Source organism: Aplidium turbinatum, chromosome 13 (assembly GCF_918807975.1).
Source record: "Aplidium turbinatum chromosome 13, kaAplTurb1.1, whole genome shotgun sequence".
Taxonomy (NCBI): domain Eukaryota; kingdom Metazoa; phylum Chordata; class Ascidiacea; order Aplousobranchia; family Polyclinidae; genus Aplidium; species Aplidium turbinatum.
Window position 1 is genome coordinate 10,917,404 of NC_137484.1, and position 107,760 is coordinate 11,025,163.

At 36.9% G+C, this 107,760-nt stretch overlaps 4 protein-coding genes and 1 pseudogene across 4 annotated transcripts; 3 read left to right on the forward strand and 2 right to left on the reverse strand.

Moving 5' to 3' along the window:
• Window positions 1-15,063: 15,063 nt before the first annotated feature.
• LOC145782119 (uncharacterized) lies at window positions 15,064-19,946 on the forward strand. Its single transcript, XM_082593871.1, has 5 exons — window positions 15,064-15,251; window positions 15,570-15,763; window positions 16,449-16,638; window positions 17,585-17,725; window positions 18,609-19,946. Exons 1-5 carry the CDS (start codon window positions 15,152-15,154, stop codon window positions 18,959-18,961), a joined length of 978 nt encoding a protein of 325 aa, XP_082449997.1. The 5' UTR covers window positions 15,064-15,151; the 3' UTR covers window positions 18,962-19,946.
• Window positions 19,947-24,728: 4,782 nt separating this feature from the next.
• On the forward strand, window positions 24,729-24,820 carry LOC145782663 (U6 spliceosomal RNA; annotated as a pseudogene).
• Window positions 24,821-24,854: 34 nt separating this feature from the next.
• On the reverse strand, window positions 24,855-38,169 carry LOC145782520 (metalloprotease TIKI1-like). Its single transcript, XM_082594323.1, has 10 exons — window positions 38,125-38,169; window positions 37,053-37,160; window positions 36,478-36,688; window positions 36,022-36,254; window positions 35,431-35,577; window positions 34,785-34,971; window positions 28,687-28,774; window positions 28,325-28,426; window positions 27,090-27,212; window positions 24,855-25,981 (listed from the first exon to the last, which is right to left on the reverse strand). The coding sequence occupies exons 2-10, from the start codon at window positions 37,137-37,139 to the stop codon at window positions 25,411-25,413; spliced, it is 1,749 nt and encodes a 582-aa protein (XP_082450449.1). The 5' UTR covers window positions 37,140-37,160; window positions 38,125-38,169; the 3' UTR covers window positions 24,855-25,410.
• A 7,500-nt stretch (window positions 38,170-45,669) lies between these two features.
• On the reverse strand, window positions 45,670-52,573 carry LOC145781636 (metalloprotease TIKI2-like). Its single transcript, XM_082593311.1, has 8 exons — window positions 52,475-52,573; window positions 51,898-52,011; window positions 51,231-51,441; window positions 50,561-50,793; window positions 50,220-50,366; window positions 49,470-49,671; window positions 46,004-46,091; window positions 45,670-45,763 (listed from the first exon to the last, which is right to left on the reverse strand). The coding sequence occupies exons 1-8, from the start codon at window positions 52,571-52,573 to the stop codon at window positions 45,670-45,672; spliced, it is 1,188 nt and encodes a 395-aa protein (XP_082449437.1).
• Window positions 52,574-59,943: 7,370 nt separating this feature from the next.
• On the forward strand, window positions 59,944-97,440 carry LOC145781637 (uncharacterized). The gene is given in 36 exon segments (XM_082593312.1): window positions 59,944-60,000; window positions 66,086-66,197; window positions 68,093-68,134; window positions 68,370-68,536; window positions 68,790-68,987; window positions 69,169-69,375; window positions 69,848-70,037; window positions 70,603-70,739; window positions 71,209-71,324; window positions 71,725-71,896; window positions 72,299-72,484; window positions 72,907-73,053; window positions 73,377-73,521; window positions 73,803-73,961; window positions 74,810-74,934; window positions 75,617-75,823; window positions 76,121-76,270; window positions 76,756-76,949; window positions 77,171-77,353; window positions 78,116-78,236; window positions 78,491-78,604; window positions 79,072-79,228; window positions 79,518-79,594; window positions 80,055-80,229; window positions 80,549-80,720; window positions 81,704-92,822; window positions 93,171-93,347; window positions 93,462-93,731; window positions 94,057-94,284; window positions 94,457-94,636; window positions 94,889-95,079; window positions 95,305-95,476; window positions 95,903-96,064; window positions 96,195-96,293; window positions 96,442-96,582; window positions 96,964-97,440. Coding segments are annotated over 36 exon segments (16,575 nt in total). The 3' UTR covers window positions 97,090-97,440.
• Window positions 97,441-107,760: the final 10,320 nt, after the last annotated feature.

A 107,760-nucleotide genomic window follows, 5' to 3' on the forward strand; every position in this document is an offset into this window, starting at 1 on the left:
TGATAAAAAAATACTGGTGAAATAATGTTGCCATTGTGAACTGGCAAAGCAATTTGAAGAAAATTCATTTGGTGTAAGCTGGCAACGCTGTTTTAAATCATTTTGTGAGCAATGCCAATCAGTGGTGCCACTCCTAGTGTTTTTCCACTAGATCTAGTGTTTTTGGGTTGCATCTAGTGTTGTAGTGTTTTTTTGTTTGTTATGTAGTGTTTTTTTAGCGATTTAGCGCTATGTTGGTGTGCATAAGTTTTGACAGTGTTCAAAGTAGCCCCACCTATTTTTGTTTGTCTGCATCAATGTGTTTGTATTGCTTTTCAAAGTGGACAGCGAGTTTTTTGTCTGGTAACACCCAATGATGACTAAATTTGAGATACTGTATTTAGCATAAATACTTTAAAGAATACACACAAAGGCATGTGCAAAGTGTTCAAAGTAGACTAAAGTAGGTAGTGTAGCCTACCTTAAATGGTAGGCTTACATTTGATGAGTGTGGCGTTCTTAGACTACACTACTTCAGAGATTGTGAGTAATATCACGTTTTTGACAATATATTTGCAAAGGACAAATTTGGGCAAAGTTTATTCGCCCCCCCAAAATGTTTTACTCTCCTACAGCCATGACTTCAGGGCTCACTTTCAAGGAAATTCAGTTATATTTTGACATTTTAAGGACTTTTAACACTCACTAACGCCATTTGCTGTCATTTTTGTACATTATGCAAGTAAATGATCGTGTATTTATGATACTAATGTTTTTTTTGTGAATCTAGTGTTTTTTTCAGTCAAATCTAGTACTTTTCCATGACAAGGGAGTGGCAACATTGATGCCAATGTGAAGGTAAAAAGTACTTGAAATTATAGTTTGTGAGGAGTACGTGTAGTGAAAATGTTACTGTAGATGCGTAGGGTGAAAGTCAAGTGTCAAAAAGGATGTTTCGAGTTAAGGTCTTCGTTAGGACGAATGGCGACGAAAATTATATAACTAGCTGCTGCAAGCCAGTTCAGAGTTTTACCGCTATGTTCAATTATAGTATAATTTGCTACAAATAAGAGCAGAGATGTTTTCTAGATCAGATTTGGATCTTGATTCTGCATGATTATTAAAAATTGTTTGGATTAGAATCGGATATTGAATTTCGCGTAAAAACAGGATCAGGACCGAACTCAAAAGTTTTTGCAGTCGACCAAAGGTTCAAAACAGTCTCAAGGTATTAACAGATTTTATTCTTTGCATGACTTGAGGTATAGTTGCTGTGTGCTCCCGAGTCCCGAACTCTAAGTGACATTGACATAAATTATAAATGACATGCGCAAGGGCCAGGCAAGTCACAGAATTCAGTCAAGTTTTGTTTCAAGTTGCGTGTCAGTGTTGCCAGAAAACCCAAAATCATAGCAAAATATAAATTGGTCTAAACTCCTACATTGTGTCCGACGGTTAGCACACAAATTTATCTGTAGACTTTACGATATAAATTGGCTTTGGCAGGGATCGGATTTTGTAAATCAGGAAACAGGATTTTGAAAAAGGTGCTTCCGAACATGTCTGATGAATGTCTCCACAAATTACCAGGATTGCCATGTACACTATTTGTTAGTTTATACAAAACTAGATCAGTTTAAATTTACACGAAATGGACAGGCGGATACTGTTATAACTTTGTAAGAAAAAAATAGATGTTGTTTGATAAACTTTAATCCTAAAAAGTTGGAAATGTTCATCTGTCATCAGACCATTCTTTTTTCTAGCAGTAGGCTATAGGCAAATCGTACAAAAACGCTAGCCTACTGTCCAACCGATCCTATTTTCTTCTCTCAATGCTTCAACGTCTGTTGATTTTAAGTCAGGAGTTGCACAATCTTTACGCTCCGGCCGCCACATAAACTGCTTTTTTTCTACTTTCAGCTGCTATAGTGAGTGTGAGTTATTTTTTTGAATTAGCCTATGTTTTAGAAAACAATTTTCCAAGCAAGCCTAAACATCCAAGCAAAATCAGGCCGTTTGCTGGATATTAGTAACCTTAGTCCAGGTTCCAGATTGCAATTTGACAATCAGGTTCGGTGCATATTCTCAAGTAATCGTATTCTTTATTCTTAACTGTCCGCATTTAACAAAGAGCTTTCGACAATCATGCACGGCCGCCATAACTTGAACTTCACACGTGAGATAATTGTTTAAATTTTTATCTACAGGATATAGGGTTTTGCGCTCGTGTTAAGCCATTCAAGAGATGGACAAATTTTACTATTTTCACACATCTTCGATGATGTCAATCAACTTAGGCCGCACTTTTGTATGCTTTTAAACTTTGTATGCTAAAAATTCTTTATTTTGTCAATACGTTTTTGTGGTGTGGCATTTTGCTGCTAAACAGATAATTTCTACATGTTTCAACTCCCTTGATAAAGTCAGTCGTGCTGACTGACGACACGTCGGAACTTAGGCTTGTTAGGCTATCGCCTATCATTTCCAACATTTTATGAAAGCCTAGCTTGTAGTCGCCAGAAGAAAACAAGAAAATATTTTATAACCAGGGATATCTAGAACAACTGTTGTTCTAAACATCCCTGTTTATAACTAGCAAATTTGTTTTTTTTACAAAAATGAAACACTTCTAACTTTTTTTGAAAGCATTTTAAGCTTTGTAAGAGAGAAATTATTGTGGAATGGCGGCATCACTGTTTTCCAGATGAAGATGATGGCAATTAGACAAATTATTATTTATTTAGTAACCAATTTGAAAGACAACAATTATATCATAAACTTTACTGTTTTTTGTCATTACTTGGACCACTTATAATAAGTGGTCATGTGTGATATATATAAGTCTTATACATATGTCTTATGTGATAAAAGCTTCATGCATCATGTAAATAATTCATACTGTACAATCAGTACAGGCTACCTTCCTTGAAACAAGAAGCAAATTGTGCTCATACAATGACATTATAAACTTGCAACCAAACGTTACCAAGAACGTCATTACATCCATACATGACATAAACCTCGTCACTCAGACACAATCTGTAACCTGGCGAACTTCTAGCACATCACGAAACAAAACAAATAAACTCATTTCCTAGTAGGCTACTACCCAGTACCCAGCGTGAGATGAAGTAAATAATACAAATCTACTTACTCCTGTTTCTCGGCAGCCGATTGTAGCAAGAATTTACAGCGATAGACACCGTGTTTCGCCCATAAGGCTGGGCTCGTCAGTATCGCACAGGGGTATCTATAACTACGGGATTGGAAACTGTATTCAGTGCTATACATCAGTAAGGTCATCGCATCACTACGACTACAGAAAGATTAACAAAATAAAATAGGCTACCGACTACAAGATATATATACAAAATTCAATTTTACAATAATAATACAAAATGTACACTCACATTAAAACTTAATTGATGTTTAAAAGTACATTTACGCTGCTAGAAAAAATGAGGAATCCAAAAAATGAATGAATGCAACGAGTCCAAAAACTCCCTACTGTTGTTTTTTAGCATTTTACATACTGCAAATCGGATCAGAAGTAAATGAGGAGTGTTCAGCAATCAGTGAAATATGCTGTTGTATCATCAATTTGTTTACAGACCAACCCAGTACGAAACCAATACGTTTACGATGTCATCAGAACTAAAACCAATACTTATTCTGGAATTTTTTTTAGCAGCAAATAAAATACAACATGACTGCACTAATGGAATACAAACAAATAAACAAACCAGGCAAGCGTAGGTTTTATAATTTACAGCAGATGAATTGATTGTTACGCTTTTGGTTGTTCGTTTAGCCTACTAGCCTACTTGCTGCCCTTTGAGGTCAATTTATGTGATAATTTATCACAGCAGCGCACATAGAAAAGTGACCCTACTGATGTATAAAATGGTTTTCACTTCCACAGAGTTTCCAATCCCGTATTTATAGATATCCCTGGTATCGCACTACTGTACTACTGAGTAATCTTTGTGCTGATAGGAAGAACGCCCCATTCTTCACACTACTTACTCCTCATTACTACTGTAAAACCACGGAAGCATAAAATAATTGTATACTGTATCGGCTTTAAACATTTTTAACATAATTGAAAAGAATGCATTTCAATCTTTTGTTTGATATCAAATTTTAAATTTTTATCCAATAATGATGTTGCGATGAATAACACTGGTCTACACAAAATTTCAGGTTTGGGTTTTGACAACTGATTTTAGCTAATTTTGGGGCGCTGAATCCGAAAATGAACTCAGATTTTCTCTATCACATCACGTTTTTAAAATATGAAATATCCCTAATTTTTGAAAAAAATCAATTTTTGCCCCCCCTTTGTTGTCAAAACAAGGAATTCTGATGCAATAAACACTGTTTTACCTGCAATAATCTAGCTTTGATTAACAAACAAGCATTCTATATTATATTCACACAAATTTGCGTTGTCTTTATTAAAATTTCATGCCTTGGAATAAAAAATAGGCATGCAAAAGAGCAACCATAATAACATCAAACGCTACATTATGCTGACGAACATGTCGATAGGACAGTGACAAGGTATTTTCTGAATTATAGTCTACAGTTCACACAATATGCACATAGACATTCCAATGGAGTGCAGAAATTCTGAAGACACACACAGAAATAGCAAAGTGCCAAAATAAAGATTGATTCAAAGGGACTTGGGCAGGGCGAGTTCAGAAACAGTCAAAAAAAGAGCTTTCATAAATATGAACTCTTCACTTATAAGCTTAAAAAGGCTCTTTTGAGGGACTTTCTTTTATGAGCAGCATCTGGAATTTCTCTTTTAAAACTACAACAATAGTCGGCCATCATGACAATCCCACCGACCTTGATAACGTTCCTGCATAATTTTAATATCCTGGTGGAAACGTTCACCCTGTTCTTCACTAACTTTCTCAAGGTTTTCTGGAAACTCATCCGCATGGCTTTTCAAATAGTGAACTTTGATGCTCATCCTGCATCCCAAATCTTCAAAACTAAGCAGTAGCTCCCTTAAAAGATCTTTATAATTTTCTGCTTTTCTGTTTCCCAAAAAATTTCTCACAACAGCACCAAAAGCATTCCAAGCTCTAGCCTCGAATGGCAACATTGATTTTACAAAATTTTCATCCTTTAACAATTGCCTGATTTGTGGTCCATTGAAAATCCCAGCTCTTTTTTTCTCTTCACTGAGACCAGGAAAAGCATAACATATATACTTAAAACACTCTCCTTCATGATCCAAAGCTTTTACATATTGTTTCATGAGACCAAATTTGATGTGAAGAGGAGGCAAGAGGATCTTTTTGATATCAACTAACTGATCACGTATGATATTTTTGTCTCCAGGTGTCAAGGTGAGCCTTGGAGCCCACTCTTCTTTGTTCCAGTGCTGATCCTTGGCCCTGCTGTCCCAGTAGCATAGGAAACATGGGTATTTGGTGTAGCCACTTTGTTGCCCCAGCAAAAAGTTTACCATTTTTAAATCTACACAGATGAGCCAACCATGCTCATGGTACTTTAACTTTTCAAGAACGGTTTTGATGTTCTGATACTCTTCTTTCATTGTCACCGAATGTCCTATCGGAATAGAACCGTACACGTTACCATTGTGAAGTAGAACACACTTCAAACTTCGTTTGGAGCTATCAATGAAAAGTCTCCATTCGTCTGCATCATACTGTGGTAATCCCATTTCTAGAAGAAGCCCTTCTATATTGTTGCAATAAACGAAATTGGCCCCTTGTTTAAAAAGTTGGCTCTTTTTTGGCCCTTCTTGAACGTGCAGTTGGCTCCTTGCCAAATTTACATCTGGTAACCCTGCTGCACAGAGATAGCAGCTGACCCACATATAACGCCTGAGAAGCCAAGACAGGGAGTTCAAGCCAGCATGGAAAAACTCAACGCTACCAATCTCCACTATGTCCTATTACGATTATTATCATAACAGGAATTTTTTTTATTTTAAAGGAAATCTGAACCAATTTATGAATTTAGTGTAAAAATATCTCTATGTTTGAAAGTTTATAGCTGTCAGAAAATAATTATATTTGACATTTTACTGCACTAAAAAGGGTAAAAATTGGTCAATTTCATTAATAATGGCAACGATAGGAAGAAAACTTGATGTGATAGAGAAAATCTGAGTTCATTTTCGGATTCAGCGCCCCAAAGTTAGCCAAAATCAGTTGTCAAAACCCAAACCTGAAAAAAAAAGTTGAAATTTGTAGACCAGTGTAAGCGATAAATTTTATAAACCTTTCTGCAAATCAGCCTGTCTTTGTCAATTTAACTCTCAGGAAATTAGTTCAGGACCTTAGAGGAATCTTTAGGCTAAACGTGTTACACGTTGTTTTTTTGCATAGTTTTGCAGTTGGTCAACCCAACTTTGATTTTAGTGGGTGCCGCAATTTTTTGGGTCACGTGATCACCTTCAAATCGGGGATTTTTTACGGCATTTTTGTGCAATTACATATTTGATTTTTGCATATTTTTACTTAAAAAGCACACACAAATAAGTGAGACAAAACAAACACAAAATAATTTGACTGATGACGTCTTTATGACGTCATATATTCCCTTCAGCAAAATGTGTCCTCAAAGTGAATCAGTTTGCTCAAATGCTTCAATATCACGAATGTGAACTGATGTCCAAGGAACATAAAGGTGATGATTTAATGCAAAAAACCTAGGGCAAATGCTTTTCAGATACTTGCAGTACATTTTCCAATTTTGCGTTTTTTCCAATTTTGTACGTGATGACCCCGATAATTGCTGACCGGACAGACGTGTGCTAGACAGGTTCCCCCAGTCCCAACACTGACCCTCGCTCATCACGGCTCCAACGTTCACAATGCCTGTCCCGAGCAAGCCTGTTAAGCGATGGAACTTCAGAATGGCTAACTTGGAGTACTACAGCCTCCTCAGCAACAAAGCCACACAGTACATCCCATCCCCACACAACAACAACGTGGAAGAAGCCTACCAGGACTTTTGTGATGCAATAGCATCAGCGGAAAAACACTCCATCCCCGCGGCCGACAAAAGAACGACATGCCGTGCTGGGATAAGGAGTGCGAAAGCCTCTACTCCGACTTCCTCCACGCTCCCCAAGACAACGATACCAACCGCTCAGCCACAGCCCTGTTGGCCACAGCTACAGCCCAAAGAAGAAGGATTGCTGGACAGAAGCTGTTGAATCAATCGAATTCACGCACTCCAGCCGCATAGCATGGAGTACATTGAACAACCTTACTGGTAGATCACGTGCCTCTCGGCAACAACTACTTAAGAACACAGAAGAACTTGGTTTACCGGTAAATGCGGAACACTGGACGAACCACATGTGGAACACGGAGTGGCACAACCACACCTCCACGCTCCGTGACTTTATACCCGACGCCGATCTCCGTCCACCGGGGATGTCCCTCGCAAGGCTTGCGTGGGTCAAGCTTAACCGCCTGCGAACTGGCGTCGGCCGTTTTTGTTCGGACATGCACAAGTGAGGCCTGGCTCCTTCACCAGAATGCGAGTGTGGTGCCACTGAACAGACCGCAGACCATGTCATCCACCACTGCTAAACCCACCGGCCTCCACACGGTGCACATGGTCTGCGGTCCTGGACGACGAGACTGTTGAGTGGTTGATGATTTCCTGCCCTCCAATCTAGCCTGGAAAGATCTGCTCATACGCCGATGATGAGTAGTTTTTTTGGTAGTTACATTCGTGATAGGCCTATCACTAGTCAACCTGTATAAAATACTGGTTATTGCCTATCTACTATACTAACCTGTACAAAAAACATTTGAAAAAAAAATCACAAAACAAAATTATAATGTCATTCATGATGCAATATTTGAATGACGTCATATTTGAAGAGAGAATTATTTTAGAGAGAGAGAGAGAGAGAGAGAGAAACCTTTTATTTTGTCTGTTGCGAAAAATAGTATACGGTACAAACATATATATATATATTCAACAACAGACAGGAAGCAGCGAAAGACTATATTAGTCATCGAGTCAGCTGCTTCCCGTGTTTTTAATGTGACAAATGTAAAGCATCGGCATTACGTTGAAAACAAGATAAGCTTTAGTTCCGTGAAAATGAAAACAAAAAGGTGAATTCCTGTGGTTTTATTCAAACATCAAAAATATCATGCCCTACAAAAGTAGTATGAGGAAAAAAAAAACACCTATGCAAAAACAACAACTGTTAACTGCTAGCATAAAGGACAAAGCAAAAACACTAAAAGTAGGCCTAATCATAGTTTACATCTTAATACTTTAATAAAATCAGTCATTTCATAAGCCGACTTGAGTACAGTTAATAAGATGACAGCCGTTGATAAGCAGTAGGCCTACGTAGCACCAGTTCGTGAGTAGTAGGCCTACGTAGTAGGTTACCAACAATGTTCAAACCAAAACAATTTGCGAAACAGTCGTCAATGTTGTGACAATAAAAACAGTCACAGATCAAGTTTATTCATATAATGAATTTTAAGTTTTTTCGTGAAAGTTTTAATACTCGTAGCCCCGACTATTTCTGAAGGTAAATCATTCCATATTTTTGGGCCTAAGAACTTCAAACTGCCTTGACCTTTTCTTGAGCTGACACTACGTAAATGAAAGTTATTTTTTTGAGAAGCTCTCGTGCCATGGCAATGCACTTTAGTAATTTCCTGAAAGTAAGGTTCAATGTAGCCAGGTAATAGCATATTTTTAAATTTAAAAACAAATTTAGAAATTTCTAATTTATGCAAATTACTGATAGGAAGTATGTCGAGATCTTGGTACAGTAGTGAAAGTTTTGCTCTTCTGTTGCTAAAGGTTATTGTACGAATGATTCGATTTTGCATTGTTGAAATTTTCTTGAACAGTTTTTGTGTGCTTGAACCCCAACATAAAATGCCATATTGTATTATTGAGCGTGCAAGAGCATAGTACAGTGTTAACATGCTGTGTTTGTTTGTGTAGTTTCTAATTTTATAAAATATTCCAGATATTTTCGCCAATCTCCCAGATAGATCTTCAATGTGATAATTCCAACTTAGTTTGTCATCAAGAAATATGCCAAGATATTTGATGTTGTTTGTTTTTTGAATTTTTGTGTCGTTTAAGACTACATTTAGTTTTGAAGTTGATCCCCCTTTTCGTTCAAGTAGCATGTAAAACGTCTTGGAGTAGTTGATGCATAATTTGTTTGCATTGAACCAATCAGAGATACGCTGCATCTCAATTTCAGTGTTTTGTTGCAATTGCAAAATAGATGTTGCTGAAGTAAATAAAACAGTGTCATCAGCAAATAGCTGAGAATCGAAAGTTGTTATAAGAGGCAAATCATTTATGTAAAGCAGAAAAAACAATGGTCCAAGTACAGATCCTTGAGGAACACCACATGTGATATTTTCATGCTTCGATTTGAAGCCATCAGCAGAAACATATTGTTTACGGTTATGTAAGTAAGATTTTATAAGGCCTCCCATCAAGCCTCTCAAGCCATAACACTCCAGCTTTTTTAGAAGTATTTGGTGGTTAACGGTGTCAAACGCTTTTGCTAAATCAAGAAATAACAGGTAAACGTAATGATTTTTTTCTTTGAGTTCAATTAGTCTTTCATAAAGATTACTTATTGCTAACGTTGTAGAATGACCTTCCCTAAATCCAAATTGTTGATCATTAATAACATTGAATTTGTCAAGAAAGCTCACCAAGCGTTTGTAAATGATTTTTTCTAAAAGTTTGCTGATATTTGAAAGCAAGGAAATAGGACGGTAATTAGTTGGATCTGCTTTTGCGTTTTTCTTGAAAACAGGAATAACTTTTGCAATTTTTAGAGCGTCAGGAAATATTCCTTGTTTCAAGCATGCATTAAAAAGTTTAGTTAAATGAGGTGCAATAATACTTTTTGATAACTTTAACATTCGAGAAGAGATGTCATCTGGTCCATCCGATTTTTTAACATCCAGTTGGTTTATTAGGCATTCGACTTCACTTTCATCAGTTTCATATACCGCACATGTTTGTTTTAAAGGAGGCCCCATGAATGAATCAAAGTTTGACTTTTGCTGTAAGTGTGAAGTTAGTTTTTCGCCAATGTGTGTAAAGTGGTAGTTAAGTTGGTTGCATATTTGTTCATGATTTTTGAATGAAATGTTTTCTGCAATAAGTTCATTGGGAAGAGTATTCGCTTTAGTTTTTTTTTTTTTGAAGAAGTTCATTGATAGATTTCCATGTTTTTGATGAATCGTGTCTCGATTCATTGAAGCGTTGTTTGAAGTAGTTTTGTTTTGACATTTGTTTAATGTGAGTTAATTTGTTTCTATATTTCTTGTAAAAAGTTATTTTTTCAGGACAATTTTTTTTGTAGCAAAGTTTGAATAATTTATTTTGGTGTTTGATTGAAACCAGAATTCCTTTTGTGATCCATGGTTTATTGTACAATCCAGACTTTTTCCTACTGAGTTTTTTTAATGGGAAATGAGAGTTGATTAGTGTTTGCATTATAAGTATCAATTTATTAGTGCTGTCGTTAATATTTTGATAGCTTGTTGTTAATTTTAGGTTTTCAAGCTCATCTGAAAGATCACTCAAAAAACCATCAATTTTATTTTCTTCGATTTTTCTTGTTAGATACTGACGTTTTTTCATTTTGTGTGGCACAGTTTTGATTAATAAAAATGTTGGTAAATGATCAGATATATCATAAGTCAGTACATTAGTTTGTGCACTTTCACTGTTATTTGTATAAATGTGATCAAGTAATGTTGACGAACTTTCGGTAATTCTGGTAGGCACATTAATCAAGTTTGAGCATCCCAAAGCAGTTACAGCTTGCAAATAAGAAGAAATTCTAAGAAGAAGAAATTTTAGCATTGGTAACTTATTGTAACCAAAAAAGTAACACCAACAACACACAAGCGACTACAATAAGAAAAGAAAAAAGTTAATGTTATGACGTCACAATGACGTCATTAATAACATAATTTTGGGCGATTTTTATCTCGTGTATTTTGTAGTGGCAGCCAGTCCAAATATAAAAAATAACGTATCTGATTGCATAGAAATGCCTTAAAAAGAGCTCAAAATTGATTTGGGGGGAATCCCCGATTTGGGGGTGATCACGTGGCCCAAAAGGTTGCGGCACCCACTAAAATTGAAGTTAGATTCATCAACTACAAAAAAATGCAAAAAACCAACGTGTATCACGTTTAGCCTAAAGATGCTCATTTTTGCCCCTAAGGGCCTGCACTAAATTGGCAATCGCGCCAATGGAGATACCGCTTTCATATGCTGAAGATTTGAAATCTTGAAACAAATAATTCCAACTGAAAAAACATATTCGAAAAGCAAAGCATGTGGCCAGGTTTGGAATGCACGTTTTCAAAGGGCAATCCATTTTTGCGTGAAATAGAAAAGTAAACTTCTTAAGAAGACGTGTGGTAAGTCTAATGTTGCATTAGCCTATAGGCTTTTGAGGTGTGACAAATTTGCACAAATTTTTATTACTTTGTGTCAGGAATATCAAAGAAAGGGATACGAAGGCTCATGGTGATTGTTTATTATCACGACACTTGAAGGGCGGTAGTTGGTAGGCCTACCGTGTTCAACATGGGGTTCTTTTTAAAACTGCAGAAAGTTTTGTAGTGCAGCTGGTACAGTCAGCTACAGAAGACTGTCAGCAAATGTTATGTAAAGCATATTTTAAGAATGGCCTACTTGTTTGGAAAGACAGTTAAAAGTTTACCAGTAAGCTGTTTTTCTTTTAACAAAGCCTTTGCAGTAGTTTAGGTATAAAGCAAGTATACGGGCAGTTGAATTAACAAGTAACCAAAAGCAATTAAGCATTCATGATTCAATGAATATCCATGCTGATAGAAATAACGCAATGCAGGTTCTCATAACAAGGTTTATTAACTATTGTTTATTAACACTAAATTACTTTTGATGCAAATTGTAATTTTATGATAAACAGAAGCCCTTTTATTGTCAGACGCAGTAAAAGTCTTCACATCCCTCTTTTTAGATATCCCTGCTGTGCATTTACAAAATAGAAAGCAAAAGTATTTGACGACCAAAGTTTCTTTTTTCTTTTTTTTTTAGTTGACTCGATCTGAACAACGTTTCTTCTTACAAGAACTTGATACAAACACTCTTATTTCAAACATGTACCACAAAATTATGAAAACAAATAACTCCAGACAGAGATTAAAACATTGTTTCACTGGACGACAACATAAAGTAGGCCTACGTTTGTCATTTTTGGAATCTTGACCAAAAAAATAATGAAAAAATACACTTTAAAAGGTACGCATTACGCAAGCAATGAACAGAAAGTAAAAACTAATGGTGCTTAGTGACTTGCAACTTTTTTTTTGTCAAAGCGTAAAAAAACATGTAACAGTTTGTCCTTAATTTTCTCTACATGCGTTTTTGCACATGATCAAAAGTGCGATTTGTTATGAAACGCTGACGTAACAAAAGTAGTGTTACGTAACGCGTTGTGGTCACGTGAGCAATCTGAGCATTCAATTGTATTGTGGGATGTAACACAGCCCTGCTTGCTGCTTGTTTTCTCTGCGCGTTAGCATTGACGTGTAGAAGTTGAATTCGAGTAGGTGCATCGGATTCGGACCATAATTATTATCTTGCTTTTTGTTGAATCATGGCTAGGGTTAAATCTACTTCCAGTTGAACAAGCGAACAGAACAGCACTTGCGGCGACTTATAGCCTGTGTTACTAATGCCGCAGTGATGACGTTTTAGTTAGATAAATTCAATACTAGTTTTAATCCTGTTTCAACATTTAGATAGTTGTAAATGTGGTAGGCTACCCGTGTTTAACTTTTTAAACAAAATACTAGGCTTGCGGCTAGGATAGCTTTGTTGTTGGTTGCTAGAATTATTTGAATTTGCATTAAGCAGAAAATTTATTTGAATTGAAAGGTTGCAGAAAAAACATAATTTTTACAATTCCTTTGCAACAGAAGTTTTGTTGATTTGTTGGGTAGCCTATAGCTTAGAACTTAGAAGCGCAGTAGTGTTGGTAACTATTGTGAGCAGGTGGACGTCGCACCAAGCTTAGTTAAAAGCAATGAGAACCATGCTTTGATTCACTGTCGTTCTGCAACTGCTGAGGTCTGGTTTCTCTGGTGACCATTTTTTTTTCAATTTTGCCATATTTACGCTGTGACCAGTGGCGTAACTACCCATTGGATCTTGTGGATAAATCCAGGGGCGGCACGTTGCTAAAGGGCGGCAAAATGTGATTACGTTTAAAAGTTTAAAGAAAACGAACAAAGACAGTCACGTTAATTTATTCTCGGAGAGACTCAGACTTAAACGACCTAAGTTAACACTGATCTAAGTGAAGCCAAAAAGTTAAACAAGTTAGGCTATGCCTATAAACTAATCTGCAACTTTTTTAGATTGTGCCACACCATGTGGTATTTGTGACGGTTTAATGATATTCATGTTGTTGAAGTAATGATAGAATGTCGGTTGTAACTTGTAAGCTATAGCATTGCTCAGTCAATTTAGCTTTGGTACGATAGTTAAGTTCAGATTAGTTTTAAGTTTATTTCACTTGATTGATTGATTGAATCTTTATCCTCGGACTGGAAAAGCTTCTTGCAGAACTTAATCCTGGCAGTTTCGCATAGTTGTAGAGGCTTTAAACCACTGACGCAGGCCCGGTCACCGAGATTGACAGAGTGAAGTTTCCGATTGTTGAAGTCATGTTGCCGGGGAACTATTCCATCCATTAGATGCCGCTGAATGGAGAGCAGTCCTAAACGTGCGTTGCTCAAGCGCACACCCAGAGAGTCGAACCAGCGCCGCTTGATCTTGAAGCTTCTTTGTTCCAGAAGTGACGCTCTAACCAATTGAGCTTTCTTCTTTCGTATGAGAGGTTGTTTTTTTGGACTACATTTCATTGGGGTCAAATGAAATGTTTATTTCACTTTCGGGAGGAGACAGGAATAGACCGTGAGGTCATCGAGTCAACTGTCATCTTTACTATCTGTCTGTGGTAGATAGAGGGGATTCCTCCATCTTCATCTGTGAAGATGGGTTAGGTTAGTGAAAGGTTTAAAGTTTCAGGTCTGAAATAGATCACTTAGCTTAACTCAGCAAATTTGCAATTATGATTATTGTTTTTAACTAATGTGCTGCAGATTCCAGAACAAGATTTAAGTTGCAATTTTTTTAAGTTAATTTTTGCCTATGACGAGAGTAAAAGAAAGTGAAGATTTTTTTTAAAGAAAAAGAAAGCTAGAGAAGGGGAACTAAAAAGAATGAAGGAGTCATTTTAAAGTTCGTAAAAATTGCCTCTGCTAAAAAAACAGAAGAGATTAGCACAGTAAATCTCTACGGTACCTCAAATTGAGACGGAAGAAGAAGTGTAGGCTACCTCGAGCAAAACAATAACAAAGTGGTCATTGAAAGCCTGTGAATAAAACACTGTCAGATAAAGATAAAACAGATGCTATCTATTATTTTCATGACGATGTGACTACTTGGCCAGAAACATTAACCCATAACATGAGAGTTAAGATAATCAAACTAGGGCCAGAAAGGTTTCAGAATAAAGAAGGGCCATTCAAGCCAGCGATTAGAGTAATTAAAGGAGACAAAGAATCCTTCAGCTGTTTGAGTAAGAAGTGGTTTTATTTTGAACTTTCAATAAAATTAAACAAAACTACTTTAATTCTTCTGTTGTGTGGAATTTTAATTAGCTTTTACGACGGTGTCGGGGGGGGGGGGGGGGTAGGGGCGGCGTTTCGTGCAAAAATCCAAGGGCGGCATACTGCGTTGCTACGCCACTGGCTGTGACTAGATTGTTACCCCAACTTTTCCCCACTGCTATACGTTAGAAAACACAATCGGTGCCGCTTTTGATGTATTTGGTACCGTATGTCCCTACCTGGAATCGAACCCACACTTTACGAAGGCGCTCACTTTCCAGCCACTGTGCTTGTTTTCTTTCGTTAAAATAAACTGCGCCGGAAAAAAAGGTGACACAGTGTGCAAAACAACATTAGTATAGATGTTTTGTTGTAAAACGTTGAAGTGCTGTAGAATTTTGTGCTAAATAATTTTCTTGTCACTCAAAAAGTCCACCAAGCGTTGTAGTTGCATTAATAATATCTGTGTTGTGTGTGCGATGGATTCGAAACTCATTCAAAAAGTTCTAGTTGTCTCTGCTCTTGTGGTCTATCTTCTCTCCTTGGCCTTTGCTTACATGAACACTGCAACTGTTCCAGGTAAGCGGTTCATGATTTAATTGTAATGTAGTAAGCGTTTTCATGTTTTAGTGACTTTTATAGAAATATAAAGCAATAACGTATAACTAGTTTGCCTGTAAGGGGCATGAGCTTGCTGTCGATACTTACATGACGTAGATTTTAAAAAAGTATTTTGATTCAAATTTTAATGACTTGTTGAGTATCCCGCAGACTCTTTAGTTTCTGGTCTCCGTTTACCAATCATTAATTTTCTATGAACACAAGACATGCAACAGTGTAATTTTATCTAATCATCGTTTTCTACCGCCAAACTTGCAAAGTACGTTTTTCTTCCAGGGTTGTATTTGAGTAGTAATGGATTTGTGGACAATAAGTACTTTCAGCAAGTGTCTCCAGTTGGAACGGCTTTCGCAATTGTCTGGCCCATCATATACTTGTGGAATCTAACTTCCATTGTCTACATTTTTGTGTCTTTGTTTCTTAAAGAAAACAAAAGTCCAGTCAACGTTGAGCCGACTTTAGTTCCTATCGTAAGTAACGTTGTGCTCTGCCTTCACTGGATTGTTTGACTAAACTGTGATTACAGGATTCCACGTCAATGAAGGGCAATTGAGTTTTACATTGTAATTTAAATTTTAGAAAGAAGACTTTTCAGGAGATTATACTATACCTGGACAAGTGGACATCGATATACGACTATTTCGTAGATGACTTTAAGAACAGATTTTTATTGTAAAATCTTTTTTCAAAATTTTTATATCAATTAGATGACTTCTGTGTCTCATCTTTGACTTTAAATGTGTTTCCCACTAAGTATTCATCGTCAACTATAAATGTTGTTTTGACATTGCTGTGATGTCAAAATCACTTGAAAAGAAGGATTTTTTTATTGACCAGTTTTGGAACGATGCATTCAGATCAAGAAGGGTTGAACTTATTTTATTGAATATTTGCATATGAAGCGACGCTAAATCAGCTTCATTTACGCCTGAAATGAAATAGTGTCGGCTGTCAACATAAATCATTTTCTTGGGTCATTTTAAAGATTGGTTATCACCGCAACATGGCAATAGTTTTGTGGAGGGATTTCTAGATCCATGCCATGTATACTGTATAAATTACCAAGCATCTTGTTTCTTGGTGCTTTGCGGACTGTGTTTTGTCGCCTTGAGAATTCTTCAGCTGTAAATGCTTTTTTAAACGTATTTTTTACAGCACTTCTTGATTGGCTACATGCTGGCTTTCGGGACAACAGTAGGATGGCTGTTCGCTTTTGATCGTGAAATTCTCGGGCTTGGTCTTGCCTTGTTGATACTGGCGACTGGTTCGTTGTACTTCACTGTAGCAGTGTCCTACAAACGAGTTTACGACAATCTAAGCACCTTGCAAAGCAGTGACACCAGAGGTTTGTTGTGCCTGTCTTGTCGGCTACGATAACGTCACTGCAATGATTTGTCTGTTACTTAACCACTCCGTAGAAAGGATTCTTGAAATATTTGGACAAGATTAGTGGCACTCAAACGCTGCCATTAAACCAGCGAAAGTAACTACTTAATTTTAATTTTGGCTTACACTATACCACACGACAGCATTTTCATCTATTTTTAATCAGTTTTAACGTGAAAATAATTATTAAAAATGCATGGAAGTGAAAGTGTTAGCAACAGAAAATTTCAAAATTGAGTTGTGTCATGAACATGACTTATATTTGCACAGTAGCTTAGACAGGGGATACTTTAGAACCCGGGCCCAGGACGATTATTGATTATTATTATAAGGGGCTTGAAAAGTTGAAAAATACACCGTTTCTTTTTTCTTTAATGCCTTAGCATCAAATCCATTTCATTTGCCGACAACTTCTAATTTTTGAAGAAAATGGAGTCTTCCCTCGATGATTATACTAGTAGGCCTATGTCTCTTTTTTAGGTTTTTAAAGAAGTTATTTTGTTTTTATCGGTGTCTTGTTTTAAGAGGTCGAGAGTACGATCGGTAGGCTATAGGGTCCAAATTAGGCTCAAGAGCTCTGTTCGCGTATCTGTTGAAACGTCAAAACAAATTTTAAATTAACCGGTTTTTCATCATAATTTACTCGCTGATTTTTAAGCAGACACTATCTTTTAACTTTCACTTTGGGTGATAAATCTGACCACTTAGCTTTTAATTACCGAGAACAACTCAGTATTCATTTAAACGTGCTATCCATTTCGCTGCAAAAAAATTAACTTATGAAACCGTTTTAACTCAGGTGCAGCGTTAGCAGTGGTGCTTGGCTCATGCCCAGCTTAAAAACGAGATACGGTAATTTTCACTTTCAGTATATTCAATTAGTTATTAAAACCGTTTCCATGCAGTTTTACTTTGGATGGTGCGTATTCTCATTCAAAACGGCTTGTGCCTTCCAGCGACATGGCTGACCATAGCAACGTTCCTTAACCTTGTAGACGTCATCATTTATCAAGACAGCTTTGGAATCAACCCCCCTAACCAAAGAGGTTGGTTAATCAACTATCACGTTTTTAATTTAATGCCTGGTAAACAGTCCCATTCAAATTTTAAAGCACTTGGGTTTGCTTTATCGTAGCTTTATCACAATAACCACAATGTAGTGTAATTATCCGAAACTACTCAAATGCTCATATTTATTGTTGTGATATTACACGCTTCTTATCTACCAGGTAGAAAATATATTAAAGTAGTTTGAACCCCAGTCAGACTCAGTGATGCTTGAAGTTTAGTTTTTTAACTTCGAGTTTATTCAAACATTGGTAGGCTATACATATGTCTACTGAATTGTATTGAAACTTCGTGTCATATGTCCGTGGTATTGCGTGCGGATATGGTCGTGTTTCATTGCGCGTCGCTTGAATGACAATACTCAAGTTATGTAACTTGCTATCCGGTAACATTTGATTGGACTGGCAAAGAAATGTCACTGATGACAAAGAAACTATGAGTCGGACAAAGTTTTTTTTATACATTGTTTTTTAGAGGCTACTCATTTGAAACCCTTTTAACCTGTTTCAAAGTTAAGCCTTTTGCGCTTGGTCAAAGCATTTCAAGACTGCTCTCCATGCAACGGCACTTATGAAATCAAAAGCCTCTACAAGTATGAGAAACTACTAGGAATAATTTATCAAGGCTTTGTCAGTCCGAGGATAAAGATCCAAAACCAACCAATCACAGGCTTTGAACTAGTAAGCGCTCTTTGAAGCTTATTGCTCAACTGTACCAACCGAGAGTTGAACTACCTGTGCTTAATCTTGTCTTTTTTGTTTTAAGTTTAATCTTTAAAGAGCCGGTTCAGCCTGCTTGAAAATCATGACTTTTTATTTGTGTGCCAATGCACCTACATAAATGAATTCTATTTCATCTCAGGTACCATTTCCGTCGAAGATGCGTCAACGGTGACTCTGTCGATTTTGTTTGCAACTATCATTACATGGTTTGTGCTCGACAACTTCGTTCTTGAAAAATACACCCGATATACATTCACTGTGTTTCCTGTCTTCATTCTTGGACTGTCTGGCCTTGTGGCAAAATTACGCTTCATTGACGCCAACCGAAATTTGGTTCTTGCCTCTGTCATTTTGGCTTTTTGTGTGTTAGCCTTAATTTTTCGAGTTGTGTTTTTCATTTATCGTTCTAAAACCAGGTACAGAACAATCTACACCGATCAAACTGATCCCGCTAAAACAAAGCCGATTGAGCTGGAGTCAGAAAATGCATAAAACAGAGTTTTTTTTGTTTTTTTTAATAAAACATTGACGTTCTTCATTAATGCATGATTTATTAATTAACAGTTGAAGCATTTTTTCTGACCTAAAATTTAAAAACAATTAGGCTACTAAAGATAAATTACAGACTTTTTGTGCTGTGCTTTGAAATTTCTTATTATTATTTTTTCATTATAATGTAGGCCTATATTGCTTTTTTTCAACTTTTCACCTATACGTCATACTTTCAATATTATTTGTTTCCCCTTCCGTCAAACAACTTATGGTTTGCTCTGAGCATTTTTATATTGCATTTGTTTATATTGCAATCTTCTTGTAGTGAATGCTATTATATAGAATAATATTTCCTAACTTAACAATGGTAGTTAATAACCTTTGCAAGTTAATCAGATTTTGTTTTCATGTCTTTTGCGCGACTCATTGCTGTCATCGGATGGCCACATATTGTGTGTGATTTTGGAAAACCTAGACTTACATTTCCGACTTTTTTTTTGACGTGATGTAGGCCTAAGCTTTAAAGAAGTTAAAACTACCTCAAGCAGTTCAATTCAGATATAGTTGATTAAAAATACCAATTTTTATAAAGCAGAGATTTCGAATGTGATTTTTCGAGATATTTTTTTTCTAGATATTGAAGTTACGTCTCAACTTGACTGCACTGATACTTTCTGTTTTTTGAAACGCTGAGAGAAAATATTCAATAAATATCATATGGATATGGCGCTGTAGAAAAACAGACAACAATTTATTTTGATTAATGTGACTCGTTCGACCCCTGAAAGCAGTGTGTGACCATGTTGGACCAAAAGTGTGACGCTCATTTCTTAAGTTTTCTTTTTTGTGCTTACACTTTGTTGAGGAATTGGCTAAGACACTTTATATTTTACATCCATTTTTCAATCTGTGTTTTGTGTATGCTGGTCCTGCCATTTTTTGCAATTGCAAGTGGGAATGCGAAATACACAAGGAATGCAACTCATATCATAGTGTTATTTGTACGGGACGTGCTGCTCCGCTTTTCCGGCGGCATTACAAAGGTCAATGACAATTTTCTTACGTCTTGCTACAAGCTTGCTTTTAACAAAACGCTGAAATTGTTTGGTGTAGTTTTGAATCTTCATCCTCGGACTGACAAAGCCTTGATAGGTTATTCCTGGTAGTTTCGCATACTTGTAGAGGCTTTTGACGCAGGGCCGGTGAACGAGATTGACAGAGTGAAGTTTTCCGATTGTTGAAATGTTGTTGCCGGGGAATTATTCCATCCACTAGGTGCCGCTGAATGGAGAGCAGTTCTCAGAATGCGTTGCTCAAGCGCACGCCCCGAGAGTAGAACCAGCGCTGCTTGATCTTGCAGCATGATCTAATATCTCTAGTTATTCTCCACAGTTTGATGAAATGCTTTAGCTGCATGCAGCGTATTTGATTTTGTCTAGGCATCTCAGGTTTGCTTTATTTTATTCTAAACTGTATATAGCCACTTCAGGTAAAGTAAATGTGGTCCCTTACTTCATTCCAAGGATTCAGACATAAAAATTAAGGTTGTTATTGTACTGAGCCGTCGGTTGTGTAAGGTAATCAGTTTCTTGTTTCGGTCAACTCTTCTTCAGCAGCAACGCCACCCTGTTTATTCAAATATTCACCCTAGGTGAAGGTTGCCAGATTTTTTTAAATTAGCAGCCTAATTGTCACAAGTCCAAAAGTATCCTAAAATATGACACATTCACGCACAATGTAGTCAAAATGGTAAAAATGAAACGAAAAAACCGCGACGGCTAAAATTTTCCCTGGGCTCCAAAACTAGCCGAATTTTGTGAGATAACCGCAGAACTGGCCATCTTCCCTAGGTAGAGGTGAGCCTATGTTTCAAAAACCAGCTGGAAGTCTAACCAGGATCATAGTATATGACAAGAATTATAGAAATGGATCTTATCTCGGAAGTCATAAAAAAGACATGGCTTTGGCAGCAGACACTTGCTTTGTAAATTGTAATAAGATATCAGAGTTTTTTTCACAAAACAATGAATAAAAACATTGTAAACAAAAAGCATAGTTGTAGCCTACAGTGCAATGCTAACATCTCTAATAACAGCAGCAATATCAATAGCCTGTGGATATTATGCTTTCAATGTCGGTACTAAAGCTGTATGCAACGGACACAAAACTTAATTTAGGCCTAAGTTGGTTGGATTGTAATTGCAAACAAAGTTGAAGCTTTAAATTCATTGTTTTTTGGTTTACAATAATTAAAAACAAGATCGGCAGCAATAGTTAGGAAGTTTTTAAAAATTTCTTTTAACACTAAGATATTTGAGAAGTTAATTTCAAGCTCATGCTTTCTTACTTCAAAGTTCTGAAACGCTTTATCTGACGACGCCACTCGCCACGCCGGTGAGCTCTTTCAAACTACAAAACAGCTACGGTACACTGACAAGAGAAACCTCACACATTTTATATTTAGACATTGGACAACCAGGGCCGTTGAGAGGATAATTTAGGCCCGAAACCAATTAGATCCTCGGGCCCCAAATCAAGACACTACGAAGAGAAACGCACTAAATTCAAAAATACAAAATGGTTTCTTCAAGTTCCCGGGCCTCTTGGAATGGTTACGGGCCCCGTAACCAAAAAGAATCATTCCGGGTCCCAAGATACCTCTCTTCCATCGCTGCTGTGAACAACTAACATGATTGTGGACAATGCTGACTACTACATAAATTAAAGATAACCCATGAAAAACTAAAACACAGAAAATCTACTGCACCTTTTGCCACAAGCCAATCAGCGGATAGTGCTTGAAAAATTGAACTGCACTGAAACACGTTTGGTGCAGATTTAGTTGGGGCTCGATTGCAACAACTGAAACAGACATTGTCATATAGTCTGGTCTTGTGGTTGTGTGAACTGTGGTGTGGTTAGCTTACATTTGTGGATTAAAGTTACACCTGTTGATACGGAGAAGTAAGATGGGTTAGGCGGTACATAAAGGCGGTAGGTTAGGCGGTTAGGCGGTACATAAAGCATAACATAGCTTTAAAAACTATTATGGAAACAAAACATAGTGTCGTAAATCTTGGACAACCATTCGGTGAGTAGGGCACGTTTGTAGCTTTCTTGTAAAGCTGGTGCTAAACTTTAATAAAAAATAAAAAACAAAGTATTTGAAACAAGCTTTCACATTTTGAGAGTAGGCCAATCAATAGGTCGTTCTACGTTTAGGTAGGGCTACCATATGTCCTCTTTTAAGAGGATTTGTCCTCTTTTTTCAAGAAAAATGAATTGTCCTCCGAGGACACTAAAAAATGCTCAAATGTCCTCTTTTTTGACAGTTTGGGTTTTCATGCTTATGTTTTCAACGGGATTATATTGCTTGATGACGTTTCAGCGACGGCTTGTAGGCTATTTGTTTTCGAAACATTTTTTAAACCAATGTAACATGCTGATTTATAAATTCTACAAGAAATTGGCGCATTTTATGGAACTGTTGTTGAACTTTCATTGCCTGGTTCATTGTAAGATGTTAAACGACATTTTAAAGGCCATAATGCTCACACTTTCACAAAAAAGAATATTCTTTTACCTACATACGTTTTATATTGATACAACCAGGGCTTTGAAGCCGGAGCCCCGGAGCCGTGCATTTTTAACGGAGCTGGAGCTGGAGCTCTACTTGAAATTCAAGTGGAGTAGGAGCTGGAGCCAGTTGTTTGAAAAATAGTTCCGGTTCCGATGTATTTCATAAGATGCTAGGCTACTACTATAACCTGAATTCACATAATTTCACAGCAAACCTTCACAAAATTAAGAAATTATTTGCGTAATCAGAGGTGGAATTAACAAATATGTTGTGAAACGCAGTTCTGCATAAGATTTTGATGAAAGTACCTTAAATTTCATAAAGTTGTGCCATTTTTAGTAACAGTTGACTGCAGTCAATTTTAAGCTTTAGAAATTAAATTGATATGTCGTCATTATTTTAATAAAAGCACTTTTCGGTGCCTGGAACTGGAGCACTGGTATCAATAAGCTCCAGAGCAGGAGCTGGAGCTAATTTATGATAAAAGAGAGCTCGGGAGCTGGAGCAACTTAACATTTACGCCTGCTCCAAAGCACTGGATACAACGCTTGTAGACATTGTTGATTACCAACTGAGTTTAGCTCGTTTGTTACTTGAAACAAATCGAAACGAATATCTAAAAGTGCTCCACTCCAACTCTGTTCGTTCAGGAGCAACTCATGAGTGAACGAACTCAAACCTCTCCATTTCTACAAGCAGAAACTTAACTCTGTCAACCTCAGTGACCGGGTCTGTGTCAGTGGTTTAAAGGCCTCCACACAGTGCAGCCTACTGTTTTAATCATATTTCTTGCAAATAATTTAACAATTCCTTTAAGGCTGACCATTCCTTGTTGAAAAAAGTTGAGGCTTGACCTGGAGGTCGTGCCTGATTTGTCACTTTTTGCAGATCTTTGCGATCATTGCTGTCTGACAGAAACTGTCTAAAAATTAGGTCTTTTTTACACTTTTTGCTGACTTTTAAAAATATAAAATCATTTATTGTCTTAAGCACTAAAAATGAGAAAAATTAAGTTAAACGTTCAGTCAATCTGTTTTCTTGTTTTGTTTTTGGTAACTTTGGCTGCGTAGGCTTATACTGTAATGATCTAAAAACATGTAAAAAATTCTTCAAGCGCAAAATTTTACTTGCTGGCAAAACGTGTCCTCTTTTTAGGCGATGACAATATGGTAGGCCTACGTTTAGGCTATCAGACTAGAAGCCCGCCAGATGTCTACAGCTGGTGCAAGCTTAATTTCTACAGAAGTTGGGTTTTTTAACGTAGGCTAAATGTTCTGCAAAAGGCCTCGAAAAAAAGAAAATAGATATACGAAGAGCATCAGATGGCAGTGATAAGATAAAAGCTTGGAAGCGCGCGTGGTTAACTGTCTTTTCATTTTAAGTAGTAAGCTAAAAAAAACATAGATTAACCAGTTGCTCAAAACAAAATATAAAACTTTTTAAAGCAATGCATGTTCAAAAAGATAGTCTACAATTCAGGGGTCACCAACCTTTTTTGCATGCGGGCCACTTTGGCACTAAGGAGAGCTGTGGCGGGCCGCACTAATAAAATTTTAGGTAGGTTGACTCTTAGCCTATGCTAGAAAAGAACGCATTTCCATCGACTTTCGTACCCAGTATCCAGCGTTACGTGTTGTTCATATTTATGTTAAAATACCGCAACAACAAAATTAATCGAACCACGCTACTGCCAGGCCAAGCTCCTTTTACAACACTTTTGACTTTTTTAACAATGCCTAATAAACGAGGCCACTTGTGTTGCGCACTTATAACGAGGCGAGCGGTTTCATTAGAATATTTATCGCCAAGCAAGAGTGGTGTTGTCACTTCGCTTCACAAAAGATATCTTGCAATTAACAATTTCAGTAAACAAGGAAATGTTTGACACATCGCAATATAGGCAACAATAGTGACCGGCAAACATATCAGCGAAAAATAGGCTCCAATAACAAGGAGAAAGAAACCAGGCACCATGAAACAAACGCTTGTGGAAATCACCGAAAAATCGTAATTCTATCGTAATTCATGAACAGACTTCCCTCTAAAAAAGCAATGAGTTGGTTTTTCATCCTTTTTGTGAGAGTCTATAAAACCGTCTTTCTTTTATTATAGACAACTGTCACTTGCGATGCTTATCAGCGCGGCAAGAATTTGTTGATTAACAACATTTTGCAGTACTTGCTTCGGCGGTACATGCTTCGGCAATACTAAAATTGAAACGATCCAGATGGTCCCTGCGCAAGGATGACACGCAAAATCGTGAAGCGTTCCATATTTCTTAAAAAAAAAAAAAACATTTTGCAGAACTAAGCTAAATATTTTCATAATACAATCAGAAAAAGTTTTTAAATTTATATATAATATTTTGCCAATTTATTATAAATCGAGTTGGCACACCGATTTATTTTGCCAACAAAAACTTGCATACAGAGAACACTGCTCGTGAAACACAATAACGATGAAACGCACAATAGTGTTTACATGACATTTGCAAACTTAAAATAAGCAACCCTATGCTCACAGACATTTTCGAAATTCGAAAACATACATTTTAATCAACCACTGGGACAGTGTGGCTGGACATCGCATTGGAATAACTTTAACCAACCCCCACTTAGAACTATAATCTGATTGGTCGGTCGGTGGAATCGTATGCAAAGCGAAAATATGCTTCCCGGAAAGTATTTTTTGCCTTCGTGCTCTTTAACTCCTCAAGAAAAGTATTTTGGGTTATACTTGTACGCTGATACCTTCCGCGGGCCGCAGCGATACAGCGTGGCGGGCCGCATGCGGCCCGCGGGCCGCCAGTTGGTGACCCCTGGTCTACATAATTTGCTGTATTTACTGTATCTTTATATTTGCCTATAGGCTATACTTTCAGGACAAAGTCCTTTGCTTTTTTTGCGTAAAAACTGTGTTGTTTATTCACAGAAGTCCTTTTGCTTTCATATGCATCAGCATGTCCTTTAGATGTATCTAGCTTCAAGGCATTAAACCAGTAGGAAGCATTTACTTGAACTGTCAATGCTGAAATCATTGCCATAAATACGCATAGTAAAACTTGACCTTGGTGCATTGGAGATGAGTTCGAGTTATATCTCTTGATCTTTTTGGGAAGCAATTCTTCCCAAATCTCTACACTTAAACCTTTTTCTGGAGATGAAAAACTGTAAGAGATTTTGTTCGAAGTTGGCTTACGGTGATACTTTCTTCTGCGTCTTAACTTTGGCTTAGTCCTTTTACTCTTCTTTGTTGAATCAAAATAAATGGTTGATTTTCCACTTGATTGTTTGTATCCGTCAAAGTGGGAAGAAGAACGTTTTAATTTGAGATCGACAACCCTCAATGGAGATCGAGTTTTTCCAGCAAAAGTGTGACTGTATCTTGTAAACAAACCACCGTGTTCTTTGTTTGCTGAAGAGCTAGTTTGGTTGAAAGATCTAAAAATTAAAAATCCAAATAATAACTTTAGTCTAAAAAGTAATAATGGATTCATGGAAAAAGCACACAGCTTTTCACAGAAAATTGATACTGAATATATTTATAAGAATCTTAAGGAAAGATGCAATCTGCAAAACGACTTGCTAGAAAAATTCAATCTACAATAGCCTAGAACTACCTTTCAATTTTACTTTATGTAAGCAACTGCAAATCAAAACAATTGGGTAGGCCATGGTCAAAGTTTTTTTGCATAGCGAGTATTTTGAAGCAAACTGTAGCCTATATAGACAAAATAAAGACTCAAAATTTAAGAGATTTATTAAACTGCTCAGGTTTCATCACGGGTGTGTAGCTTGCGTTTACTAACAAACACTTATTCTTATCTTCAATACACCCTGCTTTCATACTTATCGTATCTTTTTATTTGCTGACATTAACGTGCCATGGACAAAAGTCAGTACCAGCGACAACAACCTATATGCCTATACTCTGGTAGTCAATCACGGGATTAAACTTGATAATTAACCAAAACTAGTTGGGTAAATATGTATTATTTACTACCTGAATAAATAGCTAGTAAAGACGGACATATGGATGCAAAAAAGGTCTTATTTGCAAAGATAAAAAATACAATCGTTTTGTTAATACATGGCCACCTGGAGATGCGGCCTGATTTGTCACATTTTGCAGATTTTGATTACAGCTACTGCTAATGTCTGACCGACATTTTCTGAGATTTTTTTACTTTTAGCTGTATCCTAATGATATAAAAGCCTTTTGTTGCCTTGGGGAGGCAGTAGCAAATGAGAAAAAGTAAGTTGAAAAACGATGAATCAGACTGTTATTGAAAAATTAACAGCCTGACTAAAATCTTCGAAATCAATTTTTTTTTGTTTTTCAACATCTGAGGATGTTAAAACCTATTGTGTCATCTGGAGAAAACAGTAAAGAAAGTGTAAAAATGTAAATTTTAGAAAAAATTATTTAAACATTCGCCCGAAGTTAGCAAAATCTGGAAATTTCTGCAAAATGTGACAAATCAGGCCGTATCTCTAGGTAGCCATGGTTAGCACCGTTATAAATTGCAGGCACGAGTTTAACGCTTACCTTTCTTCTACATTCATAGAAAGATTTCTTTTTCGATGCACTTTATGGTTATTTCTTGTGGTAAGCTTATTTCGTCGTGAAGGATGAGAATGAAGTCTTCTTTTTCCAAAACGCTTCTGATTTCTGCAACATTTTATTGTGTCACAGGCAAGTTTAAAGCATCACACAAAAACATGCCCGTCTTTATTCGAACTTAACAACAAGGAATGCCAGCTCCTATGCGTCTTTCATGAATGTTGAGAGGATAATTTTGGCTCGGTACCAGTGAGATTCTCTGGCCCCAAATCAAAACATTTCTAAGAAAAACGCACTGTATCCACACAATATACAGTGGTTTTTTCAAACTCCCGGGCCCCTTGGATAGGTTACGAGCACCTAAAGTCATGTCGGGATCGGGTCCAAAGTAGCCTAACCCTGTCAACGCTACTTTGAACCACTAACACAGACTTTGCTGTTGACGAAACAAAGTTTGCCCTGCGAATGTTTTTTTCTGTTTTATGTTTATTTAGTTTTAAAGCTTTGGTAGAGAGTTTGCTTTGTTGAACCATAGACAGACAAAACAAAGTAACTTTAGCGGGTTTAACATGTTTGTAATCTCTTTGTATATGTCTTTGTAATAAAACATGTTAAACCCGCTAAGGTTACCGTACTTTGTTTTGTCTGTTTATTTATTTTTACTACACAAGGCCCCCAGAATGATTCTCAGAGCGTTAGCTTACGCGGATGGTTTGAACATTTAGGTAAAGTGGACGCTAAAGCAAAGAAGCGAAGTCTTTGCGTTCAGCATTTGGCATACTGTTAGATTCGTACCAGACACACCCGCATGACCCTCAGCCGTGTTGAACCGACGCTTCTTCAATCTTCAAGCGTCGCACCAGTACCCTAACCTCTTAGCCACGAGCCGTCTGGTTGCTGTTTGTAAGCTATCTCATCAACCAGCTTAGGCTTAATGAAGAACTTTTTTAAAATGTATTACTTAAGTGCAAAGCTGGAGAGTGAAATCATCATCGTTTCATGTTATTGCTAATTTTTTTCTATTTTGTGACAACTAAAACAAACAAAAATTGTAAAAATACTACAGTCTCGCTGTAACTAACCGTTTTCGGATATGAGTTTGCGTTTATTTTATTTTTCTGTTTCTTTTTTTTATTAACTTCCACCAAAGATAATTTCATCTTAGTCTACACTTCAAACCACGGGGCAACTTAACGATTTAGGATTCTAGGTTATACCACCTGAAGCCATGTTGTTCGACATCATCAGCCCATGCTTGAACTTGAAGCCATGCAGAAAAGCTATCAGAGTGTGAATGTTTTCGGATTTTTTTAAATGATCGTCTGCAAATAAAACAGTGTATAAAATATTACCTCGCAATAAAGTACAGTTTTAACTTATTATTGTGATTTACCGTAGCTTACAGTATTTCGGGTAACTTTTGATATTTGATAAACCTATTTTTTCGATGTACACCTAAGGGCGATAGAGAGTTGAAAGCTGGATGGCTATTTTAGTTCAAAAGACATTTTCAGAGCACCAGCATTTGCGATAACACCTGAAAAAAGTCGAGAGTCCCGAAAAAATCTTTTTCATAAAATACCTTTTGAACGTTTTGGCTTTAATATGATCAATGCTGTATCCATCTTTTCTAAGCAATTCTATCACCGAATTGTTTCCCAGAAAATGTCCTAAATATAAGAAAAACAAGCAAGTTCACATCAGTAAAACAAAAACAAACAAAACAATCTTATTACCGTATTTCAGATATTCAGCAAAGCCGAGTTCAAACAAAACAACGTGAATACATTTTCTGAATAACGTAACCATTGTTCAGTAGCGGATCTAATGAAAAATCTTCGGAAATCACAAAAAGTTTCCGCCCAATCAAAAAGATGAAGGCAAAGTGGACACCGCAAAATATAAAGACCGAAAACTCAAAAATAGTAGTTGGGTGTCTGGAGACTTGCTTTGGGAAAATTTTAAAAACGTCACTACCTCTTTTTGGTAATTTTTGTAGTTGAATGATGATTTCTTGTTACAACGTCCACAATGTATGTGCCTATATTAATAAAACCTAGATTTTCATACAAATTGAAACTAAAACTTTTGGTTCAATAGTAAATACTCATAGAGTGGCACAAACAAACAAAAAATACATTTAGCTGAAAAGTATATTTGCTTAATTGGGTTCTTGAACTGCTGATCGTACAGCAGACGTACAGTATGCCAGCCTCGGAAAACCTTCAAAATATTTTCAAATAATGCGATGACGTCTTCCACCATTCCGAGTTCAAGTACCGTCTGTCAAACTGATAAGAGAAATCTTTCTCGAAAATGATGGACAGCCCTGAATGAGCCAAGAATGCAAAGAGCAATTGATGGTTTCAACACATTGGACCCCCGCGGCATAACCCAACACTTCGAACTCATGTTTTGGTAAACTAACTTTTTTGGTGTACGTTTGTGATTGATTTCGATTGGTCATATACACCGTTGCCTCAATACCTGAGCTTGTAAAGGTGGCACAAATGACCACTCGCTGCTGGTTGGTTTTGTTTCAAGTTGTTGCAATGTTTGCACAACGTTTGTCTACGTTCAATCGACGTTTAACGGACAGTTTAAAAAACTAATCAATCAAGTTGAGTTGTCGCTTTTTCGCAATTTAGTCTGCCATCAACAAAAGACAATCGATTTGCGGGTTCTTTGACTGAATAAAGATTCAAGTCATGTATCTTGTTATTCAATAGAGGATCGTAAACCGCAAAACAAGTTTGAGCTTTCATCTTGCCGCTTACCGATAAAGCTAACACTCGAATCTACTTAACTCTGAGTTTTTGGGAATAAACAATTATCTTGTATGAATAGAGATTACAATGGGCTATGAGATGTTGAAGAATCTGATATAGAGCCCACTAATCTTCATCGAATTTTTACATAAATTAAATGCTAAAAAAACGTCGGAGAGATTTGACTGATTACTATTTAATTTTAAAACATACGGTCTGTCTAAAACAGCTAAGGCAGTTGATTGTAGATAATTTGGGAGCATCACAAAACGCGAAAGAAAACTAACAAGATTAACATTGATTGGTTGAAAGGTGATTGCGTTTAGCTTTTTATATTTAAATCAATCTAAAAATTTCTTGAAAGTGAAAGTCGGGATTCGCCTTCCTGCTCTTTCAAAGAAAACAACCAATTTGTAATGTTAATTTTTGCATCAAATTGAGTTTAGATCTAATAAGTTATTATCCGAAAAATGAGGGGACATACAACTTTAAAATACTTTGTGCATATAAACAGCTCGGCTCTTTTAAAGTTTTATTAGGCTTTGGAGCCAGATGCTGGATTTTATCACTTGTTAAACAAACAAAAAATATTACGACAATGTTTACACCATGCGTGTTATCTTGTTCTTCATTGTTACTGCTCACACTGCTTTAATAGTAGGCTTATTGGAACTTCATTTTTGTTTTATGATATATTCGTCTAGCAAGGTATGACTGGAGACTTGTGTAAGCACAGTAATGCTCAAATTAGCCCCTTGAACAAACACAAAAACTTTAATAAAAGATCTGAAGGGCCGTGGGAATACCTATGATTTTTCATTCGGTGTGAACCTGTTTGTATTTGCATATCTAGCTGTGATAGCTAGAATAGTAAAATGCGCAGAATGCCAGGAAGCAGCAATAACAAACAAAAACTGGTTAATTAACGCTGTGAAAACAGCAATAAAAAATAGGTTTAACAACAAACAGTTCACATCGATAGCAATCTATTTATTATAGGCCACCACGTTCTGTTTACTCAACATAATTAACAAACTGGTAAATCGATTTAATGAACTTTGATGTACAGTAAAGGAAAAATTCTTTTAGGGATACGTTTTGTGCGCAAGGGCAAAACAAATTCATTTCGACATAGTTTGATTTTAAAATGTCCACTTTGCTGGAAATTTGATTGACAAGTTATTGTGAATCTATAATTCTGTATGGTCTAATTTAGCTTCAAAAACTTGAAGCTTATTTTCTAAAGAAAACGTAGGAAAAATTGCAGATTATGCAGGTTTGAAAGTCTTGTGATAGCGTATCAGAAAATAACTCTTTATATTCAAACGAATGCGTATCACAAAAACACCTTATCAGCTTTATTTTTCATTACTTTAATCAAACCACATTTTTGGGATACAATTTCGTGTATACTTCTTGTTTACGAAGTACACGCGACATGTCTCAAAGTATTTTTCATGTTACAACTCAACCTTTCAACAAGGAACAACTTTGTAAGAAATTAAATGACAATCTGTTGATCTCATGTATAAAAAACAGCTTAAATTTTTCCTTGGGGTTAATATCTACATGGAAATGATAGACGTAAAATTGAAGAGAAGTATAACATCAGGCTCACTTCCGATAATAATGAGTTTACACAGTAATTGTAGTATGTCACTGCAAGCTGAATTGTATACCACACCATGCTAAAATAGCCAGATCATAAATCACTGTAAAAAAAGTTTGATAAATGGCAAAATGTGACTCATCTCTCCAATATTTTGTGTTTGATGAAAGTACAAATTGAGAACAAAAGCTGTCAATGGAAATGGAACATCGTCTGGTGAACGGTGGGTGGAAGACAATCAATGAAGATCGGAAATGAAAGATAGCCTACTTCCTTGAGTAAGATTAACGCTATACATAGGCTTCTCCTGCAGCAAGCGTATAGCAGATTATAGTGACATAAAAACAACATATCAATCCTATGTTGCTGGGTTTTGTACAACTCTAAAAATAATCAGTCAGAAAAAGAAGTATTTCAAATTAATTATCCTTTTGCTTTTGCAAAATCTGTCGGTTTACATTTATGCAATGGTTGAATCAATGTAAAAAGAAACAATGTTGCAAGCTGGCTTTTCTGTTTACTTTAAAAAGTTGTCAACCTTTTCCATGACATATCAACGTGAAAAAGGAGAAGATTTGCAATGGCACCGGCAATAGGGGTTGAGAATAATAAGTTGAAGTTCTTCATACTCAAAAAGTACGTAATGAATGGTCTGTTGCTCGACACCACAGATAACTCGTGGCGACAATAGCTTGAGTGACCTGGCATTTCAAGATGGATTCACTTAAGTATAGATGCGGTAGCTTCCAAGCTATATATTTTAATAAAGTGATTCAATGTTTCAGTCATGTTATGGTCTATTTGGACTCAATAGGGAAAAGAAGGCATTCGTAGCAACCAACACAAGATTAGATGCATAAATTCTCAGCATGAAAAAAAATGTTGAAGTGCTTACTCTTTCCCAGCATATGTTTCACAAGCAAACATGATAACAAGAGCAATCTTGAATCATTGAAGTTGTTTTTCTGAAAACGTCCAAGTTGTTTTTCTGAAAACATCCATATTATGACTTTAACACTTTCATTTACAGCACCATAAAAGACGTTTTTTTAAGTTTTATCTCCATGTCCTGATTTGCCGTTTAGCACACTCTCAATGTTCCAATTATACAGCGTTTATCATCAAGGTGCCTCTTTGTAAGGCATGCTGCAAAACTCCGGCTCTCTAATTTTAGCATGTCGGATGCCTGGTCTGAGAAATTGAGCACTGCTCTGAACATAAAATCCCGCCTCGCACTGTTTGACATCTTCCCTGCTTCCTCACTCCCACTTGGTTCTGAGCTTCAGAGACGGAAGTGAGTTACACTGAACCGATTGAGAACTGGAGTTTTAATGCTTGCTTGGTCCGTTGGGGGATAAGGGCCTCTGTTGCGTGTCACTGTGGTGCGACGCAGCAAACAGCCAAACAGATCATCTTTGACTGTACCATGCATTCTTCTCACAAAGGAATAACAGGCCTCCGTAAACTTGATGACCTGACAAAAAATTAGCTCCAAGTTCTTCCATTCGGTTGATCACAAAATTTTTGCTCCATACGAACGACGACGCCGTTTGGCACTCGAGTAGTCAAAATGTAGCCTATTATGAATAATGTAAACAAAATTGGCCAGGAAAATTTGTTATGAATGTAAAAAATGGTTAGCTTTGTTTACTACCGTACAATAATTCAGAATTTTAAAACAAACATGAAGAAAATTTGATGATTAGATTAAAACTTTGGTTTAGTTTTTATTTTGTACAAGCAAGATGATGAGCTGATAAGCAGAAATAACACTGATTCATGTATATATGCAACTAGTATTGGATCAAGAAAAACATTTAGGCGCTCACAGCATATGAGTTGAAGCATAAGGAGGTTAAAGGCAAAAATTATAACCAGTTTGATGTGTCTCCATCTGCTCGTTTAACCTGCCTAAGACATTATTTATTTTATACTACCACATAACCACTGGAAAAGATTAATTCGATTGTTAGCTTCTTGTAGTTAAACAAACAAGTTTTTAATTCGGATTAGCGCAGTTTTAATGTTGGGGAGGCACGTGACAAAATATTTACTGCTAAAATTCAATACTGAAAACACTTGACTTATGTCACTGGGCAAGTTATCCGAATGATGGCCGATCAACAAAGCAAAGCGAACAAAAAAATGATTTTGTAAAAAATCTTGCTTGTTTGTTTTTGTATTTTTAGGGTTAGGCACGTGATCAATTGTCCCCTTTGCATCTGTTAATGTGGCACAATCTACGTGTGTCCCTTATTGAGGTAGAAAGAGTAAGAAAAGTCAAATAACATACATAAATATCTCCATTTGTTACGACACTTCTTACAAAGAATGTCGTCAAAAACATATCAAAGCTCCGCATTTAAATGCTCTGCTGTCTCACCTCCGAGAGCGCTACGATTTTGCAGTTGCCCCGCATTGGCATTTCTAATCCATAACTTCTCATGCAGCGCAGAAAAAATACGTGAATGAAAACAACAATGGGAAAGTGAAAAAATGAACCAAGCAGGCTACGCCAACGTTCTGTGTGCTTCAGATAGACTCTTGTCAGGATTGCCAAAGCATGACAAGTTAGAAAGAGTAAACTTTTGAGATTAAATAACACAGCTGCTACCAGGTGGTAGAACTCGTTTGTCAATCAACTTCCGACTTATACTCAGTGTATAGCTGAGCAAACAATTAGTTCATTGTTTCAATAGCAAAGCACAATGTTTCGACAAGAAGTGTCAAAATGTGAATGTCTATTTCTTAAAATTTCATCAATTGTTTTTAATTTGCAGAAAGTATCTTATTTCATACGAAAACTGTGTACGGCAAATATAGGGATTATTGATTTCGCACCCAGTTTAGTTTTCAAAAGTTCCTCCATAAAAGCATTCCTGGTGACAGTTATTTTTGTCAAATCTATAAACATTGCAAATAAGGAAAAAAGGCGCTTTATATGGTGAAGTTTTTGTCAGCACTATGATGTTAAGATTGCTTAAAGTGACGTCCTTTGCTAAAATTGATTTCAAAAGTATTTACGAAAATCATTCTTGTCCGATGACGAAAATCATCAGATTATGAATTGCGACAAGTGTAAAATGTATTGTAGCCTATGTAGCCATAGTATGTAATATGTATGTATGTAACCATACTTAATCTTACTGATGCTGTTCATAATCACGTTTTATAATATACCTATATCAGCACAATATACATAGTTATATCATCGTTATGACGTCACGCTTTCTGACGTAACTATTAACATTAATTTTCACTTTTATAAAACTTGATGTTGTAGTTTATTGCAAAAGTACTCACCTGCTCCAAAAGCAAAGAAGAAGCTTTTGTTGGACTTGGCATCCAGAAGTATTTTAATCCGTTTGACCATTCGTTTATTTCGACGATAAATTAATTCGTTTTCTAAATACAACTCCACGTCTGTTTCCACTTCATCTCGGCTCATGCTTCGCCGTTTTAAGGTTAAGGAACTGTTTAATAGCCTAACCTGTAATCCAAAAAAAATAATCACAAAAATATAACTTGTGCACAAAAATTTGTTGTTGCAAATCTCCCTTCTCTCTTTCTTTGAGGATTGGTGTTTCATTTATTTTGTGAAATAATGAAAATCGATAACAAAACTGCGTAAAATCATAGCATTCATTTATGTTGTAGCCTATTACAAATTGCGTGTTGCAAAAGCAACTTCCATTTCAGTGGTGGGCGGAGTTCTATCAAAGGCATGCGAATATCGTGACACAAAACCAACATATAGTTCTCTCCTCTTCTCTCATGTTGTCGTTATATATGAGGACACCCATTGGTTAGCCAGTATCATCGTCAATGAAGACTAGACATGAGGTGATACAAACATAGTACAAACGTACAAACGTATTGACACAACCAAATCTTATTTTTAGGAATCGCTGTTATTATAACTTTATGCCAAACAGTGACAATAAAGTACCTGGTTAGATTTATTATTAGATTTTACTAAATTGAGTTCTCCACAAATGTATTGGTGAATGAGGTCATCACTGGAAAAGAAATCTTGAACTTGTCCTTGATCAAACCTTTCTTGAATCATCAACGTGTGGTTTAAAGCTATAAAAACCTGAGTAGAATTTTTATTTGAGATCAGATGCTGTTAATTTTTAAAAAGTGTTTTATTTTAGAATCGATATAGTTAGTTTTTGAAAGGTTTTTAATATAAACAAGTAAAAATCCTAAAAAAAATTAAAAAGTTTACTAAAATTTTAAAATAAATAATCTAAGTCATTTGCTTTGTGACATTCCATACGTTGCTGAAGTAAACAACTAGAAAAGCAAGAAAGAATCTGATTTTACCTGCTCATTCTCACCGAGAGCTACTTTGGATAAAAAAAAAAATATGTTAAAAAACTTGTAATTCTTAAAAGCTCGTTTTTGAGCAAAAAAATCTTTTGATATAACCTATAGCCAACCAACTTGTTAAAGAGCGTGCCCCTCGACCCCTGGAGTGGCGAAGAAGGTTCAAACGAAGAAGAAGAAGAAGATTAAATTTCAAGCTTCATCAAACCTGAGTATCGTTCAATCCATCAAGAGGCTGACACTGCTCATCAACGCTCTCAATCGCTCCAACGTGTTTTCCCAATCTTTCAGCTTGGAGAGCAAGATAATGGTCAAAAACGAGAACCCCATGGGACTTCATTTCTGCTTCCGTAAGCGATTTAATCATCAGCATCACCCAAATGGGCTTTTTACGCTTCCAATTTCCCACAATAGATGCAAATATCTCTTTCTTGCGCATTTCTGTAAAGAAATTTGGTCATAAGGTCTTGGAACATTAATACAAATACGCTTTGCTCAACTTTGAAAAATAAAAAACCATTAAAAAAATATAAACAACAAATCACTTATAAAATATTAAAAAGAATGAAAATTTAAATTCACGCAAAAATGATATCAAACTTATGAACAGCATTTGCCTCAAATTAAGGAGCATTTTTAACTCAAAATTATTTTTCCGACTCACCGCTAACCTTTTGCCCAGGAAAGATCCATCCCGGTAATGATTCTTTTACAACGTCAAAATGCTGCTTCACTCTTCTATAAAGGTCGTATGGAAGAACCTGTTGCAATCTTGTACCTCTTGGAAGCAGTTGGTAACGATTTAATTTGCGGATCGTATTTTTGTTGGCAAGATCCAATTCAAAAACAACATTATCACTGGAGTAGAAGGCTTTCTGCAGGTGCAATAAATCTAAATTATTTGAAATTATAAACATGCTTTAAATGCTTGGCTTAACAATTATACTTGTGCATAACCCAGTGACGTAGCCAGAAAAAAAATTTTGGGAAGGCAAAAGCAACTGTTGGGGGGGGGAGGCAAACGCCATCTAACATGAATTACAATGGTAACGTTGCAATAGCATAAAACATATTTTTAGGGGCAAGATAAATTTTGGAGGGGCGATTACCCCCTCCCAAGCTCCCCTTGGCTACGTCCCTGTCATCACCTGCTAAGAGTTATACAGCACTGTCTCAAACCAAACAAGTAACGATTAATATGATTAAGATGTGAAGTGATCTCTTACAAAATTTAATTACCTTTGAGTTGTCTGGAATGTAATTCCATACTCTTGTATGTGGAACATGGATTGTTCCAAAGAAATAAACCGCAGGGCTTCTTTTCATTTTCCATAAAACTGAATTTGCCTAAAAAGAAGTTTCATTGCTCTAGTTAAGTAAGCAAATCGTCATACAGATTCCAATTACTCTTTTGGTCATACTACACATTTATGATATTTTTAAGATGGAAGAAGGGCGACGTGCTCGAAAAAATGATGATGGCAAATGAAACTTTCACTTTGGTTGGTTTTATTTCTCCCACGATTAGATGCATTATATGCACACATTGCTTTTAATCGCATCCAGCCACTGAAGCCTAAGTACAACCGAAAACAGTATTTTGCAGTGAAAAAAATACTAAAACCTGAGAAATAAGTGTTTTACTTAAGAGTCTTTCATCACTACAAAAAATAGAAGGTTTTCCAAAAATGGCACTATTTTTTCTTTAAGAATTTATGTTTTTTGTCACTCCCAGTTAATGCAAGTGGCTTTTTACTGATTAAGTTATTGTGGGCGGTTGTAATTATCAATAGTCTACATCCGAATTAAATATTTAGTTCTTTTACCGTCGGGCAGATAACTTAGCAACGACATTAATTTTTGGTTTTACTTTACTAACCACGCAACACCAACAATGTTTATCATATTGCTCTGTGTAATCCTTATGCTTGTTATTGACTCTCGGTTTAAAATTAGCCCATTCCGTGTGAAAATTATTTACTTTTTTTTTGACTCTTGTTAAAAATTCTGATCTCGTCGCATAGGCTGCATAGCGGGAGAGCAGATGATATTACACACTGACGTTATTTATTTTTATTATTTTACTAGACTGAAACATACACCAGCAACAAGATAAACTGTCTAACAATCATCCCTTTCAATAACCGTAAGGCAAGATTCGTGATAACTTTGAACTTTAAACGTTTTGCCTAAACAAAGTTGGCTACAAATTAGGCTAAAACTATGACACCAAACCTTTCAAGAAGTCATATCAATTCCACACTTTAAGACTTTGATACAATTGCTAAATCGTCACTAAACTTCCGAATACCGTTTTGTCGCAAATGAAATCTTCATCTTGAGCGTGCCGTGCGGATACTGCCAGAGTAAACCAAATGAAAATCAAGGTTGTAAACAAATTTCCGCTCATTGTCGTTTGACAGAAGTAGCTGTAGGCTACGTCACTCTGTTTGCAATGCTGCAACTTGAATCAAAAGCTAGCAGAACAAATTTACTCTAAAAAATAAATTAAGTTTGGTTGCATGGACTATCTGAAGTCACTGCAGCAACTATGGTCGCTTCTGTGCACAATTGTCTCTTTGGAGTTTGGCACAAATTAGCAGAGAGTGCGGCTGGTGTGTGCAGTAAATGCAGATGGCTGGTCATGCAAAAAAATATTGCTCTCTGTACAAGCCACCCTATGGTGCGGAGAGTGTGGTATCCATTGACAAAGTCACCAGGTAGTGGTTAACTGACAAGTGCCCTAACGACAATACGAAAAAAGACTGCGACAAATTTCATTGTTCAATGTAACAATGATAGTTACTGACTTTCCTGTCTACGTGGTTTTGAGCAAAATGAAGTAATTCTTTGTTAAACCGTCTTAAACAAAATACGTATAAATATTAAATTCTACCGCATACTTTGTTGCATTAGCGCTAACATCAAAATACAAAGTACACACAACATACTTTTTCAGTATTCAATTTTCTCAAACCAATTTAGAACTAAAATCGCCTCTTGTTAAAAAGATGTAGATTGTAGACTAACAGTTTTTTTAACCTTCTCGCACCTCGACTTCATTCGTTGCACCTCAGCTTTGCAGATGACAAATCCACAAGTTCTTTCACCAACTGTTTGCCTTTGGACACTTGAAAAAAGCAAAATGGGCAAGCAAAAGTGTTTTTACGCGCCGTCTACTGCTTCGAAGTGTTCAAGAAAAGGCTGAAACAACACCGCTCGGTGTCAGACCGGAGAAAACGCGTTCATTCATATCACCTTCATACCGGTACTATCTCTTCCTACTCTTGGCGATTACGCGATACGACACTTCAGAACCACTTGTAAAGCCATAAGTAACATTCCCGGAGTCCGGGATACAACTAAAGTTACCAATTAACAAAAATCAAACTTGCTTATAAAAAAGCGTGAAATTATATAAAATCAAACTGGTGCAAAAATAAAGTATTTTTTTTGTGTTTTCCAGAAAATGATACTAAATTTGTGTTTGACCATCGTTTGACTAACCGATGGGCAATTGCTTTGCAATTTCAAAGTCTTTCTTGTTGAGATGTCGCATCTCCAGTTGCTTATCAAGTCAACTTTACACGGAAAGGTCAAAAACCTTGATATTTGCATCTGAAATTATGACTAAAGGAAAGTTTTTTTTGCCATAGCTGTCAGCACGTTTGGAAGTCTTGCATACAAGGAATGAGCAGCTCCGTGTATGCGCACGATTTGAGAATTTATTGCTTTCCGGTGAGAGAAAATTCTCATGCTCCACTGACTTAATCTCCTTCAACGTCTTGCAAATAAGCTTTCAGCTTTAATGGTGGATAGGCTTATGCGTGTTTTTTTTTTGACAAATTTAATCTTTTTCTGGTGAATTTTTGTGCTTTTTTAGGCTCAATAATGATTTTTTATTTTTTTATCAAGACGGACACTTATGTTTGATCAAATTCATCAAGTCAAAAACTTAATCTCCGTAAAACTTTGAGTTACAATTTTTAGTTTGAAATTTGAAGTTACCTTTTGAATAACTTTTCTTTTACCGTCTCACAATCACAGAAAGATTTCAATAATATTGTTGAAAGTTTGTAGGCCTATAGTGTAGTGTTTTTTAGCTTTTCAATAAAATTTCGAAAGCTTTCTCTACATTGCACAAAGTAAATTAAAACTCATATCATTATTAACATTATTGCCTGTCATTTTATAGATTAGGTATCAGATTACTATTCTATCTGCGTTGGGCCTATTATAAGAACCCCATCCTTAAAATCTATTAATGGAATATACCTTTATTGGTATCATTGCTTTATGTCTTACAATACAAGTTCTGCGGTTGACAATATTTGACCGTGCCAAACTATAGGGCAGGGCTACTCATCTAATGTTAGCAAAGGTCCATTTTGACAAGTTGAATATTTTTACGGTCCGGTGAATATTTCATATGCAACTACAAAAATTAAACAACCAGTAGCCTACGAGCACCGAAACTCTTTTCAGGTAGTATGTAACACGACTTGGATTTTTGTCTGACACAAACAAAGAAATAAAAAAGGAAAAAAGTGTATTGTGTTGCTTGCAGTGTGGATCGCACATCAGAGAAGACGGCAAAGCGTTGGGGGGTCTGGGGGCGAAGCCCCCAGCTCCTTGGATAATGACAAAATATTGCTTTTTCCTAATGGAAATCTGTTTAAAGAAGCCCTAAAATGTGGCAATGAGGTTATTCTTCTAGAAGCCCGAGGTCCACCTTCAACACCCAGAAGGTCCGGACTCGGACCGCGGTCCGCCAGTTGAGTAGCCCTGCTATAGGGAGTTGCATTTTATCTCTACTTTATCAATGCAAGTCTTGAAAGAGTCACGGATCTGTTATGCGAGTTAGTCACTAATGACAGTCGGTTGGTGAGTTCCTTTACAAAAAAAAAAAAAAAAAAAAACGATGAAAAGACATCTTTTCGTTTTCCTCTAAAACAAACTTTTATGTTCTGTAGATAGTAGCGGCCTGTTTCTACAAAAATTAAGTAAATGACGAGTGCTTCAAGAACTTGTTGCATGAACAGCTGAGTAACAAAACAGCGGTGTGGACATCTTTTCGTTTTCCTCTAAAACAAACTTTTATGTTCTGTAGATAGTAGCGGCCTGTTCCTAAAAAAATTAAGTAAATGACGAGTGCTTCAAGAACTTGTTGCATGAACAGCTGAGTAACAAAACAGCGGTGTGGATGGTTGGAATGCACTTTTCAACAGCAAATGGTAATCTTTAACATTTTAAGCTGGACACGCGTAATTATGTGACGAACTTTTCTTTCTCAAGCGACTGATTCGCACAGGTGTATTTCGTCAATAACAAATATGCTAGCAGAAGAATTGCGTTCGTTTGTCACACAACAAAGCACTTGACCTGACCGAACTGTAAAAACAAACTCAAGTACAAACAGTCAAAAAAACGATATCTTCTGCTTCACAAGGCGCAATAAATGCTTGATAGCTCGTCAATTCAAATTCAGGCCACCTCAAAGCTTGAACACCAGCAACAAAGAAAGCAATTTGCTTTCGGGAATTGCAACAACTTTTATTTTCAGGATTTGTTCTCTTCAGAAATTAAGTAAATGCAAACAGGAAAGTGTTTTCTTACAAGTTCTCAAAAATACAGCTGCTGCTTTGAGGCAATGCAAACTTTGAAGTTCAAAGCAAGCTTGCGCTTTAAATCAACGTAACATTTTCCAATTTGCGTCAAACAAATCAGAGAAAACACGACCCGTGTGGTTTTCACTAAAGTTTGGGTTTGGAACCGATGATGAAGCATTTCAAACCGCAGATGTTGTAAACTAATTTTTGTTTTTGATCAAACTGAACCTGGTGCAATGAAACTGCCAACTGAAGAAACTAGCTATGCAGGCATTTCATTGACATAAATCCGAAAACTATTTAAAACAACCTAATCCAGTTTGATTTTCACCACCATATAGGCTACAGACGCATTAGGTAATAGGTGTGTTTATATGGCATGGGCTTAGAGAAGGATTGGGCGTTGTTAAATGGACGATCCGCGTAAAGCCGTAAAACTGGAATCGCCGTAGAGTAGACCACTTTTCAACCGAAAAATATGCTTTACAAGGTTAAATTTGCTTCGAAAGGTCCCAAGAACAGGTCAGTGAACTGCTGCTTAATGTTGTGTCTACAAAGTCTTTGTAAATACCGTACTTAAGTTTAAACTGATTTAAACATTTTAACACAGCTAAAACACTGTATCCTTTTTGTATAAATTGACAGCTCCTTGATAAAATATAACAAATAGAAACGTTAAATCAGAGCAAAAGTTATTACTGTTTCCGCTTGACTTCATGTGAAAACTAAATGATGAATTTAGACAAACGAACTCTGAGAAAGAGTCCACCTTTCGCGAATGCTGAGACCACACATGAAGAAAAACTCCCATATTTGTCTTTCTGTTGCATACAAAATTCATACTTCAAACTTTTATGGGTGTCAAGGAACAACATCGGCACTTGTCAAATAAGTTGCTGCCAGCGGAAGGCCACAGGATCAGTATTAAATGTCACTTTGTTGGACTTTCTGTTCTATAAAATCTTTGCCGCCAGTAGAACCATTGCATCTTTGCTAAAATAAAACTCAACTACGCACTGCCTAAAGCAGGGGTGTGCAACGTGCGGCCCGCGGGCCAAATGTGGCCCGCGAAGAAAAATTATGTGGCCCGCCAAGATGTGCCAATTTTGAATTGTGTGCGGCCCGCGAAACATGTTTATACGGTAATTTAGTTTAGTCTGGTACGTTTGAACAATTCATTGTGGAGTGGAATATTGTAGATTTCGCACCTTCTGTTAACCATTTTAGAAATCTCCCACCGGCCACCGCCAATCCATTGTATTTAATTTTCTATTCTGATGTCTCTGGATTTATTAATATTCAATTGAACACTGAGAATATGTCCTTATAATGTTTGTAATGTATTGTATTGAGTTTAAAGTTAACCGTTGTTATTGCGTTCATAAACGTAGTTGTACTGATGAAAATTTAATATTCGAAAACGCGTTCTGCAACACTGTTTTTTGCACTCTGTAATGCCAGGTTATAGGCAAATTGTTCGTAAGCAATTCTTCGTAAAGCAATTCTTCGTAAACAGTTTTTCGTAAAACAATTGTTCGTAAACTGTTGTTCGTAAAATGAAATCCGTAAAACAATTCTTCGTAAAGCATTTCTTAGTATACATCAAATTTGAACTACATGCACAAAAAAATGCTTTAGGAAGAGTTGTTTTACGAAGAATTAAGTTTACGCAGAATTGTTTTACGAAGAATTGCTTACGAAGAATTGCTTTACGAATAATTGTTTACGAACAATTTGTCGGACACCGTAATGCCAGATGCAGATTTATCTGTAGCTTTCCATCACGCATTGAAGCGGTGATCTGATCATGAAATTTTCTACGGTTCGAGAAAAAGTTTTCTCTGCCTATAAAACGTTGAATGGTAGTTTAATCAATTATTTCTAAAAATGTATGGTCACATAAAAGGCATTATGAACAAAGTACGACTTTGGAAAGCTCACATACAGACAGGACATCTTTTCCACTTTCCAACTTTGAGAGACTATGGAATGCATCCGGAAAAGAAAACTAAATTTGAAAAATTGTTGTATGAATTTTTGGCTCGTTTCAAGGACTTCAAATCTCATGAACATTTGTTTGATATATTCTCTTCGCCATTCAACACGGACATTGACAAAGCACCAGCTGATATCCAACTTGAACTGATTGATCTTCAAGAGAAAAAGGATTTGAAAGCAAAGTATTTAAAAATGAATCTTGGCAATTTTTACCGAAAACATCTCAACCAAGATGACTTTCCACATTTCAAAAATCCATGGCTTCAAAAATGGCACTTTTTGGCTCAACGTATTTGTGCAAACATTTTTTTCTAAAACGGGCGTCATGAAATCTCCCTATTGATCGGTTCTGACAGACCAACACTTGGAAAATGGACTTCGAATTGCGATCACTTCCATTAAAGTAAATTTGAAAAAAGCCGTCAGGAAAAGAAGCCAGCTGCAAACTTCTCACTGAGTTCGTTTAAAGACAGTGTGACAATAAATTTGAATAGCAGTTTTCTTCAGAAATTTATGCGTCCTAACTTATTATTTCTGGAAGGAGATAACCCCTAATATAAGAATAACATGAATAACAAGAAAAACTACTCTTTTGTGCCTGTAACTACTAGAAATCATATGTTAAATAAACGTGCGGCCCGCGGTTTCACCCAAATATTTATATCTGGCCCTCCTGTAACAAAGGTTGCACACCCCTGGCCTAAAGAACTGTTCTAAAACCCGACGCATAATTTCTCTTCAACTTGATTTATTCAACGTGACTAAAAGTGTGGTATTTATTCTAAAACGATTTGACGCTAAAGCTTTGAAACATACAAATTGAAAGGAACAATCTTTTATTGGAGTTTAGTTGCTTTAACAACAAGTGCAGAAAGAAATTCAAATTAGTCTGAACAAAAAGAAAAAATATATCACTGTAGTTCCACATGTCAATCACGACTTTACTGAAAAAGTTAAAAGGCTAAAAATAAATCTTGCACATTTTAAAAGCAATTTCAATACAAACAACAAGAACTAAAAAAAACACTTTATGTGCAACAAGTAGATACATTGAGGTAGTTTGTTGTTTTTTGTGTTAGCGTCTTATGTTTACAATTTTTTTTTTGCACAATCGCACGACACAAGTCAATCTATATCAATATGTGGGCTAATTAATCTATATTGTATTGTCATATTGGATGCTTTTGGCATAAAGTTAAACACGTAAGCCTTCATTTATCTTTATAACAGTAATGATGGCGGTTAACTTGAACTTTCCATACCACAGCGACTCATAGACATCTGCTTCGACCATCAACCGTACTCAAATACACATGTTGACTTGACAGGTAGTTTACTGTTTTTGTAATGAATGCATGCCTTGGAATAGTTCTCGTAATCAAAATGTAGACGTCATCTGAAAAACCAACACAAGATTACCCAATCAATCGGTAAGCATTCAAACTTAAAACCTGTGTTTCTCACAAGTTCAAGAGCTTGGGTGAAGTTAGTAGGCTACCCTGGGCCTGCATAGCTTCAGTGAACTTGTATTAAAAGGGCCTTCGATCTAAGATATGGTAAACAGGTTAAAGCAAGTTCATATATCTTACCTACCTTAGTAATTTTCTGACTGAAGGTCTACTGGTGACTTGTGGGATATTTATAGCCTACAGAAAATTTGTCGTGGCGTTGTGAACGTCTGAAGTTTAACATATAAATGTTGTCACAGTCTTGGTAACAGATACAGTGAGAGCACCAATCAGAAATAGAATCAACCGTTGTTTATAGCAAACTACATTCTTTTTTGCACTATTGCTTGGAACTATCGGGTTTACAGACCAAGTTTTAAAATTCACACTCTTTGAAGATCTGTGTCTTTTCGGAGAAGTCGTATGAAAGTTTTGTAAATAGTTCGAATCTCTATTCCAATTTTTGTGCACTTGAGGAGAAATACTTGTTGGATAATGATCGATAACTTGATTTTTGGTGTGAAACAACTCCTTCTTTTCACTTTGCATTTCTTTGTGGTGAGACCATGAACTTTTGTGGGATGTTCTAAAAAAAGAAAAACACAAAATTAGAAATGTGTAAACAAGAACATTGAATAAAAAGTTACCTTTATTTTACAAAAAATACATTTATGTATTTCTTCATAGTGCAGTCATACAGTGCAAGATGCGGTCTATTAACAAAATTCAGACTTCAAATGCAAGCTTATTGATTTTATTGCCTTCTTTTTGTTACAGAAAAGTTGAGCATGTACTTTTTTCTTACTTGTTACGCTGTATTCTAAGTTTTTCTTGGTTTTTCTCTCTTTGCTGCAATCGTAGATGCCTTTGTCTTTTGAAGGACTGGCGGATGATTCTGTAACGTAAACAAAATATATCGCCATGATGTATATATAATGTTAAGATGTCGCGTTGTTTAATCTTAACGTAATTCTTAGATCTTAAAAACTAATTTGATAACGTTATTTTTCACATTCCATATACTCACACCGATTCTCACATTTGAACAGCCGTGCTTCACAAATAAAAACTTTGACAAGTAGGGTAAAGCAAAATAATCGTAGCTTATATAGGCTACTATTGCGAAAGAACTCACCTTGAGGATACAGTGTGGTTTACGTTGTGAATTTCAAAGCCTTCCTGCTTTAAAATGTCAATAACAGATTCATTTCCAAGAAAATGACCTGTGCACATAAATGTTTCTTTTAAATAACATATAACAATGGGTAGGACATATGCTGCTTTCCTTATCAGCGGTAGCTCAACTCAGAGGCTTTTTACGGCCATCAGGAACGAATACGACAATATGCATAAAGAAACTTATTTGTTTATGTTTCTTCAACTGTTCGTTAAACCATGAAATTGGTTTGTGCGTTACGAATTTTTAAGGTAACCTGGGGTTCAGATTGACCAAAATGGGTCAATTCATTAAATGGGAACTTGAGCAGAGATTGTGGTCAAAAATTTTAAAAAGAAGTAATGAAATAAATAAATATGTTATTGGTTTAGATTCTTACAGACACTTCAGATTAAAATATCAGAAAAGTGACTCCAAAGGTCCTTCAAATGTAGGTATTACCCCGGATTACCGTGGCACAAAATGCATTAAAGACGCTTAGCCACAGCTAGACTGCAATAAAAGATGCTTAGACACGCTTGGACTGTCAGCGTAACCAACTTTTTGAAATAAAAATAATAAAAAAAATTAAGAACTTTGCAGAGGTTCAAGGGCGGAATCAATCAGCATAACACTCAGAATCCGTACACACGTCGTTTATGAAAATAATTTAGGCATGAAAAATTGACAACCAAAAACAACAAACCCTCAAGTGCTTTTGCCATCAGGATAGTGGAATTCGACTCGGAGGTTAAGCAACAAGTCAACTATTAGTTGACAACTTTAACTGATACCTACAGTCCTACATGTAGGCTGGTGGTTTAAAATAAACAGATCGCAGCTGCTTAGCATTCAAATATACACGAGATTATTTAATTACACATTCCTAAGCTGTAATTATTATTAATGACTTTTAGTCTAATATTTAATTGCATTTTTCTCTTCATGTTAGTTGCACTGCTGTCTGGCATAACAGCATCACATACTTTTCTGCTTTAATTAAACAGGTCTTATCATGCATGGAAGGCATTATCTTACAATTTGGCACTTTCAAGAATTTAATGCAAGGCAACAGTCCCACTCTTGAAGTGTTAATAACGACGGCGATATCCTTTTATTTTTTAAGAAACTTTAAAGTATTTACACAATCCGGGGAATTCATTTATCAACAACAGAGCTTTCCAATTTACGCTATCTGTCCATCACGTTGTAAACAGCTGGTTTTGAGGCGACTGTTAGACTTAGCTAATGCCTCACTTTGGAAGAAACTCTGCTTTCAAACTATGACACACTCTTTTTAATCTGATAAGATCAATTTAAAGCCAACTGAGATGCTTTAAATATTCAACATATGTCCAGTACAGTTCACCAGTTCTTTTGATAAGAAAGTGCTTGAAACAAACAAACTTGTTGTAGACAGGATTGAGTGGAAGCTTGAACTGTGCAAGGAAAATAACCGATATGCTATCGAAGGTAGATACTCAGCAGAGGTCAAAACGCAGTGCGTCACTATTAATGTAAAGTCCATTTGTTTTCACTATAATAAAGTGAAACTTTGACAGTAGCGTTTCCTTGACTAAATCGTTACAAACACCATAAAATAGTGAAAAAGTGACCAAAACAAAGTAAAATTTGCCAGAATTGTCTATGGAACCAGATTACTTAACGAACTATTTGATATGTCAGACCTCAAGTTTTAGATTATAACATTTTTACTTTGTCGCAACTCTAGTTTCCCTTTCCACACCATTTTTTTGTTTGTTTCGTGACTGTCCTTGGATGTTGCGTTTGTAGCAGTTAGTGGGTGGAAAGAACTTTTTAAAAAAATGTAAAAAAAACACTGATGAGCAACTTTAAACTGCCGGTTCATTTTTTACTGCAACACCCCGGGAAAGCATTCGTGCATTGAAGCATAATCGGCAAAACTATTTTTTTAACGACTTAAAAGATAATTACTTCCTCAAGTAAAAAAAGTATTGTAGATTAAACAAATAATAATATTACTTTGTGAGTTTGTGCTTGAGTAAAGTATCAGTTAGATTATTAGACTAAAATATAACGGCTAAATTCTTTCAAAATCACTTTGTAATGTTGAAAAATGTTATAACCGAAACTTGCATGTATAAATAAAGCGTTAGCTTGTACCAGACAAGTATGGGTTTTGCGTAGGCTATGTGATGTTAATTGATTCCTATGTGTAAATAGCTGCACTTGTTTAAAATTCAGTCGGTAACAAAAACACAAAACCTAATGGATTTAAAAGAAATGTTGATATTAGCGCGGGCTACATCCCCGTTTACTCGTTTCTACTTAAAAATAAGAAATCATTCAATTCGATTTGTTTCTTGAAAAAATGAGAGCGATGTGAAACAAATACCCATAACTGTAACAATTTATGTTGTTAAAATTACACAGAACAACAAAATCGCTGTATTGCAGCTACTTGTTTGTTTGTTTATCTTTATCCTGCATTGCGGGAAAGCGGACTTGAGCGCTGAGGTGTAGGCTACGCCTTCCGACATACACCTGACCCACGCTGCAGCCGACGGCAATGTCTGTTTTCGGTTGTCTATACGTATGACTTAAATTTGGTACTACCGTACCCATTACAATCGATCACTGGGTAGAGGCAATTATCGTAAAGTTTCTTGCCTAGAGAAACAACAGCAAGTGCGGGTGGCTGGAGTCGAACATGCAGGCTCTCGACTGCGAGCCCAACACGCTAACCACTCGGCCACTGCTGCCGACATCTTGGCCGCACTGCAGAGGTACGCTTAGAAGATTTGTTGCATAAATCGTCATGGCATTTCTACTTAACCCGGCGCACTTAGCAAACACTGCGGTTTTAAACAAGTTCCTCGTGATGACCTATTTGCCGAAGAATAGGTATCGGGTGAGTTAGATACTCAAAACGCGTGAAAATATGCCGCATTTCGAGATAAATGACTGCTTTGAATAACGAAGGCCAATATGCCTATTTAGATTCAAAAAGAATACACAATGGCAAAAAATAGAAAATGGCCTGTTTCAGGCTGTTTGTAACTGCACACAGTAGCCTAGGCTATCATTGCAAGTGAGACACAACAATCCTACTATTTATATTTTGAAAAATGTGAAAAAACAAGGCTGTTTTGTTTAAATTTATCATTCTAGATAAAAAAAAAAAGAAAAGAAGAAGACACTTTTAAGCAACTAATTTGACTCACACAGCCACCAAAAAACCTTCATTGCATAAAAATTCCTGAATTCAGTTCCCTAATACTAAAAGCGTAACTCACCCTCAAATTTTACTTTGAAATGTCAAAAGCAAAAAAGTAAAGGTTTTGTCTACAGGTTGTGATTTCATAATCTTGTCGAAAACAAATCAGCAACTAGCCTATCCAAACATATATCTCAAGATAGATTGTAGCAATTGTGGTAATTTACGAAACATAACCTACTGTACCTGTGCCTAAAGCAAAAAAGAAGCTTTCATTAGGTTTGTCTTTCAATAAGGTCTTGATTCGTTCCGCCATAAGTTGATTTCGTCGGAAAAGCAACTTTGTTTTAAGATAAGAATCAATCTCAGCCGCCGTGGCCATGTCGCCAGAGCTGTATCCTTCGTTTAAAAGTTCTGCCTGGACACTGACGTTGGTCATCAGAGAAATCTACGCATTTTCATTGATCTGTTAGTTACATTACTGAGCTGTAGACAATAGACATTCATACAAATACAACACACCTGACCAAACTCGCTGTGATTTGTTTTGGACTGAAGTCCCAGCTTGCAGCAACTAAGCAAAATGTAAATTTTTCAAACGTTGTTTCAACAAAATGGTGATGATGGATCGACTAATTTCGATGACGAAATTAAGTTTCTTGTATATCAACATTTTGTGTCCGCGTATAAATTCACAATAACTGTTTACAGAATGTACGCGATGATCTAATTGTTGCCCGTTGCTGCATTTCAGCTAGTGGTATGTAACGAGTATGATTAAAATTGCAAACAACCTAAATACCAAAATGATTTTATCGATCGCCATTTGTCTTAGATATGTTTTCAAGTAAAAATGTTGTAATTGTCAAAATAATCTTTAATTCTTCGCTGTAAGATAAATTTCTCTTCAATTTCAAATGCATCATTGTAAAAAAAAGTCTTGCGTCTTTGTTAAAAAGCAGCAGTGATGAAGATTGAGTTGATAGACTGCAATACCTGAGTTGACTCGATGTCCAGTCGAACAGAATCAAGATCTCGACAATTGTATTTTCTAATGAGGTCATCCGTAGTGTACGGAGATATAAGTTGTCCTTGACGAAGCTTCTCAAGAGACAGAAGAGTGTGGTTTAAAATAAACGAAACCTGTGAACACATTAGTTGATGTTTATGCGTTGGTTCAATCAAGTAAACAAATTGGAATCCAGTAATCCTCGTTCATTAATGCAGCAGTGCTTTTGTATACAGTAACTTAGACAAAAAGATTAATAAGGCTTTTAGCCTGTTTTTTTAACGTACTGTAGGTGCCGTATATTATTTTGTGAATTCGTGCAGGCTACCTGAGTATCATTCAATTCATCAAGAGGTTGACACTGGTCATCTGCGCTCTCAATTGCTCCAACGTGTTTTCCTAATTTCCTGGCTTGACGAGCAAGATAAAGGTCAAGAACAGGAGCTACGCGGGATCTCACATCTTCTTTGGTAAGTGAATTTATCATTAACATCGTCCAAATCGGCTTTTTGCGTTCCCAATTTCCGACAATTGACTCATACATTTCCTTGCCATCATAACCTGCATACCGGCAATGGTTTAACTACAAAATCGAAGACATAAGCAAACAACTCATAAACTACGTTTAAGTTTTGTTATGTAGACTTTGATTTTACGAAAGTTTGCTTCTGCACATGACTGGAAGGCTTCCCACTTTTAAGTATGTTTGAATGCGTTTTGTTCTTCGTTTAAATTTTTTTATAGAGATCTCGTAATGTTTTTATTCCCATAAAATGAAGTATTAGAAATGATCAAACTGTGAAATTGAAGACATCAATCAAACAACTTACGTAGATTCGGATTTTAGGAAAGTGTGCTTCTGCAGACGACTGGTAGGCCTATCACTTAAATACTTTGAATCTCGTTTAGAAAAAAGGCGTTGTTGGAATTTTCTATAGAGATCTCCGTAACATTTGTGTACCATAAAAAGATAAAAAAATTGTTTTGAAATAAATAACCTCTCATTTTTTGTTCCGTCGACATCCAGCTTGGTATTGCTTTCTTTATATATGCAAGATGCCTTTTCAAGCGTCGATACAGGTCTGCTGGAAGAACTTCACGTAAACGAGTACCACGTGGTAGCAACTGACAACGTGTTAAATCAGCTCTTGTTCTTGGGTCCGTGAGATCCAACTCCAGAAATACGTTTTTGTTTTTTTCAAATGCCACCTACAGAAGATGATAAATGTAATAGAATGTTCAAGTTACAGTAAAAGTTTGTAAAAATAACAACTGAAACCTTTATAGACGGAATTTAAATCAATTTGTAGCCTAAATGTATCCATATAGCCTATATTTGAAAACTTATTGTACGCTTGATATGACAAAATCAGTCTGTTTACAAAATAATTATTTTCGCTGGAAGGTGTTTTGACCATTAAAGTAGCATAGAATACAATTTTAGCACGAACTCAAAATTTGAAAATTACAACAAAAATAATTATGACAACGAAATCACGATAAGTTAGCAAAATTACAGTAGTATTAAAGGACAACATCCCTTTGCAGATTTCATGTTGCAGTATAATAATAGGTAGGCCTACCAAAAATAGTCGGCTACTTTTATTCTAAAACAAACATGCCTTAAACAGGCAAAATACTCTATTTCTATTAGTAGGCATATACCTTGGAACTTTTTGGAATGTAATTCCACACTCTTGTATAAGAAACGTGGATTGTTCCAAAAAAATAAACAGGTGGATTCCTCTTCATGGTCCACATGAATGATCCCGAATGCGTCTGCAGTCAATTAGTAATTTATTAAAAATTGAAACTGGTCAATTGTTTTCTTGGACAACAATTGAAAAACAACAATTGATTGAAAAGTAAATATGATTTTTTACTATTATTTCATTGATGTTATATTTTTATGGTTAAGCAAAATAATAATTGTTTTTACTATATCAGCTAATAACTTAGGCTGGTAAGAAAATATCCTATATCGGCTACTAACATCTTTGAATTAGCCGTTTAATTGGATAAACTGATACATATTTTACTTACTCCATTTTCCTTTCTATTTAGTTATTTTTGTTTTCATTGAACTTGTTTGTTCAGTTTAATGCCTATCGCACGTTACTGCACCTCAGAAGGCTAATCGTAACTTTTAGGATCTGGCCATATTTAATTTTTTTTTATTTTACGGAGCGTATAAAAATGGAACATCTCTCGGGTTATTTTTAAAGAATTTGTATAAAGCTACCTTGTCTCCACAAAGGGCATCTTTATTTTTTAACTTCTTGCCAGAAATCACAACATAGGCAAGACATAATACGACCATAAATACACTTTTTCTTGTCATCATAGTATGTATTCTTGTCATCATCGACATTGTATCTTGCTACCTCGGGACCAAGTGATGCTTGAACAAGTTACACGACCCTCTATCTGCGTGGTCGTCCTGTGAATGAACTCTTGGTCGCTTGTGCATCTATTTTTAAAGGAAACATGAAGAAAAAGGGTTCAGATAGAAACAAATGAGCATCGGCGTGATTGATGACAATTTCACCGCTGAGCGGACTGGATATTCCGGCCAAAAATCTTGTAGGTCATCGAGACCTACCCAACTAGCGAAACTGGTCATTATTTACGAAGATTCAACGTCTTGAAACTTTGAATCAATGTAGGTTTAGGTCGATTTTGTTCACTGAATGTTTGAATAATTGTTTCTGTTTTTGAATTTTCAATTTCAGTTTGACATAACGATTCCTAATATGCTTCTTTTGAAATTTCCATGAAGAGTTTGTGCAATATAAATGCAGTGTGAAATAATGGCAGTATTCCACTTACAAATTGTGCAACTGGTTACCCCCACCTTTAAAAACAAATTACATCATGTGCTAAAAGAATACAATACGGCATCCTTAAAGAGTAGGCTTTGTAAAAGCCAAGTGTAGCATGCATTGCCGGTGCCAAACTGTCTTCTTGTTGCATTCAAAGTCACATTCACTTTTTTAAACAAATTTGAGGATCTTTAAATAAAACTACCAAAAAGTTGCATAATTATATCATAGCACGATATGCTTTAAGTTTTGACATATGAGGGGGTAGCTACTTGAAAAGACCATTTTCCGCCAGAAGAAAATGAGCAAACGCATTGACATTTCTATTCATGTGTCATTCTGAATAGTGCATTGACTTTCGTTCCATTGCTATCTGTCAATCACTGTATAATTGTTGATATAAATCGTTTTAAAATTTTAATCAGTAGTTCGTCGGGATAATCGGGTAGTCTATTTGCAAGCTATGACGAACACAAACGGTTATTGCCTCCTGCAAAATATCTCAATACTAAGCTTCAATTGATGTCTCTCACATTCGAATATCTTTTATTTTTTTAAACTTATTTTTTCCTTTTTTAAATCACTTTTACCAGGTACAGTTTGTTGTGTAGGGTGCAGTGGTTAGAAAATAAGTTAGAAATTCATTGAGTTTTTGCTAATTTGCAAAATTGATGTTACTGATTTCCAGGCCATTTCACAGTGCAAACAGGAGTTGATGAGGTGGTAAGAAACTGGAAAAATCTTGTGTTGACTTTTTTTAAGTCTTCAAAATCTTATTGGCACTTTGAAAAATTTATCTCGCATTTATTCGTCACTTTAGGAAGTTTTTTTTGGTGTATTCAGCGTCAAACAGTCGACATTTCGCCGTTATTCTGAACGTAAAAGAAGTTTTCTTTCCTAATTTAAAGCTTGTGTTAGAACATTCGGTGCTCTTGCACAAGACGCCCTGTTGGTCAACTGGACAAAATGATGACGTCAAAAAACGTCACACACATTGGAATATACTATTATGAAAGAGGAAGTGCGGGGTGGAAATCGATCGTCTTTCAGTTCACGCCCTGCGTGTTCACGATAATTAATTCGATCGTCTTTCAGTTCACGCCCTGCGTGTTCACGATAATTAATTGTCTCCATTTATTCATTTCTTGCTCAATTTCAACAGATTTGCTATCGTTGAAAAGCACAAGCATATATCTAACCAACTAAGTTAATATCAAGTCCCAAGATACTACTAGCTCCATCTGGTGGCCACCTAAACTTGACCAAATTCAAACCATCACCAAAACTTCATTTTAAATGATAAACAATCTAAATCAAATCCAATTAAAAGAACATGTCACTGTTTATTGAAGGGCTAACCTTCATTTTTATATCTTATTTAATATATGAGCAATCGTTGTTCGAAGACAGCCCCCCAACGAAGCTTTTTCCCAATGCATTTCAATGGCGAATCGATCGTCTTTCAGTTCACGCCCTGCGTGTTCACGATAATTATTAATTGTCTCCCATTTATTCATTTCTTGCTCAATTTCAACAGATTTGCTATCGTTGAAAAGCACAAGGATAGATCTAACCAACTAAGTTAATATCAAGTCCCAAAATACTACTAGCTCCATCTAGTGGCCACCTAAACTTGACCAAATTCAAACCATTATCAAAAGTTTATTTGCAATGATAAAAACATTTAACGACAACCAATTAAAAGAACATATTACTGTTTATTGAAGGGCTAACTTTCATTTTTATATCTTATTTAATATGCGAGCAATCGTTGTTCGGAGACAGCCCCCCAACGAAGCTTTTGCCCAACGCATTTCAATGGCGAATCGATCGTCTTTCAGTTCACGCCCTGCGTGATCACGACAATTAATTGTCTCCCATTTATTCATTTCTTGCTCAATTTCAACAGATTTGCTATCGTTGAAAAGCACAAGCATAGATCTAACCAACTAAGTTAATACCAAGTCCCAAAATACTACTAGCTCCATCTGGTGGCCACCTAAACTTGACCAAATTCAAACCATTATCAAAAGTTTATTTGCAATGATAAAAACATTAAACGACAGCCAATTAAAAGAAAATGTTACTGTTTATTGAAGGGCTAACCTTCATTTTTATATCTTGTTTAATATGCGAGCAATCGTTGTTCGGAGACAGCCCCCCAACGAAGCTTTTGCCCAACGCATTTCAATGGCGAATCGATCGTCTTTCAGTTCACGCCCTGCGTGATCACGACAATTAATTGTCTCCCATTTATTGATTTGTTGTTCAATTTAAACAAATATGCGATCGGTGAAAAGCACAAGCATAGATCTAACCAACTAAGTTAATACCAAGTCCCACTATGCTACTAGCTCCATCTGGTGGCCACCTAAACTTGACCAAATTCAAACCATAACGAAAACATCATTTTAAATGATAAACAATCTAAATCAAATCCAATTAAAAGAACATGTTACTGTTTATTAAAGTGCTAACTTTCATTTTTATATCTTATTGAATATGCGCGCAATCGTTGTTTGAAGACAGCCCCCCAACGAAGCTTTTGCCCAATGCATTTCAATGGCGAATCGATCGTCTTTCAGTTCACGCCCTGCGTGTTCACGATAATTAATTGTCTCCCATTTATTCATTTCTTGCTCAATTTCAACAGATTTGCTATCGTTGAAAAGCACAAGGATAGATCTAACCAACTAAGTTAATATCAAGTCCCAAAATACTACTAGCTCCATCTAGTGGCCACCTAAACTTGACCAAATTCAAACCATTATCAAAAGTTTATTTGCAATGATAAAAACATTTAACGACAACCAATTAAAAGAACATGTTACTGTTTATTGAAGGGCTAACTTTCATTTTTATATCTTATTTAATATGCGAGCAATCGTTGTTTGGAGACAGCCCCCCAACGAAGCTTTTGCCCAATGCATTTCAATGGCGAATCGATCGTCTTTCAGTTCACGCCCTGCGTGTTCACGATAATTAATTGTCTCCCATTTATTCATTTCTTGCTCAATTTCAACAGATTTGCTATCGTTGAAAAGCACAAGCACATATCTAACCAACTAAGTTAATATCAAGTCCCAAAAACCTACTAGCTCCATCTAGTGGCCACCTAAACTTTACCAAATTCAAACCATCACCAAAACTTCATTTTAAATGATAAACAACCTAAATCAATTCCAATTAAAACGCTAACAAAAGTGCAATGTCGCATGAAACAAAATTATTTTTTTAACTTAATAAAAGTTACGTTTGTAACATGATTTTTGTGTGTCAACGTTTAAGGTTTGGACCTATGAATCATTTTGTTTACACACAAGGATGCCTTTGGGAAAATGACTTCTTGTGGTTATGAAAGAACACGAGAATGCAAGCCCAAGTCATTTCATTACGGTTTCGTTACTTACCTTTGATCCATATTTAAGCCTAGGTTTATTCGGCTTAGCCTATGTGTTGTGAAAAAATTATTTGGCTAAGCATTGAACAAAACATAAGTATCCGCACCCACTGTATCGCTGGTTGTTGTTTCTTTTTATTATTTGCAGAAGTTTCTCCATCCAAATAGGAACAATTTTCTGGTTCCTGCACTTGGAGCTGACATCACTTGCTTCCTCAACCGAACTTTTCCAGTTGATGTCGACTGCGGGCCGAGTGACAAGAATTCTTCCACGACCTCACAAAGGATCAAAGTTCTACACCGCTCTAGAGCACACATCGCTTTCCTATTGATCAGTGTTTGTTACATTACTTGATTCGGACAAGCCATTACACCACCAATTAGGCTATTTGTGTGCCTGATCCTAATCCTTTCTATGACTTTAGCATTTTTTCAATATAAATGGGAGACAATTAATTATCGTGAACACGCAATGCGAATCCAAAAAGACGATCAATTCGTCATTGAAATGCATTGTGCAAAAGCTTCGTTGGGAGGCTGTCTTCGAACAACGATTGCTCATATATTCAATGAGGTATAAAAATAAAATTTAGCGCTTCAATAAACAGTAACATATTCTTTTAAATGGTTGTCGTTTAATGTTTTTATCATTGCAAATAAACTTCTGATAATGGTTTGAATTTGGTCAAGTTTAGGTGGCCACCAGATGGAGCTAGTAGTATTTTGGGACTTGGTATTAACTTAGTTGATTAGATCTATGCTTGTGCTTTCAACGGTAGAAAATCTGTTGAAATTGAGCAAGAAATGAATAAATGGGAGACAATTAATTATCGTGAACACGCAGGGCGTGAACTGAAAGACGATCGATTCGCCATTGAAATGCATTGGGAAAAAGCTTCGTTGGGGGGCTGTCTTCGAACAACGATTGCTCATATATTAAATAAGATATAAAAATGAAGGTTAGCCCTTCAATAAACAGTGACATGTTCTTTTAATTGGATTTGATTTAGATTGTTTATCATTTAAAATGAAGTTTTGGTGATGGTTTGAATTTGGTCAAGTTTAGGTGGCCACCAGATGGAGCTAGTAGTATCTTGGGACTTGATATTAACTTAGTTGGTTAGATATATGCTTGTGCTTTTCAACGATAGCAAATCTGTTGAAATTGAGCAAGAAATGAATAAATGGGAGACAATTAATTATCGTGAACACGCAGGGCGTGAACTGAAAGACGATCGATTCGCCATTGAAATGCATTGGGCAAAAGCTTCGTTGGGGGGCTGTCTCCGAACAACGATTGCTCGCATATTAAACAAGATATAAAAATGAAAGTTAGCCCTTCAATAAACAGTAACATTTTCTTTTAATTGGCTGTCGTTTAATGTTTTTATCATTGCAAATAAACTTTTGATAATGGTTTGAATTTGGTCAAGTTTAGGTGGCCACCAGATGGAGCTAGTAGCATAGTGGGACTTGGTATTAACTTTTTTGGTTAGATCTATGCTTGTGCTTTTCACCGATCGCATATTTGTTTAAATTGAACAACAAATCAATAAATGGGAGACAATTTCCTTCTGGTGTGTTTCATTGCATTTCCACCCCGCACTTCCTCTTTCATAATAGTATATTCCAATGTGTGTGACGTTTTTTGACGTCATCATTTTGTCCAGTTGACCAACAGGGCGTCTTGTGCAAGAGCACCGAACATTCTTTATTATAGTTTTTTCACAAAAATATGCAGGCTAGTCTTCATGTAGCCTATTATAAAGTAGGCTACAAACTAAAAGTCTTCTAATAAAAGACGATTCTATTAAAATGAAGTCAGTTTTCGACAAGATGATAGTTAATTACATTTAATAGAACAGAATCTTCCTTAACACAATTGCCTTCAAAACGGAAAGCACAAGAGCTGATCGATCAACAACAAAAAAGAACTGCTGGAAAATATCGCAAATGAAAATTGTTCTTATGAAAGAAAAAAACAATGACTTTATCTAAGACCACTGAGGCGTCAAGCTAGACTGTTAAAACAACAATTCGTTAACCAAACTTGTACTGTGAAAGCTGTTGAAATCCATATACTTCTGAATATGAAATGTTTCTGATCTAAATTTGAGTGTAATTAATGCTTTGCTCAAATGTCTTCAAGTAGGGTGATCAATCACACTGCAAGATAATTGATAGCAACAAGCTTTTACTATATTGTCAGCAAAACAACAACATGTCACTTTTCTCATGAGGTACACAGTCAGACATTGCTAATTCGTTCTACTTTGCGTCCGAATAACATCTACTTGTCGAAGTTGTCCGAAAATGAAATAAAAAAGTGTACTCATTTCATGGAAAGAAATTAGCCTGAGAGGTGCTTATATACAAATACAATATGTTTTAAATAGCGAAAAGTGACGAGGGATGAAGTCACTGTCTAGGTATTAACAGTTGCAAAATAAGTATCAGTAAACTATGATCGTATATCATATTTGAATCACAATTTTGAGCCTCTTTTGTCTGCAAACGAATTGACTAGAGTCAAAAGAAAACTCCTATATCCTGTGAGGTGGCTATTTGTTTCACTATAAGTCATACTCTTGTCGAAACGGCTACCCAATAAGCTAATCATTTAACTCAAAAACTGAGTGATAGCCATACACAAAAACTATTTACATATGGTCGTCTAACCAGAACAATTTCGCTTGAGGTTATTTCGATAATTTAAAATCGAGACATTTCCTGTTTAATACGCATGGGCTCTCAACTATATCAATCGTCAAACTTTAAAAGCGTATTTAATAGAAACCAATCTATTTTTGATAATTTTGTAATTAGCATTGCAGAACAGATATCGAAAAAGCAAAGAGCCACAGCCCTGCAAACTGAACCGGTAACACAAAAAAAATTTGGTTGAATGGCACTATATTGCAAGCAATGACTACAAACAATTTTCTTTTATATGGTAGGTATATGAACAAAAGAAAATGTTTACTGGCTCAAATTGAGAAAGAAAAACAGCCCTTCAATATTGGATCAACACAACACGCTTTGCTTGCTCACTCAAAGCATTGTTCATCCATTCAACTTTTAAAAATTGTTCTTTAGCGCGCAAAGTGGATAAAGTTTCTTTTGGTTAGCACTACTAGATGTCAGACGACACTTTATTCTTTTTCAACATTGAACAAAAAACAAATTTGGAAGCTTGAATGGAGTGAACTAACATAACATAAAGTTATAAAAAGTTTACCTACGATAACATTACTGTTTTGTACTTTTTTGTAACTAACAAAGCACAATAGTAGCCTACATAACCATAAAATGTAGACAAATTGTTTATGATGGCCTCAAAAGGACTACAACACAAATCAATTTCCCTAATGTTGAGTGAAAGCAGGCAAAAAGCTCAGTTCTATTTTTGCGATGTCGGTGGAATTACTCCCCCCCCCCGGTTCCATCGAATTCAAAAGCGACCATTCCATCCACTGCGGTAATGAAAGAATGAATCCGTCTTCAGTGCTTTTGCATGATTTTCTTAACGAAAAAATTGACAACGAAGTAAGTTAGGTTCTTCAACAATTGGGAAAGTTTATAATCACAAATGTAAAATACAAACGACCTGTCTTAGCCTGATGCTGTGGGTTCGCACACCGCAGTAGTAGTAGCGGTTTGCACTAACTTTTGGAACACAGTTTGTTCAGTTCAGTTGTTTTTATTTCTGACCATCATATCAAAAACAATACACGACAACATAGCAAAGGTCGAGAAAAAGGTAGAAGCGACAAAACGTGAACGTTAAAACGTGCTTGTGACCGAAGTAAGTTATTGAGTTTACTTTGTTTAGGCCAACAGTTTTTTACTGTGGTGAACATAGCATAGCTTTCGCTATAGCACATGACCGTTAACTTCACATTTGTAACGATCATGTTGCTTAAAGCGAAACTCAATATATTGCAAAGTTTATTACTTGTAAAGGTTTTCAACAACTGACTCAGGTCTGGTCACCGAAATTGACAGATTAAAGTTTTCAATTGTTAAAGAGTTGTTCTGTAATTTATTCCATCCACTAGGTGCCGCACGACGTGAATTGCTCAAGCGCTTACCGCGATAGCCGAACTAGTTTTGCTTGATTTTGCAATTTCTTCACAAAACCGAGACCTTAATCAACTGAACTAGCCTATATGTGTGCACATGGCGGTGTCTCACTAGCATTGTGTCGATTACCGAGTATCTCGTTAGGCCCTCGAGTATCTCGGTAGGCCCTCGATACCGAGTAATAATTCGTACAATTGTTTTTGTTCATGCATTCATGTACAGATCTTCTCAGAGAACATATCATATACGTACGAAATAGCCTACCTCAACATCACATATTAAGAGCAGTGGCGTAGCTTGACCATCTTTTTGGGTGCTCACTTTTTCAGTAAACTTTAAGCGTATCGAAAAAAAAACAGTGGAAATGACTCCATTGAACCGCACTTGCGGCTTTTTTAATTACAAGTAGAAAAAAGTTTGCTGAAAAAGTGAACACCCAAAAAATGGTCACGGTATGCCACTGGGGGAAGCAAGAGAACCCCATTTTCATTATTAAAAGAATTGATGACTGTTTGAACTTCTTCCTTCCTCCTAATTACCAATTGAAATTTTTCGGATTACAGTTTTGTGAAAAAACGCAAAGATATGTCAACAAAATCAAATTTAAAAATAGTGTTGAAGTGCTCTTGAAAGAAGTAGGTATCATACATGGCATGTTTGCTTTGTGATTGCAACATATTATCCAACTCTGCAATATCTTGTGCAAATTCTATTTTAAGTGTGTGTTTATTAAATGTTATTGAAAATAATTTCAGCAAAGTTTGCATGAAGTACGGGGATTTGTTGCGGTATTATTTACCACTGATTGAATTGCAAGAACTTTGCTCTTTTGACTCTGGTATCACTGTTTGTTTAAATAATTGGGCAAACGTTGGACTTTGATCCGTAAGGTAGAACTGCTGCTTCAACACTTCGCATCAATTAAAATTCTGAATTGGCAAATCTTTTGCACATCGTAGGCTATGCCACTGTGTAATTTCAACATCAAGCAATGTACATCAAGCATATAACATCAAGCGTGTTTTAACCCTCTGTAGAAAGCGCTCAGTTTTAACTAGTTTAATTTTTGTCAGCAAATGTTATAATAGTCTAAACAAATACTTGTTCATCATTCGACAGATGAGTAGCCTAGCTAAGTTTTGTTTTTATTTTCTGTCTACTCATGAACAACGTAAGACAAGACGCTCATAGGACAACTCCAACAATTTCAGTTTTTTTTTTTTTTTCTTCTTGAGTCATTATTGTCGCTGGCAAGAACAATCGCAATCAAAGACATAAAAGATTGAAAAACTATACACTGGATGAAAGAAAAATAAAGAACGTGACTTGAAGGCGGTGGAATGGAACAGCGGATAAGGCGCCCCCTTTTCAATCATGCGATTCTGACTCGGCCCCTTGTTTAATCTGGCTGTTGAAAAACTACCGCTTATTTCTACCCAGGATGCAATAAATCGGCTGGGCGTACTTACTTACTAAAGAAAAGACGACCGAGAGAAAAAAAATGGCTACCCTCTTCTAGTAAGTGCTGAAGGACTTGTATGACAATACCTTTCTTTTCATTCCCTGGTACTTGGTACAAAAGCCTATCACCCTTTGCCTTTAGCCTACTGTAAGAAGTAGATTCCATGGAGGCAATGACGAAAGTTGTGTTTTAAAACGTTCACAATAACTTATATAATTACATAAAGTTTGTGGCCTTCACATTTTAACTCATTGAAAATCATTACATGTCAAACACTTTGAAGTGGTGTGAGGGATTCTTGCAAGACAGCTGCGTAAAAAATAAATTATACTTTGGTTTACAACGTAAAGTCACAAATCGTTAACTTTACCACGCATGCACTAAGTCACAGACCCTTCCTTACTATTTTGCACCACACAGACTGGCTTTGATCTGTAGGCTACGTTGTTGTTTGACCTGAAGGTGGTCACACGTAGCCTACAGTAGGCAATAACGGATCCAGGGGAAGGCAAATGGTTATGTGCCCTTCTTTTTAAAAAAAAAAAACAACCGAGACAGATGGTGTAAATATATTCATCGTTTTTACGAAATTGTTTCATTCTCTTCACTCGCTCAACCACATTTGTTTAACCTGACCGGTGGTGTGGAGGGAGCGGTCGGGATGCATGTGTCAGAGACATAGTAGATTTAAAATGTAAAAAAAAAATCCTTGTGCTTCTCTAACACTGAGAAAACAATGTAATATTCTGGTGTAAACAGGGCACTCTTTTAACTAATGAACGATTGGTTTAGTCTAAATGAGTTGAAACGTGCTTTGTATATGCTACATAGAAATGTAGAGAGACCTGGGAGGGAATTATGAAATTTTACTGAGGGACTATGCACAACACTGTACACTACAAAACTTTTGCTAAAAAATAAATTATATGTCCTCCTTTTGTGGTCATAAAAAAAAACTATTTTAATCTCTATTTCAGTTTTACACCAAACCTTGCTCAAACTTTTACAGAATAATAGTTTTAATTCATTAAATTAAGTCAAACAAGTGTTTGTCAAAGTAAAAAATATCGGTCCATAAAATACGCAAAGAACGCCCCAAAAAAGATAATTTCTTCAAAATTTCTGCGGCAAGCCCCTAAACAGGCTAAAAATTAATAGGCCCCCCACGGCGGTCCCTTCTCCGGGCCGGAGAAAATGGGGAACGGTTAACACGAACTTGGTCAGGATAGGTTACACCTCGATTTTTAGCCTTCGGCCGCAAGGTCATATGCTTTTGGGAAAGTATGTTTGTCAATGGATAGTTAAGGTTAACAATCACTGCATGTGTTGGGTTGGTTTTGTGAAGAGCAAAGTTCAAACTTATATGATTATTGTTTACGTCAGCATTTACAATTGCAGAACAGTGTTAACATATCATTAAACAAACCCAACGGTTGCAACAGGTCAGTGTTCTTTAAAAAAATAAACGAAAAAAAAGCCACATCACATTGCACAATTATTGGCTAATTTTTGTGTTATAATTTCCTAGTCTTCGTGCGATTAGGTCTTCACTGTAAACATTTGAGAAAAGCTTGTTGTTAAATAGATAAATAATTACGAGCATGCATAAATTAACCAAACGTAACCCTGATTTACTTTTGGGAAATTGCATTGCATACCTTTGTGTATTTGCACTTGTTTAGAAGCTATTGATATACGAAATTGGGTAAAGAACACATGGCATTGATATTTTTAATATCAATATGTCAACATAAGATACGCAGACGACACGGTATTAATCCCCGCATCAAACTCCAGTTTACAAAACTTACTCGACATAGCCATTAAGCAAAGTGAGAACCTTGCACTTAATTTGAATGCAACGAAAACCTTCTGCATGACTATCTCATCAAAGGAAATAACTCCAGTATGCACAATCAAAATACAGAATACACCGCTCTCACAAGTAAATAGTTTCAACTATCTGGGTTTTATAGTTAAATTTTAGCCTACATGTGTACGTTTGGTCAGTTCTGCTATATGGCTGTGAATCATGGACTATAATATGCCCTCAGATGGAAAAGAAGATCAACAGTGCTGAAATTTGGTTCATTCGGAGAATGATTGGAATCAACTGAATGGATAAGATCACTAACAAGGAAGTGCGGAGACGCTTTGGCTGTACCCCTGGCGTCCTCATCACAACTATCAAAAAAAGGCAAATGACATTTATCAGGCATGTCTATCGCAAACGCGGAGTTGAACACTCGGCAATGATGGGGCCACTTCCTGGTCAGAGGCACTGGGGGCGTCCACTTTTGGAAATCTTCAAAAATCTTTCAACGTGAACAAACCAAGATTTTGTAAACTTAATAAGAATTATGGACAATCGATCGTTATGGAGACTCACGGTAGCCGACGCCTTGTTCAGGCATGACCTATGATGATGATGTCAATGTGCACGCTAAATTTGTTTTGAAACAGGGGCGGATCCAGCAAGTAGCCTTAAGAGGGGGAATTCTAACAAAACACAAATTGTCAAATTGGGGCAATTTGACAAATTACCCCAATTTGACATTGACAAAACACAGTGATGTGTAGGTCTACATTAATCCTTCCTTGCAAATATACCGTAAATACACTTACCTTTCTGTGTTGTATGGGGGCGATTGCCCCGATCCCCCTGGATCTGCCATCAGTTTGAAATCTTTATAATATTAGCCTACCTGTACTTGTATTGGCAGTGATAATGCAATTTTAAAAACATGCTACACAAAAAAATGAAATTTTAAGAAAACTTTGCTGTCAAGCCATTTCTGACGATCTTTTGTGATACAATAATTAAAATATCTTATTGTGGATATAGTTGCTAATGCTAATCTAACCAACATTGCAAAGATGCATCTTCGGAAATTAGCCTACAATTTGTAATCCACAATATAATAAAGATAAGTAGTTAGTATGGCTTAAAAGTTCTAAAACAGTTAGAGTTAAAACAGAATCAAAAACACAGCAGAATGTAGAATTTCCTGTCACACACAACGTCAGAATTTTAGGATCGAATTATTTGACTCTCTCCCAAGGATATCTGAAGAAGGAGATAGCCTACGAAGGCTCGCTGCGAATGCTTTTATTCTCACGACACTACCAGGGCGGTAGTTTGTAGTGCGTTAAACATACGGTTCTTTTCAAAATTACAGAAAGTTTTGTAGTTCAGATAGTACAATCAGCTGCAGAAGACAGGTAGCAAATGTTACGTAAAGCATATTTACCAAATATTTTCAGTAGGCTAGATGTAAAGCAAATAATACGGGTAGTTGAATAAACAAGTAATCATGACCATGCTGTGAATATCCAGACCTGATGCTAATAGCAAAATGCGGGTTATCATAACAAAATTTATTAAACTACTATCGGTGCCAATTGTCATTTTACGATAAGCAGAGATTATTTATGATAAACAGAAGCCCTTCTATTGTCAGACGTAAGAAAAGCCTTCGTATCCTCTTTAGATATCCCTGCCTTCTCCGGCTAAGCCCCTCATTGATAAGTCTTGTATGATTGGCCTGCATTACATTTTATTGCAAAAATGCTTTTAAGGCATTTTACTAGATTTGGCAAAACGTTTTTTAAAATGTAAATAACTCATATCATAAAGTTACAAGATTTTTATTACAAGCTGGAAAGCTGTGATTTGTGTTGCTTTAATTAAGGTAAACATAGCCTGCACTGTAGAGTGATTTGGTAGGCTTTTATACTACAAATAAAGTATGTAGGCCTAGGCTATTTTGTTTTTGCGTAATCGATTATCGCGCTAAGTAGGCTAAGTGTTTGTCACAAGAAAGGTGTCCTTCCGCCATCCAAAAGCTTTCACGAAAGGTGATGTCCCAATGGCCGTAGTCCAGTAATCCTTTGTCCGTTGCGTCACCTGTATGAAACTGTTTGATTCGAAAAAAAAAATCCTTGCCTGTCATATCATCAATATTGCATCACAGTGAAGTGACCTATTGCAACGACATTAAACCAATAATGCTTGGGTGACCAGAATTGCGAGCGTAGCCATTACAGCTTTTTTCTAATCATTTTTCACTTGCCTTATAAATACAGACAGAGAAGATACTCTGCTTTGGATCAGCGAAAAGTGAACCCGAGATCATGAAGTTCCAAGCACTCGTTTTGAGTCTCTTGTTACTCGCAATCATCTCCAACACAGAATCAAGTAAGAAATATTTGTGCAGTTATAGTAATGGACAATTAATTTGTACTGTCTAGCAAAGATTAATTATTAAAAACTGCGATAATTGTCCTAATCCTAAAGTTGGTATTCTAATAGCTTACTTCTGAACGTCATAATTTGTAGATTGTTCTATTAAAGACAGAGATTCCCATTTTCAATTTTACTCAGTTTGTCAATAATCTACACAAGTTCTGTTTTATCGCAGAAGAGCAAACATAAAGTTACTTTGATTTAAAGTTTTAAATAAGTTTTATCCTGCAATTAATTTGTTTTGTGTCTTTTAGAAACTACCAATTGATGTATTAAAAATGTTCTGATTTCGTATTTGGAAACGCATTTAGTTACGTTTAAAGAAAGAGTTTGTCACAATGGTTACGATTAACCTTTGTCATCTAGTAGTCGACCATTGTTTCGTCCAGTAGGCTCTTGCAATTTATGCCTAAGAAAAGATTTTTTTTTCTTTTAGGTTTCCGTAATTATTTACTGAAAAAAAAAGTTAAAAAAAACAAACTATGTTTGCTTGTTATGCTTTCGTGTGCCTATGACCCAAAATCAATTTTAAACTCTATTATTTACGCTTAGGCTACCTTAATCAACACCAGATCTCGTGACATTAACGCGTAACCAGGCAGTTTTAGATAAGTGGAAAAGTGGCTTTTGACAACAAAAATTGAAATCTGCAGGCGATGAAATACGTTTTCGTGAAAATTTCCAAAGTTTTAATAAATGCAAGCCAGTAGACATTCGATGAAATATGTATTCGTATCAATAACTTTATGGTTTGATCTCAAAATGAAAAAATTGCCATGAACGACATGCCATTGGTTTCCAACCACCAGACTTAAAATCTTTCAATTTTGTTAAATTTTTTGAGATAATTAGGGTGTAGTAATGCAAATTATACTGTAACTTAATAACAATTTCAGTGATGCAGGCTGCAGTAAATAAAATCGTTGTAACAACGTGTTGAAAGCTACTTGGCTGCATATTTGCAAAGGTGTACTGAGTTTATACGTAGGATGAAGGCAAGAGAGCAACGCGTATACGTTACGGATATAATATCAAGTTTTCTATGGTGCAAGTTACATTAAGTTTAACGTGTATTTAGTTATGTATCAGTGGTAGTGCTGACTTGACTTAATCATGTGCATTCTTGCAACTGGCATGTAAAAAATTCAAAGTCAAAATCTGATAGTAATTCAAAGCGTAAGTATGGTTGGCAAAATTCAAAGCCTGGTAGCCTTTACCAAACATAATAGCCAACCAGGCTCCCGAATTATTTTCTTTGAATCAAACAAAACCTCAGCTGTTACGCTTGCTTTTGCAATGCTGTTGTTTTTCTATCAAGAACAACGAGAAAAATCATTTACTTTTGTTATAACGGTCAACAATTGAAAAAGATTGACGTCACAATTTTCCCATTTTAGATTAATTCCATTGTCTAGTGAACGTTTCCGTTATCTTTGCAAAGCTGCGGAATTGCTTTATTGTTTGTTGTTTTACATTGTTCTTACGTTACGTGCATGCAAAGCAACGCAACTTTAAAGCACCAACTTTCAAGCACACCAACCATTATCACCTACAAGATAAACTCCGTGTTGGACTTTGTCCTGCAGTTTTCCCCTTACTCATTGCGAATTATTTTGTTGATTCTTCCTTGCAATGCAATAAAATACAAGTCAATTTACAAGAGACATTGACCTAGTTGCATTCGTTTAGTGAAAAAAGTTTATTTCGAGAACGTCTCATTGGCGATAGCAATGTACCCCATCGTCCCTTGCGATAAGGAGCGATCGAAAAAGTGACCGTTGCTGTGTTTCACCAAACCACGGCTTTAGAACGGTTTTTAAAACTTGCTATTTTTTTACACTTTACAGGATCGTTGGAAACATCTTTCAAATGCGCAACTACTTGTGCAGGTGTGTAAAGCTATCACAATTGTCCAGATTTTTGACCTGATATTTTCAGAATTGTGTAGGCTACTTGAAAGTTTATCTAAAGTCATTGTTCAACCTCAACACGTCATGTGATGAACTACTTATTGTATTTGTAACTTTTATCAAGACTTTTTCATGGTATTTTACTTACGTCTTGTGGAACACGAAACATAGTTGTATGACTAAACGTTTTCTTGTTTGTTTTTTTGATTTTTAGAACCGCAAACAATTGCGTATACTCCGGGCTATACATATCAGTACAGCTATGCTGCTGCTGTGGTTAGCTCCTTCCACGATGGCCCGGCCGCAGACCAAAGTTCAGAGATAAACATCCGAGCAAATGCGATGATAGACGTATTATCGCACTGCGAGATGGTCTTGCGGGTAAGATGCTTGTGTTTGCAAGCCACATTGTTATGTTATCATTTTTCATTTTATTTGACGGTGTTAACTCATGTTAGACCTTTCCATGCCTGGTTAACGTTAGTACAACTATTTCCCAAGTGGATTTTCGTCAAAAAAATGTAAAACAAAAACAATCTTGACGTGAGTTGTCAAAAAGAAAAGGGTTGACTTTACGTTTTACCATTGATACATCTCTAGCAAGTTTCAAACTTAACTGTCCATTGCTTTTCAGATAAGTGGAGCATCCATTGAAAATGGCGGCTTCGTTTCAAACGACAACGCCCAAAGATGGATCGACAACATGGAACGGAACCCAATGCACTTTAATTTCCAAGATGGGCAAATACCCCAGGTTTGCGCCTCTAACGACGACCCCACATGGGTACTTAACATCAAAAGAGGTATCCTGTCAGCTCTCCAAGTGTCTTCAGTGGAAACTATAGATGCTATTAAGGAGGTAAGTAAACAGATTTCTTTTCTTTTTTTAATTGTTTGATACCATATAATGGAAAACATTTTGATAACATTTTAACGTTTCAGTCACACTTAAAAAAAAACGGTTGATTTTCCAAAAAATATAAATTAAGTAGCCTAACATTTTCAATATAAAGTTGACAGTTGATTACGCAATAAACTAAGCAATCAACGATTACTTTTCCTGACTTCAGACTGACGTAACCGGGACGTGTGAATCATCTTATGAAGTTGAAAGCACTGGTGAAAGTATGGACATTGTCAAACGTAAGAACTACAACTCTTGTGAAGACAGAGAGAAGCATCTTCTTTTTTCTCACTTCACTCCATACTCCAGTGAATCGGTAAGTGTTTATTGCAACTTACATAACAGGCGTCCAAAATTTGTTACTGTGGTCTGCACTGAAATGATAACGACATGTGTTACTTTTTAGATAATATATAAATAAAAAAATTTCATAAACTACCTTCCACTTTTGTAGTTTGAACTTCCTTATATGAGATAGGATGAATGTGAAATTAGTCCTTCGCCATTTTTTTTTTTTTTTTCTTTGTCTGTACCACAGTATAACTGTTCTAAACAGAAGACTTCCACTGTTCTAAACGTATCAAACAAGTATGAAAAAATGCAGTACGCCTTCAGTTGTGTTTTTCCAGTAAATATGACATAATCTCCTCGGTCACAAAAATACTAAGACAAAACTTGCGTTTTCTTCTTCATGTGACTTGCCTGCGCCAAACATAGGCAGGAGTTGCATTCCAAGCAAACCTACCGTATTGTTTATGCCTCAAAAGTCTTGAATTATTTTTTTTTAGCCTCGTCAAAACTTCATTCACAGTGCTCAGATTTGCACGCAACGAATTCGGGAAAACCAGCTCTTGAGTACCATCTGTGAAGAGGAGCACGTTTTCCGTCCGTTCAGCAACGAGGAAAGCGGTGCACGCACCGTCATCCGTCAATCCTTGCAATCTTCTGGAAAACGGTTTTACTACTCTTCTGCAACACGTATGTCATTAATTGTGTAGCGAAATCGTTTCTTTGTGTAACTACTGCGTTATCATAAGGTAAGCTCGCTAATGTTTTGAAACAGGAGAGGGACTGAAATTTTTGCCGACTTGTTGCATTTATCACCAGCATTTCAAATTTTTCAACAAAACAACATAATTATAAGTAAAAGCCGTTTGAAACCTTTTTTTTTTCATTTGAAACAAAATGAAATTCGTCGCAAAAAGTTTAATTTCAAATGAAACAAAATCAAAACAAAGACATTGTTTCGAAACGAAATCTTTTTGTTTCGAAAAGCCATGCTGTAAACTTTGAGTTCAAGACGATATAAAATTTAGCTAATAACACTTTCGTTTTTTATGATTCTTGATTTTTCGCATGAGTAAAAAAGCTAGTGAGAAATATTCATTTGTTTTTTAAAAAACATATCAGTAGAGATAAAATTTAGTTTGTTTGGGATAATCTGTAGCTTACTATATTACGAGATAGCTATTCAAGATTCATTCATGCTGCAATTTTAAAAAAGTTTTCATCGCAATTTCTCATACTTATTTGGTATTTTAAGTTGGAATCACTGAAGCAAGACGAACGAACTTGAAGTTTGAGAATGAGGAAAACCTTTTGACTTCTACCGACAGCTCAGAGCTTCAAGAGTTGTTCTCAAACTTGTGCACCACCATGACCGGAGAGAATTACGAACAGGTACGTTAAACTACAAAAAAAAATCGATGAAATGACACAGTTACGTACATATTTGTATGGGAATTTATAGTCTGGTTGGCTTAAATTGAAGTATTGAAACTAAAATTGAAGCTGGAGAGTTTTGTTTGATCATCCATCATTACAAAATGGAGAAAATCAAATTATAAAAATGCCGTAAGAAGAGCTCATGACTGTAAATTATGGCGCATGTATTCAACCTTTACTACGAGGAAGGAACATAATAATGACGACTAAGCTAAAATTCTATTTCAACATTTTGTCAAGTAATGATTGTTAAATGGACTTTAAACTCTTTGTAGGCTAAGTTCTTTGTGAAAAGTCCAAGAGTTCACTTTTGGATAAACTCATGTAGCCTACATTGTACAATCAAATGTAAAGGACTGAGCAGTGAACTTATATTGAGTTCATTGTAAACAACGAAACGGAGATTAATGAAAGTAAATTTTAGGTTGGAAAAGATTTCATCAAAATGGTGTTTCTTCTTCGTCAACTTGACTCTCCAACCATCGAGCAAGTGTACAGCGGATTGCATGGAGTTTGTCCAAGATGGGAAAATTCGTTGAAGTAAGTAGACTAACTGTTTTTCTGAAGGATGTCATAAGTGTGATTTCAAATTTCATAAAAAAAATAAAATAGTTTCTGAGCTAAAAACAACAATGGTTTTCCAAATTATGATTTGCAAGATGAGGACAAATCCTACAAATAGAGAAGACGTTGTAGTTTTGTTCAAAATCTTGCGTTTTTTGTTGGGACATACCGACGACCTTGATCTTATATATGGACCACGTGAAGGATACGTGAAGTTATTACTATCTTTCAATATAATAAATAAATCTGACGTCATATTTATTGCCAAGTCGTAATTGTTATGATGCCAAATGAAAATTGTTCAGCCTGCCTAGAAATCATAAAACTTCATATGAAAGATTTGTTGCCATAACTGTACCAATATTTTGTTTTCCAGAGGAATGTTTCAGGACGCTTTGCAATGGTGCGGCAGTGAGGGATGCGTTGTGTTTGCGACGCGGCTGATTGAATCAGGGCCGGAAGCTCTTCCTGATGATGTGGCAAGCAGATGGCTGACTGGAATGAGTTTGATCATCAAGCCAACCTTACCAATGCTTCGTGGACTGATGGTGAGTGGGGGGTGTTTGAAAGAAAAACATTTTTGGACACATAATTTGTTGTCTTAATCTTGTTTCGATTTTATTCTATGTGAGGAATTTCGTTTTGTTTCGAAGAGAAGTAATTCAATTTCAAACAGTCTTTAATTAGGAAATGATGATACATTTTCCACAGCAAAACTTCGTGTCACTTTTAAGCGACCTTACAGACAAAATAAATTGGATAATTTTAACTATATAGCTTACACTACAGGCCAAGGTTACGCAAGAATAGTTTATGACCCAAGTACAGACGGATACACGAGAAAAATCCAGAGCAAAAATTCTTCTTTCACAGCTCCTTTTTATATCAGTAGGCCTAAGCTAAAACTGCTTCAATTCTTCCTGCTCTTATTTCTAATTGAAATTTTACAGGCCGTTGTTCAGTCTGGACGTCTCACTGAGCAATCTTACCTCACTGCTGGCACAATGATTCACCGCTTGTGTGCTGCGTCAACCACCAGTTGCCTGAGTGAGCCTGTCGTGACCAGAGCCTTGAATGTCTTTGAAAACAAACTTGGAGTGAACTGCAGAACAACAAATCCAGAGACAAAACAAGACGTAAGAATATTATTGTCTGATAGCAGTCGATATTTGAATAACATTGAAGTAGCTGCCCAGACAACAAAATTTGTCAGTTTTACCATGATTCAACGTTTGCAACCGTGGAATCAATGTAAAAATGACTGATTTTGTTGTCTGGGTGTTGATAACGTTTTTTAGTTACTTTGCTTATGTGCTTACATTGGTGCATTCGAATGTTTTTTCAATTGTACAGTATTTAGGCGTTTTATCAAGCCCCGTACACGCTTGAGGACTGAGGTTTCGATTTCGTAATGGCACTGCAAAGGAATAAAACTCGCTGATAGACGCTCAGTTAAAGAAGACCTCATATCTAACAATTCTGATAGTTCAAACGTGTACTGTTTAACTCAAAACCTTATGAAAAAATTTACGTGAAATTGTTTCTCATTTTAAAACAGATCTTGCTGTCTCTACGAGCTTTGGGAAATGCAGGACGCTCGTCGGCAATCAGCACCTTAGCCGCTTGTGCCCAAGAAGACGGGAACGACATGGAAACAAGAATTGCAGCAGTGGAAACATTTAGAAGAATGCCTTGTAACACTGATGTAGGTTAACTGCATGCACGTGCAAAACAAGAATGAATTTACGCTTTATCGTTGATTTTAAATTAATAAACATAATCAGAATACAAACGGGTAAGGTATGCTAAATCGCCAGGAATGGTTTGGTTTTTCTCAATATTTTTATTTTTGCATTAGGTTATATTGAAAATAGCATAAGTCAAATTTAATGAGTTGTCTGTCACCACTGTGCCGGGTTGATTTGATTAAGCAATAGGCTACATCATAGGCTGAGGCGATAAAACTAAGGAAGTGCTGAACTGCACTACTTTTGATGCCACGTTATTTACGTTATTTTTCAATTGCAGAGGTCTGCTTTGAATCACATTGTGTTCGACGTTCAACAAGACTCGGAAATTCGAATCGCTGCTTATCTGTCCGTCATGAAATGCCCAACACCGCGCTTCATTAGACAAGTGGTCGCACTGCTTGACAATGAACCTATTCAGCAAGGTATGATTGACAGACTTATTTGAAACATGTTGAAAAGTACGTTCAGCAGGCAACGTGAATTTCAACGTTATTTCATAAGAAATGATTTACTCCTATACGTGCTGAATGCTTATGCAATGTAGACCATAAATCAAGCGGATAATGCACTTGAAAGATTTGCGTTTCCAAGCCGGTACATTTTTTTTTGGAAACGTGATAACAATAACTTGCAGTAGCTTACCAATGATTAATGTAAGGCAGTATTTTTACGTTATTATGATAAAAAAATATGTTAATTTTAGTTGCCAGCTTTATTTGGAGCCACATGAACCAGATACTGGAATCAAAAGATCCTTTGAAGGGATACATGAAGCCTCTTCTCTTGGAAGCTGAATTCGCAAAGCAGCATGACCTTGACCCAAGAAAATATTCCAGATACTACGAAGCTTCTTTATATTCTGGTAAGCACGCTATTTTGAAAATAACCAGCCCTTTAAGTTTTGTAGCTGCGTTTGTGGAATTCAAGAGTTTCTGCCTTCAATGGTTAATACATTACTGTGACGTAAGCTTTTTTTAATTGTGATTGGCTACTCTCTGAAAAGACAATGGTATCTCCAGGCTTGTCCATGGGACATTTTTTTCTTTCCCATCCCATAGCAATTCATGCCTGTCCCGTCCCATCCCATCCCATCCCATGGGATTCCCATCAAAATACAATTCAATAAATGTTATTAAATTTATGGAAATTTAAGTCTAATGTGTACTAGATAGGACTAAATGTACAAAAAGATATACAAAACGACAAAATTTATTGACTTTGTTAACTTTAAAGTTCAGAAAAGTTGTCTATCTATGACAATTCATTATCATCTGACAATCTGTCTAAAATATTTTTAAATAAAAATGCCTAGCTACTGTCCCATGGGAAATGCAATTCGTGCTGTCCCATCCCATCCCATCCCATGGGACATTTCCCATGGGATTCCCGTGGGAATCCCATTCCCATGGACAAGCCTGGGTATCTCAACACAGATTTTTGAATGGACAAAACTATTTACTGTAACCGAAAAAAAACTAATGTGAATATACATTGGTCAAAACACTAACATAAGCTATATATCACAACATAAAACTGTAAGGATTTTAATAACGTATTAATTTAAAAAGCTTAACGATCTTGTTAGCGCTTATAGGCGCTTTTACAAATAACTTTAACTAACTGCTCAGTAACGCTTAAACGTTTAGCTTCTAGGCCTATGCGTACACTCCTCCAGAAGTTATTGTTACCATGAGCCTTGCGCATTAACAGAAGCCCTTAATGTTGGAGCCACTGTGGAAAGCAGCATTGTGTGGTCACCAAAGTCCTTTGTTCCCCGCAGTGCCGATCTTGACTTGACCGTTGATGTTTTTGGGCAAGCTGTTAACTTGTTGGAGGTAAGAAAAACAAAATTAATTTAAAACTGTTTACGAATGTAAATTAATCATACATCGTATTTAAATCTTTTCCGAAATTGTTTTGTTTTACTAGATTTAATGTTGCATGCACCATTTAAAAGTTGATTTTCTCAAGCGCATTGGGATTTCTAGTTCCTTTTAATATTTAATCGAAATTGAATATGGCCTAGTTACAACATCCTGCGTGCAAAGGTCAAACTAAAGAATTTTGCACACCGAAGTCATGCAAGTTGTTTAATATTAATTATTGCTACTCACATGACTTTGTAGGGTAAATATCAAAAATAAATATTTACAACAACGAGAAATAAAATTCAGCAAGTACAACGGTCACAATAATGATTAACCAAACTTTCCAAAATATTCTAAAGGAGAAAGAGAAATATTTTAATCCAAAATTTTATTTCAAAAGTAGGCTATTTGTATTAATTTTAGGGCCCCGATCCCACATTTACAGGCTATGTGTTGATTCAAATTTGTCGATCTTACTCACGTTTTAATTGCTTAAAGACAAAACCAACGTGTTTGACTTGTGAGAGTGAATTTTGTTGACACCCTTCCCGCAGCATGTTTCTTAATATGCTGAAAATCAAGTCCTTTCCGTTGAAAATAAGATATGAATGTTAATCCATTTGCTTCTCAATCGGACATTGCATTACAGATGGGAGGCCGCGTTGAAGGCTTTGAACAAATGATTCAAACTGCTCTGACGTCCGGCGACTTTCTACAAAACAACCCACTCAGCCAGTTGTTCATGCCCGCTGACGATGAGGATGATGACGAAGATGACGAAGTGGAAGTTGAAGAGAGGCCACCGAGAAGACCAAGACAAACCGACGGAGGCCGATTGGTTGAAATACAAAACGAGGTGGACTGTTAGTTAAAATAGTTGTTAAATAAAAATTTGTAAATTCAGTAGGTTATTTGACGATATCTTCAGGCGAACTCGTTTAAATAAGGTTGCAATAAGGCAAAAGAGACATGTCTTTCCGACGTTTGAACAAACATGTAGTATTCTATATCAAGTACAATTTACAGTGCACATAAGAACATAGCTTGTGTCCTCCAATTTTGTTGCAAACTTGGTCCTTGCAACTTTCTATTAATTTTTGTTATTTTTTTGACAAATTGTGCTCTGTGTAATCAATTTTTTTTTCTATTTTAGTTCCAACCCAATTCGAATTCTAAAAACACGCCCAAAGCTAGCTGGTATCTACGAGTTTTTGGAAATGAGATGTACTATCAAAACCTGAAAACCATGCAGGAAAAACTATCCCCGGTCGATGTCCGTTCAATGTTCACACAATTAGCGCAGGTAGAGTAGTTCAGTAACCTAGCGGTATTTAATCGACCATCTGAGTTAATGTTGTAGTTTGGTTAACTAATTGCTTAATGGCAAACCCTGGAGCTGATTGTTTGACACTGATGGTTAATTTTTAAGTGTAAGTCGAGCTTAAAACTTCTAAGGAATTAGATGATTGTTGATATGGCTTAATTTTGCAATATTTTTAAGCTAGCAATATTCCCATAAAACTGTAGTAGGCTACCGTTGAATTAAATAAAATTACAAGACTTGTGATAATGTCTCAGACAACCACTTTATTTGGTCCAGAAATTTACCAGATGGGGTACGGATCTGACCAGATCCATACCAGATCTGGACCGAACTAATAAAGTGGCTGCCTGGGGTAAGATCCAATAAACTGAAATTGCAAGTTCCCTTCAAAAACGTAAAAGTTTTAAATCGTACACGTTTTTTTTTTCGCTAAGACTTAGCCCAGTTGTTTGTACTTCTTTCAGGGCGGAGAATACCAATACCATGACGACACAATGCTTATGAACAGCGCCCACGTCCTCCCAACTGGGCTTGGTCTTCCTTTGACAATCGCTTTTAATGGATCAGCCAGCGTCGACGTTACAGCTAATGGTCGTCTGGACATTGCTGGCTATTTCCAAGGAGGAAATCTCGCAGTCGAAGGCTCACTTAACCCAAGGTGACAAATAAAAAATTTCTTGTACAGTGGCAGGCCCAGTTTATGGCATTTTAGCGCTAACTTTAAATTCTACTCTGTTTAGACATTAAACGAAGAATAGCAGGCAATCCTTTATATTTGTAATGAACTGTTAGGCGTCGCTTGCCAGGGAAATATTTTCAATTTTTTGGAACAATAATATTACCTTACCTTTTTTGTAACGCATTGATACACACATTTAGAGCTGTTGTCCTGGTCACTGGTTCGATGAGCGTGGATGCCATTGCGACTAAAACTGGAATCGCAACGGAGTCTTCAGCAGTCTCATCGTGGACACTCCGAGGAAGAGCATCCGTATCTGAAGGTCAATCGGTTGAGGTCAGATTTGACGCTCCATACAACCGCAACACCTTATTCAGCTTCAAGTAAGTCGAAATTGTTTTGTTTAAAATCCAAAAAGCTTCTGGTATACCAAATACCCACCATTGTGTGGAACCTGATACAAAATTTATGAAATTTAAAACGTTTTTTTTTGTTCTAGCTCAACATTCTTTTTACGAAACTTAGAGTGAAAACGAAACAAAATTAATGCAAGAAATTTTGTGGCAAAACAAAATATTTAAAATTATTTTTATGTTGACCCCTGACTTAACCTCAATAACTAATAACTCGTTTCGTTGGGAATTAATAAAGAACTAAAATTACTCTTTCTAAATGAATCGAACTAAAATTTTGTATCAAAGGAAATACTTCGAAATATAAAAAACAGAATATCTCTGCTACAAACTATCCTGGTACAAATGCAAAAACCTGTTGCGTGCAAGCTACAAATGATTAAAGGTAAAGGTGGTCCCATACTTGATTCAAGTGAGAAGATGGGGTTCTCATAGTATTAAGCCTTCAGCACTAAAGAGAGTAGGGTGGCCAGTTCCTTTCTCTCGGCCTTCTTTCCTGCAGAAATTGTGTCCACCCAATTTATTACACCCTAGGTAGAGCGGTGTTTTCAACAACCAGCTTAAGCCGGGAGTCGAACCAGGTTTGCATAATTGGAAAGCCTACACCTTCTCCGTTGCGCCATCCACAGCAACGCAATAAATGATTACGTAAATGTTATTTGCCTTTTCCCAATAAGCTTAGTCATCATGATCAGTTTTCCAATGTCTATTTACAATTTCCTTAATTTCCAGCCACAAACTAATGAAGTTGAACGGAGATGAAACCACGAATATCGGCAGAGACCAAACAAACTCAGATAATGACTGCTCTAACGAATTTGCTGGACAAAGAATCTGTATTGAACGCACCCCGGTTAGCTCTACTGTATTTAAATTAAGTCGGTTAACTTTTGCCAATACAATTTGAAGTTGGAGAATAATAATTTTACTTTGTGATAATTATAATAATGTGTGTTTTATATAGCGCTGTATCCATCGCAGAACGCGTTGCTCATCAGTGCTTTACGAAGCAGATAGTGCTAATGCAGCCGTATAAAGGCGCAACTAAGTAAGTTATACATTTGTTCATTTTTTTTATTAAACAGTGTGTGTGTTGCCAATTCGCAGAATGCTGTCGTCTTCCCAACGGTTGGGCCTTTTGTAATGTCTACGTATCTGGAGAAGACTGACCGTGGATTTGATCACTACCTTCTTGAAGCAACGTACAACACCCAATACAACGTAAGATTTAACATTACACCAGGAGGAAAATGATGGTATCATTTTTCTTAGTCACTGCAGCTCTATTGCTTTGCACGAAATTTGAACAGAAATGCTGTAGTAAGAATTTATAGTATTTAGTGCAAAATAACAATGGCGAAGCTGAACAAGGAAATCAGTTGAATAACTTTTGATTTTTAAACTGAGCTGAGGTAGCTTGTTTGAGCTGAGGTAGCTTGTCTGAGCTGAGGTAGCTTGTTTTGTTTCAATTACTTGTAAAATAAAAAAAATTTAAAAGTACGTTGGTGATAATATACATAGTTTATAAGCATAAATAGATTAATTTTTATGCATAAAATATTCGTAATTATGTCATCTTCTTTGGATAACTAGCAGTAGCGTACATCCCATGCTGTAATACGTAAAAAAAATTTACCCGATTCGTAAGACCAATATGCATGTTATACACCAGGAAATTAATTTCGCAGGGTGGAGTTTTTCCTTCTGAGCTGCAAACTACTATGAGATTAAACACACCTAACTCAATTGTCAACCGAGAAACAAGCATCGCTGCTTCTTGTAACCTTGATCAGATGCAGTTTGATGTAAACATGCTAAGCCCAGGAAACAACATTGTTCTGCAAGGTATGTCTATTGACTTCGCATTTTAGCAAGAGATAGCCTTCTCGAAGTCAATTTAATTGTCGAAGAAAAGTAAATCCGATTTGATTAAATCACCAAGCCAGCATACTACTTTTTCTGCAACATAGTAACAAGAGCTGAGTTGGAATTAAAACGATTTTGACTTGTTCATAGTCAGATACTGTTTTCTAACTTTCCAGTCATTTGCAGGACTGCGGAGTCGGTGTCGTAGACTAGAAAAGATTTTGACTCCTTTGGATGTTGCAGTTTACATGTAAATATTCTTATTTAGGCTCCGTTGAAACGGAACCAATGAGCAAACAGATTTCTGTCACATATTTACAGAATGAAGCACGAACGAGGTTTGAGGTGAGTATTTAGCCACATCACTTCTTTCACAAGTCTACTTCTGCTATTGTGTTGGAGTAGGTATATTGCTTAGTGGGGACTCAAATTGTCGCACCCTTGCCAATACAAACCGAATTAAAGTTTTACCTTTTCAGATATAATTCAACGTATATGTTGTCATGTGATGTATTAACAAAAAGTTTAAAAAACGCTCATACATTTCTTTTACTTTGAATGATTTGTATTTGTTGTTTTTGTAAAATTAAACTTAAGAAGTGTTTGCAAAGGTCTTTTTTACACTTTCAAATAGAAGCAATTGAATATCAAATCTTCTTTCATTGTCAGCACCAGAAATCAATTGGAAGTAGATCTTGAGTGAGATTTAGAGTTCGGTGAACTGAACAATCTTTTTTCCGTTCATACATACACATTACACACTACAGTAAGGTGAAATAATGTTTAGCTTCAAATATCTATATAGGCAAGCATCCAGAAGGAACATGATGGAAACGAGGCTCGTTGGTCGGCATCCACATCTTTGGAAAGACCTTCAAAAACTATATCTGCCTCCGCATCTGCTTCTTTGGACCCCACCAGCAGCATAGCAGCTCACCTTGAGATCAACAACGTTTTCGCCGCACCAGTCATAGCCAGTGGTGAGCTGAACAAACAATTTTTTGATTCAAATATTTTTCTGGCATACCGGCACGTGCATTACGCTGCCCACAAACGACATAGAGTAGCCTGCATTGACTGACAACACTGTGAACATTGGAAGAATATCGTTATTAAAATAAAATGTCATGAATTGATCAAAATTAAAATAGAATAAAATATCTTGCTTAATGGAGGTGTCACGTTTGAACGATTTTTTTGGCAAAACAAAATTTCGTTTCCTTCTACAAATAATTTCAACTTTTTTCAACATTCCTATTTAATTGGCTTAATAACTTTTTACATCGTTGTGTTTGACAGCTTCTCTGCAAGACATTGGCGATGCCAACCGATTGCGATACAACGGAAATGGTCAGCTTGCAGTTCCAGGATACGTCGACACCGGTGCTCGGTTCAGCATTGACATCACTCCTCAAACCGACGCATTTGTGTTCGGTCTAGAATACGAAATCAACGACATGCCACAGCATTCGTAAGTTTTTATTTCTTTTAGAGATTCAGTAGTTCTAATATTTTGTTGTTAAGTTCAGAAAAAATCTATTAGCTTTATTGTCCCCACTGCTTTGATAAATTCGCCCCGTTAGCTCAGTGGTTACGCGCCTGGCTCAAGATCACGCGGCGTTGGTTCGACTCTCGGGGTGTGCGCTTGAGCAACGCACTTTCAGGACTGCTCTCCATTCAGCGGCACCTAGTGAATGGAATAATTTCCCGGCAACAACACTTCAACAATCGAAAACTTCACTCTGTCAATCTCGGTAACCGGCCCTGCGTCAAGAGCCTCCACAAGCATGCGAAACTACCAGGAATAACCTATCAAGGCTTTGTCAGTCCGAAGATAAAGATTCAAAAACCAAACCAACCAACCAAACCAACCAAATGATGTCATCTTCATGAAAATACCAGGACGTAGAATTTTCCCTTTACCGACCTGGATCAGGAGTGTTGCAAGGTCCAATACCTGTCTTGCTTATTCTGCATGCAACATCTTAATTTAAATGTTTTAATTAGTTTTTGCGTAACAATCTTAAACTAACTTTACTAACAATTATTTAATTAAGTTATCTAGAAAGCTGGTTCAATTTTTAAGGTGATGCCCTTTATTAACACATTTCAAGGACAGTTTTCAGAGACACCTATAGTAGATAGAATAATTGCAAGCAGCACACTCCAGCAAAAGAAACTTCAATCATTTAATCTCATTGACTGGGCCTGCGTTAGTGACTCAATCTTCCAAAAGTATGCGGAACCGCCAGGGTTAAGTTGCGAAAAAGGCTTTTTCAGTTCGAATTTAAAACTCACACAGCCAACTAAACATAGCAAAATAAGAACAAAAGCACTTGCTCGTGTAGCTCTCGACTTTGCATTTTTTTAAAGTTTTTTGGAGTCTCTGCATTAGACGTTATGTTTATCTGTTTCTGCACAACAACTTTGTAGAAAAGAAAACAATATTTTTAGCATCAACATCTTGCACAAGCGCCGTGATCGATCCACTACAAATGTGATCCAATGGGAAGCAGAACAGAAGATGACAATAACACAATTTCCTCACTTCAATCACCACGCTCAACTTTCGGTTGTTAATGGACCTAACCAGCTTAGTTCCTTTGCGAAAATTGGTCTTGGAAGACATGCTGGACACAGAGACGATAGCAAATATCTCTTGGTTAACCAGACTCTGAAATATAGTATGGGTGAAAGAACTGAAATTTCTTCTAACATTGGCATTGAACTTCCATCTTTTGACATAAGGTACAATGCAAACCTAAGCCATGTTCATACTTCTTCTCTGATTGATTCTAGCTTGCAAATGAATGAGTATAAAATGAAAGTTTTTGCACAAGACAACGCTCCTTCGAGTGATCTTATGGACAAAGTGCTTCGAGTTGAACTCCCAACTCCCTGGGGTAGTGTGAAAGTGCAAGATAGCATTCAAGAAACAAGACGTAATGTGTATGACATTCGTGGAAAACTATCCTTGGGTGCAGTTGACGGACAAACTGTGAGCGGTCAATGCGACATTGAAAATCTGCGCAACAGGAAGAGCTTTTCAATTAACGTAGATGCTGCAGATCAAAGCTGGCTTAGCGCTCGATCAGTCTTCAAGTTCCAACGACCCAACGGATTCAGCTGGAAAAGCAACATGCAATCAAAATATAACAACCTTCTTAACCTCCATGTCCACCACGAGGGAAGAGATCACGGAAATTTTGAAAATGTCATTTTGATGGAACATCGGCCGAAAACGTATGTGAAAACAACAATCAGTACTGAAACCAACGATGAAGGAAGAAATAGTCTAGCCATGCAAGTTGACTTTAAAGATCTTTCTGGCGCATCTCGCTTCATTGGAATGCAAGTAAGCGGTCGAAAAACTATCAGTTTGGAAGAAACCTTTTTCAATTCTACAGTATCGATTACCAATAATGTGATACAACTGCCATTCAGCAGTTTGAGTGGAACCGCCGAATTGAGAGCAACTCTTTCTTCATGTTCTGTTGGAAGCTCACTTATGTACGACAAAAAAGAGTTGATTGGGCTCAATGGAAATTGCAATATGGAAACCCAACCAAACGAGTCCGTCTCAAGAAGAGTTTCTTTTACCCTTCGCCAAGGTTATTACAACACCATTCCTAACTCTGCAGCGCTTGAAGTGAATGCTCACTGCACTTTAACAGAAGGTCATCATATAACAGTAATTTATTCACAGGATAACCAAGAGAAATTGACAACAGCTTTTGCGATTAACAACGCTATGACGCAGTACAAGGGAGAAATAACTCAACAATTTGACATTGAAGAGGCTCCAGAAAGCGTGGCGGTGATCCTTGAAACACTTTCTAATGGTATTCAGTCCACTGTAACATACACCCATTCTTCTAAAAAAACGGTCAATATTAGAATCATGAAGGACAGTCAGTCAAGTTTCTCACTTTCTTGGTCTCACAACGATCGTAATCTTCTTGCATTTGCTCCAAGATCTGTTGAAGCCACCCTCCAATGGGGTATTGGTAGAAACAATGGCAAAGGAATTTGGCTTGATTCGATGTTTGAAGGGTCCCAACCTCTTAAAGCTGAAATACTGTACTTCAACGATGACTCGAATTCATTGCATATTACACTGGAACATCAAGTGAATCGGTTTTTGACTGAAAATATTTGGATTCCACAAGTACATGGGGAAGGTATATATCAAGGTTTTAGAAATTCTGTTCAAATGGAGTCGTCTTTGCGACTTGATGACGCAGTCAAGTATAGAGCTGATATGACGTTGCACCCAGTGGGAGGAAACATCAGAATGATCCATAACTTCCAGACCTTGCCCTTACCACAAAAGATTGAGTCCAACGCGCGTTGGTCGTTGGAAGAACAGCCTATTGCTGAGGTTTCCGTAGGTATTGATGATACAACCACAACTGCTTCGATTTCGGCAACTTCTTCCCATGCTCTGATGAAATATTTTTCGAACTGTTCCTTGATTGCCAATGATCTAAGCATTGAGTACAAAAAGTCATCCGAGCTTGTCACAGTCAGTTTGTCAACAACAAAAGCACAAAAAGAAAAGCGTGTTTCTGTAAGTCTAGGTTTCAACATGGATCAAGGAGAGTTTTCAGCTGATATAGTAAGCCAAAACGTGCCTGAATACGGTTTTGTACAGATGCCAGAACAAGTGAGAGTAAGAGTGACAATTCCATCATGGAACGAGTACTCAGTTTCTGCTCAATTCGATGACAAAGTAATTGAGTTTAATGGAGGCTTTCATTTGGCAGAAGACTTAAATGGACACGTACTTTTCTCTAGTTTCTCGGATAATATTTGGGATAGTATACCAAGCTTTAACTCTCGTTTGGAAGCGGAAGTAGATTCTTTTTCATCAGTGTCTATTACGGATCGCTACTCCATGAATGGTGAACCAGAAAAAACGATTCAGTTGCTATTGTCTCTCACTGAAGAAACACGATTTACGATCGCATTCCATCATGACGAAACTCAATTTGCTGCATGGGGAATACCAGAAGATGTCTCTTTCACTTTATCTGGCACGCAATTGCAATACGGTTTGAAAGGATCTGTTGTAACAACCGTAAATAATCAAGATCAAGAGATCGTGTTAATAGCTAGGTTTAACCCAATCGAACAATCCCTACTTTTAGGAATAGACCACAGTGTGGAGTGTTTGGAAGAAAACGGTATTCCTAGAAATGTTACATTTGGATGTCGTGCAAGTGCAGCTTTGGACACTAAAATCAAGGACATTAAGCTCTCTGCTTTCCTTCAAGTGAGTGACAACAAATACGACATTGACGCATCAGCTTCTTTACAGAACATTCCAGACCAATCAGAAGTGGAAATTAGCACGGAATTCGGTCACAACATAGCTCCTTTGTATATTATTGGTATTCCATTGAGAACTAAAATAACTTCAAAGGTGGGGTACAGCATAATGTCAGGTGATCTCTCCGGTGGTTTTACCACTACCAGCACTATCATCCGTCAAATGCTTGATGAGGAAACCGGAGAATTACATCAAATCCAAAACCACGCTGAGTCTTCTGTTGACATCCAACTTTTTAGCTGGAATCTTGCGTTTTCCACCTCACACGACTTTGATATCCAAGTTTTGCCTAAAAATTTCAGATACGAAATATCGGCATCTGGATCATCAACTCCACACTTGTTCCACAAGTCTTTGGCTATGTCAGTAACGATCGATGGAAAAACGGAAACTGCATCATTCACTATCAACTTCAACCCAACTGATAACTCTTTCACTGTCACCAGCACCCATGACTCTGCTCGAATTGCTAGTATTGGTGTTCCAAGACAAATGTCAATCAGTTTGCGAAAATCTCAACTCTTTAATGTTGATTTGGAAATCAAATACGACTTAACCAAGAAAATCTTCGACTTCAACTTTGACTACCACACCGACAGGAAACACTTTAATCTCTTATTAAAGCACAATTTTGATATTGTGGTAGAGCAGACAGGAATTCCAAAAACAATTGGTCTAGAAATTGCTATGCCATACTCAAGCAATAATGCAGAATTTGAACTTCGATACAAATGGGGAAATGTTATCAAAAATACTCACATAATTCTTCGATGGGAAACTATCGATGCTCCTTCCTTTTACTATTCTCATCACCAAAATATTACCACTAACAGCATTGTCCCACGTAATCTTCGACTAGAATTTTCAAGCACTTTCAACTTGCACGGATTTACAAGTACATTGAGGATGGGCAGAAAAGAGCTGTCCATTGAATTCGACAGGACCACTTCCGAGAGGACTCCTTTTGCTGGAACGGTTTCTATCAGACAAAATTACGACAATGAAAGGTTGCCTCGTCATATTGAATTTCGGTCAAGTTTGTCAGACAGCAACGTGTTAGATTTGCTTGTTTATTTTGATAGAAAGTTGCAGCTTCACACCACACTTACGGGCATCTTGAACATGGAAGAGAAATCTCTATCAATTCAGGTTGAAAACATGCAACAATTCTTTGAGGGCGAAAAGTTCCCGGTCAACTTCGTTTTTTATGTCAATGGAAGCATCGGAGATCAAGTTTCAACTTACCTGAGCTTGGCACGTGACAACTACCCTAAATTCGTTGTGGGATTCAAGAGTGGAATGGACACTGAAACTAAATCGGGATTTGTTGAACTTTTGCATGCGCAAAAGCAATGGAAGAAAGTGGTGCCCAAAAAAGTTCGAGTCGAAGTTTCGTACATTTCAGACACTGCAGGAAACCAGCATTCATTGATGATAAATTCACGACTTGGCAAACGGCGCAACGAAATCACTATTGGAAGTGAATATCGTCTTACAAATCAAGCAATGTATGGAAGCTTGAGATACACTCACAATTTTGATCAACATCAGCAAAACATTCCAATGGTTGGAGCATTTAACATACTTTTGGAAAAATCAGTTCAACTGCTAACTGCACAGGCAAATGTAACATTAGATGAGCTGTCTCTCCTGCATTCTGTTCAAGCACAATACAATCTTGAAATGAATGGAATATCAACAAGTTTTGAAATGAACCAAGACAACATATATCTTTCTGCATTTGATATTCCTCACACGGTATCCGGAAAAATATCTTGCAATTGGGAAGAAGACATATCAGCTGTCATCAAAAGTCAGTACGGAGATAAAACTATGAACCTAGTGTTTTCAACTGACCAAGAAGCCAGAGCATCAGAACTGACGGTTGCACATACATGGGAGTTATATCCACGCAGTGTGAGAATTGCACTATCTCGATCTGAAGAAGACCCAGCTTGTTCAGTTTCTCTCTCTGTTGACGGTGTGCAAAAACAGATATCTTTTTATGCTAATTTGAACGAAAACCAAGGGGAAATTCGCTTGACACACAATTTTGAAGAAATTATGTTACCTCAAAGTCTTGCTCTTCGTGGAAGCTATCAGCTGGCACCAAACTACCGTATCACTTTAAGTGGCACTGTTGACGGACAAGAACATGTTTTGACTGCTGGTTACACCCAACTTGACGATGGTTTCCATATCACTTCTACTCTATTTGGAATAACACGCAGTACAACATTCCAACAAAACATTCTTCCTGGAGGCTTTTCAATAAACTTTGATCACAACATTCCAGAACTTCTACCGTACTTGTCTGGATCACTTGGAATTGCAGGAAGTATTGCGACGGAACCACATCCGAACGTAACATTTGCCATTCGACAAGAAGCAGACACTAATACATTTACCTCTCAAGCGGAACTGGATAATCTTCGATTTAGTCTGAAGCACGATTTTGAGTTTTTGCCAATTCCTCACTCAATTATTGTCATCTTGTCTGGTTCCAGAAACCCTTACAATGGCTCTGTTTCAGTAATAATTGATGGTACCGAACGCATTGTCAGAGGTTCGTTCGACTTAGAAAACATGGCAGGAAAGCTTTACCACAATATTCCTGAATTGCCACTTCCGAATAACATGCAATTTTCTGCGAGATGGTCAAAATCTCCGTTGAGCGGTCAAGTTTCTGTGACCATCAATGGTCTTGATAGGGCCATCAGTGTAAATTTTGATAGAAGCTCAATGCAGGGTCGACTGCAACATACCATTCCAGAGCTCGACCAACTCGTTGTTGCACGTGATGTAACTGTCAGAGTGAATGGAGGCATGAGTCCACTAAATGGGGAATGGTATGTGATGGTTGATGGCTTAGAACGACGTGTCAATGTTATGCTTGACATGGAGAAGAAACTTCTTTCAATTTATCAAAACATTCCCGAAATTGACTTTTTGCCAAACAACATTACATTGTCATTCAACGGGAGTGTGGAACCTCTAACTGGTGTTATCAACTTGACCACTGATGGAAGTGAAAGAAGTGTTGAAGCAAGACTGAACTTTGATGAAAGGCTTGCAATCTTTGCTCACAACATTCCCGAAGCAAAAGCTTACATTCCAAATCGCATGTCACTCTCTTGGAGACTCACTGAAACGTCTGGCCAAATTACCGCAGAGTATACCAAGAATAACAAGAACCGAAGTGCTTCCATAGATCTTAACGTTTATGAAAATCACATACGTGCCCACATGTCACATACCTTCAATAACTTGTATGGCATTCCTGCAGAAACAACAGTGGAATTATCAGGAAGCATTGAACACAAAAATGCATCTATGCACTTTAGTTCTGATAGGACATTTGCTAGTCTCAATGCAGAAATTATGAACGATCACGAAGGTTGGTATGGTGCATCCATAGAAAGTCATCACAGTATTAGAATGTTGAGAAGCTTCCCCAATAACCTTATAGCAATGGTTAAAGGAGGAAAAATTGGAAAAACTTTTGAATTTGTTGTAAACATCGAAGGATTGGAAAACTGTGATTTGAATGCAGCCCTAACCCTATTACCAACTTCGGAAAGCAACAGAATTACTTTAGAAGCATCATACGATCACACTTTCAATAGTGAATCATACAGTGTGTCCGGATCATTGGCTGCTGAAAAAAACAATGGCGTGTATAAGCTCATGGTAGATGGAATAAGAACAAGGCCGAGCCAGGCAGAAGTTCACATGCTGTCAAGTGTTCAAATAGAATTCAATGAACAATACCAAGTTTCGTTCGGTTTTGAGTCATCTCATAACGTCCCTACATTCCATGAATATGGACTTCCACTCTCTGTCCAAAATGGTCAGGTATCCTTGGTAATCATTCCCCAAAGACTTACAATAAGAGGTGAAGCAAATGCTCATGTTGATGACCAACCAATAGCATATTCATTTAATGGAAACGTACAACCTTCGGCTGGACAGCTTGCTGTTAACAGCAATGTAATACTGAGCGACATGACTCAAAACAAGGGATTTTCAGGAGAGTTTTCTTTCAATCTGCAAGAAAATCAATTGTCAGTTCTCCATCGCTTTGTAATTAGCAATCGAAACAATGAACACAAACTACGCAATGACAATTCTTTGCTCACAGTTTCTTTAGATGGATTTGATGTCACTGCTCGATTGCAAATGAACCAACAAGAACTCAACCAACTTGGCTTTCCCACCGAATCGGAAGTAGGGTTCCATCACAATCAAAACGGAAATACATTCGACTGGGCACTAAACGGCATGTTTGATTCTTCACCAATTAATGTGGAACTCATTCACACAATCCAATCATCTCCCTTCCAGATACACGTGTCAGCTATTTTAGATCAATCACTTCCAATCTTGACTACGCTTTCGATGCCCACTCACTTTTCATCAAAATTTTCAACTACAGCATACATCTCTGAAAGTGCACATTTTGATTATGCAATCGCAGTAGATTCTAGCAACTATGGCTCCATAAATTTGAATGGAACAGCAGAGGGAACTATGTTATCTGGCACTGTAGCTTACGAACTTAACCACAACATGCCGTCTTGGCAAGAATACTTGAGGTTTAGCCAACTGAAACAAAGCCATTCGTACACCATCACTGAGAATGACCTACAGTTGACTGGACAAATTGTCATGGATTTAAAACAGGTTGGCAATTTTGACTGGACATTTGACGTACGGACAAAACATACTGCCTTTGCCGCTCAGTATGGTGATCAGACTTTTAGCATTGAATTTGACCACTCTTTCACGAAAAGTAAGCGAACAATTACATTGAGCAGTAAACTGAATAAAGACACCTTGCTGCTGATAGATTACAAGAACAATGGCAAAGTTTTGTCTACACATTTCATTAACAATTTGTATGATTCTCAGTTAGATATTTCTTGCAAGGCTAAAATGATTCAAGACGATGACGAAGGAAGATATGCTCTTGAAATTTCCATTGGAAAAGATGATTACACAACCACATTGACACGTGAAGTTTACAAGGAAACTGACCTCGCTGGACAGAAATTTGTACTCAGCTTTGTCACCGGCAACCAACGTTTTGATGGTGATTTAACTGTAGCAGGACAAGCCCAAGGCAAAGTCGGAAAGTTAGAGTGTTCATTTACCAACAAAAATGCTCTGCTTGGCCTTCCCAAAAAGATGCAAATAAGCGGAAGCTACAGTCCCCAGGAAGTTCATGCCATAATTGCTAAAGGTCGCAAGAGCTTGTCTTTTGATTTTACATTCGAAAACGCAAATGGCAACATCCAGACTGAAATGTCCTTCCACAATAATCACATCAAAATTTTAAAGAATATGCCCCAAGAGATTACCTTCTCATTCAGAAATTCTCCATCAGTTGCTATCACAATCCGTGTTGATGACAGTGCCGTTTTCGGATTAGAATCTAACCCAAGAAATTTCGAAACGGTAATGCGAAACTTTGAAAACAAAGATCTTCTTTCGATATCTGGTACATACGGTATCAGTCCGAACAAGTTCGTCAATGCTATGTTTGTATGTCAGCCTATTGGAATAAGTTTGCGCTTAAACGGATTTTTGAAAACGTTTGAAATCGGAACTGGAAATTCTTCGTTGACTTTGTCACTTGTCGACAACATCAGTTCACAAGGTTTGTACGTCAATGCCTTCTTGACCCCTACTTCTGTAAATGCTGAAGATTTTCTCGGTAGCATATCCACAAGATCTACCTTCTCGATGCTGCCATTCGACATTCGTTCAAAATACAACTCTACATGGGACGAAAGTGAAAACACTTATTTGGGCGATTTCAGTGCAATGTACAATGATGTTGAATTTGCGTTAGAAGGCAGATTTGGACCAAAGCATTTCTCCGTAAGAATGGCTCAACCTTGGTTTGAAGTTGCACCTGTCATTGCGTTATCCAACTCAATGACTACCACCTCTGATGGGTACACAGTATCAAACATGCGACTTCAGTGGCGAACGACTCAAGACAGCTTGTCAGTAAAATTAATGAGCAAGAACACACAAACAAGTCTCTTCAATTCTATTCAGTTCATTCAGCCTTCGTCTTACTTCTGCGGACTTTCTGATTGGTCGGGTAGTGTCTTCTTAGACATGACAGACAGTGCAAACACACATTTTGGCGTGAATACTGACATGAATTCGGTAAAAAGTGGAATAAATGTAACTTACGCTGGATTTTTGCCAAAAGTTTATGGAACTCACAACTTAATAGTTGAGGTCAAACAGCCAGGTTGGCTTAATGTTCCTGATCAGGTCACCATGACAAGTACCGCCTCCATAAACCCAGACGGGACTCACAGGAGCAATTTGCGCATAACATCACAAGGAAACGAATTGGTTGCCTTGAGAAGTAATTATGTCACAAACGAAAACACGGCGTCATTTGAATTGCTGTGGAAACAAGAAATTTTCCAAAATTGTTTGCTTCGCTCTTTAATCACTCAAACCTCACTTGACAAAACGACAACCGGAATACATGGAACAACTACCGTGCGAATAAATAACCTTCCAAATATGAACGGTGAGTTTGACATTGAAACGACCGGCGACGCTGAACGTTCCAACAAGTCTATTCGCGTGAGTATTGCCACAGGTCCAATGAACAAATTGCTGGGCTTTCGCACTTTGTCTGTCTCTTCATGGTACAAGTCTGAATTTGATGACAGACAAACCGCTCCCGCTTTTGGTGTTGTCCTGGTGATTGATGAAGAAACGTACCGTATTGAAAGCTCTTATCACAACATTTCTGGAAGAGGCACTACACGACTAGATGGAAATATAAGTGTCAGTCAACCACACGATTTGGTCTTATTTGGAGTCAAAATCCCTAAACATGCTGAAAGCAGTATAAACGTTATGGTAAGAAGCAAAGGATCTCGCATTTTTATCACCTATATCCATGATCAAATGGAGAATCCCATCAAGATAAGAAGTCGCTCTCGCTTCAATAACCAAGACATGATATTTGAATTTACCAGCGACGTTAATTACGGTCCAGAAGATGAAAACGATGAGATATCAGTGAGAATAAATATTGCAAAGAACGACAACGGATTGGACCATGTTATGACCATGAGCATGCAGTATCCTGAGTACGGAATCAATGGAGAAGTGGTGATTGGAAGTGTGAACTCAGATGAATCCTTGGGCTTGTCTGCTGTGGCCAAGAAGTATCTGCAAGGAGAGGTCTTCACATGGGAAGTTCGATTGTCATTTAACAAGCAAACAAATGCATTTGAGTTATATCTTGACCAACCGGACATGGAGGCAGCCATTTTGCGAGTAGATCTCGTTCAAGTGATTGGTCAGAGCCGACAAGTTCTCAGAAGAATGGCGTCTGACGTGACTGATACAAAGTTTAGGTTTGTAAAAGGATTCGAACGAACCGCTTACGGATATGAGATGTACATGGGATATGAAGTAGATAACACTGCGACATATTCTTTGCATTTGATAGCAGAAGCAGAAGAAAACGAAGGATTCATCACAATTCAAACCAAGAAAAACTTTGTCTTAGAAGCTGAGGTTGCTCGGGCATCCATAGAACACGTTAACGAAAGACTTGTCCAAGTTAAATTCTCTGCAAACCCAGCAATTCCAGAATTTATGCAAAAAATGTTGGCAAGACTTGATGCAGAAACGGCCAGGAAAGTAAACTTGTTGGCGGACGGTACCGTGGAGTTCCTAAGGTTGCTGAAAACAATTGTAACAGGAGTTGAGCATCTTGAAGCATCGTCATACCAAAAAGTGGATGCTGCAATTGCTAGAGTAAACACTCTCCGTGATAACATTCTCAGACACATTTCTACATTTGCTACCGAAAGCAGCGCCAAGTTTGACCAAGCCAACTTAGTCCTTGAAGAAACAGTGAGAAATGAAATCACTTCGTTGTTGAAGGAGATGGATAGAATAACAGCAATGGTGCTGCTCCCATTTACTGATGTTGTGAACCAATACTTTGAAGTTACGCTTAGCAATATTCAAGCGTCTCTTGTACAACAGCTGGAACCAATAATTTCTCAGCTCAGAAAGATAAACGCTGGTGAACTTGTCACTGAATTAGCAGTTGAAGCTTTGCAAAACACCCTTAAGTTTGTGATTGCAAATGGAGAAGCTTGTCTCAACGTTGCCCGACGGCCATTGACCGAGCTACTAGTAGTGAGCGAAACTGAATTGATATTCAACATCCCACTCCAATTTGAGGTAAGTGAAGTGCAAAATTTTTGTAAAACTTTTTATGCAGCCTATGGCTTGCTTTCTGTGAAACTGCGTGTAAACTCTTTTCCAAATGTTATTTATGTTATGGAAAATTTCGAGGCCATTTTGAAGAAAAAAAACTTGTGTAGAGTTTGGTGCATAAGATAAGGGCTTGTTGAAGCTTTTCATTTCTGCGTGATTTTACTTCTTTTTACGATGGTACCAAAAAAAAAAAACTTTTTTTGGTCTTGATGAAACGCTGTGTACTGTTACTTTACTATTAAATTAGCTCTGTATTCATTTAGCAAAGGTCTAGTCCACATTACTGTTTATGCTTTCACGTTTTCTATGCAGATCGACCATTTCGTTCCATTGCCTTCAGCAAATGAATTGAAAAACTGGGCGGCACAGACTGCTCTGGCAATAAAGATAGACGATACAATGAATGTAATTTCTTCCTACACAAACCAATACTACAGGGCTCAAGCTCTTCTCTACATCCCTCGAGATGAACTCCTTCCTCCATTCAAGGTAACTGAATTTTATATTAGCTTAATTCTGATCTGATGCCTAATAAACTTTTTTAACTTAAAATGTGTTTTCAGTACAAGTATCTGACAAATTATATTTCTAACAAATTTTCAGGGTCACGCGTTTGTGTCTGGCTTCCGGCATTTCAGCACATTTGACAAGCGCCACTTCAGCTTCAGCAGTGGTTGTGCCACAAGTCACGTCTTGGCTGCAGATCTTCGAGACCGAAACTTCACCGTTTCGATGACATATGCCGATCCACTCGCGGCAGATACATTGAACTCGATCGAAGTAATGGTCGGAAACAAACATGTGATCATTTACAACAACTACAAGGTGGAAATGAACGGCCGATTTAAACAGCTCCCATTAGATTTGAACCTGGTAAGTAAAACAAAATAGATATTTCTATGTAGACTCATGTACTGTAGCCTACATAACACATTTCTTCTGTACATGTTATGCCTGTTTCAGATTTAGGGCTCTCATTCACATTTAGCTCTATTGATGACCTAATTCAGTTGTTTTGAAAACTTCTTTCGTTACCACATGACAACAGTGTTTATATTTATGGTCTGGGAAACTTTAATGCTGTCTATCTTCAGCACGTTCTAATTTTATTTTTGCTTTTTGTAATAGCTGAACAAAATTGGCCATAAATTACATTTTACAAGCATTCATGTCAAGTTATGCAACTTTTTTGCTTTAGCTCACCGTCACGCTTGAAGGCACCGTGATCCATGTCCGACGACCTGAAGGAGATATGGACGTCGCTTGTGACTTCATCAAGGAACTTTGCACTGTTGACGTGTCGCCATATTATTTCGGTGCAACGGCTGGTCTTGCTGGTATCTACAACAACGAACCAATGGATGACTTTACATCGCCCTCTCATGAGCTTGTCAGCACACCTGGAGATCTTGCATCTTCTTGGGAGGTAAGGATGGAAATGTATATAAAACTTGAAAATGAAAATTAACACTAAGGAAATTCAACTCTGTGTATCTAAGTAGCGGAATATGATAATATCGAAAAATAAAACAGCTGTTAAAACCTCAAAACAATTATTATTCAACGTTTCATGATGTTACAACATTGTGTTTGAACAGGTTTCTGGAGCTCGCTGTGCCGCTGGCAACACTCACCAATCATGCAACAGTGAAGTATCGGCCGCATGCTCTGCTCTGTTTGAAGACCTCAAATCACCGATGCGTTCCTGTTTCCCCCTTGTTGATCCAAAAGAATTCATGAATATGTGCCGCGACGATATGTGCCGCACTGAAGATGTGGTGAGTTTTCTAAAGCTGTGTTGTTGTTTTTTCATCATTATTAAGTTCCTTCCTCTTGTCAAGGGTTGAAGGCAATGCAACGCCAAGTTACTCTGTTGTAAGATTTTTATAACAGTTTTCTAATCAAGTCCTGACCAATCTTTAATATCATCAGTCCAAATTCTTGATGGTCTGCTTATTTCATTTTCTATCCATTTTTCCTTCTTATTTATTTTTTACAAACATTGCAAATAACTTGTGATTACTGTTCAGTCAAAAACTTGTGCTGCCGCGCACGCATACGCATATCGCTGCAATCTGCTCGGAGCCAAGGTTTCATTGCCAGACAAATGCGTGGTTTGTTCTGATGTCGCTGGAAACGAATTCGACTCTTCGCAGTCGAAAAATACAACTGTCTCTGGCCTCGATATTGTTCTGGTTGTCGAGCAAGGAAGCTGCATGAGGTAATCTTCATTCATGTTCAAGTTAGGATCTGTTTTCATAAAAAAAGCAAAGATATGAATTCAAACAAATTAATTAAAAATAATCTGCAAAAAATCAGTTGCGAAAAGTGTTTATTAAATTATAGCGCTTTCAGGAAAAGGGCCATCAGTGTAGTTTTTTTTTCGGTTTCTTATTTCATTTCTTGCCTTTACTTTACAGTATTTATTATAATTGTGTCTTTGCAGTCAACGCGGTCTTTTCAAGTCCATGCGCAAATTCTTCAAACATTTGGTTGGATCCCTTTCCAAAGCGCGCATGCGCAACAACAGGTATCACCTGGTTGGGTATGGAGGACCTGGAGCAAGCACAATGCCTAGCACACTCACCATCAAAAACAACCGATTTACAGCTAGAAAGGTGAGCCAATCTTAAAGTAGACTGCTTTAGTATACGCCTACTCATGAATCGTGTTCCGGTTCCTCGTGTCTACCGTGATAAACAGGATCAAGGAGGATATCACACACTTTTTGGCAATCTAAATAAAAATTTCTTTATTATGGCCTACTTAAATTAAAAGTACAGAATTTCTATCAAATCTTAAAAGCGTAATCAGTAGGCTAATTTTAGTTTAATTTATCCTAACTTATTGGCAGGCCACGTCTTCATAACTATGTACATTATGTAAAGCTTTGTAGTCTACTTGGCATATTAAATGCTATTGTTTGTTTTAGTACCATCAGGGTAGGCAAAACCTACAAGCCTACACTTTTTGTAAAATTGTGACCAGAAAGGTTTGGCCCAAGACTTTATGAGCATAATCCAAAATTAAATTTTTAAATTTAGAATGACCTTGTGAAAGCATTGAGGAACATTCCGCTCAGCAGCGAACAATCACATGCTGATGCTCTGAATGCCGTGTCGTATGCTACTCAACTTCCCTTCCGAGCTGGAGCAAAACCTGTAATCGTGCTTCTCTCTTGCCACCAGTGTCACTCAGAATCAGCGGTAAGGGTTTATTTGAGGCAAACAGAGTTTGTTGTTTAAAGGTTTTGGACACAAAAATCTTAACAAAAATACCTTTTATGCACTTTCTATTTAATTTAATTTTACCTTATTTTTTCTGCTTGTTTTACAGGTTGGATATGGAAATGTCGAACTTCAATTGCGAAAACAAGGAATCCATTTCCACCACATGCCGCAACTTCATATCTCAGCTGGAAGACGCATGAAATCAGTAAGCTATTTTAGATTTTTGTATCTTTCAAACGCTTAATAGTTGCTGCTCTTTAATTAAAACTTTTTGTTCATTTGTTAAACGTTGAAAGTGAGCTAATAATAATTATATTCATGTTGCAATTATTCATTGGGGCAAATGTACGTAGGTGTATGGATTTGACGATACCAATGCATTCTCGAAAGGAAACGCTGTTGTGAGCAGCTCAGTCGTTAAGCAAAACAAGCAAGACTTGTGCGTGCCGTTGGCAACGTATACCGGAGGCTCAGTGTGGGACGCCACACGTCTGGTAAGTTATTGCTCTTCACCTTCCATGTTGTAGGCCTAGCTGCCAATATCAGTGACGTAGGTAAAATAAAGAAATAAAGAGTTTGTTTAAAAATATAGCTACTATATGAGCAGTTAAACATTTATGAAGCGTCAGTCATCATGTAATACAATGCTACCGGTATTAAAAATGTTGTAATAGTATTAAAAACCTGGTTTGGGGGAGAACATTGCTACCCCGAGCCCCCCCCCCCCCCTTTTTTTTGGCTTTAATGCTTAACCAATATGTTATTAGAGTAAGCTATCTTGTTTGAAAATCAAAGGATTTTGTTTCTATTCACGAAGCAGATCTAGGCTTTTACAAAACAACATTACAAAACTGACTTGATCATGTGTTTTTTAGGGTAAATCGGACTTTGTCTCCAAAGTCAGCGGATACATTGTCGATCGTTCCAACGCTCGAAGTCGGCAAATATGCACTTGCGCAATGAACGATGCTGGGGTACCCACATCCTCTTGCACTGTGTAAAGTGGACGAGAAGACATTGACTTGATAGAGTTGCTTTTTGTTTATTGATTTTTCTTTCGTAATTTGGTTTATTTTTGTATTAATTTTTTGTTTCATCGCTCGTAGGCCTACAAGTAACGTTCGTCTTTATTTTATTCACTTTTCTTTGTTTTCACAAAAATACGATAGGCCTATGTTTTCCACAAAAAACTGTGCTATGCTGTTGGCCTAAAGTAACGTTTCATAATTTAAACTCATATTGCAAAACTACCTACTAAATGAATTTTCTTGAGTTAATAAATACTTTCAACAGTGTTTGCAAATACGTACAGTATGTCTGCGCCTTGAAGAAAATAAAATCACTGCATACAATGTAAGCTCTGCTTTGTAGATTTGTACCACTAGACATTTCAGAAAATGTGATATGCAGAGAACAGTTGTGTCTAAAAACACTTGTGTCTAAGGCACGCAAACGTGTTCGATATGCTGTTGTTTCAGAAACGACGTGCATGTTCAAACAAAACAAATTTGTTTAGTTTCAATAAAAAGCACTGTGCCTTCGAAAAGTCTGCTTGAGTACTAAAGCTTGAGTACTAAAACTACTAAAGCTCTTCTCCAGATTTTTGGGGTTGTGAGGTGGTGCAGGCAGGAAGAGAGAAATCTACGTAACCAATTGACTGCTTTATTTGTAGGGTAAGGCCTTCCTGTAGGATAAAACTTTTACTGCAGGATGGACAGTTGGACACGGAAAGATGGTTGGTTGAAGTTCCAATTCAAGGTTCGGGCCTTGCGTTATTCTCGCTTTTTTTTACAACAGATAGAGTGTAGCCCTGCAAAAGTCTATATTATTGCTGTTCCATAAAGTAGCTGGTCTAGTTTAGAAAGAAAAACTTTTAACCAACCACTAACCAGACTTATAACAATGTTTCTCACAGCCACAAAAGGGAATTTTTATATGCAGTACGAGCTGTATCAATTTAGTCTACATTCTGAAAATGTAGACGAAACCTTTTTTAAATTTTGCTAAAAACACAACATGCTCTTAAAGGGAAGCCACTTTAAGATGAAGAAATTCTGCCAGACCCGATGACACCACCAACCAATCAGAACATACTATAAGAGACTTCCGTCCGATTGTGACACTTCTAGCACTCAGTAAGAGAATTAATCCTTGTTTTGATCTTCGTTTAGTACGATAGAAGGCTACAGAAGAAAAAAGAGTAGCCTAATGGTAGGGGTGGTAATCGAACCATGTCATGAAAATGATAGATGGATGGTCATTTTATTTTTGTTTGGATGCGAAACGTAGCCTACATAAAACAAAAACGCACAGTGTGCATCCAATGAAAGAGTGCGAAAGACCGTAGCCCTGAAGGCGTAGGAAGTCGTCGAGTCTGCACTCTCTCAATGACTACTTTCTAGCCCAGTGGTTTTCAACCAGGATTCCGTGGAACCCTAAGGTTCCGCCAGTAAGTCTAGGGCTTCCGCAAGTTTGCATTCAAATCCGAGAGTCTATTTTATTATTATATGCATATTGTTTAAATATAATCAAATATTGATTAGGTTTGCCACTATTAATAAATTTGCTACACTTTAACACTTTCGCTGCGATCCCGAATTTTCGTTGTTTTCTTGTGGTGCGATTAGGCTTCCTTTACATTTCTGCTTTCCCGCCAAATTTCGTCGACATGTTTTCTTCGCTTCAAGTAGTTCTTTCAGACAGTTTAATGGTTTGCACACCAGTGGGTCAAATCGCCGTGAACGTGTTCGAGATGGAGTTCCCAGGGGCGCCGAAAGCGGGCAAAATTTTTTTGTGGATGGAGGGCAGGAGGGGCAATGGTGCCCTTTTGAGGTCATGTAAGCTACTGCATATTTTGCAATATAACAATTTCTGCTATTCGGTTTTAGCCTAATTAGGCTATAATCTTTTATTTTGCCTCAAAATAATATTCACAACACAAAATTCTATATCACAGTAGGCTACATCATTATAACATAGTATGATGCCGTTCCGTGTTATTGTTCTTTGTATATCGGACGGCGGACACCTATATCATTACTCGATAATAAGCTGATAGATGAACATCATCGCAATATCTTATCTTAAAACTTAAAAAAAAATTGGCGTTTTCGCCACAAAAGTGCCCTTTTTTTCATAATCCTGCCCCCCAGTCAAAATTCGTTCCGTCGCTCCTGGGAGTTCCTCGAGCTTTTGGAACGTTTTATTGGGTTCCGTTCCACCAAAAGATTGAAAACCACTGTTCTAGCCCTAGCCCTTAAGTCAATCAGCTGACAGAGAATCCACCATTTCATCACCTAAAAACTTTACAAATAGGCTTAAAAGACACATTTTATGATTTTAATAATTTTATGCCACAAAAGCACAAGTTCGCCGCATGCCGTCATTTCTGTTAACATTATTTTCACAAATATTTCACTTGATGACAGTATTTTCGAGTATTTTTTTTTTCGATTTCTTTAAAGGGGTATCTCAAATTACCTTCCTTTCCCCTAACTAACTTACATATTCCCCATTCCCAGTCAGGGCCTCTGAGAGAAATTTTCACTAGGAGTAAGAAGAGTCACTTCGGGCCCCCCTTTCACTCTGGGCCCCCTTTGTCTTGGGCAAAACGCGTGATATTTGCTTAGGCGTATTGCACACCACACAACATTTTACTGCAGAATTGGATATCTGTGCGCAATAATAGTATCAGCCGGCAAAAAAATATTATTTAATGTTTTGTGTTGTGCATATCAAGTGATCTGTCCCTCGCCAATTTGTGTATCATGCATTGAATTGGTGTGTCAGTTGTTGATGGTGCTGTTGAGAGGTGTTGCTTGTACAGGTTTAATATAAAACTTTCAAATTCATTTATTTATTTCTCTTAGATGTAGCCCATAATTATTTTTGATGAGGACACTATGTGGTGTCGAAAACGTTGGATTTAGTAGTTTTTTCTTGTTTTTTTTTTGTGTGTTCAATAAAATATGTTAAATCCGTTAACGTTACTGAGCCACTGAGTGTTATATGTATATGGTACAACGTGTCAAGCTTTCTATAAAGGCTCAAACAAAACATCTTGTTAAAACATAATCAAATTAATCATCTGACCAATAACCTTTCTTCATTAACTTTTGCATTCACCACATGCCTAGCAGAGGTGAACGAAGTCAATTTTTTTACTCCGGCTCCGCTTCTGCTCCGAAAGCACTGACTCCGGCTCCTGCTTCAACTTCGAAGTTTATTTGAAGTGAAATAAGCGTGAAACCACATTTTTCAAATAGTTTTTAAAAAACACAAACCTTTTCTCAGGCTTTTCTCAAAACTGCATTTGCTACACTATGCCCTAGAGCAGGGGTTCCCAAACTGGGGTACATGTACCCCCAGGGGTTAGTGACGATCGGTGAGGGAAAGCAAGGAAAGCAGTGCTTACCTGAGCGAAAACTATGCAAAATATAATGCCTGAATTCTAGGTTTAACTTCTTATTATTTTTATCAAGTCTATTTTAACTTGAAAATTACTGTGTTCGTGACTAGAATTACTCGTAACGCTTGTGAGTAGTCTAAGTCCTCACCAAACCGCATGTCTTGCCTATAAATGCCAATTAACGCAAACGCTTTTGTCAGAAACCATCACTGAAGCTCCAGGGAAATCAACTTTCAAAATTGCTTACCCTACATTGAAAAACGCCTTCGTTTTATCCAATCCTCAATCGTTTTGCAAAACGACACCAGCTGCTTAGCCAATCAGGTGTGTTATCTGGTGTTATGGTTAAAGTTGCTTTCCCAGTGACGTCAATGCGTATCTCATAGCGGCTGCTTTTGGTTTCAGGCGAAAGGAATACAGCTTCTACGCATGAGTGATTTTCGGGCTTGTAACTATAGGCTACTGAGTACGCTGCAAATAAAGCTGGTTCTCTTACCAAAAAAAACATAGATTCTACAATAAAACATGCAATTCCAAAAGGTACATTAACCAACCAGTACTGAAACAGCACAAGTGTTTTTTAAATTCTTTGGGTCAACAGACTGACATCACAAGTTCAGAGCAAACATACTTGTGTTTGTTTTTTTTTTGTTTGTTTGTTTATCTTTATCCTGCATTGCGGGAAAGCGGACTTGAGCGCTATGCATCGGTGTACGCCTTCCGACATACACCTGACCCACGCTGCAGCCGACGGCAATGTCTGTTTTCCGGTTGTCTACTTTACTTATGACTTAAATTTGGTACTACCCATTACTCGAAATCGATCACTAGGTAGAGGCAATTATCGTTAAGTTTCTTGCCCAGAGAAACAACAGCAAGTGCGCGTGGCTGGAGTCGAACATGCAGGCTCTCGACTGCGAGCCCAACGCGCTAACCACTCGGCCACGGCTGCAACATTCTTCAAGAATGGACTAGCTTAATTTATAGGCTAATTATTTGCTCTTTACTAGTGCACCAGTCCAATGCATGTCGTAAATGCTTACAGATGACATTGACAATAAGTTTTTGTGCTCAGTCTAAAAAAGCAGCCAACATTCTAGACTAGTCCCAGTTTGATTGATTGAATCTTTATCCTCGGACTGGGAAAGTCCGAAGATTTTGTTTTGGAAATGCTCTCAGAGCGCACCAAATTGGAAGTGTTTTTCAAAATTTTCTGGGGGAGGCCCCCCAGACCCCCCGCTGGAAGTGTTGCCTTCGGCAACACACCTTCGGGCTTCGCCCGACGGTTACGCCCTTCGTGCCTACTACCTTGCTGCGGCATATTTCCAAGTTGCTTTCCCAATGGTTTAAGCCACCGAACGTCACTGCCAGGGGTACATTTCGACTTTTCAAGGGGTAGCCTACATTAGATTAAGTATAAGGATATTCTTTCCATAACTTCTAATCTGCCTTAAAATATTTTTTATCACCTGATGATGTTAATAATTTGAAGACCTGAGATTAAGAACTCCTCAGTAAGTCACATTTTCACCCCAGTAGAATAGTAGAATGTAGAAGATTTAACATGAGATTGAAACAAGTTTGCAATGTTTTTCAAAACTTCAATTTTCTTTTTTTCAAAAACTTTAATGTAGCCAGTTCTTTAATTCAGGTCTTCATTTGTTTTTAGGTTCAGTGTGCAATATAAATTCGCTCAACGATTAGCTAATCACGCTGCTGAGTTCAAAAACTTTTATTGTTTTACTTGAAATCTTTGTCAATTTTCAGACTTTCTAAAAAGCTAAACAATGAGTGTCAAAAAAAGAAAATATTCAGAAACCTACTTAAAGTTGGGGTTTACATTTACGATAAATAATGGTTTGGATATACCAGTAGCCTATGTGTACTTTGTCAAAAATCATTGGGAAATGATTCGATGAAACCAAGTCTTTTCACTCGGCATTTGGAAAGAGCTCATCCGGAATTCAAAGACAAGGATCTTAATTTTTTCAAGCATAGGGAATCAGTGTTTAAGAAACAACGCTTGGATAAAGGTGGCATGTTTTTCCAACAAATCAATGCTTCACTAAAGGCATAAAAATATTGGGGGTACACGAGCAAATCTATAAATTGACCAAAGGGTACCGATGAACAGAAAGTTTGGGAACCCCTGCCCTAGAGTTTGCTTTGTTGAATATTATATATCTATATTATATATGTGTTAATGTTCTTAATTTTGGGTCTTTTGTTTAAATGTTTGGGTGGCAGCTGACTTTGGTGACCTTTTGGTCTTTCGCTGCCATCCTTGTTGTGCGAATTATTTGTGTTTATTGTGTTTTTGCTTTTTGTGTCCTTCTTTTTCGCCAACAAAACAAAAAATAAACTGAACTGAACTAAAGAATAACAACTTTTATGCTTGAGTTTAGTCGTTTAGGATGGTTTTAACCAAACATTTTGCGCGTAAACTATAAAATCACAATTTTGGGTCCCCCAACAAACACAGGCCAGGGCCCTCAAGGGTACGGCGTACCCTCGGTACCCCCTCTCATAGGCCTTGTTCCCAGTCATAAAAAAAAAACACAATATGTTTCTATCTAGCTTACAGTAAAAAAACTGTGTACCGTGCACTGAGGTAGCCACTTTAACAAGTCGAAATTCTGCCACTGAAATTGACTAGAATGAAACCGCCAACCAATCATAAGCTACGGTTTAAGTGACGTAAAAAATGGCGAAAAGAAGATCATAGAAAGCAAATTAAGTGATGGATTTTTTGTCAGCTGGTTGGCTTAGGGGGTTATGGTTAGGGCTAGAAAGTAGTCATTTCATTGACGCGTGGTCGATTCTCAGTTCTCACCACTGCTATTGCTCTTTTTCTTCTGTAATTACCAAATAAAGTTCAAAACAAGCATTAACTCTCTGGATGAGTGCTATAAGGGTCACAATTGGACGGTAGCCTCTTATAACACGTTCTGATTGGTTAGCGGTTGCATTGTAGTCAATTTCAGTGGCAGAGTTTCGACTTGTTAAAGTGGCTACCGTGCACTGACAGCTTTGCGAGTGCTATTTAAAATAAACAATTAAGAAAAATGACGTCACAAGGCAGCGAAAACAGCAATGGTTTTAGATCAGCCAGGCTGTGCACTCGCTGATCTGCACACCTTGGCGCGTCATTGGGGAAATCCCAGGCAATAGCAAGTTTTAGCTTGTTGGATTAGAGTTTGAGGTGATCAGCGTTGGAAACAACTTTTGCTAGAACTGAAGCAAAAGCAAGCTTTCTACGACGATGTAATTCAAAAATTTATTGCACAAACAAGAAGAATCGAATTATGCTATAGAATAGATGAATTTTCCTTCTGTAGTCGAGGTGTTAAACATTTTCGTTTTTACTAAGTAGCCTATACGGCGGATAAAAGTACAGCCGACCAACATAGCAATCGACTTTCTTTTCTGGTTTATTATTGAGTTGCTTTGCTATTGTTTTAACTTTCACCTGTTTGTTTTTAATTCGCTTGTACATTTCTCAAGGTGTTGCGACCGTGCCTAATCTTTGCATGAAGTAAATCATTTCCATCTCGAGCACGCTTTAACTTTCGCGTTTTTTCAGACTCCTGCTGTGTTATGGCAAGTAATATTGTTCGTTTTGATGGTCGGAAATAAAAAGTGAACTGAAGTAGGCTATGTGACTTTAGAAATGCAACTTAATGTTTGATATTATTAAGTCTTTCATTCAATGCGCTGTCAAATAAATATCTATTTTGTATTCTTCTCCATTCCGACAACATTATTTTTGTCAGTTCTGTTCATGTTCAGAATTTGTGCTGAAAATGCTCTCAGAACGCACCAAATTCAATTGTAATTTTAAAAATTTTCTGGGGGAGGCCCTCCAGACCCCCGCTGTTGCTTTGACGTCATTGAACACTCTGTCAAAGTGGTCACGGTACGCCACTGATCTCAACAGCATCATCAACAACTGACATACAAATTCAACGCAGGATACACAAATTGGCGAGGGAGAGATCACATGATATGCACATTGCACAACACAAAACACTAAATAATAAGTTAGTTGTTTGTTTGTTTTTTCATATCTTTACCCTGCATTGCGGGAAAGCGGACTTGAGCGCTATGCATCGGTGTACGCCTTCCGACGTACACCTGACCCACGCTGCAGCCGACGGCAATGTCTGTTTCCGGTTGTCTACTCTATTTATGACTTAAATTTGGTACTACCCATTACTCGAAATCGATCACTAGGTAGAGGCAATTATCGTAAAGTTTCTTGCCTAGAGAAACAACAGCAAGTGCGGGTGGCTGGAGTCGAACATTGTATTGCTGCCTGATACTATTATTGCGCACTGATGTTTAATTCTGCAGTAAAATGTTGTGTGGTGTGCAATACGCCTAAGAAAACATCACGCGTTTTGTCCAAGACAAAGGGGGCCCAATATGACTCTTCTTACCCCTAGTGAAAATTTCTCTCAAAAGCCCTGTCTGAACCCGAAGATGTTCCTTTATAACCCCAACTAGCGGCTTAATAAAAATACTGATTTAGATCAGATTTTAAAATTTCCATCACACAATAACAATAAGTCCCAATTGCAATCACATGAAAATGTGTAATTACCGGTAATCAGTCCAACTCTGGCGATTTAGAAACCTTGGGCTAGAAACGAAAATAGTAATAATTATTTTTGTATGGCAACACTACTATTTATTTTTATTGATTTTGCAGCTTGTTCAAGTGAGTGAATAAGTGATTGTTGTACTGGCTGATTCTGCTGGATGACCGATAAATTAGGCTAGAGTAGTAACGTTCAACTGTTCGTAACCTTTTGTGACTTTGGCACCCCTGTGCTCTGGACAGTCTAGCACTTATAATTATTGCTAACATCCGACTACTACAGTGAACTTTGACCCATGGTTATAATACCATACTAGGGTAATCGAGGGTGCAACCTAGTTCGTACCTTGAACCATTCGTACAGTCAGTTCGTACCCTGAAAAGATCGAGAGAAAAAATTAAACAAAGCCGAAGTCGCTGATCGGAGTTTCCCCAAACAATTTGAAACAAACTTGAGGGTTAGGGTTAGCGGAAACTGCGGAAAAATGTTTGCGGAAACTGCGATCAGCGAGGGTTAGAGCATAGATTACTCTATAGTTAGAGTTAGGGTAAGCGGAAACTGCGGAAAAATGTTTGCGGAAACTGCGATCAGCGAGGGTTAGGGTTAGAGCATAGATTACTCTATGGTTAGAATTAAGGTACGGTAAGGGTTAACGAAAACTGCGGAAAAAATTTTGCGGAAACTGCAATCAGCGAGGGTTAGGGTTAGAGCATAGATAACTCTATGGTTAGAGTTAACAGCGGAAACTGCGGAAAAATGTTTGCGGAAACTGTGATCAGCGGACTTCAATTTTGAGCTATTTTTTCACTCGATCTTTTCAGGGGAAAAATTTTAAAATGATTGCGGAAACTGCGATCAGCGACTTCGGATTTTTTAATTTTTTTTCTCGATCTTTTCAAGGTACGAATTGACAGTCCGAACTGTTCATGGTACGAACTAGGTTGCATCCAGTGGTCGATGTGCGTATTTGCGACCATCCACGTAATTACGTCCACTTCAGAAATTTATTAATATTTTGCAATTGTAAATAATTTGACAAAAAGAAATTCAACTGTTTATCAATATTGTTAGAAACTTGTGTAAGTTTTATGTTTTTATGCTACCGGTAACTAATAACTAAACTACGTGACTTGTTTTTTGGTTTTTGAATTACGTTTTTAGACAAACTCGGTCAAACTCAAAAAAATAGCATCCTGACTTGCAAACGGCATAAAAAAATATATATGTACAAGATGTGTTTTTATCAGGCTCCGCATGTTATTGCTGTCATCACATTATTTACCGCACTTTTTTGTATAAGTTGTTTTATTAAGCAGTTGCGCAGAATTGTTTCACCACAATAACAGTGGTGTTCGGATGCATTTTGGAATTAACACAGCAATTATAAATGCGCCGGTGGCGATGATTTCGTCCCTTGCTGAAGTGCTGATGTCGTACCCTGATGTCATCCCCTCATACATCGGAACTCGCAATCATTTACGTCGCCAGAAAAAGCTTTACATTAGGGTGGAGTGAAAAAATTTTTTTTTTCAAATCAAAAAATCAGATTAACCAAAAGTGGCGTATGGACCTAAAACCAACTTCTCAGAAGGTTTTGTGTTTGTGCCACCTCCACCCACGTGGCCCAAAATTTTTAAAGGTCATCCGAGGGTCAAATTTCATAAAAATTCCATAACTTGAAAATCGGTTTAGCTAGAATGTTGGTTTTTGGCTTAAAATTTCCAGAAGGTCCATGTTTATATAATATGCTCTAATGCAACTTTTGTCTCTATTTTAACTACATAAGCTGATAATAAAAAATGACGTTTTAGTTTGAAAGCTATGTAACGTAAAGAAGTGAAAATGCTATATTTGAACTATTTGCACCCATAGTTATGTGTTAAGGCATAATAGGTACAAACTGACTAAGTAGGCCTACTGCTTAAAATACTTTCTAAGTAGTTAGTACGAAGGGTATGCAAGCAACAATTATAGATATGTGACAAAAAAACTCAATGACAAAAATAATGTAGCAAAGACTCATATGCAATAATGTTACAATGTTATTTGACATTAAGTTTCAAAATTTACATCTTTGTTTTCCATGAAATTTATAAGAAACTACTTACAATCAGGGTCACATTATAAAAATTATCATGTGGTGAAAAAATATTGAAAACCTTCAACCTGAAAACATCAGGACTATCAAAATCAGAAAAAATATATTTCGACTCTGATCCGTTGCAAATTTGGGCAAGGCTGATGATGTTGATGATTTCCGCAAGATGATGATGTTGTTTTTGCTAGTTTGTTTTATTTGTTTTTGTCATTGTTTTCCTGTCGTCAAGTTATAGCCTATCTATTTTGTGAGTCGTGCAAGGCCTATGGTGCGTTGCGCTTGAAATGGCTTTGCCCGTGGTAGGATTTTTTTGTGGGGTTTTCTTTGCCTGCCTTGCTCTTCTTTGCTATGAGCTAAACGCATCAAGACGTGTTCCCCTTACGACCATCAGCACTCTTGATAACGCACCATGGCCGATCTTCATAGCAACTGTCCATACAAATCTTCAATACATCAGCTAAAGCTATGTGGGCTAATAAAGCTATAGCCTAAATATATATATGTTGTTTATTTGTTTTTGTTTTTTTGTAACATTTTCTTTTTTTATTTTTCCTTTATATCTTAA

What these genes read in the sequence shown, in the direction of transcription:
- LOC145782119 (XM_082593871.1), top strand. Translation starts at nt 15,152, where the DNA reads ATGGATTCGAAACTCATTCAAAAAGTTCTAGTTGTCTCTGCTCTTGTG. An exon ending in GCAAAGCAGTGACACCAGAG is followed by an intron (nt 16,639 to 17,584) that starts GTTTGTTGTGCC and finishes GTTTCCATGCAG; the next exon opens with TTTTACTTTGGATGGTGCGT. An exon ending in CAACCCCCCTAACCAAAGAG is followed by an intron (nt 17,726 to 18,608) that starts GTTGGTTAATCA and finishes ATTTCATCTCAG; the next exon opens with GTACCATTTCCGTCGAAGAT.
- LOC145782520 (XM_082594323.1), bottom strand. Translation starts at nt 37,139, where the DNA reads ATGAAAAGAAGCCCTGCGGTTTATTTCTTTGGAACAATCCATGTTCCA. An exon ending in TCCTGGGCAAAAGGTTAGCG is followed by an intron (nt 36,255 to 36,477) that starts GTGAGTCGGAAA and finishes ATTTCTTTACAG; the next exon opens with AAATGCGCAAGAAAGAGATA. An exon ending in CTAATAATAAATCTAACCAG is followed by an intron (nt 34,972 to 35,430) that starts GTACTTTATTGT and finishes TTTGGATTACAG; the next exon opens with GTTAGGCTATTAAACAGTTC.
- LOC145781636 (XM_082593311.1), bottom strand. Translation starts at nt 52,573, where the DNA reads ATGACAAGAAAAAGTGTATTTATGGTCGTATTATGTCTTGCCTATGTT. An exon ending in CTTTTTTGCTTTAGGCACAG is followed by an intron (nt 46,092 to 49,469) that starts GTACAGTAGGTT and finishes TTATGTGCACAG; the next exon opens with GTCATTTTCTTGGAAATGAA. An exon ending in AACCACACTGTATCCTCAAG is followed by an intron (nt 45,764 to 46,003) that starts GTGAGTTCTTTC and finishes TTTACGTTACAG; the next exon opens with AATCATCCGCCAGTCCTTCA.